Genomic DNA, 140,011 nt, shown 5'->3' on the forward strand with positions numbered 1-140,011 from the left:
AATAAAACTATTCTAAAATAAGATGGATAATAAAATCCTTTCTCAGGCTTACCTGGTTAATTTTGTAATACTTTTTAAAGTGCTAGCTTACATTAAAATCACAGTATTTCAAGCAATACAGTTTGACACTCTTATTATATTGCCAAAAATGCAAGCATTACTGATTTGCAAACACAGAGTCAGCATAAGGCTAAATGTGAATAGGATAGCGAGGTCGGCATGTTGTTACAATGTGTAATATGGTAATGGAAGCATTAATAATTCCTTTTAGAATTATCACTGCCTAAATATTGTGTTAGCCTCTTACAGACTATGAGGAGTAGGCAATGCCCACCTCATCTGATGGGCATCTGTTATGCACATGCCAGAAAGAAAGGAAACCCTAGGATCTTTATGGGCTTGCGGAGCTAGAAAAGTCATCCTTATTCATGAGAGAGTGGCCGCTCAGACAACTCGAGCAAGTGCTCGAGACACAACATCCAGTCAGCCCCTCAGAAGCCGGCTTTCTCTCACCCCCTCCTCTACTGAGCCCACTATATTCATGACCCAGCCGCCCTCTCAGTTTCCCCCTCTGCTGCCTCAGCTTACACACAGTCCTTGCTGCCACTGCCTCCTCTGCAAATCAAAATGACCAAAAAAGAGAATCTGACTGAATCCACTGGGTACCATCCAACATGGAGTCTTTCTACTGGGCAGACTCCTCAAACTAGATCATCTTCTAGGCTGGTGGACTCTGTACATGTAGCCTATTTGGAGAGTTGCTTGGGGCATAAAGAAGTGTTGGGTCAACCAGTAAGGGTCATGATAAAAACCAAGTCAAACCAGGGGAGCTCACACGGAAGAAACCGTGGGTGCATAATTAGCGCTCTGTCCTGAGAGTGCCACGGCCTTGTCTCCAGTTCAACTATGCAGAGAACTGCTTTGGAGGACACAAGAAGCAAAGAAAGGTCCCTGCCTTCACAGGGACACTTAGGCATCTTCACAAGGGTTTTGAGTTATCCTCCTGCGTTAGCCTAGAGAACCTTTCTCACTGAGCAACTCAGGTTCCATGACAGATGCTTAAAATTAGCTGTTTGTGTTAAGCTTTCTCTTCCTTGACATTCACATGGGGAAACGCAATACTTTACAAGGAAAACTGCCTCAAGTGTACATCTTCAAGAAAAAAATAAAATATTTTTGTAACTAACATTCTCTAAAATTAAAAAAGTAAGGGGTGCTTGGTGGCTCAGTTGGTTAAACATCCGACTCTTGATTTCAGCTCAGGTCACAATCTTACAGTTCATGAGTTCGAGCCACACGTCGGACTCTGGTCTGACAAAGCGGAGCCTGCTTGGGATCCTCTCTCCTCTCTCTCTCTCCTCGTCTCTCGCTGTCCCTTCTCCACTTGCACACATGCACTCTTTCTCTCTCTAAATAAAATAAAGTCATTTTAAAAAATAGTAAAAACAAATCTCTTCTCAAGTCACTTAAATATAGCATACTTCAAATCGGCAGATTTGCATGTAGCCAATTGAATAAACATTCCCAGAGAATAAAGTCCACCTCCATTAACAAAACAGACATTTATCTGACTTTACCCCAAGTAATCATCTGGTTATTTGTTTTATATCCATTTCCACCACCGAACTGTAAGCTCCTTGAGACTGAGAGTGGGGACTCTTATCTCCGCAGCAGCAGGAACCAGTCCAAAGTACATGTTCCATGCAAGTTTCTTTGTTTTTAAATTTTTTTTTTTTAACGTTTATTTATTTTTGAGACAGAGAGAGACAGAGCATGAACGGGGGAGGGTCAGAGAGAGGGAGACACAGAATCTGAAACAGGCTCCAGGCTCTGAGCCGTCAGCCCAGAGCCCGACGCGGGGCTCGAACTCACGGACCGCGAGATCATGACCTGAGCCGAAGTCGGACCCTTAACCGACTGAGCCACCCAGGCGCCCCTCCATGCAAGTTTCTTGACTGAATGAGGGAAAGTATTAATTACCAGCAGCAGACAACAGAAATGTGTAGCTGATTCACTATTGTGAATTGCACACACCACGCTCATGGGGACTAGCAGATAAAAGTCCCACTCCTGCAGCAGCCAGACAGAATGCACCGGACAGCAGCTTCCAGGCTTGGACTAAGACAAAGGTGGTGAGTGTCCACCTTCTGTTACAATTGAAGAGCTTGGATCTCTCCGAGCCATCACATCCATTTTATTTAGCATTACTTACAATGCATTCACTTCTGAAAGGCAGAAGGAAAAGGCAAGATCTCTGATATTAAGAGCAAAATCTCTGCAATTTCCGCCGATGGGTCTTTAGAGGTGGGCACAGAGAAGATAAAAGAGGGCCCCTCTGCACTGGTGGTGTGAAACCAGTTGAAACAGATGTTGCTACAGGAATCACTTCTAGAAAATCAGGGTGTGCTCTCCCGCTAGCAGTTTGAGCTGGTCTCTCCTACGGAGCACTTCCTTAATGGTATGTTGTAGTTTGGCACTTTATGTGATATTACCGTAGGCAATGATGACAATCAGAGTATGGGGGGGGGGGGGGGACTGGCTGGAACTACCAGATGGGTTTCTCTCCGATCACGCGGCATGTTAGCAATAGAAATGCCCATGAAATTCTCTGTGGAAAAATCTAGAGGTACCTACCAAGCTCTGTGGCCAATAAGCTACAGAGCAATTAGTTATGCCTATATATTCTTAAACAACCTTGAAGTTCCCCAGCATTTTCAAGATGAGAAGCTAAAAGGCAGACATGGTGGCAACACCAGGAATCTGGCTCAGGGTTCTTTGCTCCCCGGAACATGCTCTGCCCAGGTGATAATGTGTACCTGTGTACAGGATCACAATTATCTGCTGGTACCTCAAGGCATATAATTGCACACTGAATTTAAATCTTCTCTCCTAGTTACATTATTATCTCTCTATTTTAATTTGTTGCAGATAATAGGACTTCAATTAGAAGAGATTGGGTTTTTTTAATCATTTTTAAAACAGTCATAAATAGGGTATTACTTTTTACTTTGACAGAGGAACATTGTATCAATTTCAACACAGCACTTAGATATAATCTTTATAAATTCCATCTGCTTTGGGCTCCTGCTTCCACCAAAGTGAGGTAGGAGGGTCCAGATTTTCTGAAACCATCATGAAAACCAGGAAAAATACATAGAACGATGTTTTTCAAAACTAGTTATCAGCCAGCAAAGGAAAAGGAAAAAAAAAAAAAGTGGATCCTTTTTTGTTTTTAAACCAAGTCATTTATTTAGAATTTTTAAACATATTGAATGGTTTTTTTATGAATATAATCTATTGTCAAATTGGCTTACATACACCACCAAGGGCTCATCCCAACAAGTACCCTCCTCAATGCCCATCACCCATTTTCCCCTCTCCCATACTCCCCCATCCACCCTCAGTTTGTTCTATTTAAGAGTCTCTTATGGTTGGCCTCCCTCCCTCTCTGTAACTTTTTTTTGCCCCTTCCCTTCCCCCATGGTCTTCTGTTAAGTTTCTCAAGATCCACATATGAGTGAAAACATTTGATATAGGACAGCGGATCCTTGAGAGGTGAGAAACAAGTGAGGTTGAGCCCAGTTTGACCCAGATTATGCTCAAAAAGCTTTTAGGTCAAGGCAGAGGAAGGGGCAACTGAGGAGGATCCTGTTCTAGTCCTTGGGGGAAGACCTAAGGCAGCTGAATTCATGGGACAGAGTCTGGAAGGGAGAGGGCCTCGCAGCGAGAGAGCCCCAGAGATCTGCAGATGATAGGTACCCAGCACAGCACTGCTCTTACCTACACGAGGAAACTGCCCGCGGCAAGATGGCGGGAAGAAGCCATCAGAAATGGAAGTGTATTCTCTTTTCACTTGCCTATATCCTTCTAAAGAACAGTTGGTTCTTTGAATTGGGGAAGGAAGAAAGTATTTTAATAGGCTAATAGCAATAAAGGACAAAAAGACCACCCCTCCCCATTTAATTTCATTAAGATCACATCTCTAAAGTGAGGTTATTCCTATCTACAATATCATCACTTATTTGTTTTGGATTTTTTGTTTTTTTGTTTCAGAAAAATAATTACAAAGGTAGTATAGACAGTTTCCATACCCCCAGCTTCCCTTACTATTGATATCTTACATTTACTAAGGGGTGATTGTCACAATGAACCAATACTGATATTCTTACTAATTAAAGTTCATATTGTGAGATTTTCCTAATGTCCTTTTTCTGATAGTCACTCATTTGTACTTATGACTCTATTTCAGTGGTGTATGGACAGCAAATTTATCAAATACGTGCTCTTTCAAATGAAAAGCTTTTAATGCTACCTTCATTTGAAAAAAAGAATTACAATTCTGAGTAGAAAATATTAAACTATTTCTAACTTACACTTCCATCTGAAAACTACATATTCTAAGATATAACAGACTCTTGTCAAAAAGTAGCTTAGAAGGCACTTAGGACTCTGGTAAAGATTTTTGGGACTTGGGTCCCCTTGTCTCAGGGGTTTCCTATTGCTCTAAAGAATTCAGAAATCTTAGAAACAAGTGCTTCAGAGCCCTCTACTGGCCTCTCCTCAGCATTGCAACCTCATTTGGGTTCATTTCTAACCCTAGCCAACTCCCTGAAAGTACCTTCCTCCCTCAACCATAAAAGCAGGGGCAGCTTTTATGATACCTTGCTAAGAGCCATATAAGTGCAATCAATGTCTTAAAGGTGAGAATTTATAAAGTTAAAAGTTTTCTCGGCCCTGTTACACATATTCTGACAAACTTGAAAATTTTAAATGTAATCAGTCAGTAAATAATAACCAATCAGAGCCAAATTCAAGACAGCTAACTCCAAGGATGCATTAAAGGACATTTACTACAGTAAAATTATCATCTCATAGCTTTTGTTTTCAGTTTTAAAAATCAGGAATAGAGGGGCGCCTGGGTGTCAGTCGGTTAAAGCCTCCAGCTTCGGCTCGGGTCATGATCTCATGGTTTGTGGGTTTGAGCCCCGTGTCAAGTTCTGTGTTGACAGCTCAGAGCCTGGAGCCTGCTTCAGATTCTGTGTCTCCCCCTCTCTCTACCCCTCTCACACTCATGCTCTGTCTTTCTTTCTCAAAAATAAATAAATGTTAAAAAAAATTTTTTTTAAATCAGGAATAGAGATTTTAAAAAAAGGAAAAGACTTCTTTCAATAGGTCAAGACACTGGGGAAAATTCCTGGGTTAACAACTGGTAATTTAGTCACTTTCTCACTCCATGACATTCAATTTCAAAACACTTTCCTTGGATATCTACCTTCTCTTTTGTTTTAACCTAAGACATCAGAATACATGTTCTAGAACAGAAGTTCTCTTTTGGGCACAAATTGTTAAGATTGGAATCATACCAAGTATCCTTATCAACCACGATGGAATAAAACTACACATCAACAGCAGTAGGGAAACTGGAAAATTCATAAATACACAAGAATTAATAACCAGCATGCACTTGAACAACCACAAGTTCAAGGAAGAAATCACAAGGGAGATTAGAAAATATCTTGAGACAAATCCACAGGCAGACACAACATACCAAAACTTACGGGATATAGTGAAAGCAGAATGAAGAGGGAGGTTCACAGGCATGAACATGTACACGGAAAAAGGAAGGTCTCACATCAACAACATAGCTTTACATCTCAACAAACTAGAAAAAGAACAACTAAACCCAAAATTGGCAGATGGAAGGAAATAAGGATTGACAACAGAGATAAAGTAGAGAATAGAAAATACCCTACAGGGGTGCCTGGGTGGTTCATCTGACTTCAGTTCAGGTTATAATCTCACAGTTTGTGAGTTCAAGCCCTGCATCGGACTCTATGCTGACAGCTCAGAGCCTGGAGCCTGCTTCGGATTCTGTGTCTCCCTCTCTCTCTACTCCACCTCTGCTCATGCTCTGTCTCTCTCTTGCTCTCTCTCCAAATTAAATAAACATGAAAAAAAATTGTTAAGAAAAAAACAAAAGGGTTGGGTTTTGGGAAAGATCAACAAAATTGACAATCCCTCAGCTGGATTAAGAAAACAAGATAAAAGACTCAAATATGTAAAATCACAAATGAAAGGAGGGGCATTACAACTAATGTCACAGAAATGAAAAGGATCGTAAGCGAATACTATGAACAATTATAGGCCAAAAAACTGGGTAATCTACAAGAAATGGTAATTTCCTAGAAATATATAATCTACCAACACTGAATCAAAGAGAGTCTGAACAGACCTATAAATAGTAAAGAGATTGAATCAATAATCAAAAACCTCCCAACAAAGATGATCCAGGACCAGACGGCTTCACTGGTGAATTCTACCAGTGATTCAAAGAAGTAATGCCAATCCTATACAAACACTTCCTAAAAACTGAAGAAATGAAAATACTCCCAAACTGATTTTATAAGGCCAGCATTACCCTGATGTCAAAGCCCAAGAAAGACATAACAAGAAAAAAAAAAAAAAAAAAAAAAAAAAAAGCTATAGGCCACTATCCCTGATAATATAGATGCAAAAATCCTCAACAAAATACTAGCAAACTGAATTTAGCAGTACATTAAAAGCACCAGACACCAGGACTAAATGGGATTTATCCTCAGGAGGCAAGGATGCTTTAATTAACGCAAAAATCAATCAATGCACTATACCACATTAACAGAATGAATAAAAACCACTTAACCATTTCAATCGATGCAGAAAAAGCATCTGACAATACTGAACACACTTTCATGATAAAAACACTCAACAAACTGCAAATAAAGAACTACCTCAACATAATAAAGGTCATATATGAAGAGTCCACAGCTAGCATCACTGAAACCTTTTCCTCTAAGGTCAGAAACAAGGCAAGAATGTGCACATTCACCATTTATATCCAAAATAGTACTGAAGCCCTGGCCAGAGCAATTAGGCAAGAAAGCAAAAGAAAAGCATGTTAATTAAAAAGGAAGAAATAAAAAGATCTATTTGCAATTGACATCATCTTATATGTAAAAAACCCTGAAGAGTATATACACACACAAAACATGTTAAAATAAATTCAGGAGAATTGCAGGATATGAAATCAACACACTAAAATCAGTTGTGCTTCTACACACTAACAATGAACAATCTGAAAAGGCAATTAACAAAACAAGTTCATTTATAACAGCATCAAAAAGAATAAAATACTAAGAATAAACCTAACCAAAAAGTGAAAGCCTTGTACTCTGAAAGCTACAAAACACTGGGGAAAGAAATTAAAGGCAGCAAAAAAAGGGGAAAGACATCTTATGATCACAGGTTGGAAGATTTAATATAGTTAAGATGTCCAGGGGCGCCTGGGGTGGCTCAGTTGGTGAAGCGTCCAATTCTTGATTTCAGCTCAGGTCATGAGCTCACGGTTCATAAGATCAAGCTCTGCATCAGGCTCTGCGCTGACAGCCTGGAGCCTGCTTGGGATTCTCTATCTCTCTCTCTGCCCCTCCCCAACTCACACTCACTTGCACCCTCTCTCTCTCTCCAAATAAATACATATTTTTGAAAAGAAAAAAAAAAAAGATATCCATATTACTCAAAGCAATCTACAGATTCAACATAATCCCTATCAAAATGACAATGGCTTTTTTTTAATGTAAAAATAGAAAATTTCATCCTAAAACACATTTGGAATTTCAAGGGACCTCAAATAGCCAAAAGAATTTTGAAAAACAAAAAAAAGTTGGAGATCTCACACTTCCTTACTTCAAAATATATTACAAAGCCACAGGAAGCAAACAGTGTGGTACTGGCCTAGGGACAGATACATAAATAAATGGGATACATATAAAGAGGTCGGAAATAAACTCTTGCTTATATAGCCAAGTGATCTTCGATAAGGGTGCCAAAATCACTTAATGGGGAAAAGACAGTCTCTTCAACAAATTGGATATCCACATGCAAAAGAGTGAAGCTGAACCCTTATTTTACACCATATAAAAAAGCTCAAATGGGTTGATAAGACCTAAACATTAAGACCTAAAACTGTGAAGCTAGAAGAAAGCAGGGGGAAAGCTTCAAGATACTGAATTTGGCAAAGATTTATTGGTTATGACACCAAAAGCACAAGCAAAAGGAGACAAATGGGACTACATCAAACTTAAAAACGTTTGCATATCAAAGGACACAATCAACAGATTGAAATGGCAGTCTATGGGATGAGAGACAATACTAACAAATCTTATGTCTGGTAAGGGGTTAACATCCACAACGTGTAAGAACTCCTACAACCCAACAACAACAAAAAAATCAAGGAGTCCAAATAAAAATGGCAAAAGGACTTGAATAGACATTTCTCCAAAGATAATGTACAAATGATCCACAAGCATATGAAAACATGTTCAACATCACTCATCATGAGAGGAATGCAAATCAAAACCACAATGAGGGGCTCCTGGGTGGCTCAGTGGGTTAAGTGTCTGATTTTCTCAGGTCATAATCTCACGGTTCGAGAGTTCCAGCCCTGCATCAGGCTCTGCCTTGATAGTGCAGAGCCTGCCTGAGGTTCTCTCTCTCCCTCTCTGCCCCTCCCCAACTCACAAATGTGCACATATACGCACACACACACACACACACACACCCCTCTCTCTCTCCCTCAAAAATAAATAATAAAATAAATTAAAAAAAAATAAAACAAAACAAAACTTAGAGGGGCACCTGGGTAGCTCAGCTGGTTAAGCATCCAAGTTCGGCTCGGGACATCATCTCGTGATCTGTAAGTTCAAGCCCCACATCGGGCTCTGTGCTGACAGCTCAGAGCCTGGAGCTTGCTTCGGATTCTGTGTCTCCCTCTCTCTCTGCACCTCCCCTGCTCGTGCTCTGACTCTCAAAAATAAAGAAATTTTTAAAAAATAATTAAAAAAGAAAAAACTTAGAAAAAGCACATGAGATATTATGTCACACTCATTAGGATGGCTACCATGAAAATAAGTATCTAAGTGTTAAAAAAGGATGTGAAGAAATCGGTACCCTTGTATACAGTGGGTGGGACCGTAAAACAGTACGGCTGCTAGGGGAAACAGTGTGGAGGTTCCTCAAAACATTTAAAAAAAATAGAACTGCCTTGTGATCCAGCAATCCCACTTCTCCATATTTATCTAAAAGAAGTTTTTAAAAGAATCTTGCACATACATTTGAATTTCCATGTTCGTGATAGCATTATTCACAGCAGCCAAGAGGCAGAAGCAATTCAAAGGTGCACTGATGATGAAAAAAGAAATGTGGTGCCTACATACAATGGAATATCATTCAACCTGGAATAGCATTTAACTTAACAGAGGGAGGAAATGCTACAACATGAATGAATCTTGAGGATAGGACACTAAGCAACATAAGCGGGCCCCAGAGAGACAAATCCTGTCTGACTTCTAGTAAAGTACCCGAAGTGGTCAGATTAACGGGAACAGAAAGCAGGATGGTCACGAGAGACCAGGGTGGGCAGGAAGAGTTGTTAAATGGATACAGTTGCAGGCCTGCAAGATGAGTACGTTCTGGGGGTATAATGTGCAACGTGAGTATAGTTACCACTAAAGTATATACTTTAAACGCGGTGAAGATGATACATTTGGGATTGTCTTAACCACAGTTTTTAAACGTGGGTTAACAATCTTAACTTTGTTAAGCACTGACCCAGGAATTGTACAAGAAATGAATTTCCAACACAAGACACTTCCTTCAGGTAAGTGGGAACAGAGCACTGGCTGCCAGGTGCCTGCACTGTCTCTTTACCCGCAGGGCAGAGGCGGGGCCGCAGGAGCCGATGCGGCAGCCAGGCGGCGACGCTGTGCCCCGGGGGAGCCCAGGCGCGGTGAAGGGGAGCGCGCGTCCACAGCTGCGAGCTTGCAGCACAGCGGATCCACCGCAGGCAGGCGGGTCGTGTCTGAACACGTCTGAGAGCAGCCAACAGCTGAGAGCCTGCCAGAGAGGTGAATTCGGCCCTCCCTGGCTTTCCTGAGCGTCCCGCCAGGAAAACGGAAACACATGAAGACCAGGAGGAGGACAGAAGAGGCGAGGCCATTAGTGGTAGACGCAAACACACAGGTTTAAGACCCCCTTTCTGAGACTTAAGAAGGAAGGGCTGTTTACTAGTGAAAGACTTAAATTCTCCAGGGGGAAAAATGATGGGGAAGAGAATGAACAGAAGGCAACGCTTTGAGGCCAGAGGCGAGAGGCGAGAGACGAGGGGCGAGGGGCGAGGGGCGAGGGGCGAGGGGCGAGGGGCGAGGGGCAAGATTTGGGCCCCAAACTCCATCTCCCCTTGTTAATTTCCTGAAGCCGATTCAAAACAAACTGAAGTTCATTCTGTTTATTGTAAGTCTTCTTTATTTATAGTATGTCTCCAAAAGGTCAAGGCAGTTTTATCTCTTAAATAACATGTCAATCATATAAAACAGCTAGAACCAAGGTAGAGAAATATATACAATATAATACAGTAAGTATTTTCAATATTGTTAATTGAATTTTTCATATTAAATTAAAAGAGGATATTGTGATTTACAATGTCATTTCTCTAGTTAAAATTAAACCTGTCAAAAGGCATAATGTACATTTTTTACAAAACCAGCACAGCAGCATTAATAAAACTGCTCATGATTGTAATCTTTATTTTTCTATAATACACTGCACCCGTGTTACAAAAACAAACAAACAAAAAGGCATTGCACTAGATGGTCTGAATACTGCATAAGTCAGTATGTTAACACTTGAGGAATAATGAATGGCCTGACCTGTTTCCTCACCAGGCTCATTCACAACAGTTTCACTCTGCTAGCTAAGCAAACTTTCTACAGGTAGGTTACTTTTCCTTGGCAGTTTTATACAAGCCCACTGCTAATGGGTAAAATGCCAAGGAGACACTGATACCACCAAAACCAATACGACCCTATTTACAAAACCCAATAAAAGCCAAGGCTAGAAAAGCACTCACGACTGGATCAAGAAAAAAATTATAAGCAGCATATTTTGTAGGAAATTTTGAATGTCTAGAAATTTAAATTATTCAACAGACTACAAAAGGGCTTGCAATAGCTGGTTCCCCTTATTTTTCTCAGGCTTGGGTAAGAAAAAAGGAAATCCTTTTTATTTTTCCATAAAGTTTTGATGGCATCAACAACCTTCACATTTATAAATAGTATTTTTATACAATGCAACACATTCACATAGTTTTCTTGTGCTACTATCAGTTATTCTTAGGATTCATATTTTATTCTAAGGAAGAAAGTACTCAGGTTATCTTCCTTAGTCGTAACTTTCCAACATTGACATCCTCCAAGCCTCGAAAGGGAATTCAAGAGAGGCGAGCAGTCATTCAATGCTTACCACTGAAGAGCATGCTATTTGAAACACTACATATATATATGGTAGTGGCCTCAACAAAAGCAGCAAGGGCTGAGGATATAGTTCTACCACTCATGACAAATTAACTTCCCTTGCATTAAGACAGTTTTAAAAGGACAGGTCACCCTTGCAAGGCAGCAAGTATTGCTTCAAGATTATATTATCCTGGAATTTTTTTAGCCACGGAATTATCTAAGAGGCAGCAGTGCTTTAAAAAATAATCTTAAATAATCTTTCAAGTCATGAGCAAGCCAAACAAAATCAACGTGACATATTATTATCAGGAGTTATTCCAGTGAAGGATCCAAGCTACACATACACATAGTGTTGAGACTAAAACTGAGAAAACGACCTGATTACAGCTGAGGGAAGATAACTTGTGGAGGTGTGCGTGACTGGGGGGTGCAGGAAACGGACAAGATAAATACTCCCAAGTATCCTGACAGAAAAAAAGAACAGAGACAAAACCGTGTTTACATTCAGAATGAGATGCACGATCCATTGTTCCTGGACTCACAAGAAGTTAACAATGTTCCAATGTTTCTCTTGCAGGACGCAGTCCTTTTCTCCTCTAAAACCACCAGTGTTCTGTGTGTTTTCAAAAGGCACACCCAGGTTTTTGGGTTTTTTTTTTTTTAAGCTTATCATCAGTTTTAAGTCCTTGGCCAACATGTTTCTAGTTCAAAAGAAACCACGGTTTCCAATAAGCACCAAACACCAAACTAATGTTTTCATTCTCTAAAGCAAACTTTCCAAAATGTTCCTATTTCACATACTTATAAGTCTCTGTAAGCGGAATGTACCCAGATTCCTTTTTCTTGTTTTGTGAAAGTTACAATAGAAATGTGCTCTTACAGGAAAGCCTGAAAAGAACAGAACTTTATATAAAACTTTATAAATCCCCCAAGTATCCTTGTTAGGGAAAGAAGCCACGAGGAAATATTTGGCGTTCTGTTATTTCCCCAAAGATAGTTAGTTTAGTACTCTATCTGATCATATTTTAAAACAAACAAAACTCTATTAAACAAGAAGTTCCTTACTACAAATATTTTATCTCTTAACAGTTCTCAATAATCAGAACTGGCCTAGAAACTGGCACAGAAAGTTAAGAAACAGGGATGTCCACACTAGAAACCTCTTAGTTTTATAGATGCCACTTAAATTGCTATCTGTATTGAAAAAGACACTTTACCTTTACAAAAAACAAGCAAGTGCCTACCTCTCACCCAATTTCTTGGATAAGGTCTAATTCCTTTTTTACATTAAAAAAAATCCTTAGTAATTCTCCCTTTGGGAATTTAGTCACTATAGACTCATTTACTGTTTCCCTGAAAGTGGAGGAAAACCTACAAGATGAGCAGGTGCAGATAAGTGTAGTTGAACATATTAATTGCAAAAAAGTTACAAACAAGCTTAAAAAACAGCTCCAAAAGAAGGCTTGAGGTTAATAGCTATAGTCTCCTGTCATCCACAGAGAAGAGAGAACCTAAACAACATCAAGCATACTGAAAACCAGAGCAAGATAAGAACACACAACAGGGTTCCCAATTTAAGTCAAATTCTTCAATAAAACAAGAACAGATTGTGTCAATCTGTTTGACTGGCCATTAATAGTATAATTTGGAATTTTTTAAAGATTTCATAAATTCTGATAATACATAACATTATATTGTCACATAAGAAACACAAAGTCACCAGCTCTACAAATGCTTTCTAAGTAAAGAATATGTCCAACATGATGCCAGGAAACTCACAATCTAGGAGACGTTATTTTCTTAACAGGATTGTTAACAAGTCTGACAACGGTTTTTTACCCTATCTCATCTCTGACCACACATTTGTCTTTAATCCTTTGAAACGGGTCTATATTCCCGCTTAAGTGGAAAAATGTTCATGCAACCTCCCGGCCTAAGGACAGCTAATTTGTAGGTATCAAAACCAAAGTGCAAATCCATGGAGTTTTAACACTTCAGGTACACGGAGCCCACACAACCACAGAACGGAAAGGCCTTGGCATACTGTGGAGAATGTGATGAAGAAATAAAACATGTAGCTTATTTTTGGTCCTTTGTTCCAGGCACCTTTTCACTCATGGTCTATTTCAGCAGTTCAGACCTAAGCCTGTCCAGTGGTCTGGTACCATCAGGAAGTACTTGTCCATTGCTTCACAAAATCTAGTCCTGTACAACTCTGGAGAGACCACGGTGGGCATTTTACCTGAGATTATGAAAAGAGCAAAGGGAAAAAGCTGTTACATAGTTGAGCAACAACTGATCTGAACAGCTATGTTCTTTCATGAAAACTGCCATAAAGACACACACACCACAGCAGTCTCAGAAAGGACAGAGAGGGGTGTTCACTGTGCCCCACGACATGGGACAGGTCCTTCCTGCTAGGGGGTTCCGTTTTAGAAGACTGGCTCTTGCCTAGAGATGCGAAATGTATGGAAGCACAAATGGAGCTGGCAGTGCTCAGAGAACTTTGAAGATCGAAGCGTTAATTAGAGACAACCTCTTATTCAGAATCTATGGCCTTTTTTGGGTAACTTCTCAACTTGAGAACCCTTGGCAACTTAACACAAATTTAAAACCAATTATTCCCCCACCTACGCAATTCCCTTTATTATTTGATCATCTGGGAAATGATAAAATCAGAGATAACCACTTACTTTTTTAGAATTTAAAAAAGTACCCACTTTTTATTTCTGGGGTTTTTTTTAATTTTTCTTTTTAATTTTTTTTATTTTAGAGAAAGAGCGAGCATGAACAGGGAGAGGAGCGGGAAGAGAAAGGGAGGGAGGGAGGCAGCGGGGGGTGGGGAGAGAGGGAGAGAGAGAGGAAGAAAGAGGAAGAGGGGGGGGGAGGGAGGGAGAGGGAGAGAACCTTAAGGAGGCTCCATCCATGCTCAGCACAGAGCCTGCCACAGGACTTGATCCTACAACCCTGGGATCATGACCTGAGCCAAAATCAAGAGTCAGATGCTTGGGGTGTTTGGGTGGCTCAGTCAGTTGAGCATCCGACTTCGGCTCAGGTCCAGATCTCATGGTTCGGGAATTCGAGCCCCGCATCAGGCACTGTGCTGACAGCTCAGAGCCTGGAGCCTGGAGCCTGCTTCCGATTCCGTGTTTCCCTCTCTCTCTGCCCCTCCCGGCTCGTGCTCTGTCTCTCAAAAATAAATAAACGTTAGAAAAGTTTTTTTTTTAAAAAAAAGAGTCAGATGCTCAACCAACTGAGGCCACCCAGGTGCCCCAAAAAAGTATCCATTTTTTAAATGTTAACTGATAAGGAAGGCAGAAGAACAGTTTAAAGAATAAACAAAAATTCTGCTCACCTTGTCCCCCTAAAATTCCTGTTGATTTCACAACCATCTCAAGCTTTTTGTCCCATGTAAATGTTCGAATATAATCTGTTACAGGAGGCAATATTGGCAGTAAAGCTACGTTAGTAAGTGTAAGAAAATAACGACAGGAATTACTATTACTTCTACCATGTTTACTGAGTGCTAACAATACTGCCAGGTGCTGTCCCCAAGGTTTGTCTCCATATCAATTCATTCAATCCTCATTACAACTTCACAGCGCTTCATTTACAAGTAACTTTTTCAATACAGATTGTTTTTGGTAAAGATAATGAAAATGAAAATGAGGACACTGAATAGAAGGTAACTAGAATTTAAAAGCTATTGATTGTGAATTTTCAAGTGTAAGTTGGTGAAAATATTTAACAAGCTATTACGAGACCAGGCTGAGTATAATCTTCAAATATACTCTGGCTTCAATCATGAACTAGAAGGTATGCTTGCCGACTTACCTATAATTCCGACTACCAGCTCATTGCTGGTATCATCTCGTCCAACCAGCAAAGAATAATCTATAATGAGGTGGCTAGAAAGGAAGTGGGAATCACTACGGATCGAGGCTCTCAGCACGGCTTTGGAATGAGAACGGATATACAGGGGGTTGTCTCGAACCATCTTTAAGAGATTTTCATCCAGCAGGACTACATCACAGCTCTCTTTCCCAGTGTCAGTTTTTACATTTCTATTCCTAAGTGAACCCTTCAAATCAAAAACCTAGCAGAAAGGAAATTCTCTGTTATTTATGCATGAGTTGTGCAATGAATTAATGTAATTAAATTGGAAATGCAGAAAGACTCTTTACAGCCCATCCCATTATATACACTGTTAAATTTAATTTTAAAACTTAATCATAACTTATAGAAGCCATTAAATGCATGCATTATAACTGTTCAATACATAAAATAAATGGTGATATGATTCATCATTGAAAATTAATACCTAGGTAGTCAACTACTCAAACATTTCAGAAATACACTAACACACTTAATCAACTTTAAGAAACATTAACAAATAACTCCAAAAGTATATCACTGAATCATAAAGCAGTTAAAATACAGATGCAAACAGTCTTAGGAAACTTACAGCTTTGATACCAAAACCCTATGCAATACTTACGGCAATATAGAAGCAACAGCAGGTCTCTAGAAATTTTGGGGTAGTAAAAGCCACACACTCAAAGGTCAGGGGACTTAGGTCCTAGATCAGTGCAACATGAAGTGTATTCTGCAGACTAATGCTAGTCAATTGTCGCTGGCTCATGACAACATAAGGAGCTAGTGCTAGAATGTGAAACAGTTGCATCATTAAGCACACTGTTCGTTCAGCACAGCACCACACTCTCAATGAAGAAAGCAGTGCATTGAATTATATTCTAGTATAAGCTCCTTACCTCACCAGACTAGGGACAAACAGTTCAAGGACCAACACTCTTAAAAGGTACTTTTCTAGAATCTAAAACAACTTGAGTTCTGGTAGTATCTGTGTGACTGTCAAAAAGTTAAATTTTTCTGGGTCTTAGTTTCTTCCTCTTTAAAACAGAGATGGAAACAGATCTGCCTTCTAATTCTGTAATTCTGTGTTTCTAGGATATTGGAAAGGTTAAATTTGAGGACCCATCTACAATATTCCTCTTTATTCTTTCCTACAGGGTTCAACAATTCCAAAGTTAAAATTGGCCTAGCAACAAAGGCTTAATTCTATTAAATAAGATGTTATTCTCTAACTCCTTATAATCGGGAACCAGAAGTGCCAAAGTTTCCAGTAGCTAAGTGGCTTGCATAGTTCAATATCCTTACCTGTGCCATCTTTCTCCCATAGAAAAGATTTTCCATGACAAGGAGATCTAACTTCTTCTCAGTATTGTTCTGAGAATTCTTATAACCAATTCTGTAAACTCCAAGAATTTTGGCCAATGCAGTGGGCCTCTGATCAAGAAAAAAAAAAAAAAAATGAAAGTCAACTCTTATCAAAAATAATTATTTGTAATTTAATACCCATATCTGGATTATCCATGTAATATCCAAACTAACGTTCTATTAATAGGACCAGAGGGCCTTGAAAGAAACTTAAACCCTTGAATCTCAGAAGCAAGTGAGAAGTAAAACAGCAATGCCAATAAAAACATTAATGATCCTTAATATTCGCCCAAAGGATAAGGCTTTACAATTTCTCAAAATCACAAATTTTACTATGACATATAATTTCCCCTAAAATATGCAATAAACCATAAGTGAAAAACAATCTATGTGACTCCCTTATACACTCACTGGGAAGATCATGGCTAAATGTCAAGTGGGCAAACCTGAACCACTGGCTGCCTCTCTCTCTCTCTCTCTCTCTCTCTCTCTCTCTCTCTCTCACACACACACACACACACACACACACACACACACACACACAAAATGCAACCTGCTCAAGATCTCTTGGTTCCGGGCTGGCAAAGGTAGGAAAGAGGGTTTGAAATGACTACATTCTCTCACACTTTAATAACATAACAGAGATCCAGTCATGTCCTGTCCCTATTTTAGCATGGAAAAGACTGCCATTGGGATGAATTCTCAGGATGTGAAAAAGCCCAAAAAACTCTAATTACGGACCAAGGTTTGGGATTTCTACCTTTTGTTGAACAGCATTTGTAATATAATTGAAGTAGTGTGGTGCAAAGTCGAGGAAAGACTGGACTTCCAGACGAGGCATCTGCTTCAAAATGAATCTATCATCTAAAAGGTACAAGTGTCATATGCGTTTATTCAGTCACAGTATTTCCTGAGGTAATCTATAATAAATCATTCCAAAGATGCCAAATGATTTGTTTGCTTCATAGCTTTAAGGGATATTTTCTAATGTCAAGAGAAAATTTTAATCAGAATATAGTTCTCAATGGGGCGCCTGGGGTGGCTCAGTCAGTTAAGCATCTGACGTGAGCTCAGGTCATGATCTCACAGTTCGTGAGTTCGAGCCCCGCAGCAGGCTCTCGGCTGTCAGCATAGAGCCCACTTCGGATCCTCTGTCTCCCTCTCTCAGTCTCTCAAAAATAAATAAACAAACAAATAAATAAATAAAAAGAATATAGTTCTCAAGTAATTGAGGGCTCAACAGGTTCCTGAGGATTTATGTAGTCAAGAACCACACCTAAATTCATAACTAGATACTAAGTAAAACTACTTACTGAGTGCTAACTACTATGTAAAATTTTATAAACTCCTTTGTTAACAGTGCAGTAAGTCACAGTTAGGAAGGCTTGTATCAAGCAACATTCCTCCTGCGGCATTTTCTCAAATAATTTTGCTCTCAGGGTATGGAGAACGGAACATAAAGTACAAACGGTCATCACCTTCTGTAAACCTCTGCAGGTGAAGAACCTGGGCTTCCGATTTTCAAGTTAAGTATTTGTATTTTTATCTTTCTCTCACCAGCTCTGAGGTACCCCTTTTGACTCTTCTAGAAATTCTCTGTTACTATTTACATTTGGAGAAGTCAAAACCAGATCAGAGTTTAGCAAGGATCGGATCAATGTCTGTCTCTAAATACACACCACACATATGTACACTCTTAAAAATTATTACATCCTTTCAACCATAAAAAAAGAAACCCTTGCTTGACGACTGGCAGTATCATACAACCTCAATTTAAGTGAGTCCCTAAATTATCTGAGGGCAAAAGATAGCTACTACTCAGTCAGTAGAAGATAAAAAGACTTCCCTTCCGTGGCATAGAAGGCAGCTCCTGATTTGCCCCCACGGGCCTGCCAGGGTGACGAGTGGGAAAGAGAACGAATGAAATCTTCTTCACTGCTCCCCAGAATCACCTCACGCATCTTATGAAACTCTCCCGCATAGTAGAGCCGACAGTAAAACTTGGCATTCGCGTCAGAAAATTCTATAAACAGAAGTGTTAAAGATAAAAGGGGGGTGAGGGGCTTTTATGAGCCAAAAATCTCTCTTCCTTCTTGCTCACTCCCACCACCAACAAATGCGACCATTTGGTTTTCTTCATGACAGCATTTCTCATGCCACATCTACATCCCTGTTTATCACAGTTCTGTTAAAGTAACCCTCAAGGAAAATTAAAAAACACCTTATGACCTTACAGAAAAATCAAACATAAAATAAGACCCATTTCTAGCTTTATAGGTTACTGTATTTTCCTCATTGTGCTTTTACATCTTAAATTTTACTACATATTCTGGATGATACGTTTTTGGCACACACACACACACACACACACACACACACACACACACACACACAAAATGCTAGACACCTGGTCACGGCTATAGCTCTAGACTACATAATAATTACTTAAACGTTAGAAATCAAATCATTATAAATTAAATTATAATTTAAACTAAGCTTCTTTATAAACTAAATGTTTATTTTATAAACTAAATCTAGATTAAATAAAGTTTACGTCAGGACACAGACTTAATATTTATTCTAAGAAACAGGATATTTATCTAGTATAAAACTAGAAGCCTTAAATAACAGTTTCCTCAATTACAGTCCCCGTCCCTGCACCATCAGTATTTTATCTCTTACTTACGTAGTTCCACGTGAGGATTTATGAGTTGTTTCTTTTGTGTATCTCCTCCATCTACCTCATCTACAAGGTTTAATATCATTAGTTAAGCCAAAGTTTTAAATGGGTTACCAGTTCATTTTGTTCCCCCCCCCCCCACCGCACCCCCGACATAATAACAAAAACTAACAAGTCAACTCCCTGTTATCCTGGTCAAATCACTCTCAAGCAAGTATTATATGTACAATTAAGCTTGTGTAGACTATTACAAACATATAGGTACCTGTTGTATGGAAACCAATTTGACAATAAATTTCATATATTGAAAAAAAAATATAGGTACCTTTTGAAACATCAATTTTCATATGAAAAATAGAGAAATTCAGGTTGAAGAATACTTTTTCTTGTATTTGATGCCTCTGATAGTAATATACTAACTCCGCTCTTACATCAAGTTTCCATTACTTCTTTCTCAGTTTATGACTGTCTTCCCTGTGTGTGGAATAATGCTTCTCCAACAGCCTGAGATGCTTTTTTTTTTTTGATGGATAATCTTTTTTTAATTTTAATTCCAGTGTAGTTAATATATAGTGTTATATTAGTTTCAGTTGTACAATACAGTGATTCAACAATTACATTACACAGTGCTCATCATGATAAATACACTCTTTAATCCCCCTCTCCTATTTCACCCATCCTCACACCCACCTCCCTTCTGGTAACCATCAGTTTGTTCTCTATAGTTAAGAATGTTTGTCTTTTTTCTTTCTTTCTTTCTTCATTTGTTTTCTTAAATTCCACATGTGAGTGAAATCATATGGTACTTGACTTTCTCTGACTTATTTCACTTAGGATGATAGCCTCTACATTCATCCATGTTGTTGCAATATATACATATATAAATGGTATAGATGCTACTTCTTTATCCATTCATCTGTTGATGAACACTGAGCTACTTCCATAATTTGGCTATTGTAAATAATGCTGCAATAAACATAGGGGAGAATACATCTTTTAGAGTTAGTGTTTTTGTATTTATTTTATTTTGTTTTCTATTTTTTAAAATTTACATCCAAATTAGTTAGCATACAGTGAAGCAATGATTTCAGGAGTAGATTCCTTAATGCCCCTTACCCATTTAGCCCGTCCCCCCTCCCACAACCCCTCCAGTAACCCTCTGTTTGTTCTCCATATTTATGAGTCTCTTCTGTTTAGTCCCCCTCACTGTTTTGATATTATTTTTGTTTCCCTTTCCTTATGTTCATCTGGTTTGTCTCTTAAAGTCCTCATATGAGTGGAGTCATACGATTTTTGTCTTTCTCTGACTGACTAATTTCACTTAGCGTAATACCCTCCAGTTCCATCCACGTAGCTGCAAATGGCAAGATTTCATTTTTTTTGATTGCTGAGTAATACTCCATTGTATATATATCCCACATCTTCTTCATCCATTCATCCATTGATGGGCATTTGGGCTCTTTCCATACTTTGGCTATTGTTGATAGTGCTGCTATAAACATGGGGGTGCATGTGTCCCTTCGAAACAGCACTCCTGTATCCCTTGGAAAAATGCCTGGTAGTGCAATTCCTGGGTCATAGGGCAGTTCTATTTTTAGTTTTTTGAGGAACCTCCATACTGTTTTCCAGGGTGGCTGCACCAGCTTGCATTCCCAGATGCTTTCTTTGTTATACGCTAAGATATATATACAATACATAAAATATACTAGTGTCTACCTCAGAGCAATTTTTTATATTTGATTTGTGTGTCTAGATCTACTCTAATTATTACAAGTTTGGAACATACTTTAATAGTTAGAAGAAATAATCCTCTATGTCTCACATTTCAAAATTAGTTTTCTAAGCACCAATGTCTTCCAAGGATTACAGCCCAACAGAAGCCTACAGAATCCTAAACAGATAGCTTAAGTACTAATGAAAATATATTACGCTATCTTGTAGACTACTAATTCATGATCTAACCCAGGGTCACCAAACTATTTCTGTAAGGGCTAGATGGTAAGTATTTTATTCAGTCAAAACTATTCAATTTTTCAATATAACACGAAAGCAGCCAGACAATAAGTAAATGAATGGGTGTGCTTATGTTCCAATACAACTTTACTTACAAAAACAGGTGAGCATGATTTGCCTATGCCTGGTCTAACCTCATATCCAAACACAATCAAGTAGACATATTTTAAAATATCAAAACGGGGGCGCCTGGGTGGCTCAGTTGGTTAAACGTCCAACATCAGCTCAGGTCATGATCTCATGGTTCATGAGTTCGAGCCCCATGTTGGACTCTGTGCTGACAGCTCAGAGCCTGGAGCCTGCTTCTGCTTCTGTGTCTCCCCCTCTCTCTCCCCCTCCCGTGCTTGCACTCTGTCTCTATCTCTCAAGAATAAATAAACTTAAAAAAAATTTTTTCAAAAAAATAAAAAAATAAAATAAAATATCAGAACGAAGGCAGACATCAATGCCCTCAACCCTATAGAGACTGGAAAAGAAAGGAAATGTCTAAGGGGGTAGTGAGGTGAAAACATTTGAATATATACTGTGACTTACATGTTTTACGTGTGTAATGTCACTCAGTCCTAGTAAGCCTCAGAAGACATTGCTTTTGCCACTTTACAGGTATGGAAACTAAGGATTTCTGATTCTACCACACAGTAAGTGACAGCAATAACATCTGGCCTCTTATCAGCACCATGCTTTTTCCACTCTGCCATACTGAGGCATGAGAAGACAGCGAATGTCTGAGTTTCAGCAGTAAGAATTATCTACTTAAGACTAGAAAGAACACAAGCAGCTAAAATAAGCTCATTTGGTTTCCTTTAACACACCTTGAGACTCAGCACCTTGATTCTCCGTCCCCTCCTTGCCCGTCTGCCCAACCTGGTAGTAAGCACTGTCTGCTCCACGTAAGGTCTCTCTTTTCTGGGAAGAGAGATCAGGGCTTTTCCCTGCTGTCCCTCGGAAGAAGGACAGCATTCCAGAAGTCTTTTTGGCTAAAAATAAAAGGTAACATATTCAGTACAGGTCACTACAGGTGAAAAGAGAAAAAAGATTTTCAACTCATTCCTTTCTTAGCAAGAACCCATTACACGAAGGTAATAACATTATTCCATATGTTTTATGGGTTTGGGGGGGAGGTGGTTAGTCAAGCACTTTTATTATCAGAAACATAAAAGAAGAGCTATGTTCAGGTAGCTATATATCAAAATGAGAAATTCTACAGAAAAACAGAATTCAGAGTTAAAGGTAATATCTCTGTACCATTTGTGTTCCTATATTTTAACACAGCAAAATATAAGATTTTTTCAGCATTTTTCAGAAATTAGTATAAGATGGCCAAAGCTTACATACCTTTTTTTAATGTATTTACTTGGGGTGGGGGGAGAGGAAGAGACAGAGAGGGAGAAATAGAGAATCCCACGCAGGCTCTGCACTGTCAGTACAGATCCCGGAGGCGGGGGGGAGGGGGGGGGGGTTGTGGGGGGAGGGAGGGCAGGGGCTCAATCCCACCAACCATGAGATCATGATCTGAGCCAAAATCAAGAGTTGGACGTTCAACCGACTGAGCCACCCAGGCGCCCTAGCTCACTGTAATTTTATTCCTAGTTTTGAATTTGGTATATACATATATATCATCTATGTATCATCTCTGAGCTTAGCATATATGATTCTAATCTTGTTCAATTTACCATCTATAAAATCCACATAAAATGTCATTCATAAAGTGCTTATTAGTTTAGGGTGGCAGACCCCATTATGGCCTCCTTAATATCCAAGCCCACCTTGTTCCTTGCTGAAAGAACTGCAATTCTGGTTGGGGTGGCAATGTGGAGAAACCCAGAAAACGAATCACGATTTGTATAAGCAATCAGGACAGCGCTGTTGTCCCTTCCAGGAAGGGGTGGTCACGAGATTCCTCACTAGCCAATGAGACCACAGGGGAAGCCTCTGCATTCCTCATCACAGGAAACAGCTGCAGCTTATACCTACTTCCCTTCTCTCTGCCTCAAATGGAGACATGAACTAGAACATTCTGATCATGAGGAAAATTTAAGAAAATCATAAAGAAACTACCCCCTCTACTGTCATGACAATGCTGACTAACTGAACCAATGCCAGCAACTGCCTGTCTCCGGATGTTGCTTTTTTAGAAAAATAAACTGTTATTTGGTTAAGCCCCAGTAGTCACTTGAGTCTTCTGCTATTTGTAGTGAATAGATTCCTGACAAAGCCAAAGAGATCCATGTTCAAATCCCACCTTCCAGCTACTTCTGTAATCTTGAGCAAGGTACTTAAGTTTAACTTTCTAAAAACTGAGGATATATACAATAATTCTTAGTAGTTATTATGGGGATTAAAGGACATGACACATGAAAAGTTCTTTTCACAATGCTAACAATACTGTAAAAACTTTTTTAAGTTTCAAAACACAAAAGTTTAAGTTTTTTAAAGCCACTCTTAGCTTGTATACTTCAAACTGAAAACTCTAAGGCAGATTCTGCTTCTTTTTGCAGGACCTATGAGTTTCTAGAAGTTTCAAATCCAATAGTCAGGTAAAGATCAAACGAAATCAAAGTATGTATAAAAGAGGGCATACAAAAATTTATTAACATGTATAATACTGTAAAGACCAGAAGTAATAAATTCTTGCCAGATGCTATTTCTTATTTAATGTTTTCTTCTTCAAACCATAATTATAAATAAAACTAATAATAACTACTCCTCTATGTATAATCTTACTTGGCTGTGGTTCTGCTTCTGCTGTACGGTTTGTCTGTCCTCCGCTGACCTCAGGTAATCTAATAGGGCTGCTGCTCTTTGGTCGGCTGTCCAAAGTACTGAAAAAAAAAAAAAAAAAGGAAAAGTTAGATTCATACTACTCACACAGAAAATGGTTCCTACATTAATTGACTCCCCACCTAACCCCACCCACAGTATCCAAAATTCAATTCATAAGTCATACAAACACAGGTTATAACACAGAAGAAAGATCTTCCTCTGAAGCAAAATGTTGTAACTATGAAAGTATACGGAAAATATATGACAGCAGAGCCTTTTATAATACTTTCCCCAAGTCCATTACAGCTATATTAGCACCTGTAAGTCAAACAATTACAGAAAATACCAATTTCGTATTTCTCAGTCTAGTTACCACATTAATAAATCAGATCAAATTGTGTCACATTAGTGAAAGTCAAAAACCTATTTCAATAAGAAAATAATGAGCCTACGACAATTTCTGTCTACATGTGTAAAATACCGAACATACTAAAAGAACCAGTTTGGGGGGGGGGGGGTTGTTTTTAAACTATTAGAACGTTTAGTTATTATTGAAAATTCACAAGTAGTTTAAATTACAAAGTAAAGCAGTGGGTTACTAATTTCACAAGTTACTATTATTTAAATAAAAACAATAAGGAGAATTTAAAATGCTGAAAGTTTAAATCTGCAATATACACTGAACGTCTATGGCCATGATCAGAAAACTACTATCCAAAAGCACCGCTGAAGGCCTTTTGCTATCCTTGAATTTTGTTCTGTTAATTGTTGGCTAAAGTTTGAATGCCACTGTCGGTATCCTAGAAACTTTCATGCTGATAATAATATATTACAATAAAATTGAAGTATGAGCATTTAAAAAATGATGACATAGGGCCACCTGAGCGCTTCGGTCGGTTAAGCCTCTGATTTCAGCTCAGGTCACGATCTCACACTTCGTGAGCTCAAGCCCCATGTCGGGCTCCGTGCTGACACCTCAGAGCCTGCAGCCTGCCTCTGATTCTGTGTCTTCCTCTCTCTCTGCCCCTTCCCCACTCGCATTCTATCTCTCAAAATAAACTTAATAATAATAAAGAACTAAAAAAATGATGACATATAGCCAAATTAAATAAATTCTACTCAATCACAGATTACCTATTTGTTGGAAGCCCTTCTTCGGCACTGTTCCGCTGAGTCGCTTTGGATAATTCCTCTAAGGCATTTCGGTATTCTTTACAACTTAGGGTAGAAATAGGTTGCAACATGTTAAACATTAAACTTCTCTTCAAAACAAATCATATACTTTAGAATAAGCTCTGCATTACAGAAATACAATCGTTTTGTGTACCCATAACTAAACACGTTTGAGTCAACTAACAAAAGTTATCAAGTAGAAGCTTCATGAAGAAGGTCATCTTCACAGATAATACTGCAAAATACAAACCAACACACTAACCAGTATCAATATCCTAAAAGGTGATTGTGAAAGCCTTCGTATTAATATTTAGACCAAATATCTTCAGGAATACAACAGGTAATTTAAAGTATAAAACTTCAGACTTTAGTGTAACTGTGAAAAGGGACGTGAGAATGGTTTTCTACTTAGAGGTACTAAACTTTAAGAAAAAAACTTCAACTCTTAGACTAGCAGTCTGGGAGCCCTGATTTAGACAGATGTCAGGGAACAAGATAAGCATGTATTATTTTTCCAACACATTAGAAGAAAGTGACTTCTACTAGTATACTCCATTCCTAACAGTACAATAGGAATTTTTTATTTAGTTGGCTTTCTTACCTTTCTATCTATTAATGTAGCAAGACTAAGCAATAAAGTAAGAAGCAAATACTAACTTCATAAAGGCCAAAAGGCAAAAACAAAACAAAAAAAATTGTCATATGAAATCTCCTAAAGGAAAGAAATTCCTCATTACCCAAACATGTGAACTCTAATAAATGCTAAGGCATATAAACCTACCTTGTTTACTTTTACATATCCAATACCTAGTATACCACATCTTATAGACATTTAAGTATTTGTTGAATAAGCAGCCTTCTTGTAAATAATATATAAAAAGAAAATTTTAAATTTCAATGTCTTCCAACAGAAAAAAAAATTTTAATTAAACATCTTAGATTATACTTAAACTAAGTTCTGTCACTACCAAGATATTGTCTGTGCTGTCTTTTTAGGGGTGCCTGGGTGGCTCAGCAGGTTAAGTGTCTGACTTCGGCTCAGGTCATGATCTCCCAGCTCTGTGCTGACAGCCCAGAGCCTAGAGCCTGTTTTGGATTCTCTCTCTCTCTCTCTCTCTCTCTCTCTCTCTCTCTCTCTCTCTCCTCTCTCTCTCTCTCTCTCTCTCTCTCTCTCTCTCTCTCTCTGCCCCTCCCCACCTTGTGCTCCGTCTCTCCCTCTCTCTCTCTCTCTCTCTCTCAGAGATAAGTAAACATTAAAAACATTATAAATAAATTAAATTAAATTAAATTAAATTAAATTAAAAGTGCTGTCTTTTTAGACAGAAGATGTAAATACTTTTATAGAGGAATGCTTGTTTAAAACACATGATAAGTGTGGGCATGTAAGTGGGTTAAGGCATAGGAACGGCATTACTCTAGTAAGAAAACTACCTGCTACGTGTGGGAAGCAGGAAGGAAAGGAAGAGCACAAAAAGGAACTCAGACGACATAAGACGTTCTAGTATATCAGTAAGTAAACGTAAGGAGGGGATACACAGTAGAACAGAGAATGTTTAGAGGATATAAAGGTGAGTAAATAACTTGCCTAGTCAATTTACTAAGTAGAAGCTTGCTTAAGAATCATCCTGCTATTATCTGGGTACAGAATACACTTTCATACACAAAGAAAACAAGCTATTGTGCCCTAAGAATATGTATTTTTGTTTATATTTAACCATTCTTCCCTACTCTCTATAAAAGATCTCAACAATAAGACGGTTAGTAAATATACATAAAATATAAAGATCTAATCACAGGTGAAAAGTCCCATGAATAATACCTGAGAGCAAAAGCAATGATGGAGCTGGGCTCCTTCTCACAAACAGCAATGGGTACCCGTTCGTGTTCATACATTAAGTAGTGTTTATCTGGATCGCTGTTCAAAATTTTCAAATAAATAAAGAAGAACAAAATTAGCAGAAAATCATATACACAAACCACTAACACATTATAAGTAAATCTCATGACAATTTTAAGTTAGGTAAATACTGCATAATTACAAGAATATAACTAAGTAAGCCAAAATGTATGTAGAATTTAACCAAACAGCCAAGGAAAATGTTATCAACACAAAGTTTTTACAGGTAATTGGAAATTGTCAGATCGGTTTTCAAATCGCAGGGTTCCAGAATAGTTACTCTATACAACGCTTTCCACGTTTCCGGGAGGAAATAATATAACACAGTTTCTACAAGACTTTTTGTTCAGGCTTATAGTGGAACAAAATCTTTCACACTTCTGCTATCCATTATAAATACTTTTTGAGATGAACACAGCTCCAAGTCTAGTATTAGTCCAACAAGAAATAATATAACACAGCCATTCTCCTATTTATCATATGGAAACTCAACGGTGTGACTCCATTTTAACCCAAATCTTGATCCCCTGACCTCCACCCTAAAGCTCCTAGGGAGGCATTCATTCATTCATGTTAACAGCTATTTGCTGTGCCAGAAACACAATATTAAGAAAAACTATTACTGGGGCGCCTGGGTGGCTCAGTCGGTTAAGCCTCTGACTTCAGCTCAGGTCATGATCTCGCAGTTCGTGAGTTCAAGCCCCGTGTCAGACTCTGTGCTGACAGCTCGGAGCCTGGAGCCTGTTTCAGATTCTGTGTCTCCCTCTCTCTCTCTCTGACTCTCTCCCACTCACGTTCTGTCTCTGTCTCTCAAAAAGACAAATAAATGTTAAAAAAAAAATTTTTTTTTAAAAGAAAAGAAAAACCATTACTAAGCACCTAACATGAACAAGATGTGAAAGCATCAAATAATCCTGCAAATAAATACAATCACTATCTGTGGTAAGCGCCACGAGGGAATCATGAGAGCATGTAACAAGGAGACCTAATCTGGCTGAGGCAGGGAGCTAGTGGGGACGGTCTAAAGTTTCCCTGAAAAAGAATTCAGAGTAATGACAAAAGAAGAAAGTGAGGGCATGGGCAAAGGTCATACAACAGGAGGAACAACAACCTAGTCAAGAAACTAAGTCAAGTCTGAAGCAGAGAAAACAGGGACTTTCACAGACTGTAGTGTAAATCTCTACTTGTCCCCTCCCTGAGACGGTGAGCTCCCAAGAGCAGTGATTTTCCTTATTAATCTTGTTCTACATCCTGGGGCACTAGAACTGGCACTCAGTACATTTAAATATTGACTAATAAATTAATACAAAGTTAAGAACAAAGGTCTTATGAACAAATGTCCACCTTTTGGATGCACTTGTAGCAGCATACAGGAGCAGCATCTGATGGCTACACAGATCAACCAGTGGGGAAAAAACTCACAGCCAACCTGTTTTCTTTCCTACTCAGTGAGCCCAGTACAAACAAGATCACATGAAAATTTGTACAGGTCATTGTAATGCATTGACCGAAAAGTACCATGTCCCAGAAAGTTGTAAGTCAGTACTGTCATCTTCATACACAACCAGCAGTATGTTTTTATGACCATGGGATCAACAGATGTAGCAGTATGTCTTTAATATAGATAGACAGATAGATAGACAGATAGATATAGATAGATAGATATAATATTTATATATAGGTATAAACAATTATTTTCAGCACTAGTAATCTTGAGCATTAAGCAACATTAATGTTTTTCTCACTCATTCATCCACTATATGATGATGGTTGCTATATAATAATTCTATAAATTACATTATACCAAAAGACACTTCTTTTACTATGATGGAAATATAATTTGAGAAGTATGCATAATGTTAAATAAATATATTTAAATACGTAAAGGATAAATATTTGGAACGAGGTGTTAAAAAGTAAGTGAAAACAAAACAACCCAACAACAGCCACTGACTTTTACAGTACTTACAACGGAAATGGAATAGGGTTGTAGCTATTTCCTGGAAGCAAATTTGCAAAGATGGCTTTCATGGTTGATTTTTCCTTCACCTGGCCGTCTGTGGATCCCAGCAAATGTCCATCAAACACATCTAGGATAAAAAATATTCTCCTTATAAGTTAATATTCAGAACAAGTAAAAAACAGTATAAAGTATCATAATAATAAAGTATTTATTATTTCTTGCCAGTTTTGGAATACAGACATATATTCACACCATAATTACCAATTATGGTACAAAATTTCTGATCTAGGAATAAGGACTCTTTGGGGATGAAAGAGGAAACAATAGTGAAGCATACATAGCACTGACTCCAAAGATCACACTGTTTTACATTTCACCCTCTCTGAAATTGGAACCATCCCATAATCAATGCTTTATCATTGCAGGGGCCGGGCAGCAGCCATGATGAAATTACTGCCTGAGCATTCGTGAACGTAGCCACAACTCTTCTTATTATCACTTCAACTCAGTTATATGCACTGTGGCTGTGACATCAGAGTTTAATGGGGGCACCTGGGTGGTTCGGTCAGTTAAGCGTCCTACTCTTGATTTCAGCTCAAGTCATGATCTCAAGTTCACGGGCCGCGAGGCCTGAATTGGGCTCTGCGCTCACAGCATGGAGCCTACTTGGGCTTCTCTTCTCTTCTCTCTCTCTCTCTCTAGACTCTGCTCCTCCCCCAGTCGCACACTCGTTCTCTCTCTCTCTGAAAATAAGTGAACTTTTAAAAAAATTAAAAACTCAAAGTTATTTTTAAAGTTTACACTACTTAAGTAGTTACTGCTTTGAACAGAAAGCAAGGAAAGAGAGAAACGAGGCATAAATTTGCCATTAGTGAAATAAACAGTTGTTGTGGGAGAAATGGCTGCAATTTCTCTTATTTTCTTACAAGGCCAAAACCATGTGCTTTGTGGGACTCAAGAAAGTAATATTCCAGAAAACAGATGAAGCAGAATAACATTCTACTCCTTAGATATTCCTATGTCAAGGAGCGCCAACTGCAGAAGTGATACGGTAAAAAGCTGGAACTAAAATAGCACTTCCAGGAAAGATAAAACGTACAAACTCTAAGAGATAAGAAAGCGTTGTATCAAAGCATTCACAGTGTTCTCTTTCGGATGAAGTACAGTAAAAATGACTTCAACTGTACCTTCGGAACTGCTGGCTGTATCGAGCTCAGGGGGCGCTCCCGCCAGCTGCTCGGGCAGGGCTTCCGGGGGGGTAGGCAGCTGCAGATGCGCCGAGCTGGCGGGGCTCTGGCTGGACAGGGTGGTCAGGAAGCGGTCCTCTAAAGAAAAACAGACTTTAGTGAGCCATTCAAAAACGCCGAGCCCATGTCTACCTAATAGGAATGTTTTTTAAATGCCAACTCATATTTCTGCCTCCTGAAGCAAAGAATTTTAGCTTCCTAAAAATTACTTAGGCCATTTTAGCACACATTTTAGAAATAGATACAGGGGCGCCTGGGTGGCTCAGTCGGTTAAGCCTCCAACTCTTGGTTTTGGCTCAGGTCATGATCCCGTGGGTCTGTGGGTTCAAGCCCTGCATCAGGCTCTGCGCTGACAGTGCGGAACCTGCTTGGAATTCTCTCTCCCTTTCTCTGCCCCTCCCCTGCTCATGCTCTCTCTCTCTCTCTCTCAAAATAAATAAATAAACTTTTAAAAAAAATGTTTTTAATAGACATAGATACAAATATCCAAACAGGTTACATGACTTGACCTCAGTCAGCTCTTAGTGACAGCACTGTGGCTGGCCACCCAAGTCTGATTCCTATCTAATATTCTTTACGACTAGACCATAACTGGTTACCTAAATCCCAGTTCATTCAATTTAATAGGGAATAAAATCAAGACACCATTGGAAGAAAAAAATCACGTGCTCATTCTCAGGGGGAAAGTTTACTGAATCATAATAGAAAAATATCAAGAATTATGAGTTGAGCTCACATTCCACAAAGACGATCCAAGAAAATGTCCCTACAAATTTTCTAGGATGGCACCAAGTTATTCAATGAAATACTGTGAAAGACAGCTTAGGTCTAGAAAAAGATTTTAGTGACATGAAAACAGAAATTAAACTTTCTAATATTTTTGCAGTGAAACCTGCTGACTTAGGAACAAGCAAAACAAAAATTCAATTTCCTTCTTTTCTTTGCTCTTCCCCCAACAGATCGTGTTATTTCTACGTCCTCATTGATCTTCTTGCAATATACTCTAAGATACACTGACAGTGCTATAATACAGGAAGGGAGAAAAAAGTCTGTAACAACTGCATCAGAAAATCTTCTCAAAATTAGCCATGGAAACAACTTCTAGACCAAGGAATCTCTTTAAATCCAGTGGCAAGTGATTACAGACTCCAGGACCCACCTTTTTCTCCATTTTGAAGTCCTGGAGAAATATTTCGTGGAGCCGCATCCATTGCGCTTATCTGCAGAGAAGTAAATACCTTACTCTTAAGGAAACATTAAAATCACATTTTTGAAATTTTCTAACCTTAAGCCTCTTTTTTTGTCTAATTTCTTTTTTTTTTTTAATTAATTTATTTATTTTGAGAGAGAAAGAGAAAGAGCACAAGGGGAGGGGACAGAGAAAGAGGCAGAGAATCCCAACCATGCTCCATACCACCAGCACAGAGCCTGATGCAGGGCTCAAACCCACGAACCATGAGACTGTGACCTGAGTCAAAACCAAGAATCAGATACTTACTTACGAGGGTCAGATGCTTAACCAACTGAGCCACCAAGCGCCCCTTATCTTAAACCTCTTAAGAATTAAGATACTCAGCTTTTGTTTATGTGAGTTATAGCTTTTGATTTTTACCTTATTAGAAATGAAAACTGGGACACCTGGGTGGCTCATTCGATTAAGGATCTGACTCCTGCTTTCAGCTCAGGTCATGATCTCACGGTTTGTGAGTTTGAGCCCTGAATTGGGCTCTTTGCTGACAGTGTGGAATCTACTTGGAATTCTCTCTCTCCCTCTCTCTCTCTCTCTGACCCTCCCTTGCTCTCTCACTCTCCCTCTCTTGAAATAAGTAAATAAAACTTTTTTTAAAAAATTAAAACGGAGAAAGTTTTAGAATATACATTTATTAGTTCATTTTAAAAATAATAAACCCTTACATGTTAATGTAAACATTTAATTAAAAATACCTATCAAAAAATTGGTAAAAGTGGCATTGTTTGACACTTTTACAAATACTTTAATGTCTAGCAGACAGCTAGATATTATCTCTGGCTTCTGCACTTCATCTATTGAGCTATATTATCATGACTGAACAATATAAAGAAAATCTAGCCTCACACAGATATGTAATTGAAAAAGGGAAATCTTGCAGAGACCTTGGAAGGAACTTAAACCCTCAGGAGTCCTTTAACTACACTCTATGAACAGTGCTCTAAACAGTGGCTCACTCCCTAGCATTAAAGCATCTAAGAACTACTTAGGATTACCCATTAAACTTAGTAATCTTTTATTTTCCACTGGACTTACTCAAGTCCCATTACACATAGGTGAAATATATTTAGAATCACTATAAATCCTGTGTACAATTTGTTTACAAAGTCATTTCTTAGATGGCTATTTAGAACATTCTTAGATTTGCTCACCATTCCAGAGAGACCCCCGGCCACCCTATATAAAATAACCCACCACCACCCACTCCCTTAGCAATACTCTCCATCTCCCTTATTTTTTTCTTCATAGCCTTTTTTCCATTTTTTAAAAAAGCTTATTGTCCACTGGTTTATCATCAGTCTCCTCCTAATCAGACAAATGTTCCACAAGGATAGTAACTACGGCCTTTGTTCATAGCTATACGTCTTGAACCTAGAATAGTGCCTAAAGTATTCAAAAACTAGTTATCAAGTGAAAATACAGGCAGTGCTACAGACTTTCAAATCAACTTTCAAGTCTTCAAAAAGATGATCATCTACTAAATGATTTTGTATTTTTAATTCTGCATGTACGGATTATAATCAAAGGTCTTACACAACTAGCTTTGCAGTTTCTTCTGTGGGCAAATGGGAAGGCCATTAACAGTCTGTGTTAGCCATTAATAGCCCCAGATTACTTCGCAAATACTAATACACAAACCATCTTCAGTAACCCTCACTCTTACTCTCACCTAACTTTAAGGGAAAGTAATTCCTACACAGCTATGAGACAAAAAGGAAGAATTCATTTATGTATTTCTAAACAACACAAAGATCTAAGGCACTTGAATTTATCATTCCATGAAAATACTTCTCTACAGATATTATTACACACTTGTACAAAAAAAAAAATTCTTTCAAAGTCCCTCGTCGTATTATTAAGTCCTTATACTATACTAACATTAGTAACTTCTCTGAAAATATGGTTACTTAGTATGATAGGCAGAATTCTAAGATGGCCCCGGAGAATCCTGCCCCCCCCCCCCATACACATCCGCCATCCACTGTTATTCACACACTAATCTAAATACTGCTGTGAAGGGATTTTGCAGATGTATTCAAGGTCCCAAATCGGTTAACCTTCAAATGGGGAGAGATTATCCAGGCAGTGATCTGATCACACAAGTCCTTTCAAATCTGTGTCTAAAGGTCAGAGAAGAGGAACTAAGGAATCTGAAGCATGGGGATTCCATGCATTGTTGAAGGTGTGAAGATGAAAGGGGGCTCGCGGCAAGGAAAGCAAGCAGCCTCTAGGAGTTGAGAATGGGCTCTGGTCAACTGCCGGCAGCAAAAGTGAGACCTCAGTCCTAAAACAACTAGGAACTAAATTTTACCAACAGCCTGGATGACCCTGGAAGATGACCCTGAGCCTCAGGTAACGGCCCTGAACCAAATCTTGTCTGGAGCTATGTGAGACTGAGCAGAGATGCCAGCCCCACCGTGCCAGACTCCAGACCTCCATAAAGATAAATTTGTGTTTTAGGCCACAAAGTTTGTGGTCATTTGTTATGTAACAAGAGAAAACTAATACAGTTAGGAAAAGCCAATGAAATCAATGTGCAAAACTAACCCTCAAGAAAAACTTCCCACTTAAGCACAGAAATAAAGAACACACAAAACTACATACTAAAATAAATTAGGACTCTATTATACACTCAGGACGTCCAAAATCTCTCCTTTAGAGACCTACTGCAACCATGATGCCATGATGCTCTCTCCAGTGAAGCCCATAGACAGTAGCTTTTGACAAATGTTTGAAATGAACGAATTATAACAATTTTATTTCAAGCAAGATAAAAAATTCATCCAGGTCATGTCTCTTGGAAACCTCACAACTGCAAAATGAAAAACTATTTAGTATTATTAAATCTACATATTAAATTACTACTTGTGAGCGTCTTAAATGAAATTAACTATAATATTTATATCAATGGAAGACTAAAGACTACATTTCATTACCTTGCTTTCTTCCCCCTGTCTCAGTCTTCCAGGACTTGGAGGAACTGAAGGTCGCTTTCTACCCTTTTCCTGCTGGAAAAGGTCCTGCAATCTATAATGAAAGGGGTTGGGGGGAAGAGAATAGTTTGTTTCTAATATCCTGAATAACATTTACAAATTTTGTGAAACCAAAACAATTAGATTTCCTACTCTGACTGCAATAGATATGAAAATTATGTATAACTAAGTTTCTGTTTTTTTTCTAATCAACTAATCAAGAGCTGTTAGCCATAGGACTATAGTTATAAAAGAACAGCAAGTTATTATAAGAAACAACATAATGTAACCAAAACACACTAGCTTGAGTGACCAACAGACCTGAGCTCCAAACCAGCTCTGATAATTAGTAACTACACAACTTGGGTAAATGCCTTGGTCTCTTAGAGATACTGTTTCCCCCTCTGTAAAATGGAAACAGTATATACACACTGTAGGATTCATAAGACCAAAAAAAGATTAAACATCCACCTAGTGCCTTACTTATTGCTTAGCATAATGCAAGTGCTCAATAAATAAATGCTATTATAATCCAACTCGACTTTTAAATAAGCATTAAAGGGAAATATCTCCCCAAATAAACATTTAAATAAAGGTATAAATAATAACATACTTGAGGGGCACCTGGGTGGCTCAGTCGGTTAAGCGTCCGACCGGCTCAGGTCGTGATCTCACAGTCCATGGGTTTGAGACCCACGTCGGGCTCTGTACTGACAGCCTAGAGCCTGGAGCCTGCTTCGGATTCTCTCTCCCTCTCTCTCTGCCCCTCCCCTCTTTGTGCTCTCTCTCTCTCTCTCTCAAAAATAAATAAATAAACATTAAAAAAAATAACAACAACATACTTGAAAGTCCTGGCCTAAAAACCAATAATCACTCCATGGAATACTAATTCAGTGACATCACATGCAATAAGCACACACACTCCTCAGTATCTGAAACAGCACTGAAAGCTGCTCTCATCTTTGTTTCTTTATCTTTACAAACTACCTAAAGATAAGCATATATACTTTTTAAATTTTTTTTAACATTTATTCATATTTGAGAGACGGAGAGAGTGAGGCGGGGAAGGGCAGAGACAGAGGCACAGAATCTGAAGCAGGCTCCAGGCTCTGGGTTGTCAGCACAGAGCCTGACCTGATGCGGGGCCTGAGCTCATGAACCGCGAGGTCATGACCTAAGCCAAAGTCGGACACTTAACCAACTGAGCCACCCAGGCGCCCCATGACTAGCATATATATTTTAAATTGTGAAGGGGGGGTGGTGACAGAAAAGCAAAAACTTCCACAACTTGAGAGCAAAATGTAACATCCATTATCCAAAAGGCCTTTACATTAAAAACATCACGGCAGAGCAAATTTTGCACAAACATTAAAGAAGCCCCAGGCGCGCAAAGCATACCTGTTGTTCCAAGCCTGAAGCACTTCACACAGACTCTGCTTCTTGGCAATGAGGGACTCGAAGATAGACTGCAGCTGCTGTGGGGCGTCCGCGGAGGAGGACATGAGCCTGGCTTGCATCTTCTCCACCCAGTTCTTGAACTCGCCTTCCTCCATCTACACAGAACAGAAACAATTCGGGCAGGTGAGGACACACACCCCCAAAGGAAACTTCTGATTAACAGTTAACAGTTAACCTTTGAGTTTCTGTCAGAGAAACGAATTACCTCTTTTTGTGCAAAGATATCTTCCATTTTTTCCTCTCTTGTTTTGCTAAACGTATCGGTTTTCAAAGATGCAAGTCTTTCATCAACAGCAAGATATACCTGTGAAACTCTGATAAAAACACGGATGTTAAACACTTCAGAAAAGTTGGAATTAAATCTCCTAATCTCTTATCAAAAGAAAAATCACACACACAAAACTTTAACTGTATTTAACTTAATTAAGAATCATACACAATTCTGCAAAACAAAAAAGACCTAAAGGGATGTACATCAAAATCTTAACAGTTTTTATGTCTAAGATGGTTTGATTTTTTTTATACTTTCATGCAGTCTTACTTCTTTTTTGTAACAGGCATATATGCAACATATATTTAGAAAAATATTTATGTTGGTATTATGCTAAGTAAAATAAGTCAGAGAAAGACAGATACCATATGTTTTCACTCATAGGTAGATCTTGAGAAACTTAACAGAAGACCATGGGGGAGGGGAAGGGGGGAAAACAAAGTTACAGTGAGGGAGGCCGATCGTAAGAGACTCTTGGATACTGAGAACAAACTGAGGGTGGATGGGGGGGTGGGGGAGAGGGGAGAGTGGGTGATGGGCACTGAGGAGGGCACTTGTTGGGATGAGCACTGGGTGTTGTATAGAAACCAATCTGCCAATAAATTATATTAAAAAGTAACAAAAAAATAAATAAAAACTTTAAAAATATTTATGATTTCAAAAAAAGCTACACGAATAAACCTGACACTTTAAAATATTTACAATTTTTTAAAAATCTGTAAAAAAAGATGATCGAAGAAACTAAAACTTACTTTTGAAAGAAGTCCTTCAGATCCTGAAGAAGGGACACTTTTAATGGGGCCTGACGTTTAATGAATATCTTAGGGAGAGGAACACATACTTCAAGAAGCCGAATGGGAGAATAACTGAGAGAAAAAAATACAAGTAATAGTAGAAAAGTAAAAAATACTTTAATATCTTGAGTAGAGGTAATCATAAATCCTATGAGGCATAAGAAAAAGTTTCTGTAAAATAGCATTTTACAACAATTATAAAAATATTGAAGACAACTTCATCCATTATAATACCCTCCCCAATTCTAGAAGGATTTTTGTCTTGTTTATTTCTTCATTGTACTGTGATGTCATCATTTATCCCCTGAGGCTAATAAAAAACAATGGCTGGGAAATAAACTTTATGAATGAGAGGAATCCCTTTCTACAATTAGCTCATGAGCACATCACTTTCCCAGCTCCTGAGGATTCCTCATCAGTCTTTATTCTCATGAGTCCCTTAAGAGTCTTTCCACCCACAAGTTTATGTTGTCTAATAAATGCTATAACCTGTCCACACAGTAGGTTCACGGTTAAAGCTCTTGCTCCCAAAGGAAATAAGCTCTAATTCTAAGTATTTGCTGAAGGCCTATTTTGTGTCAGATGTTATTTTAGATGCTGAGGATACAGCATTCAACAAGGGCCAGAATTCCTGCCTTCATGATTCAGAAATAAGGAGATTCAGGAATAAACAAAACAAATACTTAAAATATACATTATTGCAGATGGTAAGTGCTACAGAGAAAAATAAAGCAGGAAAGGGAGACAGGGAGTGCTAGGGGTGAGGAGTCAGCTCAGGTAAAATATGAGCAAAGACCCAGGAAGTAAGGAAAAGCAGACAGATATCTGGGGAGTAGGCGGTTCAGAGAAGGAAGGGCAAGCACCAGGCTCCCAAGCAGGATCCTCCCTGGTACGAATGAGGCTGCAGTGAGGGGACAGGAGGAGGAGGTGAGAACCCAGAGGAGGTACTGAGCAGTCAGAGCTTGCGGGAACTCACAGGCCCATAAATAGGCTCTGGCTTCCACCCTCACTGAAACAGACACCCAGAAGAAGGCTCTACAGCAGAGGAGTGGCCTGAGCGGATTTTCACTGAGGGAAATCACTTGACTGCTGTTGAGATCAGACTGCAGGGGGCAAGGCCAGAGGGAAACTGGTTGAGGCCACTGCAATCATCTATCAAAAGGCAACAGAGGCTCAGTCCAGAGTGGGAGTGGCGGAGATGGTAACAAGTGTTCAGATTCTGGATATATTTTGAAGGCAGAACCTGAAGGCTTTCTCAGATCATTTAGCACCACAATGGACCCATTCTTTGAACTGGTGATTTTAGCTCTATCTGGAATATCCAATTAACCTTATGCTAGTTAATGTCTCAACAAAAATTCTGACAGTGCTTCCATGTAAAACAGTGGTTAAGATTAACATGTACAGCAGATCTACTAGTTCACATCACGACTTCATCCCTTTCCAGCTCTCTAGGTGACCTGTAAGCTCAAAAGTGAGGTTAATAATAATACCTATTTCTTAAAATAAGGATTAAATAAAATGACAACACTGAAAGCTCTTAGCACAGAGTATGACCCTTTGCATTTGCAAGGGTGGGAGTGGGGAACAACACACACCACAAATTAATTCAATCTAGTTAGAGAAGAAATGTTACAAAGCCTTTAGGGACTAGGTGATGATGTATAAGGTCACTTTCCTACCTGAAAGATGCCACCATCTGATTATAGGAGAAATACTGGTGATAATCATGGTGGATGGAGTGACCACACGGCTCAGCATTGGCTCTGCGAGTGTACTGGTGCCCATAAAACCTAAGTTCAAGGTATTTTGCAAATGACATGGACCAGGACTCGTTGGAAAGAGCAACAACTGGTGTTACCTGAAATTCATATAAATCAGTTGTTATGCAACCACATACTGAGAATCTCTTTTTTAAAAAATAATGTTTCTTTTCTAGTACAAATCTAATATATTTTGACTGCAGAAAACTGGAAAAAGAAAGAAAGGTTTAAAGTGGGTAGAGTTAGGGATAGCTGGACATGCAATATCATTGGTGATCCTACCACCATCAATATGCTAGTATTTTTACTTTCATGACGTACATACATACGAATACACATAAATGAATTCATAGAAGGTACCCAGCCAGCATATTTGTAAATAAAAAGTCTTTCCTATAATTAGTTTCATAACCCTGTATTATTTTTACTTAACAATGTATCATAAATATTTTCCCACATAAAATACTCTTATACAACTTGATTTCAATGGCCACAGAATATCCCATTATATGGACACATTAAACCAATCCCTATTGATATACATTTAAGACGTTACAAGATTTTCTTTATTCTGATGATGCTCCGATGAATGAATATATATGTGTGTGTGTGTGTGTGTGTATATACACACACACACACACACAAATATCCATAATTATTGCCTTGGAATAAATTAAGAAAAGTGGGGATTGGTAGGTCAAATGGCATGAATACTTATGAGGTCTTGGAGACTTTTTGCCACACTGTCTTCCAAAATTGGTGCACTGATTTACACAATCTCCAACAGTATCTGAGAATACCAATTTCCCCACTTGCTTACCAATCTCAGGAATTACAAATCTTTGAAATGTGATTTCTTAAAAACAAAACAAAATAAAACTGCACTTTACTGGTTTTATTTACACTTCTCTACTAACAACTCAAATTTATTTGCATACGTCTACTGGCCATTTGTGTGAAACTGCTTTGTGCCCTTTTTTTGTCATGCCTTACAGGAGTTTAATATTAAGTATATTACTGTTTGGTCATATTATAACTTTTTTACACACGGAAATCTTTCATCTTTGTGTAACAAAAACTGTTTACCTTTTCCTTTCTAGCATAGCCCCAAAGGCAGAAGTTTTTGTTTTAAAATGAAGTATATACACCAAAGCATGTAAGATATAAAAATAAAATTTAAGTTATTCATTTAATTCACTGCTCAATCTATAGAAGTTCACATATTCTGCAACAAAATATTACCAGCTGTCTAACAGGAACCATACTTGTTCCTGTAAGAACAAGTATAAAAAGTAAGATCATTGCAAGAAATGATCTCACGGCTATATGTGTGCTACTGCAGAAGGAAGACTTTGATTTTGGCTTCCTCAACCACTGATGCTGACATAGGTCACACTATTATTTTATCTGTAATTCTCATATGTGTCTTCTGAAAACACACTCCAAAATAAGCCAATGAGGTTAAAGTTGGCATAAGCTTGCTGCAAATAATTTGGATAAAAAGTAAATACTGAAAGCATAATATTGTCACCAAGTATTTCCTCCAGAGTTAAACAAGAAAAGAAGAAATAAAACACATGCTCCTTTTTCTCAAAAATGGTCCTTTTCACATGGCACATGAAAACCAGCAGAGATCAATTTAAACATGGTCTCAGCTCTATCTCTTAAGATAGAAATGCTGGTATAGGCTCAAATAGCCACAAACATCCTGGCGTACTGTAATTACTGTGTTACAAGTCTTTCTCCTCCCCAGAGGACAGACGGCATGCCAAGCCCTTACACAGTCCCTGGCACATAGATGGTGCTTAAATAAGTGCTGAATAAATAAGCATAATTGAGAATTGTCAAAATATAATCTCCATAATTTTACCAAACAAGGTATTTATATTTTGTATAATGACTGATAAATTCTAAAATGGAACCTTCAATAAACAAACACTAAATGGAATACACAGCACTGGAAGATAAAATAAATAAGAGCCCAATGACAAATAAATCCAAAATAATATAGACCACCCCCTCCCAAAAGAACTATGCAAATAAAAAAAGAAATAATGTTGTATGAAATTTACAGTAACAGGGCACGTTTACCTGTTTGCAGATTCTGCACCAGGAATAGGTAAGAATTGTATGTTGATATCCAGGTACTGGAGAATCTAACTCCTTCAGAATTATCTGCACACAGCCTTGGCCATGGACAAAGCGCCGAATATGATGCACCATGGGGGTATCACAGAACATGCTAGGACACTGATAAGAAGGCCTTTGACAAAAACAAAGTCCTCACATTAACCATGAAACCGAGGAGCAATGTAGAATGAATACTGGCTAACTGGACCCCATCTCCAGAAAGAGCAGCATCCTCTCCGGAGTCACGCTGACCGGTGGACGATCCGCACGGGGTGCCACCCACACTGCTCGGAGCCCACAGCCGAGCATCCTGTCTTCAGCTACAGCTCAGTGATAGTTTCCAGTTATTGAGCACCTTCTATTTGCTTAGCATTTTTAAAGTATCAACTCATTTTTTTACCTAGTCAAGTCCATATCACATCTGGAGCTTGTTATTCCCTGTAAAGGGGGCTGGTAAAAATCACTTGCTCTTGATCATGTTAAGTGGCAGGTGACAGCACTAAGACTCAAACCCAGTTCTAGCTGTTCTCATGCTTCTCCTGCCTCTCATTTCAATCACTCTAAAGATAAACATCCTAAAATAAAGTCTTAGGGATGGCAGTGTAATTAGACAAAGACTGAGGAACAAACTGGATAAGATATCCTGGAGTTGAATGTGAAATAAATTCCTTCTCTGTATGGTATACAGAGTGAAGGCCACACAATACTCCAACTAATGTTCACGTTTTAGGATGAAATCCTGGGCATCTGAAGAGCATACATGAAACATAAGGAGAAAATTTGTTCTTACCTGAAACAGTATCTCTCTAAAAATATGCCTAAGGTAAGATCATTCTTTCCATAAAATTCCATTGTTACAATCCTAAAAGAAGACAACATTTCTCAGGAACATATCGTAAGAATTGCCACACAGCAAAGATACTTCATGAGACTACAAACTGATTACTTGTTAGATGTGACTAGAAGGCAGTATTAGAGTAGGTAATATTTTGCTGTTCTTCTAGAACAGGTTTGACCTCAGCTGATAAAACAGGTTTGGACTAGCTCCTTATCCGTTCCCAGTCCATTAGCATCTTATCAAACTACATCAGGATGCATAAACAATAACATTAAATGAGTAAAATAGATATGAGCCAGGAAGAGATAAAAGCTTCTTTCACAGAGCCCTTCTGCTCTATCACCATAAAACAGAACTCCTGTCTCTTGCTCTCTGGTCCTCATACCTTTACTGAGCAAGAACAGCAGCAGCTCATATTCTTCCGGGAGAGCCAATTCCTGACTTATAAATGCCCACAAATAAGAGAATTTGGTTATAGCCCTGCTGTAGCCTAAACCTTATTCAAGCCTTGACCTAAGGAGTCCGTAAACCCCCAGAGAAAATTCCTGTGGGTTCCCCAGCCCCAAGTCAGTCCGCTAGAGCTATACGGGAACCAGAAGGATCCCTGATCTCACTGGAAGCAATAAGTGTTTCTGGAGACCAAGATTAAATACAGAACACATTTTGTCAAGGAAACGGTGCTCCACAAACAAGCAGCTACATTCCAGAGTACTTTTAAAACTAAAGATAAAACTATGCAATAACTAGCCTTTTTCTATCAATCTACTTAGAATTAAGTTTTAGGACAAAATCCGTTAATAAGGCAAAAGACTGACCACTTCTTTGAAAATGATGCCTTATGGAAAACTTGGCTAAATTGTACATTATCATCAAAATGCTTAAAACTAGCTTTGACAGGCACACCTGGTGGGCTCAGTCGGTAGAGTGTGTGACTCTTGATCTCCAGGGTTGTGAGTTCGAGCCCCATGTTGGGTGTAGAGATCACTTAAAAATAAAAAATCTTAAAAAAAAAAAAATAGCTCTTATGTATCAACTTTCTCACTTTTATAAGTACAAATGTCCTTCCATCCCTCACATCCTTTTCACTCTTACTCAAGGTACCTTTCATTTACTTCTCATGAACCAACACAAATTTCATATTTAATTCACAAGTTTAAAAGTTCTATCAATTCATATACAACGAGCAGCATGCCATGTACCTAAAAACAGATCGTAATGGCTGATTTTTTTTTTTTTTTAAGTTGCTGGAATTCTGTTCTTAAATACAATGCAACAGTGCAAGAGGAAAACCCTACCAAGGGCTGACACAGGCACTGGGGGCGTTGCTGGACTGGGCAGAAGAGCTGCTGAAGAGCACGCACAGTCTCTGGTGGTTAACAGGGTTCAGACAGTCCACCTGAAAGGGAAGAAACGGATGAGCACCCCAAGTGGCACCACACTCCAACCCCAACGCAAGCTTCTAATATCCAACACATTCCTCTTGACTTGTGAAGCCTCCAGTCATCACTGTAAGGGTTCCACAGAGGACTGAAAACTACCAGAAACTAAATATAAGGAAGAAGAGCAGCTCATTCTTGAGACAAACCAGTGCAAAAACCTTAAGCTAACTTAAAAATACAAACAGATGTATAGCTTGTTTTCTTCAATACCCTTTTTTACTTATAAAAGTGCATTAAATTATTTTGGAAGTAAATAGTTGACTAAATAGTCCATATGATACAGTCTGAACTGGGGCACCTGGATGGCTCAGTCGGTTGAGCATCAGGTTCTTGATTTCATCTCAGGTCATGATCCCAGACTCATGAGATTGGGCCCGGGTCAGGCTCTGCACTGAAGCATGGAGCCGCCTGGGATTCTCTCCCCCTCCGCCCCCGCCCCTCCTTTGCTCTCGCTTGTACCCAAGCGCATGCACTCTCTCTCTCAAAATAGACCAACATTTAAAAAAAAAAGTCTGAACTGATGGCTGGATATAACATCAATCTGAGAAAAACTCTCAAGTATTTATTTACTTATACTTTATACCTGTTCTTGAGCATTACAAAGGCAACAGGTGCTCTCTGTCAAAAATCAAATAGTACAGAGGTAAGTGAAGAAATTCATGAAGTACATAAAGCCTCTCCTCCGTTGAGGCCACCCTACCTCCCAAAGTGATTGCTTTCATTATATGGTTAAAAACATGACATCTTTTTGCTAGCTCGCACGCATGTACACACAAAAACACCCACATAAGAATACACAGGGGATAGTGTTTTTATAAAAATGAGAGGATTCCGCATATAACACTACTTGCTTTTTAACCCTTGAAAATATATCACAGGCTCTACCTGGGTTATTCAATGAGATCCAACTCATCCTTTTTATTGCAAAAAACTAGAAACAAGGCTTCAGCAAACATCCTCGCATATATATTCCTACAAACGGTAAGCATCCTTACATAAGATGCTTACTTATATCTGCAGAATAGGTTATAAAAGATGGGAATCCTGAGAATGGCTACAATTAACAACACAGGAAACAACAGGTGTTGACAAGGATGTGAAAAAGGGGAACCCTCTCACACTGTTCGTGGGAATGCAAACTTGGTGCAGTCACTCTGGAGAATAGTATGGAGGTTCCTCAAAAAGTTAAAAATAGAACTACCCTACGACCCAGCAATTACACTCTTACACTGTTTACCCAAAGGATACAAAAATATAAATCTGAAAGGGCACATGCTCCCCAATGTTTATAGCAATGCTATTAACAGCCCAACTATGGAGAGAGCCCAAATGTCCATCGAATGATAAACGGATAAAGAAGATGTGGTATATATACATATATATACACATACATATATTTATATATATGTACATATATATGTGTGTATGTGTATATGTGTGTATACATGTATGTGTGTGTGTGTGTATATATATATATATATATATATATATATATATATATATAATGAGAATGTTACTCAGCCATCAAAATGAATGAAATCTTGCCATTTGCAACAACATGGAAAAGCTACAGTGAATTATGCTAAGCGAAATAAGTCAGAGAAAGACAAAGACCATATGATTTCACTCATGTGTGGAATTTAAAAAGAAAAACAGATGAAAACATGGGAAGGGGGGTGGGAAGAGTGAGCGAAACAAACCATAAGACACTCTTAACGACAGAGAACAAACTAGGGTTTGATGGAGGGGTGGTGGGTGGGGATGGGTTAGATGGGTGATGGGTATTAAGGAGGGCACCTGTGATGAGCACTGGGTGTTCTATGTAAGTGCTTAATCACTTCTGAAGCCAATATTACACTACATGTTAACCAACTAGAATTTAAATAAAAATTTGATAAATATCAATTAAAATTTAAAAAAATTGGAATCCTGGGGGCGCCTGGGTGGCGCAGTCGGTTAAGCGTCCGACTTCAGCCAGGTCACGATCTCGCGGTCCGTGAGTTCGAGCCCCGCGTCAGGCTCTGGGCTGATGGCTCGGAGCCTGGAGCCTGTTTCCGATTCTGTGTCTCCCTCTCTCTCTGCCCCTCCCCCGTTCATGCTCTGTCTCTCTCTGTCCCAAAAATAAATAAAAAACGTTGAAAAAAAAATTTTTTTTTAAAAAATAAAAAATTGGAATCCTGGACCATAGGTATGTGTATGTGTGTATGTATATACACATACATACACACATACACACACACACAAACTAAAACAGATCTCCCTATCATTTTCTATAAATTTACATAAATGTATATAAACACAATTTACATAAAATTTATTATAGCTATTTTTCCACACCATGTTAACCATGACTCTTACCACTTTCTTTTTTTGCCAATCTCACAAACAATAATGTACCGAACAGAAAATAGTATATACCATTATTATTTAGCACTTCCCTAACTACCAGTGAAATTAAACATCTTATTTATTCTATTAAACAACTTCATATCCTCATTTAGAGATGGATGTTTTCATTAGTTTTATTACAACCACCATCAGTATTTCCATAAGCAAATCTTAATTTCCCCTCAATTGCTGTTTAAAAAGAATAAGGGCATAGGGCGCCTGGGTGGCCCAGTGGGTTAAGTGTCCAACTTCAGCTCAGGGCATGATCTCATGCTACGTGAGTTCAAGTCCCTCGTGAGTTCAAGTCCCACGTCAGGCTCTGTACTGACAGCTCATGAGCCTGCTTTGGATTCTCTGTCTCCCTCCCTCTCTGCCCCTCCCCCATTCACACTCTATCTCTGTCTCTCAAAAATGAATAAATATTAAAAAAAAAAAAAAGAAGGGCACTATCATAGTTAAGTAATGCAAAGTGTTTGATGCTAAAGAAATAAATCTGATTTTCTAAAAACACATCAATTTTCTATAGTAAGCTTCATCTTGCTCTCCCTCATAATCATTAAAAGGATCAAGGATGCATCACACCACACCCAAGTCACCCTGCCACAAATTTTACATGGCTCCACCCTTCTCCCCATGGCAAAGCTCTTCCTACTTTACTGTGAGCTCAGCATGAAACGTTCAAAAGTCAAGTTTCATTACTTTATACTCTTATTTTTTTTTGTTTATTTATTTCGAGAGAGAGAGAAAGGGAGAGAGAACAAGCAGGGGAGGGACAGAGAGAGAAGGAGAGAGAGAATCCCAAGCAGGCTCCACACCCAGGACAGAGCCTGACCCAGGGCTCTATCCGATGACCCTGGGATCATGACCTGAGCCAAAATCACGAGTCGGACGCTCAACCAACTGAGGCACCCAGGTGCCCCGTCCTACCTTATACATTTGAAAGCAATACATGAGCAAACAGACTCCGGGCAAAAAAAAAAAAAAAAAAGAAACTAAAAGAAGAAATACATAATAAATCTGCAGGCAATCTGTCATATTCATGGGTTTTTTTTTAACCCTGCCACAGCAAGTTTTTCAACACTTTCTAAATTTGCACAAGCTCCCAAAGTGGTCTGCCTCACCTTTGTCGACCACACCGCATCACTCAGAATCAACCCTTTCTCCTCGTCACCATCAGTTTTGCTTCCTGATCTGCCACTTGAAGTACCAGGTACATCCTTTGAATGAGCAAAAGGGTCTGCATTTTTTTGCTGAATTCTTCCTCCTCTGGCCCGATAATCAGCCAGCATTCTACCCAAGCTCTGGCTATCCCCAAGATGCTCAGCAATTCTAGTGCTCACTAGCTCGTGCGAGGGCAAGACTTGAATAGCCTTGGCCTGAACACTTCCGTTCATGCCTTGAAGACCAGAGAGATCCCTAAGCAGCTGCTTCTTCCGCCTGCTTTCCACTTCTTTGAACTCTTTATTGAGGAGAGGAGACCAGTAAACCTGCTCTGCGAAATAATCTCGAGTAGAGCATCTCATCCCTTTTTCAGTTAAAAGGAAGGGCTCCCGGAATGTGATTACTGGGGAGATACAAAGGATCACATCTTTCAATTCCTGTTTAAAGGCCAAAGAATAAGTCTTTCGTTTATCTTCAGAAGAGGTAACCTCCTCAGTAACATACAATCCAGTGTCATCCTGCAAAGGGTCTCTAAAGGCTCTCATCTGGCTTTTGGGATCCTGTAGCTCATCTAGGTGCTGCAAAGCCTCCGGCTGCTCCAAGCCCACAGCATCCTGCTGGTCGTCCACGTGGAGCGGCAACAACGATTCTGGGACCGATGGAAAGAGAGCACAGGGGATCCCTGCAGGGCAAGCCGTTGTGGCATACTCTTGATGCTTCAAACAGGCAACATCCTGTGGAATGCTTCTATTCTCCTGGTCACCCTTCTCAAACACAATCCTTGATTCTAGCAAACTGCTATCATCGGAGGGCAGAAATTCTGGAGGAAAGTCAGGCTCCCGGGGGAGGGGACTTCCGCTGAACGGCTCTTGTGCGGTCCCTTCATCCTCCCGCCCCTCAATCAGAGAATGGAAGGAAGGGTTTTGTGTTAACGTAGGAGGCATAGCAAATTCATCCATGAGGAAGGAGATTTCTAGTTGAGAATGATAAGCTACACAGATCATAAATATTAGGATCTCTTTAACTCGAGCCAGCTCATAATCAGAGCCTCCTCTAAGCTTGATTGTACAGCCCAGGTGCTGTGGACAGCCTTCAAAAAACATCAGTGTTTTGGTTTGCTCTACAAATAAACATATAAAAAGTTTAGGAAGACATAGTTGGCATTCCACAAGCCCAGACAGAATTATTTCATTATCTTGACCTCTACAAAAGAAAAACTTTCAAGTAAGACCACAGTTACCAATCCTCATTTAACAAACACTGCTAATAGATGTTAGTATTATAACTAAACATTATTAATGGATTATTAGAAATTAGGAAAAAGTAAACACTGTAGTACTGATGAGTTTACTCATTTCTTCAATTCTCCAATCTCAGGTCAATCTATCTAATGATCACTCACCATTAGGCAACTGAAAGATCTGCATATAAAATTTGTGACAGGTGCCCAGGTGGGGTTTTGTAAGCAGCTGGTCCATCGACATTACTAAATCACCTTGGGTCATCCGACTGATTCGTTCTAAAACTTGCTAGAACACAGAAAAATGTTTTATTACAAAATTAGAGAATAAAATTCTTAGTAAATTTTATCTGGAAAATAGGAAAAATTTAGACATAAACTTCACAATTAATTTTCTTAATTTTAATTATATAATAATTTTTGATTCTAGATTACACTGTAAGTAGTTGCTCAGTGATCAATATGTTCCCACGAAAACAAACCAGACTCATATTAATAACATTATTAAAAGACATGTGAGCATCGTGCACCGGACTGGGGGAAACGGGAAATTTCCTAGAAGTGGCCTCTATTCTGAAGAGGGTAACTTTTCAGGAGAGAGAGCATCTTCTACTCGTACAATTCCCCAAACAAAACAAAGGCTCAACAAATACTACTCATTACCAACTATCTATTACATCTTTGGTGTTACAACTATAATGAGTGCTATATAATTTATTACCCTTTCCTCCAGTCTGAGATTCTCTAGTCTTAAATAAAGAAACGACTGTCGTGCTTACTGTCGTACTTTCAATATATATGGAAGACCAAACAGATAATCAAAGATCCCTGCATATCAATATGATGCATATAAATTTAAAAACAGAGATTTTTTTTAAATGATAGAAAAATAGGAACACTCACTGATTTTACATTAATGACCAAAGTAATGCCATGTTCTAGTAACATGTCTTGGGCAATCCGAGACACTGTTTTTTCAACTAGAACCAATGTAGGTCGAACATCAACTATTCGCTGAACATAATTCTTCAAGAATTCCCTTTCCTAAGAAAAAAAAAACATCAAAAATATTATACCTGCTTCAATTCAAGATCTACAAATATTAAAACATCAGGAGGGTTTGACTAAGTCTCTTCATCTCCAAATAAGTCTATAAGCAAGTCACTTCAAACACAACCAAGAATATTATTCATAAAGCTGAACTGTTGGTTATGCTAATAAAAAAGGGTTTTAGGAGAAATTCCATTTTCTGACTCACTAATTGTACTTTGAAGGATTTTCAATTCTTAATAACTAATAATGTGAAAGCCAAGAATCCAATTAGTTTGCTCTTAGAGATTAAAACAAACAAACCTAACCTCAGTGAACCTAACTCCCCAATGAAAGCAATTTCTCATTCTTTAAATATAGAATCCCCCTACTACATTCCGAAATTAACTAGAGTAGCTCTTCTTTGGGTATTGGAATAAATAACTCTCTAACAGATGCTATTTCAGCTTCTTCCTCATTTCAATCTCCCAGAAGATCATCTTCTACTTAGTACAGCTATAAAGACCTAAAACATACCACTTAATACAATTTCTTGACGAAGGCTTATTTTCAAAGCAAATGAATACTACCAACAATGACCAGAGTTAAAACAATACAAATCACTGACTGTTTCATAAAATTTATGGGCTCCAGAAAGGAGACACTTGAATGTCTGTCACTTCTGCTCCACACGCCCGAAGTGTCTTTTGAGGAAGTCTGTATTCATGGTCAGTGCCGCCAGCAATGGATGAGCCTACTCCCTGCAATGAACCCACCACTATGAAGTACATTTCTACCGTTTTCTGTTTACTGATAGAAATCGTACGTTTTCAAAAAAAAAAAAATAAAAAAAAAAAATAAAAAAATAAAAAAAATAAAAAAATTTAAAAAAAAAAAAAAAAAAGCTAAAAGGGGCGCCTGGGTGGCGCAGTCGGTTAAGCGTCCGACTTCAGCCAGGTCACGATCTCGCGGTCCGTGGGTTCGAGCCCCGCGTCGGGCTCTGGGCTGATGGCTCGGAGCCTGGAGCCTGTTTCCGATTCTGTGTCTCCCTCTCTCTCTGCCCCTCCCCTGTTCATGCTCTGTCTCTCTCTGTCCCAAAAATAAATAAAAAACGTTGAAAAAAAAAAAAAATTTAAAAAAAAAAAAAAGAAATCGTACGTTTTCTTTTTTTTTTTTTTTTTAATTTTTTTTTTCAACGTTTTTTATTTATTTTTGGGACAGAGAGAGACATAGCATGAACAGGGGAGGGGCAGAGAGAGAGGGAGACACAGAATCGGAAACAGGCTCCAGGCTCTGAGCCATCAGCCCAGAGCCCGACGCGGGGCTCGAACCCACGGACCGCGAGATCGTGACCTGGCTGAAGTCGGACGCTTAACCGACTGCGCCACCCAGGCGCCCCATAAATCGTACGTTTTCAACATCTCCAATTCTTAACAAAATGGATTTTTTCCCTTGAAACATGTTAATTTCCTACTCTACTTACCAAATGATCATTTAATGGCATTTTCAATGATTTTATCTGTGCAGCTTCAAAAGTGTAACTATAATAAGTTGATTTTTTTTTTTTTTTTTAATTTCTGGCCTTTGGCACAGGGATGGCAAATACACTTCCTCTCAGTCCCAACTATAATCAGCTATCGTGACTGCACATGAAGCACCATGTTCAAAGGAGGCCTGGGCCAGGCCCAGCAAGGACAGAATATCAGGAAGTGGACCATGAGCATGGAATGGAGCAGAGGCACACCAACAGACCTAGTAGTGATGAGGGAAACAAAGGCAAAAGAACTGTAACTTAAATGAAATTTCCTAACAGCTTACAGCACACTGATACCTGAACATGCAGAGTGTAACCTTCTTCAAGGAACTCAGGGCTGCCTTAGTGCTTCAATGTTTATGTTTTACTAAAGACTAAATGTAACCTTATCTTAACAGCAACTAGCCCGTCAAGGTCCAGAAAGTCTTGCTTCCAAATTCCTTAGAGACTTCTGCTATCCCTAACCCTCACTAATTAAAAAGTATATAATCAGTCACTCCTCACAATCCCAGTGCAGCTCTTTCTGCTCAGTTACATTTCTTTTGCCTCTGTTTCCCTCTTTCTCCCCACGCTGTAAGAAAATCACCTCTACACCGAAAATGTCTCAAGAATTCTTTCTTAGCCGTTTGTTCTCAAACCCAAAACTTCCAAATATCATAATTTCACCAGTAGTGCCAGCTTTGTGAAGACACTGTAAAGCCCCAGGGTAATTACCTGCTTGGCCTCTGTCACTCATCCTCTTTCTAATTACAGGCATGCCTTGTTTATTATAGTTTGCTTCACTGCGCTTCGCAGGTACTGCACTTTTTACAAATTGAAGGTCTGTGGCGACTCTGTGTCAAACAAGTCTATTGGCACCATTTTTCCAACAGCATTCGCTCATTTCATATCTGTGTCACATTTTGGAAATTCTCGCAGTATTTTACACTTTTTCATTCTTACTATATCTATTATGGTACTCTGTAATCAGTGATTTTGAACAACTCACTGAAAGCTCAGATGATGGTCAGCGTTTTTTAGCAGTAAAGTGTTTTTAATTCATGTATACTTTTTTTTTTTAGATATAATGCTATTTGCACACTTAAAAGGCTACAGTACGGTGTAAGCATAACTTTTATATGCACTGAGAGACCAAACAAGTCACCTAAGTTGCTTTATCGCAATACTGGCTTTACTGCAGTGGCCTGGAACCGAACTTGCAGTATCTCTGAGGTACACCTGTATGAACCAAAATTTCAGCTTCTTCTTTGCTTATTCCACATTGATTGGACCAAACAAAAAAGGAGAAAAAAATAAGCTGATGCTTTATATTAATTCAAACTAAAAGCTTCTATAGGGCAGGTATTAGAGGTATAAGAAACTATGTTTCAAAGCACAACCAAGATGCTTTAGGTTATGTGAATTAAATCATGTCTCTTAGATACATGTTTGCCCAGAGCAAACTTCTCTAACACAAAAAGACTTCAGTATGTTAACCTACTTGGAAGAATGGAGTTAAAATGGAGTGAATAAATTTAAGTATAAATGTTCTGTAAATAATTACCTGTGGATTTCAGCTACCCAATTCATCAATTACAAGACCTATAATTTTATACATTTTAACAAATGCAATCAGGATAAGCCTTACAATCAATGCAGTTGTGATCTGATCCTATAAAAGTTTTCCACGGACTGCTTCACTGAGATCAAGAAAATTCCCAGCATTAAAGAATCTGAGATTCCACAGACAGTAATTGTTTTTCCCCTAATTCCGTATTTCATGTCACCACTGAGAAGGCACAGTACATCAGAGCTAGTAGGGAGGGTATGATATAGGCAGAACCCCTGATTTGCCCTTATTTATAACTGAATTCTAAAGAAGAAAGAGCCCCAAGTAACAGAGTTCGTTAAGCAATAGAGCAGAGTTCCATAAACCACAACGAAGTTTCTTCTGTTGGTGTCTATGAATTCAGTACAAAAGTGACTGCTCCTACCACTCTCAGAAAAATGTGCCTATCACCCACGAATTTTCAAGTTTCCCTAAATGTTTCTGGAACTGAATATGTTTCTACTATAATATTACAGACACATTCCTGAAAACCTCCCATTTTGAACAACTGCTGATTAAAATTAATAGTATTTATGGTAGAAAAGAAGTCGGGGCAAAAAACTTTTTTTTTCTTTTTCCCAACGTTTTTTATTTTTTTTTATTTTTGGGACAGAGAGAGACAGAGCATGAACGGGGGAGGGGCAGAGAGAGAGGGAGACACAGAATCGGAAACAGGCTCCAGGCTCCGAGCCATCAGCCCAGAGCCTGACGCGGGGCTCGAACTCACGGACCGCGAGATCGTGACCTGGCTGAAGTCGGACGCTTAACCGACTGCGCCACCCAGGCGCCCCGGGCAAAAAACTTTTTAAACCAATATAACTTCATATCCAGTGCACTAACAAAAATAATCAGTACCTTGAGAGAGAATGTGGACAGCCCCAATGGGTAGCTCAGCACAGCTGGAGGCTGCCTCATGCCTCAAGGGAAATTTTAAGTGTACAAAAGCAACTGCAACAGTACAACCACAAAAGGAGCTCTGAGCAGTGGAGCCATTAAGAAACACCCAGGGCTAGGGGTGCTTCCCTCCAGGGAGAGAGTCCTTCCAACAGCAGAGCACTTTGAATTTCTTAAAAAGAGCCAAAAGGGTTCCTGCCTTGGTAGCAGCCAAGCTGAGGCGGATTCTTCTTTCCAGTTGAGGGTTATGAGGGTTATGATCCTACTGCAGCCATGCTGGGTCCCCTTAGCTAAGAAAAATCACATAGAAACCAACACAACTTCCATCTGATGCTGCTCCCCTTTACCAGCTGTGTACAAGGTAACCGGTGTTCCAGAAACAAGTGGTTTAGTAGAACAGACTATATGAAAAGCCAGGTATTGCCACTGGGAATCTGGTAAGTTAGAAAAATACTTGAAGTAAATCAACAACCCAAGTGCGCACAGAGGCCAGAATTCAGATTTTCACTTTTTCTTCCGTATATTCCCAAAAAGTTCTAGGTTCACCTTAACACTCTGAAACTCTAAAAATAAGGAATGACAGGGGTGCCTCAGTGTCTCAGTTGGTTAAGCATCTGACTCTTGATTTCGGCGCAGGTCATGATCTCATGCTCACAAGTGAGCATGTGAGATCATGCCCAGTGTTGGGCTCTGTGCTGTCAGCACAGAGCCTGCTTAAGATTCTCTCTCTCTCCTCTCTCTCTTTCTCTCTCTGCCCCATCCCCCGCTTGCAAGTGCATGCACTCTCTCAAAATAAATAAACATTTAAAAAATAATAAATATAAATAAAAATGAGGAGTGACAGAGGTTTTGGTAAGCTTCCAAAGTAATACATAAAAATGTCTTTTATAATGATTTAATAAATTAAAAAAAATTTTTTTAAGTTTATTTATTTATTGGGCGGGAGGGGAGGGAGCATAGGCGGGGGAGGAGCAGACAGAGAGAATCGCAAGCAGGCTCCACGCTGTCAGTGCAGAGCCATACAAGAGGTTTGATCCCATTACCATGAGATCATGACCTGAGCTGGAATCAAGAGTCAGATGGTTAACCAACTGAGCCACCCAGGCGCCCCTATAAAAAAATGTTTTTAATGAAACAAATGCAATCGAGTTTCTTTGCCCCTCCAATTTAAGCAGCTGGAAAGAGTTCTAAGTGTTTGCAGGCACTACAGTACACAAACATCCCTCCAGATCACTGTTTCAGTAAGAAGTTCTTACCTGAAGCACAATTGGATCAATGCAGGTAAATTTAGTTTCTTCTCTGTAGAGATACTCGATGGAACATTTCAACAGAAGAATTTTGGGATTTTTAATACAAGAATTCATCTACAAAAGATGAAGTTTGTTAAAAGATTTTAAAGTCTATTATGTTACAGACCTCCTTTAATCACTAAACTCACACTGTTTATAATTCCTCCTAAATAGATTATTTCCTTATATTTGTAATGAAATACTCTCATTTAGTTCTTTTGTGGTATTCTCTTATATATTTTTTCAAAACAAATAATGAGCTCAGAGCAATGCAGACTTCCTAAAAACTTGGCTCTATACTCTACTCTCTTAAAAGGTTTTGGTTTTTTTAATATTGCAAGAAAAGATATCAAGCCCTGGGTATGGAGGAGAGGAGCTAAAGACAGGATACTTTATAAACTCATATAAATCAGCAACTTTGAAAGCCGAACTTAACCTTTCTAAAATTCAAGGACAGAGGAGGGAGAAAAGAATGAAAATGCCCCCTGAATAGATTCCAAGAAAGTATAAACTGGCAAGCCAAAGTGGGTAAAAAGTTTAAAAAGGAAAACCTTAAAGCATATCCAGAAGCACAGATTCCAACAATACACCCTATCCATGTAACTAAAACCACAGGCAGAAGAGCCTGGGTCCCGCAATGGAGGTTTCAGACTGACCGTGCTGTAGACTCCAAACTGGCAAATGATCTTGAAACAGTGACTCATCAGTTGGGGAACTACATTTAGGGATTTTTTACCAACTACAAATTAAAGACTACCTCTACATATGGTCAGTGGAGCAAGACAGTCATTCATGCCTATGTTTCTACCACACCCACATATAACTTTCAATTCTGGAGATAATCTCAACATACTTACCTTTTAATTCAACACAGATCATTTCATTTGGCTTAAATTACTACTTTGATGGGTAATGTGTCTGGTTTAATAAGATTCTATGTAGAAATACTGACAATAGTTCAAATCCAAGCGTACTTTTATTTATCTATGGTCACTAATAATTTTCAGGAGCCTAATGCCTTTACCAAAAATGAATTAGTCTCTGCTTAGAAAAGAGTGAAGATAGGACTGCAGTTCACCCACCTAGTCGTTCAGGCTAGAAATCTGCCTAAGCTCTCATAGTAACCAAATCAGTATTCCCAGAGGTGGGGGGTCAGGTTATCTCTATTTGCAGTAAGCTCCCATAGTGATTCAGAAGCACAGCAAGTTTGAGAGCACTGCTAGACTGATGGCTTCTCAAAACGTGAGGAGCAACAAATGACACTGGAAACATCTGGAACACCTACTTTAAAAGCAACCCCACCTCCCCACCCCACCAACTCCCTTATACTGAATGAGAATTTCTAGGGGTTGGGCTTAGGACTCTACATATTTAACTATGTCCACAGGTGACCCTAATGTACTATGCACTTTGAGAATCAGTGGCCTTCAGAATAAAGTTCAAGGCCCCTACTGGGATACAAAGCCCTTGCCTGCTTCCTCCAACCTCATCTCCTTTCTCATCTTGCACCTTAGGATCTCAGAGATTCTTTAACACACCAGGTTATTTCACCCCATTTCTTTGTGTTAGTGCTAGAAAGAGGCCTCAGGCCTGAAGGCAGAGATAGAAGGTAAGAAAGATAACAGAATATCAGTGACAATTCTGCAGCTCAGCCCTAAAACAGCAAAGTTTTAAAATTCTAGGCCTCTGGAAGGACTCCAGGCTATTAGAGAAACCTTGTCTCCCTAAGATGTGGCAGGGTCAAGGGAGAAATGATACCAGTATCCTATCATTCTGTTGGTCTGGAAGCCTGACCCACCCTCCCCCTACCTTCTTTTGTCCGATGAGTTCCTATTACCCAAATCCTAATCATCATCAGCTCTGGGAGACCTTTCCTGAACCTCCAAGATTTCACCCCTATAGCAGACACTGCTAAACTACTCCTTGATATCCATTCTCCTTCTCTTCTATGATTAGAAGTTAGTACCCCAACTTGTTGGCTTGGTACACAATCATAGTTTGCTGACCTTCACTGTCGGAAAAGATCACATTACCTTTTTATGTGCAATATTTTTGGTACAAACAAATCCATTGACAACCACAGAATCAAACTTCTTTCCACCTGGAATCTAATGAAATAAGAAAACAAAACTCAGTAATATATCCTTAGAATCCAGTCGTTTGGATGTTATTATTTAGTTCCATTTTTAGTTTTAACTATTATGTAATCAAATCAGAAAAGAAGTTCCAGAATATAGCTCTTCCTTTCAACCAATAATTAATGGCATCTAGCACAACTGTCTATTTACCCATTTCCCACTCTCTACAGTATTAGCTGGTGCTCTAAAATACCAATCTGACCGAACAAATCGGCAATTAAAACCATTACTAAGTCAAACGTCATAGGCAAAAAATACATACAGGACTCCATTACCAGCTAAATAAAGCAATTACCCACTGCTTTTCCTCAGAACAGTGACAGTAATCTGTGGGAAGAGGTCTTCTCATAGACAACACATCAAGCAAAAGGAAGCAAGAAGAGAAGAAACCGTATTTGCTTGGTTTCCCAATTCACTCCATGCCCAACTCACCCCTTCCATTCACCTCTCACTTCCTATGAGTGGCTTCCATGACCACTGAGTTCATTGTTAACAAACATATCAGGCAGAAAAACCTTCCCCTCCTCACCGAGAACCCCCTTTAGATGACCATTAAGAGCCAAATTACTGCCAGGCCCACCGATCAGCACCTAGCATTAGAAAAGCATTAGCGGAACTCACTTTTTTAATATGGACAAACTGACGGATGTCCATGTCATCATCCCGGTTCTTGACATCAGGTCGGACTGTCTGAACAACCTGGCAGACCAGTGATACAATGATGTCCCTCCAAGATGGTGACAATGACTCATTATGGAGCAACTGTTGGAGTAGTGCCATCATGTGGTTATGATTAGCTGAGCTACAAAAATGTCACAAGAAAGAAGTTTGCAGAGTTAATACCGCCAGAGACAAGAATTCTGAAAATCAACAGGCACTCCACAAAGAAATAAGCATGTGAATTAGGGCTTGAAGATCTGTTTGAGTCAATCTTATTTTATCTGCACCTTAATGATCTTGCACATGAATGAAATCTGTGAGTATATTCAATTAAGAAATCTGTGAGTATATTCAATTAAGATAACCCCTTTAATTCAATGAAATTTTACCCCATAAATTACAGTGGGCACAGACAATCACAGTTGAGGACTCTTACAAGAAAGTTCATCACAATAGGCTTTATTTCCTAAGTAATCTTAGTATTTTTGATTTCATGAGGAAGAAAAACTACTATGCATATGCCCACCAAGTCACCGAACATTATAAAAATGGAAAATTAAAATCAAAAAGCTCACTGCCTTACAGCAACCTCTCCATGGCTTGTTTCTCTCCATTCTCCTCCCTCAGCAGCTCCAGGTTGTTATGATGCCAACCCAAAGGTGTGAAAGGCAGCTCTTTGGATTTTTCCTCAACTCGACGATTAAATAAGGATTCTAAGTATAAAATAAGAAATTGTATTTCACTGTTGCATTTTATACCATATACTTACAGGTTTAGAAAGTGCCAAGTTATCCTTTCAAATTTTTTAAAGTCTGTCAGTTCAAACTATTGGTATAAAAAGGCAAGGACATGTGTCAATACACAAATAAAAAAATTAAGTCTGACTTAGATCGTCAACTCATAACAGCCAAAATCAGAGACAGAACACCAGAAAGCAAATTTACGTAAGTGACTAGGACTCTTAAGCCAACAATTTTAAATATGGCTTCTGAGAAACAAATGAGATTTTTTTATAGTCCTTTTATTCAGCTGGGGACATTAAAAAAGGAGGCCAGCTTTCCTTATAATAACGCAAACTAAAAACTACATTCAGCACAACTCTGAATGCTGGCGGAACAACATGTGATAGTGTGGGTGCTGAACTTGAAAGAGAAAAGCTCAGCTCTGATACGTCTGAACCAGCATGTGACAGTGTAGAAAGTTTATCCAGACAATTCTTAATAGTGTTTCTTTCTCAATATAAAAAACAAAGGCCTTTTTTTAAGCCAAGTTTTTATAAGTCAGACCCAAAAATGAACTACAAAGAAACATTAAAACATGGTAACAATCTATGTAAAATTTTGTAAAATCTTTAAATTTTTTTTTCTTTAATTTTTTTTTTCAACGTTTATTTATTTTTGGGACAGAGAGAGACAGAGCATGAACGGGGGAGGGGCAGAGAGAGAGGGAGACACAGAATCGGAAACAGGCTCCAGGCTCTGAGCCATCAGCCCAGAGCCTGACGCGGGGCTCGAACTCACGGACCGTGAGATCGTGACCTGGCTGAAGTCGGACGCTTAACCGACTGCGCCACCCAGGCGCCCCTAAAATCTTTAAATTTTTAAAAAGAATGAAAGTGGATCTAAACAATAAATAGGTAACATTAAAAGTTTTGCAAAAAAAAAATGTTCACTATATACTGAAAAATGTGACTGAATAAATGGAAAGAGGTGGGAAACGTTTACAAAAATTCTCTCATCCTTCCCTCCTCTTAAAGCCAACCAACCAAACAAAACAGCTTCCAACGTAATGGTCCAGCACTATAAAGAACATGTCCACATGCAAGGAACAAAAACTGTATATTTTAATTATGTAAACAGCGGGCCTATCAACTTCTGGTTGAACCAGGTGTTCAGAGGTGAATATAGAAACCCTGCTAAATTTTGAGATCAGCTGCGAATGGCCCCCCGTGCACCAGCCTGCCCCACCTTTTCTCTTTTATTTGAAGCCCTCCCACTGTCTAAGGTCTAGGCTGTGGAGGGTTATGAACTAATTAAGCATGTCAGTACTCCACAGTAAGCTAAGTAGGGAAGGTGTAAGAGAAGACTGTACTCTTCCATACTGCCTTCCATCCCCAAGATATGGACCAGCAGAATCAGTTCTTTATCTCCTCTGCCCACTTCTCTTCCCAGTTCCACAGGGCAAGCAGTGTCCTCAATTGGATGAGATCTCCTTGGAGGCTTTCTGACGGTTTGAGAATCCTTGATGATATGTATATCAATACTTAATATTATATTCATGATTTGGAAAGCATAAGCTATGTATGCCTTTAAAAGAATAAAATGCAAATTCTATTTAAAAGCTTTTAAACAATTACCCTTCAGATCAGATAGCCTGTCTCAAACCAAGTCCAAGTTTATATTCTTCACTCCCAACATTCTCAGAGTCACCATATGTATCAAAAACTGTGTTCCCATTATATTAAAACAATCAAATTTATTTGCGGTACCTACTCTGTGCCAATCAGTGTGCTAGGCCCTAAGCACATCCTCACAAACAAGACACAATATCCCGTGTACAGCTTTTGAGAAAATTACCTTTGATGAAGGCGTCACTTATTGAGAGTTGTTGTCCTCCATTGTCAGATATCAAATACTCTGCATACCAGGGAGAGAGCAGAGAGAGTGGGAAGAAAAGCAGAGACTTATGACTGTAACTTGCCAGCGTAATTATACAGAGAACACACCTACACACGAAGTATTACTCATACTAAACCCAACACTGCCCAGCCAATGCAAGAGAGCGTTAGGCTAAAAAGCATCTTTAGACTTATTCCACACACTTCATACTAAACTTAACAGACTTGAAAGACTTGAATAATAACTCAAAAGAACCTTGAAGCAGTAAAGTCGGATAATCTTTTAACAGATTGCTTTTCCCTTATCAAAGCTGAAACAGTTTACGAAAATTGAGATCTTCAGTAATTTAGGCATGAAAAGCCAAAAAAGTTACACTATTTTTCTCATGAACAGCTGTATGATTTCACAGATAATGACTCTGTCTATACACAAAGTAGTTCTTGGGTAGAGAAGCCACCTGAAAAAATATATAAGGTGTTTTGTTTTGTTTTTAATTTCAGACTACAAGCTATAAAGCAAATTAATACACAAGTGACACTGGCAGGGAACAGAGATAACTCATCAGGATTTCTAGGAGTTTCTGAATTAGAGTTTCAGTTTTTCAAAATTCTAATCAAACACTGCCAAAGAGTTGCCAGAAGGTAACTGAACACATGCTGTGTGCTTTTAGAACTTTCAGAATATTAAATACTTCTCTTACAAGTGAAACTTATTCTTCACTTCCCCTGTAACTTTTCTAGGTTCTTTCTACTATGCAAACTAAACCACAACGTATTTTAAGCATTTTAAATAGATTTCACTTATAACAAACAAGCTTCAGAATTCATTATGTTTATAAGCCAATATGATCATCCTTTGAACAAGAAAGCAGAGAAAAAGTTTTACATAGAAAATTCATGTGTGCCAACTCAAATACAATAAATCAAGTATGTGGACAAATAAAAATAGATGTTATACTTCATTTCTACACCTCCCACACAGAATGAATAATGCCAACCTGTTTGTTCAACTAATATATTGGCTTTGCAAGCTTTACTTTTCATATACATTTACTTTTATATATATGTATATATGTAATATATATTTCCTAACCGCCCCCAGGAGTGATCAGTTCCAAACATACAGAATATCCTGTATACCCTTCACCCAGATTCAACAACTGTTAACTTACCACATCTGATTTCTTTCTACATATATGTAGGTTTTCCCCAACCATTTGAAATTACACACATCATGACACTTGACCACTAATACTTCAGCGTGCATCTCTTAAAAATAAGAGCATTCTTGGGGCGCCTGGGTGGCTCAGTCGGTTAAGCGTCCAACTTCAGCTCAGGTCACGATCTCGCGGTCCCTGAGTTCGAGCCCCGCGTCGGGCTCTAGGCTGATGGCTCAGAGCCTGGAGCCTGTTTCTGATTCTGTGTCTCCCTCTCTCTCTGCCCCTCCCCCATTCATGCTCTGTCTCTCTCTGTCCCAAAAATAAATAAACGTTAAAAAAAAAAAATAAGAGCATTCTTGGGGGCACCTGGGTGCCTCAGTTGGTTGAGCATCCGACTTTAGCTCAGCTCATGATCTCACAATTCAGGGGTTCACATCGGGCTTTGCACTGACAGTGCAAAGCCTGCTTCAGATTCTGTCTTCCTCTCTCTCTGCCCCTCCCCTGCTCGCTCTCCCTCTCTCTTTCAAAAATAAACACTAAAAAAATGTTTAACATAAGGGCATTCTTCTCATAGCCACAATACCATTTATACACTCAAAAAAATTGACAATGTCTTAATATTGTCAAGTTAGTGCACATTTGAATTTATCTGTTCCTAAAATGCTTTAATAAATTTTTTGCCTCAAACCTGGATCCACTAAGATTCACACATTGCATTCCCTTCATTCTCTTTTAGAACAGAGCAAACTCCCTACCTTTTTACTTAGTCATGATATTAAATTTTGAAAGAACCCAGGCCAAAGGTCCTGTGCAATGTCCCATATTCCAGATCTGATCGGAATGCTTCCTCATGGGGCAGTTTAACTTGCTCCTATGTTCTCCTGTAAATGGGAAGTTAGACCTAGAGGCTTATGGAAGCTATGATTTTCACTTCTCTAGGTTCTACTCACAAACTTGTCAAGACTCGTTCAGAATCCTGCTTCAACACAAAATAAAGTGTATTTTAATTGTACTACTCTCCAAATTTTACCACCAGTGAATAATTAATCAAACAAGATCCCACTGTTTCAGTTTTATGAGCTTATGAAAATGAGGGGTTTGCTTACATAAGATAAAAAAACAGCAGATTGTTTTTTACGTGCAGATATGTCAATCAATTTTAGAAATCCAAATTTCCTTAGCCTCGGAAGATAGAGGATGATTCCTAAGAAAAGAGTTAATAAATATTACCTTTAACTTCAATGGAAAGCTAACAAACCACCCATTCCCATTTGTATTTTTAGAGGAATGAAAACCGGAGGCAGAGGAGTGTTTATTCTTTCACTTTACTACCAGTTCACTCTGACGATATTTACTTTCTGGTAATCAGTGTTAATCTTAACCACAATGCAGAAGAAACACAATACTGTATTTCAACTTCACAAGAAAAGCAGACAAAGGATAATTCTTGTTAGTATGCTAAAAACTAACAGCAGAGAACTGTGAAAGCCAGAAACATTTATTAAGTCCATAAACACCTAGAAAGTCCTTAAATTTTAGACTCTCTAGGTTGCAAATGACCTTAATAATTACCTTCTTTCTGATGCTGAATCTCTTCTATTCTGTTCTTACTGAATAGGTTGAAGGATTCCTTACATTCCTTACCATTCTTTTAAAATGTCAAATCTAGATTTCTCCTTTCAGATTCAGAATTAAAAGGAAACTTAGAAGTCACCAAGGTACCTAACGTTTCATCCAATGTAGGCATCAATCCTCAATAACTCTGAAAGGTGGACATTCAACACCACCTGGGCACCCCCAGCGCCCGGCAGCAAGAGCTCACTACTCCTAACTCCTGAACCTAGCTTCTCCTTCAGCCATATACAAAATAAATATAATTTCTCTCAGACAACATCACACGAACTATTAAGAACAACTTTCGGGGCACCTGGGTGGCTCAGTCAGTTTAGTGTCTGACTTCAGCTCAGGTCATGATCTCACGGTTCGTGAGTTTGAGCCCTGCGTTGGGCTCTGTGCTGACAGCTCAGAGCCTGGAGCCTGCTTCGGATTCTGTGTCTCCCTCTCTCTGTGCCCCTCCCCTGCTCACGCTCTCTCTGGTCTCTCAAAAATAATAAACATTAAAAAAACATTTTTTTTAAAAAAAGGACAACTTGGGTGCCTGGGTGGCTCGGTCGGTTGGGTGTCCGACTTCGGCTCAGGTCATGATCTCACGGTCTGTGAGTTTGAGCCCCACTTCGGGCTCTGTGCTGACAGCTCAGAGCCTGGAGCCTGTTTCAGATCCTGTGTCTCCCTCTCTCTCTGCCCCTCCCCTGTTCACGCGCTGTCTCTCTCTGTCTCAAAAATAAATAAACGTTAAAAAAATTTTTTTTAATTAAAAAATTTAAAAAATTTAAAAAATAAAAAAAGGACAACTTTCTCCAGAGTATTAATAGATGTTTTAAGCCTAATTACATTATTTTATGTTTAAAGGTGTTAAATTTCATCTTATTTAAAGCCTCAGTCAATTGCTTAAGAAAATAAAGATATTTAGATTTCAATTCTGCTATCCAATGTGCTAGTTATTCTTTCCATATTTTAAAAATTTGTGAATCTGGAAAACATTAAAAGTGCTGACCAAAAAAAAACAAGCTTGTTGAGCAAGAACTGAATACAGATAGACAGCCCTATAGCATAACCTATGAGCATCCCTTTTCTGTTGATATCAGGTTACTCTTTCAATATCTGGCACAACCATTAAAGTACAAATCCATGTGTCATATTAAGAGTGACACCCTTAAGTTCCTACATTTGCCAAACACACTAATCTCTTTATGTGTGTTTTTTGTACAGAGACTCATAGAGACTCGAGTCTGTGCTATTAACAGGTAAACATGACTACTGTCTATAACTACCTCCTTAGTATATAAGTGCAAAACTGTCCTCTTTGTCCACAAAGTTATTGAGACCATTAAATGTCTTATTAACATCAAAGACAACAGGATCCACCACAGTCTCCTGAGCTACCAATCTCCTACTACCATAAAAGAAGGAAATAGGGTTGTTTTGAAAAGACTTACTATAGTAAACCAACACTGGTGCCCACTCACTACCACTCCCCTTTCTAAATACAACAGTACATTCTTTTCATTAAATTTTTCTACAATTTTGCCAACTTTTAAAAAAAATTTTTTTAAACGTTTATTTATTTTTGAGACAGAGAGAGACAGAGCATGAGCAGGGGAGGGTCAGAGAGAGAGGGACACACAGAATCTGAAACAGGATCCAGGCTCTGAGCTGGAGTCAGCACCGAGCCCCACACGGGGCTCGAACTCACAGACCGCGAGATCGTGACCTGAGCCGAAGTCGGACGCTCAACCGACTGAGCCACCCAGGCGCCCCCAATTTTGCCAACTTCTAATGTCAAATCAAGAACCTACTTTTTCAAAAGTTTATTGCCTCTGTCACTACAGTCACCCTTTTCTCCACCCTCTCCTTTTCTCCACAATTTTAAGATAACGAACTCTGGCCCCCATGATCACAGCTCTAAATTCTTTAAATAATCTAGTATATATTTTGACCAAACCTGACAAAAGACTAAAATAACCAGGCATTCTTGGGGCACCTAGGTGGTTCAGTCCATTAATCATCCAACTCTTTATTTCAGCTCAGGCCATGAACTTGCAGTCTGTGGGACGGAGTCCCATGTTGGACTCCGCGACTACCTCACTCTCTGCCTCTCCCTTGCTTGTGCTTGCTCTCTCTCGCTCTCTCAAAATAAATAAACTTTAAAAATTTTTTTTAAAAACCTGGCATTCCCTATCTTCTCATTATCTTGGACTTCACTTTCCTTTTAACCATGTAAGTTCTTTCCTGATAAGATTATCTCAATGGAGGCGAGGGGGGAAGCTTAAATTAATATTATATAAACTTCCTCGTTATCACTGGCATTATTTTTTTCTTTCTTTACACCACAATTTTAAAAATCTTTTCTGAGGGGCACCTGGGTGGCTCAGTCAGTTGAGCATCCAACTTCAGCTTAGGTCATGATCTCACGGTTTGTGAGTTTGAGCCCCACATCCAGCTCTCTGCTGTCAGCGTGGAGCCCACTTTGGATCCTCTGCCCCGCCCCCCGCCCCTCCCCCCCCTCAAAAATAAAAAATAAACATTAAAAACCAAATCTTTTCTGAGATGTCCTTGGCATTTAGTCCATCCATCAGCGCAATTTAGACTTCTACTATCCCTTTTTTCTTTTAAGTGCTAGCCCCCACTTTCAGATTCAACCTCATATAAAGGTTATCTCTCACAACTTTTGCAGACCATCTTTTTAAAGGGTTGAGAGCAGAGAGGTTGCAAAAGATTCATGGTGATTTTTTTCAACTGCAGATGCTTCCCCTTTAAATTTCCTTAGGGATACAATTTGAGGTTGTAAAAATACTGTACAAATTTCATTATCGAAGTTTCCTATTTCATTCCTCTCCCTACATTTCGAGGTCAGGCGTCCTAAAGCAAACTGTCTAACTGCCCAGCAGTCCACCTTTTGCTATAACAAAATCTATAATGACTGGTCACTTCCTTCATGGTTTTCATAATTTCCTTAACTTTCCAAGATGTGGAATCAACATCAAGTCAAACATGTATTTCACATTCTACTTTCAGCAAAACAAGACTGCATCGCCAACACACTTGTCCAGAGAAGAGATATCCTCCATCACAACAGATGCCACCTCTGACCCACGCCTGTCATTTCCAATACAAAAGCATCACCCAGTGTGCTCCAGGGGACCAGACTATAGTTCACGTCACCCGAACGTCCATGTCTAGTGGACAGTCCTTTCACACTCGCCCAAATGCTCTCCACCGTTTTTATAATTGTTGATGATTCCCATAAAGACCTGTATCTTACTCATGTTCAATGCCAGTCAGGTCTCCTCTTTTACCGCATCCTCTCTAAACTTCTATTTTTGAATAAGACAAACATTTTTATTAATGTAACTTTTTTTTGTTGTTGTTTCAAGTTTTTATTTAAATTCTAGGTAGTTAACATATAGCATATATGGGCTTCAGAATTTAGTGATCCATCACTCACATACAACACAGAACGCTCATCACAACAAGTGTCCTCCTTAATGCCCATCACCATGTAGCCCATCCCCCACCCATCTCCCCCCACCAACCCTCAGTTTGTTCTCTATCGTTAAGAATCTCTTATGGTTTGCTACCCTTTTCCCCCCCCATTACTGTAACTCTTAAATGCTATTTTACCACTCCTTGAGGATAATGGTTAATATTGACAACGATGAGGGGCACGTAGGTGGCTCAGTCAGTTAAGCGCTCAACTCTGAATATCGGCTTAGGTCATGATCTCACAGTTAGTGAGTTCAAGCCCATGTCAGACTCTGCACTGACTGCACGGAGCTGCTTATGCTCTCTCTCTCTCTCTCTCTAACTAAATAAATAAACTTGAAAAAAAAAATATTGACAACCATGAGAAATTTGTTGTAGAAATGGGGGTTTGTTTCCAATTATTTTAGCATAGATGTTTAGGTTCAAAAATTTCTCTTTTCTGACCATATTTTTACACTCAAAATAAGAAGTAGCAAGGAATTACACAAGCATTTCCAATCTGAGGAAACAATTCAACTTCAGAGAGCTAAATGTTAAAATCCAAACCTCAGGTGAAATCATAGAACAAATTGTTTCATCTTTATAATAATGATTTTTTAGTTACTACAACATAATGAAACCTCACAATTATTTATTTACTTATGTATTTTTTACTTTTACATAATTTATTTACTTTTACATAATGCCTCTTTAGGGCTAAAATTTAATTTGGCTTTAAAAAAATTTTTTTAATGTTTATTTATTTTTGAGAGAGAGAGAGAGAGAGAGAGAGGCAGAGCACGAGCGGGGGAAGGGCAGTGAGAGAGGGAGACACAGAATCTGAAGTAGGCTCCAGGCCCTGAGCTGTCAGCACAGAGCCCGATGCAGGGCTCGAACCCAAAAACCATGAGATCATGACCTGAGCTGAAGTCAGATGCTTAACCGACTGAGCCACCCAGGCACCTCAAATTTGGCTTTTAATTATATCCAAAAGAGTAAACCTCAACATCCATTTTAAAAAAGCATTTCATTTCTTAGGTACTGCCACTAATGGATTTTAGCAATGCTTTACCTTATTTTTCCTTTTATACCAAATGTCTTTTGAATATGGCCATTATTGTTTGTGAGTCAGTAGAATACAGCTTCAAATAAGACAGCTAAAAATAATGCATTCATTTTGTATCACTCAGAGAAGAAAACTTTTTCACAAATATGGCATAAACATAACAAGCATTTTTTCTGAGGTGGACACAAGAATGATATTTATTAACAAAGGGAAATAATAACTAGTACGTGGCCTGGAAGTACACGTGCGAGTATGATCAACACAATCCTTCCCTGCAAACAAATATCTGTGAGAAGCTTCTTCACAGTTAGAAACCATGGAAAAAATACAATGATATCAGGAAATAAATTTGCATCCTCGGTCTGTTCTTTCCATAATAAGCATTTTAAATTCTAGTAGAAAGATGTTTTGGAATGTGTGAATATCCGCCCCGCCCCCGAATATAGTTCAAGCACCTGAAAGGGTTTAGTGAAATACTACATTACTGGTTAATAGCACAAGCAAATAGGCTTTAAAACGTTAAACAAAGAAAGAGAAATGAATAGAGCAGAACGTCCATGTTATAAATGCCAAGAAATGCCACCTTGGAAGTTGCACATTATGCTACAGGGAAGAGCAGTCCAATGTAGTTCCTTTGAAAGACTACAAGCTTTATTTAAATTGGGTGTGGTGGTACTGAGGGAGAAAACGAGAAATAAAAGGAACCGACCAAAAAAAGTGTGGGGAGGGGGTGTGGGGAAAATGAGAAAGGGTGGAACAAAACCCACACCACGTCCCCTCCGCCATGTGGGACCGACGAAGCCAGAAGGACAGGCTGGCGTGAGATCCTACGGCCCAGCTCTCCAGCCTGTGCTTGGATTCCAGACGGTGACTACCTCCTACCTTTTTGGTCAGCAGGGTGAGGGGGCACATGTGGGTACTTGGAGGGCTTCTTGATATGGAAGTTCACGTTGTCCAGCTCCACGTTCAGGCTGATGGACGCGGCTGAGTCACTGTCCACTGTGGACTGGAAACTGCTGACTGATGTGCGCTTGCTAGGACTGGCAGAATCTTTTAGTGTTGGGGAGGGGAAAGAAATATAGGGAGAGGAGGGGAGTAAAAACGGGTTTCATCAGGGTATTGGAGGAAAGGAGAAAAATGTTTTTTTAATATACAAGCCCAATGTGCAATACCAAAATGGATACAGTATTTTCACGTACTTCTGTGTAGCCTTAATAAAATTTGAACATATTAAATATAAAATAAATTTTTTAAATGGAGAAATATATTGGAGGTTCTGCAGAGAGAAAGTCTGATGTCATAGTGAAGAGGTGAGAAAGTTGTCTGCTGCGATATTATTAGCTCAGAGTTATTTTTAAGCTGCTGCAAACTACAGACTATGGCAAAATCTGAAAACGCCAGTAGCCTAACAAGTTGGTTTCTTAAGAAAATACTGTATCTAGAACAAGGATTGCTATCAGATGTTTACGTTTAGTTGGAGCCAAAACTTAAAGTAGGATTCTTTCAACTAAACAAACAAAACATTCATTTTATCAGACATACACAGTAATGAGTCATAAAAATTAAAATGTTAGAAAGTTTAAACTCACTAGTCAAATTATCGTCACCTTCTTCAGCTATCTGTTCCGTGTCACTGTCATCAAACTTTATGTCTTTAAACCACGATGGCTCAGAGTGTCCTTCCACAGAGTTCACGGAGTCACTGTCTGGAGAAGGGGTCTCGGAAAATTCTGTACTCTGGAAAGATCAAGACAAGAGCCAAGTCATTCACTTTCAACGGCAACGCTGTGAGACTGTCACACTACAAATAAACGCTAGCCCAATACTTCTACAAAGCTCACCACTAAAGAGATTTACATAAAAATAAGCTAATTAATACAAACTAAGTTGCAAACCAACATTATGCTGACAATTCCACTCTTAAAATTATAATTCTCATTAATCAGTAGATTTAGGCAGTACATTATGAGAACATAATATACAGATTTTACAGTTTCATTTCATCTTTTTTAGTCCTGAGAGTGAACATGGCTTAGAATTTATTCTAATCCTATGTCAATGCTAGGACACTTCCTGGAAAGCAACTGTTAAATTTTAACAAATAATACCATACCTTTGTCTTTTCTGACCTCTGAGTTTCCACTTTTGGCTCACAAAGGTACGACTAAACATTATACACAACAAATTAACATAAACCGAAAGTGAAAGCTTATCTGCTTAAAAAGTTCTATTTTAAATAATTTCCACTTCCCTAATTAAAAGACATATACACAGCCATCATTTTACCATTGCTATACAATACTGCTAATGCGTCAAAATCTACTGCATGGGTGATACTAAATTTTTTCAATCGTTTAATGACGTATACTCTCTCTTAGTCCTAAAACCACAGGCACAGTAAAACTGAAAACCATTAAAGGCAAATAACGGGCAACGATAATACGGGGTCAAGCTTAAGAAAAGCCATACCAATTGAAAAGTGTCTCATTCCAATTGGTTTTTCATACCACTGCTACCAAGTAAACCTGTGTTTAACTTTCAAACAACAGAGAAAACATGTTAGGAAAATGTATCTGTGAGTAATTCAACTACTTTTTATTCCCCCTGATCAAGAAAGACTTCCCAAGCGAGCTATGTGCTCACTGGCGGACACGGAAAACTACCTGCAATGGCCTGTACAGCGCATACTCATCCCTGAAAAGCTGGTCGTGATGACTGACACAGTCCAGCCAACGTCCATCGACCATGGCTTGTCCGATTGCTATAGCTTGTGCCCTGAATTAAGACCAAAAAATTAAAACTTTTAAAAGTTAGGATAATTTCACAGGTACAAGATGAGACACAAGATGAATTTTTTTTCCCGTTCTAATCAGTTGAAATTTCAGATGGTCCATGGAGAGGTGAGGGGTAAAAGAAGCAAGACCTGGAGCTATATTAAAAGATTTTTCCAGATACCAAAATAAAGGAGAACCTGCTGATAAGGCAGTCCTACCAAAAACTAATTTTATTTACAACAAACACGTATGAAGTGCTCAAGTGCTCAGTGCGAGCATACCTCTGTACTTACTAGAATAAAAAAAAAAGGATAACATGGTTCCTGCCCTCAAGGAGCTTACAGTCTTGATGAGATGACAATACCACGTATTACAGACATAGGTATGAAATATATATACATAAATACATGAAATAGACACAACACATTTTATTTATACGGCATTTCGCAATTTATAAAGCTCTTTAGCTCATATTATGAAATAATATCCTCAGGGCTTCTTCACAGGACCATATATTTTCCTCACATTGGAATTGAGAGCTCTAAGTCTCAGAGAGATTAAATAAACTGAGTAAAGGCACAAAACTAAGAGAAATACAGGCAAAACTGGAACCCAGGGCTTCACTGCTAACCCTTTTATTCTCTCTTCCTACATACTTGTTTCTTCCCAGGAAAGGAGCAGCAGCTAATCTAATCAAGTAGAACAGCTTAGGGATGTGATATCTTGAAAGGTAACAGGACCTGTCTCTTCTTCACAAATGAATCATGAGGCGAGCTAGGACACTCCAGGCATAACTTATGGACTCAATTCCCAAGATAGGTTGTAATGTCCGGATTAGGGAACAGTAGCAGGAGAATCCACTGTGCTTTTTAATATCTAGCTACATTCCCCAATCCTGCTTAATCAGAGAGCTTTGTGTTGTGGGAATTACTAAACTTCTGCTTTTAATAAATAAGGTAAATTGCGACCCCATTTGGCTCCTTGCATCTATCTGCTACTATCTAAAAGCCAGGAGGGAGAAGGGGTGACTAATTAGCACCCTAAGCACCAAATGCAGAAACAAATAGCACCCTATTCACAAAACATAACATTTGCTCCTCTTACTTATATCTCAATGTTATAGCCTCATTATAAATAAATAAATAAATGTCAAAAAGTCTTTCTTAAGATTACATTACCTTGTAGCAATGTGCCCATTTCGGATCAACCAGTTGACTAATTCTTTTCCCACAATGCAGTTGGGATGCGTTCTCAGCCAGTAACGGTGATCCTGAAACTCCATTCCACTACTGTGATGGCAGATTTTCTTCCACAGGTCCTTTAACTGAACACTGTCCTAAAATCACATTATAAGCAAATAATTACTCCTGAGAAGGATATGACATACCTTTTCAAATTCTCTCCTGTGATTTTTAGACTCATAAAAGGAAATTCAACTTGAATTCGTCAGAGCTAACTCCGTTGATTTAATAGAAATGACATGTGCATGGGGAACAGCTTGAACTCAGCTCATCTAATTTCAAACATAACATTTTCTCTTAAAACCCACCATTCCTAATCAATTTTTTCAGTCAATGGCGTGTATGATCAGTCTCCTAGTTATCTAAGTACAACACTGCATACTCCTCGCTGGAGACAGGGCAAGGGAGAGGACACAATCATCAGTCACACTAATCTGTTTCTTGTGCCCTTCACTCCACCAGCTTCTCACCATTCTCACCTATACCTAGCTGTCTGGTGAATTTTCCTGAAGAAAGGCCTTCAGTGCATTACTCCCTGCTCAAAAACACTCCCAGCACCTACAGATTCAAATCTAAACTTGTAAAGGCTGAATTCACCATGTTCTACCAGGTGACCCCAAGTAACTTCCATTCTCACTGCCCACAGACTCTAACTTAATCTCTCCCCCAACCTCACCTAACTTATAAACCCTACTTTGGTCCATGGAAAATGTCATGTTCCTTTTCACCTCTATACTCTGTCACACCTTTAAATAAGATTTACTTTCCTCATTGCCTTACCTAAATCCATTCCATCCTTCAAGGTCCGGGTCAAGCCCTTCAGTTGAAAGCCTTTCCTGACTCCCTCACTACTAAGGATCTTTGTATTTCTTATTATTAAAGTATTACTTGTTTTACTATTTAGGACCTGTCCATCAGCCTCAATTCTACCTTCTGAATTGTAAGCTTGAGAACAGAAGCCATTTTCATTTCTTTAAGTCACTCACAGGATTAAACACGGTTATCTGACACACAGATAAATTCAATAAACAACTGATTATTATCTCATATAAACATACAATAGTAAATGTACGCAAAGCATTTCATGTGTATGCAAAACAGCTTTCAAAGTTTAAAAGCAATCTGGGACCTAACTAAAAGTGGAACTCTTATTATATAGATACCTGAATTCTGATCTTACCAGATGAAAGGGGTCAAGCAAATATTAATACAAATATACGAGCATGCAATGCTTAACCACTTTCTTAGGTGATTATAACAAAAACTTTATTTCCTCTATTAACTTATATGCTAAGTGGCTTTTTGTAGGTTTCTTAAAAAGAAAAATCAATAAAATAAACAACCTTCATGCTCAAACTAGCAATGGGTCAAAGATACTGGACCATTACCAGAAGAATTTTGCGTTCATCCTCAGTGGTCTCTGTCCTAACGTATGTCCGGTTAGACTGGGGACTGACAGATGTCTCATATGAAGACACCATGGGAGAGCCAGATCGATCCAGTGACAGGTTAGTAATGCTGGCTGATCTGGAAATAAAAACAAAGAGTGAAAACACAATTGTAAATTCTTCATCGATAAATTACAGCGAAAATTCATTTTTAAATAAATGCTTACCTGCCAACATTAAGGGTACTTTTAAATAAAGTTATGACGGCTATGTATGATATTATCATTGGGAGAAGCTGACAGAAGTTATCTAAAAATTCTCTATACTGTATTTCCAACTTCTATGTTAGTTTAAAACTACTTCAGAATAAGTGTAAAGGAAAGGCACTATGGAAAGATTACAGGAGAGTAATGACAAATGTAGTTCATATATCAGTAATATTTCAAAGAAAACATACAAATTCTTGTTAAAATGCTGAAAATTCGTGTGTGGTTTTTTTGTTTGTTTTTGTTTTTTTAGCTGACAAATATAAAGAATCACAGACTAAATGCAAAAATAATCTTGCAGATCAGTGACAGCAAACTATGGCCTACAGACTAAATAGTTTTTGTTATAACTGATAAACTAAGAGGGTCTTTAGATGAACGTCTATAATGTTCTGATAAAATACTAACTTTGAACCCCACTAAGCAAATGTTACCCCCCTCCAAAATAATTCCTTTCTTCTTATTAGACCTGCGTTGTTATCTTCAATTATATTTTGAATTTGATCAATTAAAAAATGAGTGAAAATTTGTTTCCTCTCTTCTTATATTCTGACATAATATCCTTAATTTTGTCTCTTGGCAAAGTTACCAGATAAATGATTTGTAAGTGGAATATCAACAGCATCAAGCAAGCCTCTATTTATTAAAAAATTATAGCTAGAAATTTAGTTAGCATCTACTTAGAAAAACTGAACCCAAATTTTAGCTCCTATGTAAAGGATAAAAAGGCAGGAGCATCTACAGTACGTTAGATACTATATGACTCATTTAATCTGCACAGGCACACTATGGAGTAGGTACTAGTAAATCCATTCTACATAGAAAGAAATCAAGAATCAGAGATTAAGTAATTTAAGAGAACTCAGCTAATAACAAGGCTGCCATTCAAAACCAGGTGTTAACTGAAAAACTGCTCTCCCCAAGTCAAAGATAAAGATCCTTGTAAAATAACTCAAGGGGTGGAGCAGCTGGGTGGCTCAGTTGGTTAAGCTCCAACTTCTGCTCAGTTCACGATCTCAGGATTCATGGGTTTGAGCCCTGCATTGGGCTCTCTGCTGTCAGCATAGAGCCCGCTTCGGATCCTCTAATTCCTTCTCTCATTGCCCTTTCCCCGCTCATGCGCTCTCTCTCTCTCTCTCCCTCTCTCAAAAATAAACATTAAAAAAAAAAAATTCTTTTTTAAGTTTTTTAAAACAGACTCTCCAGTAGCTTCCCATTTCACCCAGAGTAAATGACAAAGTCCTTACACTTAACTGTAAGAACACTGTAGTCCAGGTACACGGGACCTCTTGTTACCCTTTGCCAGGTGTGCTCCTTCTAGGAATTTGTTGTTTCCTGTTCTTGCGGTACATTCTTCTACATGGTCAACATTCCACATGGTTCATTCCCTCACATCCTTGGGTTTTTGCTCAAATGTCACCTTCTCAGTGAGGTCTTCCCTGACCTCACTATTTAACATCTCAACCTCTACCCCTATGTTTTATTGCTTATTTGTGCTTTCAATTTTTATGTTTGACTCTCCGCTGTATTCCACTATCTAGTTTATGGGTACTTAATGATACTTGTTGAAAGAACAAATTGAAAGTATGTTAAACCATAGTCATTCAGATGTCTAGTTCTCCAGGTTTATAACTACTTAGTCAACACTTAAGCTTATAAAAAAGAAAGCATTTTCAGTGAAGAGGTGTGAACATTAGTAAGATCTAGTAAGGTGAAAACTGAGGAGGAAGTTTGCAGGTATAGAATGACTACAGGCAACTATTTCAAGGACGCTGGCTAAGAAGAAAGGAAACAATTGAGAATATAGGTCCTAGAGATGAACCATAAAGGAGAAATTTTTGTTTGTTTTTAACAGGTGACCTGAGTTTGTTTAAATGCTAACAGTAAGAAGTCAGCAAAATGACTATTCATGTACAAACATCAATAGGATAATCAATAAAAAATGAGCAGGGATGGGATCCAGAATACAAATGGAGAATTAGCTTGGTCAAGAGGTAGAAAAGAAAAAAAAAAATGAGCTCTAAATGTAATCAAGTTGGTAAGTGGTGGTAAGAGTTAAGGAAGTGCCCATCTGTTACCTCCTCTCTTCCCTATGAAATAGAAAATAAGGCCATCTGCTAAGTTAGAAGAAAGAGGAGGCTGTGGGTTCCAAGATCTGAAGCCAGTGGAAAATACTAGAAAAGAGACACTGAAGAGAATGCAAGCCAGAGCTAACTAGCAAAAGGGAAAACAACAGTTTAATTCAGCTTTTAGAGCTAAGAAAGTATAACAATCAATCTCACCCATTTTCATCTGTTTGTTCTTCTCATTACTATGAAAAAAAGAAAAATTCAAACACAGAATATAAAGCTTTCATTTGGCAGCTTACCTATTTCGAGCAGGAGACTTCCCAGCATCTTCTTGAACAGATACAAGCCTTGTTGAAAGAGGAGTATTTGAGGAGTCTGGATGAATCAAACTATAAAGAAAGTAGAAAAATATGGAGATGCTTTGGGACAGTAACAAGCAAATCCAATTTCAATGAAGTGCTTTAACATTTAAAGGCTGATTATGGGGCGCCTGGGTGGCTCAGTAGGTTGGGCGCCCAACTTCGGCTCCGCTCAGGTCATGATCTCATGGTTCGTGCGTTGGAGCCCCTCATCAGGCTTTGTGCTGACAGCTCAGAGCCTGGAGCCTGCTTTGGATTCTGTCTTCCTCTCTCTCTGCCCCTCCGCTACTTGCGCTCTGTCTCCCTTCCTCTCAAAAATAAACATTAAAAAAAATTTTTTTTTAATAAAAGCTGATTGTTTTCCCCTGCAATGATGAAATTATGCATCAGTTTTATTTTATTTTAATTAAGGTAGAAACTATGTTTTTTTTACATTAAGTGCATCAAATGCCAAAAGACTGGTAGTCTAAGTATATAGTATGCCCTTAAAATAATACATTCCTTGGATGGGTACTCCCAGCACTCCTTCATCAATCATATACACAAAACTGAAGTGACCTTAGGGGGAAATCCTGAATTCAAGTATTTTATTCTCAGTCCCCATAACCCGCTGGAATAGCACTGCAGAATCGGACAAACCTAGGTCCAAGTGCAGGCTCTCCATCTGACTAGCTGTATGAACTTGGGTCCATCACTCAATCTCTCTGAACCTCAGCTTCTACATCTGTCAAAAGGAGAAAGCAGTGCCTATCTCAGAGATGGGAAAACCAAAAAGGGAATGAACATCAATCAGCACAGAACTAAAATTATTCTGCCTTTGACATTAATCCTACATCTCTCAAGAAGCTTTCAAAATCTGGTTTATTAGATGATACTTGCCAATTCTGGGCTCACACAATAGGGCCAGGTACAACTAAAAGGCATTACTAGCTAACGTAAGCAAGAACTGAGAATTCCTACATTTTTTTATTGTTCTATTAAATGTAGAATCAATCTTTAAAATTTATAAAATACATGTAATGTATAAAGAATCATGATGCCACAAATAATAATGCACCATTAGCACTGACTCTGAGATGCTTATATTCCCCTACCCAATCCCGTTCCCCTCTGGGCTCTGAATGAAACTATGGTTGTAAATAGCATTTTGTTCCTTTTCTTTAAGTTTACCACGTTTGTATACCTAGATAGTGTGGTTTTGTATATTCTTGAACCTCATAAATAATCACTGTAATATATGGGCCTTTCTTTTGTGCTCCACATTATGTCCCTAAGATTCATACACATAGAATGTAGCTATAACATAGTAATTCTTGACTACTGTTTAACTTCATTAGTTATATATTAATTCCTCATACCTTTAAGGGGTGATTGATAAAATAACTTGTAAGAAAGAAGTTAATTAAAACTCTAAGCTATTTGACATGGCCAGATTTAGTGTTACGCATAAGAATATAACTTAGCTAACAAAAAACAATCAGAAACTGATGAATTTATGATTCTAATTCAAACAATTCCAGGTAACTTCTAAGAGTTAATAACATCCTTCACTAGCAGGCGATGTAGCATATTTAGACCTATGGAAAAACATGAAATGTTCCTTAAGAAGGCAATATAATTCCATTTACACATATTATAAAAACAAACCTTAAGAGCATTCTCTTTCTCTAAGAAAGCTACATTAGAAATTAATCTCAGGGCACGTCTGGGTGGTTCAGTTGGTTAAGCACCTGACTTCTGATCTGAGCTCAGGTCATGATCTCAAGATTTATAACAACGCAGAGCCTGCTTGGGATTCTCTCTCTCTCCCTCTCCCCGGCTCGTGCTCTCTCCCCCTCCCCCTCTCTCAAAATAAATAAACTTAAAAACAAAAAGAAATCATCAATCCCAATAACTTCTGTTGCCTATTCAAGAAATATTATCAAGATCATATATACACCTTACACTGTTCTCGGTGCCAGTGGGTAGAACAGCGAGCAAGAATGATACAAAGTCTCTCCTCTTGCAGAGCTTACATCCTAATTAGTCAATATAATCACGATAAACATGCTGTGATCCTTTTGAAGAAAGCCAAAGAAAAAGGTGGGGAATTTGTAGGAAATAATAAAAGAAGATAAATATTAACTGAAGGCTCTCATGGGTCACAAGACTATCTGTAGCTCTCAAATATAAATAAAATTGTAGTTAAGTGACAGTACCTTTGCCAAGCAAAATCATCCTCCAAAAATATGTTGCGGCTGGCTTTTCTACTTCCAACAGGTGTTCGAGGTTCATTTGGATCAAGTACAGACACAGAGGAAGCAGAATCTGAAAGAGCATTCAAGTCTTCCCCAATGGAATTACTGTCTGTGGAATGAGCATAACTTAAGGCTATTTTTCTACAGTATGTGCAAGCTCGGAGGTCCCCTAGGAGGGAAAACAAAAAAAGAAAATTAACTCAAAAGATAACAATAACAATTTAACACAACACATTAAATTCTTGGGTTAACAGTTACTCGAGTAACAGGAAAACGTCTTCAAGTAAAGACCACCAAAAAAGAGGTTTTAAAAATGCAAAATAATTTTGTTGGCTCATTTATATATTTTAAAAACCATCATTATGATAAATTCACCCACGCATCCAAATTACCTCAAATATTTATTAATGAGTTAAGAAAATAGCACTCTGATACTAGAAAACTCTGTTTTTAAAAGAGTATTTTTCAGGGCACCTAGGTGGCTCAGTCGGTTAAGCGTCCGACTTCGGCCCAGGTCATGATCTCGCAGTTCATGAGTTTGAGCCCTGCGTCGGGCTCTGTGCTGACAGCTCAAAGCCTGGAGCCTGCTTCAGATTCTGTGTCTCCCTCTCTCTCTGCCCCTCCCCAGCTCATGCTCACACTCTGTCTGTCAGAAACAAATAAACTTAAAAAAAAAAAAGAGTATTTTTCAAAAAAAAAAAAAACTGTATTTTTCAAGATTCTAAAAGTGAAACAAGGGGCAGTAGGCTCAAGGGAAAAAAAATTCAAATAGAGTAAATAACCAATACAAATGAAAACAACATATTTTTCCTCGGCAAGAAAAGAGGAAAAGAGGAAAGCATTATGGAGGTCTCCATTGTGAAGTCCTAAGAGTGGCCTCCACAAGGGGGCACCATTGTAAAAACAAACAGAAAATGGGCTTACACACAGTATGAAGCACATAGGTGAAACTATTGCAGAAATTCTTATAATGAACGTTAGCATGGAAATGAAATATTCTTCAGAGAACAAACAAGGTAATTTAATACTCTCATACGCTGTAAATTTTTTTAGAACACAGCCCCACCCAAATATAAGTTTTCATTTCTACCCTGATTTTCTGTAACCACTATTCATGTGATTGATTTTGTAACAGTTTAGTGTACTAAAAAAAAAAAGTCAGATAACTAAACTTCACAAATAACATGTTACTTAACAATTCTACCTTAATTTTTTTTACCATTAGCATTAGAAAACTGAAGTGACATGGAACAGAAGATTTCTTAAAAGCATCTGTACTCTGTTTTTACCATAATTACTACCAAGTATAGTAAATGGTGTTTTATGAGGCACCTGGATGGTTCAGTCAGTCAAGCGGCCGACTTCGGCTCAGGTCATGATCTCATGGTTTGTGAGTTCAAGACACACATTGGGCTCTGTGCTGTCAGCTCAGGGCCTGGAGCCTGCTTCAGATTCTGTACCACCCTCTCTCTCTGTCCCTCCCCCACTCATGCTCTCTCCCTGCCTCAAAAATAAATAAACATTAATAAATGGTGTTTTAGGTTTTTTTCATTTTAAGACTACAACTACGTAGTGCTCAGTTTTTGTTAAGTTATGCATATATTTTAAGCAAAATTAAATACCACCTGTTGCATTAAAACTAAAGAAAAACATATCCACTGCAAACAGGACTACAAAAAGTGACCTCCAGTCTGGGATAAATGACAGTGTTAGGACATACCACCATCAGCTGACCAAAGTAGAACTGCAGTAAGGAAGTGAAATCACATCCTGCAGAAAGGTCTTTAAGTTCCCACAACAAAGGCTTGGTTTGTTTCTTACTCTAAGGAGAGCTCCCTTAACCAGTCAGCGATCAGAATAAAAATGACCAGACCAACACAGTTCAGCCAAGCCTGAACTTGAAAGTTTTCATTTCATGAAGAATCTTTATCAGCAAGTGCCTGCTGAACACATGCCTGTGTTATGTGATGGGATACAAAGATCGATGAGACAGCTCTCCCACCAAAGAACTCAGTCGGCTGCGGTGAAAGACACATCTAATGAAGAAGTTACATGACAGATACAGAGATATTACCGCTACTACCACCAATAACTGTTCGATATTCATTCATCCCTTCCCATGTGCCATACATTATTCCGGGTACTTTTACGTTTACTCACAACTACAACATACAATTGCATCCAGCATGTCTTATCCCATTCGCAATGGGTTGGTTAATTTTATGTGTCAACTTTATGTTTGGTCAAATAGTAGTCTAGTTGTTGCTGCGAAGGGTTTCTATAGATATGACTAACGTACACAATCTGTTGACATTAAGATTACCCTCCATAAAGTGGGTGGGCCTCCTATCTTAAAAGATTTTTGTCAATTTAGCAGGTATAATGAGATAGACTGGTTGCTCCTAACTGCACTAGACAAAGTGGGGGAAAGAAAAGGATGACCTCAGGAAGTCAAATTCCCAGGTCAAGAACTGTACAAATTACCTAGAAGTTCCTATGTCTTCCCTGAAAGAAACCACTATCTCCCATAGCAAAAGAGCTGAAAATCAAACTAAGAGTTTCATCCTGCAAGTGGCTGAATTACAACACACACTGAATTATTAATCTTGTAGTATGACTGCTACTAAAATAAGGGCACTGATTAGGAAGGAATGGAATCCTGAAAAGTAGAATGGGGATATATGAAAAGATCCTGATGAAGCGGGGGACACTAAACCCCAAAATTCTGCTGAGTCTTCTTTGCCTTTCTTAGCCTTCACACCCTGTCAGAGATTAACCCTGCTTTGCCTGAGAAATCCAAAATGGCCTGAGTTTGCTACCTTACCAAACACTGCTTATTCTCCTCAGGACCCACTCCCACCACCCTCTTTGCTTCTAGAGTTATAACATGACTCAAGTCCCCACAAGCCCTGAAAGGTAAGGTATAGTGTGACCCATGAGAAGGTGCACTACACTCCAAAAGAACTACATGATTTTTCTAACTTACAGGGACAGAAACTCAGGGAATAGGTGTGGAAGCAGACATCAAAGATATAGAATAGTGGAAAGAACATAAAGTAGGACCAAGCTGATTTTTGATATGAGCCCACTAAGCAAAGATTCTGGATGGAATATCATAGCTTGAGGGGTAAAAAAAAGGGCTCTAACAGTCTGGTTGGTTGGTTGGTTGGTTGGTTGGCTGGCTGAAACATGGACCAAAAGCAGCCTATACTAAAAGAAGTTGAAAGGCCAGAACTGCCCTGGTATACAATGAAGGAAGGGATGCAAAGAAATAGGAAGATTATAATGTCAAGAGAGGATTTACCAAGCAAGACCTGCTCACTCACCCAGGAGGATCTGGAGCCTATGCCTTTCATGACCATGAGAAATAAATTTGTGAGGGGAGCCCCAGCATCCCTGTAGAGCTTTGTGGTCACTGTTCTCTGTAGGTCAGAAATTACAGTGGGAAAACTGCTGCCACTGAATTGGAAAACCTAAATGCAACGGAGACCATTAGATCCCAGGGTGGCGGGGGCCAAGTGATGGCACTTCATCGCCAATGACAAGGTGGGCATGCATACCACAATAGACAGTAGAGTCAAAGCAGCAATCAGAATAGTCTGACTTATAGGACCTGTGGCATTGATCATGGTGTTCCTAGAAGCGAATTCAATGGGCAGTCCACTAAATTCTTACTTGATTTGTAGAACTCTAGATCAAGTGGACAGTAGTCTAACTTAAATCAAAAACAGTCATGGCCCCCCAATTCTCAGACTTGAGCCATTTATAGACCTAGAATTCCATGAATGAAGCAGGAAGGCTGGGTCCCCTTGAGGAAGAACTCCACTACACTGCCAAAAATGTATACAGCCTTCCCCAAAGGGACCTACAGCCTTTTATCAGGGTGACTGTGCATTGAGAAAAAGGTTAACAGTCAAACTTTGGGGAAGTTACTGGACTTTGGCTCTTAAGTGACACTAATTCCAAGGGACCCAACATTTTACTGTAGTCTGCCAGTCAGAGTAGAGGCTTACAGAGGTCAGCTGATCAACAGCATTTTAGCTGAGATCCATCTTCTAGTGGGTTCAGTGGTTATTCTGTCGTTATTCCTCAGTTCTCAAATGTATAATTGGAATAAACATACTCAGCAAATGGCAGAATCTCTACATTAGTTCCCTGACCTGTGGAGTGAGAGCCATTATGGTAGTTCTGGCCTCCAGAACTGTAAGAAAGTAAATTTCTGTTGTTGTAAGCTACTCAGTTTGTGGTATTTTGTTACGGCAGCCCTGGGAAACTGACACACCAACCATACTAACAAGACCGGATTTTATCCTAAGGGTAATGGTCGCTCTGAAAGGGTTTCAGGCACGGGAATATCCTGACATGATCAAATTAGCATTTAACAAAGAATAATGACCAGAATGTGGAAAAGGAATTAGACAAAGCAAAAAACGAAAGGTAAAAAAAAAAAATCTTTTAAAGGCTATAGCCATAATCCTGATGAGAGACAACTGAACTCTGAAATCTGTAGCAGTTTAGTGATGGGAAAAAAAGTGAGTAAAGCTAAGAGGAAGATCTGCATGGTAACAAAAATAATTTGAGAGATGCCGAGAGGGTTTCTCTTTTTGGAAACTTCTGTCCACCTTGCACTCCCAAGTCACTGTATAAATCCACACATCATTATTTTTTTCTGCTTCAACATATAATTTTAAATCTCCATATTGCTACAACTCATGAAAGAACATGAGTAAGATGCAATTTTCTAAAGCACAGTATCATACAACTCAAGGAAGATCTGCACTTCGTAAAATGAAAACTCTCGTGGTAATATACATTAGTAATGTCCCCTAACCATCTTGTCTAACAAATATTAACACTCCTATGGTCTTTGCTAACACCTATGGCACACTATCTTTTACCCTAGTTATTTATGAACATGTCCACCTGCTTTATTATTTGACTGTAAAGTCCTTTAAAACAAAGCTGTATCTCCCTCACTTGTGTCCCCCATGTCTCACACATGAAGCTCCAAAATAAAAACTGGCTTCACATTGGTCCTGTATTACAACGACTTATAGTTACGATCTTCAAAAACTGTAAAACTTTCAATGAAATGCATTTACCCGTATAGCCCATAAATTTTCCAGGGATTTCTTGATTACAGCAACGACTGCAAAAAATCTGCCCACACAAGCGGCAATGGTGTCTGCGCCTAAAGGTTGTAAATTTCTCACTACAGTCGTAGCACTCTTTACATTGGCTGTCTGGCATCCAGTATTGCTTCAGGTCGCTATCCTATAACAATAAAAATATGCGAAATCGAAAATATGAAAAGATGCAATGACAAGTATAGTGCTAATCAATACCCTACGAGGTTTCTTTTGCAGAAACTGACAAACCATTTCGAGAATTCATGTGGGAATTGGCCAAAATGACCAAGACAATCTGAAACAAAAACAAAGTTGAAGGACTTACACTACCAGGCATCAAAATTTATTCTGAAACTATGGTAATTTTAGACAGAAAATCAGTTCAAGGATAGAAAAAAACGGGAGCTATATAACAGAAAAGAGAGGCCTGGTACACCCGCACACATGATATGTGGACTCGTGACAAGATTTATAATGCAATCAGTGAAGAATGGTCTTTTCAAAACCAAAATTGGTGCTGGGTCCATCTAGACATCCATGAGAAAAAAATAAAGCTTGACCCCAAAACTTCACATGAATAATGAAGTTTCTTGAAGAAGCTATGGAAGACTATTCACTGACAGTGGGCTAAATAAATACCTCTTAAACAGAAAAGCACTGACTTAAAACAAAAAGCACTAACCATAAAGGAGAAAAAAATTTATAAAATTAAGAATTTACACGTAAAAATTCACATTCATAGCTGAAGGAAGTACTAACTGGACATTCTTTCAGGTGGCATTATGCCAGTTTTAGTGGGTATGGCATGAGGCCCATAGAAATATTTGATAAATGATTTTCTCAAGTACCTGGCTTTTCCCCTCCATGATTTCCTTGAGGCGTTTTAATACTGTGCTGAGGCTTCGAAGCTGAACAGCTGTACGAGGGTCATGACCTCCAAAGGCAGGCTCTGCTTTCCTTCTTGTGTCTGAGTCAGATTTACCAAAAAAAAAAAAAAAAAAAAAAGCAACCTTGTTATTAGTCCTTACTGTCTATGCAAAAATAAGGCATATATGAAGATATATATGTGATGTATAGTGCCTTTTACTATTAACATAAAGTTATGTTCTCCCAGCCAGTGATATGGATTGAGAGTTAAAACTAGTCTTTATAGGGGGTGCCTCGGTGGCTCAGTCAGTTAAGCATCCAACTTCGGCTCAGGTCATGATCTCACGGTTCATGAGTTCAAGCCCCGTGTCGGGCTCTGTGCTGACAGCTCAGAGCCTGGAGCCAGCTTTTGATTCTGTGTCTCCCTCTCCCTCTGCCCCTTCCCCGCTCGTGCTCTGTCTCCCTCTCTCTCAAAAATAAACAAACATTAAACAAAAACCCAAAAACTAGTCTTTATAAAGGTAAGAGGCTGTTGGAAGTATTTCTTACTACCATGTAAAACATTGCTTCACAGGCAAGTAAGGGCTACCTAACACAAGCACTGTCTAATAAGACCACTCAGAGTTTTGAGGCCTCTGCCAGATGTACTGCTTAAATGGCCCCAAAATTCATTAATGATTTATTGGGCTCTTTGGTCCCAAGCCATAATCAATACCGGCTAGAAATTTAGCAGAAGAAAAGGCAACCTCTGTGAGTTAACCTAGCTTAGCCTATATAGTCAAACAGTAAGCAACAGTCCAGTTCAGTGTACATACAAACCACCTAAGCCTCATTGAGCAGATGATCAGAAAGTTTAATAACCCAGCCCCCAAAGACTCCGACAGAGTTCAGAACATCCAGGGTGGTAATTTACCCACAAAAGTCCCTCCATCAAGTCTAAACAGATAAAAATGCCAAAGAATTGCTAGAACTCCAATCCTACCCTTTCCTGCCACCTCCTTAACCCTGCATCTCCAACTGGAAGGGATCACTTACACTTTAAATAGCAATACTTATGCCAGTCCTATCAACAGTAAAACAAACCCAAATTCAGTTTTGTAGCCAAAATGGGTGTGCCCACCAAAGCTGTCATGTTATTTCATTTTGCAGCCAGATTACCACTGAAGCTACCACCTATTCCTGGCTCTGGCAGTTACAAAACCTAAGTCAAGCGAAGGTGGCTTGACAAAAAGGCTGACATCTCTGTTAGCTTAAACTCATTAACCTAATAACCTATGGCAGATCAGGATGGAAAATACACCACCTTAAATCTTCTCAAACTCACTTATTTGCTAGTTGCCTTAGCTGTTCTTTGTCTGGGCTGGATGGGACAGAAAGGATTACCAAGAAATGAGAGGTTGGCCTCTAAACTGACAAAGAACTCTAAAGACAACTGAATCACAGAAGTGATTATTGAAACTGTGCCTGTTAGAAAACTTAAAAACTTTACCTTTCTATAAATAGTATTACCCTAATTTCAGCAGATAACTCAGATGTGTTGTTACTAGAATAAAAGGTACAAGTATTAGAATGACCAAAATTTTGAATATCACAATATAATAAAAAGCAACTCTCCGTAATTTGAGTTGAAAAAAGAGGCAGACGAAGCTGTTAGAATTCCAATAGCTGTGCTCCCATGCAGGGACAACAAATAATCGTGAAGCCCCTTCTAGCTGCTTAGAGGTATAAGAGAGTACTAATAGCATCATTCACTGGAGAAGGAAGAGCGACACTGTTCCTGGAACCAACAGAATCACAGGTATCCGATGGAGGTGACAGAGATCTGAGAGGAAATCTGGTCTAGCACTCTGCCCTAAATAACCTTAGTTGTTTCTCCTGTAAAATGGATATTGCATAATTAAATGACTTTCCTAAAGTCACATAGCAAGTAAATTGTGGAATTGCAGCCTTTTGTTAGAAAAAGGAACTTGAGGGCACCTGGGTGGCTCAGTTGATGAAGTGTCCGACTTCAGCTCAGGGCATGATCTCACAATTCGTGAGTCCAAGCCCCACATGGGGCTCTCTGCTGTCAGTGCAGAGCCTGCTTCAGATCGTCTGGCCCCCACTCTCTCTGCCCCTCCCCGCTCATGTTCGTTTTCTCCCTCTCTCTCTCTCTCAAAAATAAGCAAACATTTAAAAAAGAGAGAGAAAGAAAGAAAAATGAACTTGATTGGTCAGTCTCAGGCTTCTGAAGCTTAAATGCTTCTAGCAGCTAAGGTAGAATCAAAGAATCAAACGGAGTTGATAAAAGAAAGTAAGGAGTAGTGGAGATTGCAGCAAACTAGACATTACAAGCTCCACCTTGTGATATTTAAATTCAAGTTCATCAAAACACCATGACAAGGTGTGGTAGGCTGTCAGTTTGTAACCCCTAAGAGATTAGATTCTAGTCCAACTCCTCAATTTGACAAATAAAGAAATTCTATGCTTAATTCAGCATAGGATTTAGTCAGACCCCTCCACAAAAACAGTAGTGTTGCCAGAGGTCAGGTTCAAAAGCAAAGGAGCTTACTGAGCTTAGAGGTTAAAGTAAGGATGGCCTCCTTTCTCTCTCCCCCACTTTCCACTTTCTGACTCTTCCTTCCAAATGGCTGATGTAACCCAGGCAGAGGCTCACTGCTCTGGGAAACCTGCAGTGGTGATGCAGCCCGCCCCACTCCAGTCCTTAGGAGGTCGTAAACTGAGTCTGAACTAGCTAGAAGAGCTCTCTCACCAACCACCATTACCTATGCCTGCCCACTTTTCACTCGAGGATCTCATGGGGAAGACTGGCCAGACAAGACAAGATCTGGTGTTCAGGGACACTTGACTTCTAATGCTGCCCCCTCTTCCTCTATTATGTCACCTCTCACTGCCTTTCTTTTGCCCCCTTGAGCTGGGCAAGCCACTGTGCTGAGTTTAATAATCTAACAGAAACTGACTAACATAGAACTCTAACATAGAATCTAACATAGAACTGACTTTGTCTAGTCTCTCATTCAGACACTGATCCCCAGCCTATACTCATCAGAAAAGCATGAAAATGAAGGAGATGACTACAGTAGACCAGGACAGAGAACAAACAGGCAAGAGCTCAGCTTATCCAGCCACAATGACAGTCCGCATCCCAACAAGGACAGAAGGACAAGAGCAAGGGGCAGCCCACTAACGGAGTTGAGAGTTCTGCAGCCAGAGGCATGCACACCACATTACACTAGCCATCCCAAGAACAGATGCAGAATTAATTCACAAAGTTGAAACTAACCTGTATTCTCCTGGGGATGTTGCAAACTGTTCTCTTCTGAAACCCAAGCAAGTAATTAATCAAAAAAACAGTCAAGATATCTGTGCTTGGCCTAAGTTAAAATTTAACAAAATGCTTAAGAATTTTTTTTTTTAGGTATCAACAAATTCTTTCACTATCTAGGTAACAGTTTCATGAATTCTGAAGAGCACCTGACTATTCCAAACAGCAGAAAAGTTAAGTCACTAAATAACCTGGGAAACACAATGTCTGGAAAAATCTAACGCACAGAGAAGAATGAAATAAGAACACTGTCTCACCTAATACTGCTGAAGATCGCCGCTGGAGTTCCTCATTAAGCTGTTTTTTATAAGGTGTAGGTGACCTCACAGACTGTGTTCTTGAAGGGAGCTGAGGGCTGGTCCAACTTCCACTTAGAGAGGGCTGCTCTCCCTGGCCCCCTTCCACTCGCTCTGTAGCAAAGGAAAGCTTGGCATTATTTGCAAAACTAAGACTCAGAGTTCAGCAAAGAGAAGGAATAGATAAAACTGTTCTGAAGATAACGTATATACGTAATATATGCATAACTAAAAATTAGCTTAAAAAAAAGATATTCAAGAAAGTGGCAAAATTATGGGCCAATATTTCTTCCTTGGCATGTGATCTTCAGTTTGTTTTACTTTTCATTAGAAATACCTTGAGCATATTAAAGGAAATAGAATGTAAGCTTCACACAAAGGCGAAAATTTTTTTTATCTGCTTTGTTTATGGGATAGATCCCATGCACTATTAAAACAGTGCAATAATGGATAATAGGTACTCAACAATTTGCTGAATAAACAAAAAGATTATTGTCTTATGATGACTAAATATAATGTGTAATCCCACATGAGATCCTGGAACAGAAAAAGGACTTTAGGTAGAAACTGAAGAATGAATAAAACACATACTTTAGTTTATAATACTGTGTCAATAATGGTTCATTAATTGTAATAAGTGCACTATACTAACGTGAGATGTTAATAACAGGGAAAACTGGGTGTGGGGGTATATGAGAATCCTGTACCATCTTCCCAATTTTTCTGTAAATCTAAAAGCAAACAATAAAATTTTTCTAAAAAGTCATTACCTTAAAAATGGACTAACAGGAGATTTCATAGAACTTTAAATTGACTACTAATAAAAGTCAGTTAATACTGGAGCACCTGGGTTGGCTCAGTCAGTTCCAGCTCTTGGTTTTGGCTCAGGTCATGATCTCACAGTTCACGGGATCAAGCCCCCTGTCAGGCTGTGCTGACAGTGCTGAGCCTGCTGGGATTCTCATTCTCCTTCTCTCCTCTGCCCCTCCCCTGCTCTCTGAATGAATGAATAAATAAATAAATAAATAAACAAACTTTTAAAAAGTCTGTTAATACTATTAAAATTTCTTCTGAACTAATTAAACTATTAACCCTCAAGTTCCTTACAAGAGGGATTACTTTCTAATGCATTTCAAATAATACAGCCAAATATAAAGCAGAGATAATAGGCCATATTTTTTTAAATTTTTTTTTAAATGTTTATTTACTTATTTTGAGTGACAGAGAGAGAAAGAAAACACCAGCAGAGAAAGCGAGAATCCCAAGCAGACTCCATGCTGTCAGTGCGGAGCCCAACGCAGGGCTCCAACTCAGGAACCGTGAGATCATGACTTAGGCTGAAGTCAAGAGTCAGATGTTTAACTGAATGAGCCACCCAAGGCGCCTCTATTTTTTAAAATTTTTCTTCCAGGTAAAAAATACCTTACTTCAAAAGAGCTCACTTAAAAAGTACCTTTTCCCTTCTAGTTATGGAATGAACAAGTCATGGATATAAAAGATACAGCATAGGGAATATAGTCAATGGTACTGCAGTAACACTGTATGGTGACAGATGACAGCTACACTTGGGGGAGCGGGGCATAACTTGTCAAAATCACTATGCTGTACACCTGAGACTAATGTAACATTAGGCGTCAGCTATACTTCAATTAAAGAAATAAAAATAAGCAAGATCCCAATTAAGGAACATTTTGTAAAATATTTGGCATGTTCTCTACAAAAATGTCCATCTCACAAGACAGAGAATAGGAGACAAAAGATAGATGAAAACTATATGCAGTATGTAATCCTGGACCTGATCCTGGAATGGAAGTTTTGAGGGCAATGCATTTGTTTGGAATACAGACTGTTGATTAAATAAAAGTCCTGCATGATGTTAAATTTCCTTATATAAATAGGTAAAAAGTATCTCTTCACTTGATATTATTACACTTACATCTTAATCTAACAGGTTTAAGTCAAGAAGCGTGCTGACAGTTTCAATTTTGGAAAAATAGGAATCTTTCCTCCCAGGTGCTGAGTCTTCTAGTTTTATGGCTTTAATTAAAATCTTTTGGCTATTTACCCCCATAAAAACAAAGTCCATTCTGTGAACTTAAGAAAGTTGAAACATATTAAGAAACGAAAAAAAAATGCTACCTTCAAAGAGGGATCTCCTTTTAACATTATTTTTCAATTCAGACCTTCAGTTACCAATAACTAATAAGATTACAGGGAAAATTCTAGCTTTCTTCTCTTGAGCAGCAAACCCCAGTGACCGATGATTAAAGCTATCTCCTTGTTGATATTTCACATTCTTGCAAAGACACAGCATGAAAGCTGAGCTGAACAAGAGAATTTTAGAAAATCAAAATTACAGGTTCTCTGATCCGTAAGAACAAGTCTTACCTTTGTTAAATCGAAAGAGATTTACAAAAGAACTATACGCTGATTTAAAAGGAGGTTCGTCCTGATCAGGAGTCAAAGGTTTAAAGTGTGTGAGATGAGAAGGACTAGTAGGAGATCGAGGCAAATCATTAGCCGAGTCCAATGTTGGGGAAGTCTTATCATCTGTGGCCATTTCATGAGTCTAAAAAACAAAAGATAGGAGTTCCTAAGGAAGCCCAAAATTTGATTCCAAACAGCATACCTAAATATCTGGAAATCTGACTCTGAAAACTCTGATCTCTGAAACCAAAGAGTAAATAAATCTAGTTTAGTATATATTGCAAATTAAGGCTTAAAAACACTGCAGTCTAGATCATAAGGAAGGGTGTCAGACAACTGAAACTACGATTACACAGCCAATCTAATTTTCAACATTGCTATTTAATCTACAGAAAATATAAAAATTATTAGTAATTTGGAGGTAAGGTACAAATGTGAGCAGGAAAAAAGAAATAAAAAGCATTTTCACATAATTTATATCTTTTCCATTTTAACATTTTTTTTGGAAAAAGAGATAACAGCTGTTTAAAGTTATAAAGAAAACTGATTTTACACAACCATATTAATTCCTCAAAAAAATTTTAATTTATTTCCATTTTTCTTTTAAAAATATAAAGCATAAATATTTCCAAGAAAAGAAAATGAAACAGTCATCCCTTAATGACACTTCTGTACAACCTCAAAGATTTCTTCAAACTGTGCCTCATCTCCTCAAGAACTATTCAAATCAACAAGCTGTTCCTGTCATCTCTCCTCCTAGGCATGTGAATCTGGTTTTTCTCCTTTTAAGCATAACCTCATATAGACATTAAAATGAAGATCTTAAAGAGCTTTTTTTTTTAAATAACCAAAAATGATAGTTCAACCAAAGTAGTAAAGGTAAGCACATCACCAGATGGAGGGTAGAGAAAAACACTGATGTCTCTTTTCTGCCGTATTAACACTTCACATTAATGACAACCATGAACTATGCATAACTGTAGTCATTAAAGTACTACAGATGACTTTTGATTTTTGTCATCTACTTTATATCTTACAAAGAGGACATCACACTCCCACAAAACGCTTTTCAGTTTCAAAATCGTATCTACCACCTTGTTTTAATTTTACAAAAATCCTGGAAAGCGCACAGAGCTGGCCTTACTACACTTTGCCTTTGAGGCAACCAATGCACACTGAACCTAAAGTGACTTTCTTGAGGGTCACACAACTAGTCAGTCAGTGGTAGAACTGTAATTATACCCCAAGTTTTATCCCAGAATTCCTCTTTAGATCGAAATTATTATTGTAGCTCTTCACAGACTTCAATTCCAGCCTATCTAAATTCCTGATTAATAATTTAATTGATTAAAGCAGAAATGAAACCATGGACTTGAACATGATTTGGCAATAAATGTTTATTGGTATGGGGGGGAGTAGAGGAGGAAGAAAAAGAGGAAGGAGTGTTGAGGAAAAGGAGGAAGGAGAGAGATGGAGAAGAGAGAGGAAGGAGGGAGAAAGGAGGAGAGGGTGGGAGGGAGTGAGGGAGATGGAGGGAGACAGAAAGGGTCTCTAATACCACCTTCTATTGGGGAGAATAGTCAACAATTCTAAATTATCATGACAATCCATATTCCAGCATAAAAGATTCTGAAGCAAGCTGCTAAACGAATTCATGTCAACTCAAAATGGGGGAGGGGGGGTGGGGAGAAAAAGGGGAAGAAAAAAGAGTACTAATACTAAAGACAAAGGATTGTGTGATTGCAACAACCACCCTCAGGCTTGGAAAAACAGTCCACATTCTACTGTGACATAAGTAGCATCTGAAGCAGAGTTAGCAATCTGCATGAAGAATCTCAGCGTTACTACTGAGGGTCACCCATATACAAAACTATTAATAAGCTTTGGAGATGTGAGCATAAAAATTACCATGAAAACGCTCAGCAAGTGCAGTCTCTGAAACATAAACACAATCACATAGCTAATCTTAACAATTTCATAATGACACCAGGATCTTGAAAAAACTGCCTTACAACTCTTATTCTCTGGCAGCTTAATTACTGGCTGGGATATAAACTAGGCCTCCTTGCTGACAGGCAATTAGAAATATTAACCTGGCCTTCCAAATGCCAGTACTTTGCCTCTTATTTCAAGGCTACCCCACCACACACTATCTCGGTGATGAAGCCAATGTGAAGGCTAATCAGGTATTACATGTAGAACACAGGCCAGATCCACTAGCCAACTTCAAAATATAGTGGATGAAAAAATCCAAGTATCAGCTGAATAATTTCTAAATACAGTTTTTAAAAATACTCAAGACATATCTAATAATGCAGGCCAGCTGAATACTAGAATTGTCAGTTTCCATCAACAAAGATTTTGTTGTTCAATTTTTGACCAACATGCCAACAGAAACACTAAAGGAAGACCACAACGTGATCCACATTACTCTTCCCAGAAAGCAGAAAATGGGAGCCCACAGGAAAAGAAAAAGGGAAAGTTGTTTTGCTCCACAGAACAGACGACCTGCCCAATCTTTGTCAAAAGCTCAAACCCAACCAAAACAAACAAACAAACAACTAAGGTTATTTTTGAATCCTGATAGAATGAAAGTTTTGGAGTGGCAGAAAAGGAGATTCAAATAAGTTTGAAATAAGAGAGTGCAAAACCAAACCACTACCTCTGGTTTTAAAACAGAGTATGCACTGAATCAATAAATGATAATTTAACACATACCTACACATCTCAGATAAACATAAATAACTTGCTTTCTACAGAATTCTAGCACTTCTCATATTTCTTGAATATCTTAAAAATAATCTCTATACTGGGCATATCTTAATTCTCTAAAAACATCCATCGCATTTCATCCCCACCCTTTTGCTGGGAACATTATAAGCAAAGGTAAAATACTAAATGGGAAATCAAGTCTCCTCCTCAAGAGACTTTGAAACATAGGTAGTAATGGGATGGACTCAAGTAGAAGAAACAAATATTTTTAAAGAGGTCTGTTCATATTTGAAAACCCACTACTGGTGTCGTTTTCTGCAGCTCAAGAACTTTCTTTTTCAGTCTACGGATGCACCTCTGACACACAGACTAGGAGCTGATCCATCAGAGAGGGAAGAGGAACGGGACTGTGCACCTCCGAAATAAGCTGAGAGACGTGGGACAAGAGAGGGGCAAGAGAACTTCAAATGTTTCCAAGGAAACCTCTTCAAGAACAGCCGCACCCGGCTCCCAGACCAGGGGCAACCGGGGAATCGGGGAGCCGGCTTGCTGCGGGTACCGGTTCTCTGCCCTTCGTTGCCCAGCCTCGGCCACAGTCCGGCCTCCAGCCACGGTGGTGAAGCTTCAGCTCTCGCCTTCACTTCAGCCTTCCCCTCGGCTCTGGCCCCGGAGCTCCCCAAACCGGCCTTCTTCCTCACTCTCAGCGCCAGCCGGCCGCGCGCCAGGCCCCCTCCCTTACCTGCGCCTCCCGCCTGGGCCCCGCCGGCCACCCTCCACCCCGGTCGCCGCTTCACCCCGTTCAGGCGCGGAAAGCCAGCTCCGGAGCGCAGCGACGGGGGTACTCGGGCCGCCGGCGGTTGCTGCAGGAAGCAAAGCCACTTACATGGTTGATGCGGCTTCTCCCTTCCCCCGAAGGCTCCGCCCCCTGTCCCTCCTTCTCTCCAATCCGCAATTCTCCCGGCCGCCGGCTCCGCCCTCTTCTTCCCGTCCGCGCCACGTTTGGATCAGACGCCCAGGCAAAAAGAGTCGAGTTCAGATAGAGTCGTCCTCGACAGCTTGGCTGGTTAGGCCGCCTCCTCCTTCCCAGAGGAAGGCAGGGCGACTGCATGCGTGAGCGTCACGCGTGTCGGGTCACCGGACGGGTGCTGGCTGGGCCACCGCGGTTACCGTATGTGTTCGATGACATGGGCTCTCGTAATATGTCACCGTGCTCAGCGTTCCTAGGGACTGACACTCAGGAGAGCGACGACTGTTGTCACACTTAAGTGACTCCGTCAATAACTGGCCAGGTGACCTTAAGCAAATTACTAACTTCCTCAGGCCCCTGCCCTCTTAACTGTAAAATGGGGCTGATAACAATACCCACTTCACGGACAGTTTTTTTGAAGATTAAGGAAAACATGGCACGTAAAGCCTTTGGCACAGCGCCTTACCCAGAGTAAGTCATGGGAGCTCTACAGCTAGTGTTTTCATTCAAGTTGTGTGTTGCCAAGACTGGGTGCCAAGAAAATTACCGAGCCTGGTCTTGCTCAGCCTGGCTAGCATTAATCCATCTTTTTGTCCTGCTGTGAGCGTTGTGCCCTTAGCTGAAGACAACACGCCAAAACCTGCTGACCCCAACGGTGGGACTTGGCAGGGAGGTCAGAAAGTTAATGAAACCCAAAGTGAGGTGCTATTTTAATTCAATTCTCCAGGCCCTTTCCTCAAGAGTTTTGGCAAATCCCTACCCAGTTTTCCTCGAGTTGCCCTCCTCAGCGGATGGAGAATGGCGTCAAAACCTGAAGGCTGATACCACTACAGGGAAATCCCGATCACCAACCTCAGCTGGGTCCCTCAGCAATCATCCTCAGAGTGGGTAGTCTGCCCCCTCTCCCCTCCGTCACTACTGTTCCACATCACACCGTTCTTCGTGCCCCATTACCTGGACTATTGATCTCAGCAGAGAATCTCACCTACCTGAGTCAAAAGGCACAAGCTATTGGGTGTGACCTCTAACAAACCTCCCACATATTTATGATTCTGAGTCTATTATTATGATGGTACTATGCTTATATTCCTTCCTGTATTATGTATTAGTTGTATTTGTACTGAAAATAGCTTTTCCTTTTGTTCTTTTTTATATTGATTCGTATTGTTCAATTCATTAAACAAGCAGGCCATCAGGCCATTAGTCTGAGACTTTTTTTTTTTTTTTTTTTTTAGAAAGAGAAAGAGAATGCCCATGTGTTGGGGAGGGGCTAATGAAGTGAGAGAGAGAATCCGAAGCAGCGCCCAGTGCAGAACCGAACTCGGGGCTCAATTCCAGGACCCTGGGATCATGACCTGAGTCGAAATCAAGAGTGGGATGCCCAACCAACCTAGAAGGCCCCAGAATGAGATGGTTCTAATGATTGAGTAGCCTCTGTAAGTAAACCAAAACCAAAGCCTAGAATGCCTCAAAAGTTATGAATTTGAAACCTAAGGACAACCAATCACCAACAGCCACCTAGGCTTTCCTAAATATGCAACCGCCTAAGATGTGGTCAGTCAAATAATGTTGCTTTGCTTCTGCCTCTATAAGTCTTTCTCCTAGCTCCCGTCGGTGGAGTGCTTCCGATCATTTCGCATTTGGCAGTGTCCGATTCCTGCTCAAATAAACTCTTAGAAATTTTAATATGCCTCAGTTTATCTTTTAACAGTATCAGTACAGACTTGTGTTTTTTTTACACTGTTATAATTCATTACTGCCACCACTCTTTTTGATAGTCAAGTTGTCCCTAATTTGCCCAGTGAGAGCCCCTTCAAGCAGCTCCTGTGTACATTTGACATGCCTTCATCACTTTTTGAGCACTTCCTTACTTTTTTACCCAATAAAATATGCCAGACTCATCTTGAACTATCCTTGATCTAAAATTAGTTCTGTAAGGATCCCTGATTCTCTTTAGTAGGAACACAAAGATATTTTTAAAAATCATGAGATTCAGGGGCACCTGGGTAGCTCAGTGGGTTGAGCTTCTGACTTCAGCTCAGGTCATGATCTTGCGTTTCATGAGTTCGAGCCCCGCGTCAGGCTCTGTGATGACAGTTCAGAACCTGGAGCCTGCTTCAGATTCTGTGTCCCCCTCTCTCTCTGCCCCTCCCCTGCTCATGCTCCCTCTCCTTCTCTCAAAAATAAATAAACATTTAAAAAAAAATCATGAAATTCAGTTCTGGCTAGGAAGTAATGAAAGTGGCACTCACATTCACTGCACATGAAAACATAAATAGGTATATCCCTCGTAGAAAATGATTTGACAGATCTAACAAGTGCTTTTAAAATGTTCATACTCCTTGATCCAACAATTACAATTCTATCAGTAGTGCCTAAGGAACTGAGTCGAGTACAAAGTATAGCTAAATATGTTTTTCACAATTATTCAAAACAGTAATAAAAAGGAAACAAATTTCCAATGAACACAAATAACATGAAAGTAATATAGTCAAATGATGGGCAATTAGGCAATCATTAAAAATTATGCCAAGACTTTCTAGAGCATTCTTCATTTCATGATCAATCTTCTTGAAAAAGTTTTGTCTCCTTTCCCTCACCTCCCTTTCAAACTTCAATCCTCTATAGTAAGGCTTCTATCAGAATCATTCTGATAGATTTATGCTTCTTAAGGTGCGTTCGTGAGGTCTTCCTACTTGCTAAAATTAATTTCAGGCTTTGTCTTCCTTGCCCTCTCTGTAGTACCCCCTCCTTTTTAGAAACTTTCTCTTTGTTTCCCATCAGTCTGTGCTGATTTTTCTACCACCTCCTAGATAATCCTTGCCATTGTCTTTTGGGGGCCACTTTTCCTCCACTTAGCTGTTAAAGGTATTGAGTATTCCACAGAATTCTCACTGAGGTAGACTTTCCTTCTTACTGTATACTTCTAGTTTATGACCTCTTAAATTCTATGGCTTCGACTATCAACACATGCTTGTTCGTTTGCTAGGGCTGCCATACCAAAATGCCACAGATCAGGTGACTTAACAGAAATTTACTTCTCACAGTTCTGGAGGTTGGAAGTCCAAGATCAAGGTGCCTGCAAGGGTTACTTTCTCCTGAGGCCTCTGTCATTGGTTGCCAATAAATGGCCACCCTCTTGCAGCCTCTTGACATGATCATCCCTCCATGCATGCACATGTGTCCCAACTTCCTCTTCTTATAAAGACACTAGTCCAGGGGCGCCTGGGTGGCTCAGTTGGTGAAGCATCTGACGTCTGACTCTTGATTTTGGCTCAGGTCATGATCTCATGGTTTGTGGGTTCAAGCTCCATACCAGGCTCTGCACTGATAGTGCTCTATGATAGTGCTCTAATACTCTCTCTCTCTCTCTCTCTCTCTGCCCCTCCCCCCTCAAAATAAATAAACTTTAAAAAAAAACACTAGTCAGATTGGATTAGGGTCTACCAATATCACTTCACTTAACCTTAACTACCTCTTTAAAGGTCCTCTTTCCCAACACAGTCACGTTCTGAGGTACTAGGGATCAGTGCTACAACATACGAATTTGAGGGAAAGAAGGACACACACTTTAGCCCATAACAATGCTAAAGAGTCTCAGATTTCTCTCTCTAGCCCAGACACTCCTCCTGAACTGCAGATGCAGCGAAATGCCTCCATAACATCTCTATCTGGCTGTCCCACAGGCATCTCAGATTTAACACATCTTAAACTCAACTCATGAAAATCTGTGACTCTGTCTGTATTTGTTGAAGGGCACCCTGTCACTCAAACCCCATGCCCAGAAATCACCTTTACTGTCCTTTCTCCCATAATCTTCATGGCCAATAAATGTCAATAAAGTGAATTTCCACAAGGTAGAATGTTGCACTGCATTTTTTTTAGATTATCAAAATGAAAACACAAATGCCTTAGACTATTTCTGACAATCCTGTTATCTGGATGAGTGTCTCATAACCAAATACAGAAATTTCATAGCCCATGTTTCTATTTGTGTGTACAACAGTAAATAGGACCAGCTCCTATTAAAATATCCAGATTTTTTCATTGGCCAAATGAAAAACAAAAGATGTCAAGGCATGCAATATTAACAAAACAGAAAAATGGTGTGCTAAATGAATTCTCACACGACACCCAGAATAGGCAAGCTAAATTCAAAACAGCAAGAATGTAAGCAAACATGTGTTACATTTAGTTAATGTTGTCAATGGGTAATGTATTATCTTTTAGTTTTGTTTCTAGTCATTTTGTCTATAAATTTATTTTTTAGTTGTATAAGAGCTATCAGCATAAGGAGCATATATATACCTAGTTTTGCATAGACATATATGCAGTAAAAAAATCAATTCTAGGGATCTACAAGAAAATATTTTCAATGAAAAAGGAGTCCCTGTGTTATTGGCTTAGGAAACACTGTTTTAGGATGCTGAGATTCCCATCCATAAGTGTCTCACAGTGGCTCAGAGCCAAATTTGCAGCCCATCTCTAGAAGTGTTTAGGATCTGATGGAATACATTTTGTGATTCAATTCATCTTGGTTCTGTATAATTTACTATATGTATTTTACCTTTTCCTCATTTTCCTCACATATATTCAATGTGTTTTATCGTGCTATATTGTGTTATTTTGAAGGCTTCCCTAAATCCTTTCTGAAACAAGAAAGAATATACTTTTAGTAGTAGGCAAAGGGTGAACCTGATATAAAATGAGAGTAAGTTTACAATCTCAGGTGACTTTGGATCTCAGATTCTAGATGAAAATACAAGCTTATATACCTCTATAATCATTTCTACAAGAATAAATGGAGGTAACTGCTACTTTCCATTAATCCACTTCAAAAATCAAGTGCAGGGCACCTGGCTGGCTCAGTGGCATAGCATGTGACTCCTGATCTAGGGGTTGTGAGTTTGAGTCCCACCTTGGGTGTGGAGATTACTTGAAAATAAAATATTTTTTAAAAAATCAGCACATGCAATGCTATGTATCCCCCTCCCCCCTTTACTTTCTCTTGGGAAAAATACCAGTGCCCTCTAGTGTTCAAAATGTACCTTGTGCAATGACCTTCATACCGGTTTATCTTCAGAGTAATTGTAATCCGATATTAGAGAAAAAAATGTTTTATTATTTATTTATTTTTTAATGCTTATTCATTTTTGAGAGAGAGAGAGAACGACTCAGGGGCAGAGAGCTGTCTGCACAGAACCCAGCGCAGGGCTGGAACCCAAGGACCACGACCCCAAGATCATGATCTGAGCCTGAGCCAAAGTGGGCTGTTTAAATCGACTGAGCCACCCAGGCTCCCCGAGAAAATTTTTTAAAATAAGTTTTGGGGGGCGCCTGGGTGGCTCAGTCGGTCGAGCGGCCGACTTCGGCTCAGGTCACGATCTCCCGGTCCGTGAGTTCGAGCCCCGCGTGGGGCTCTGTGCTCTGTGCTGACAGCTCGGAGCCTGGAGCCTGTTTTGGATTCTGTGTCTCCCTCTCTCTGACCCTCCCCCGTTCATGCTCTGTCTCTCTCTGTCTCAAAAATAAATAAACGTTAAAAAATTTAAAAAAAAAAATAAATAAAAAATAAAATAAGTTTTGGGACACTGAATCCTGGGCAGTAATATACAAGCATTACAACCACTACAAATCACTGTCTAAAATGCCCCTCCCCCATGTTTTCAAGAGTAAGGAATACACAAAAATAATTCCTGTAGCTGACAGAATCTTTTTATTCCAGTGTTTCCTAAGGCTTCACATCTTTATTCCAACTTCACTGGAATCCAGACAATAATCTCCTATATTTATCTTCTAATGCAAATGACACCTGAGCTTATTGATAGTATGTACTTAGCAGTAATTAGAAATATAGGTACAGAAGTTCTGAAGACGTAGTAGCGGAAATTTACCGTGGCATGCCTACCTGTGTATTTAATTCTTTGCATTCTAGTTGCTCCGAGAAGCCCCCAAAGCGACCCCATACTGCCTACCCCCGCCCACACTCCTCCTTCTGCCAAAGGCTCGTTCCGGTCTACTGCACACCGAAGTAGCGCCGGAAGTCTTTCCTTTGCAGTCACTGAGAACCTGGAAACTCACTCCGCAAGGCCCTAGGCGGCGTGGGTCTTAGACTACAGCCCTGGCGCTCCCTGGTCGCAGGACTGCAAATGTCATTCACGTCCTTCCGCGGCCGGGTTCCGGGGCCGAGTCTAGGGGGCGCTGCGACCCCTTCTCACACCGCGATCCTAGAGAAGGCAGCAGCAGATCTCGCCCAGAAGTTCCGGGACCAGGCCCTGCCCACCCAGAGCGATCGGCGCGCGATGATTGGCGGTGTGGAGGGGGCGGGGCTCCGGGAGGGTGGGCTGAGGAGGCGGGCCTGGGAGGGGACAAAAGCGTGTTGGTGCCAAGGCTCCGCCCTGTCGGCCGCCTCCTGGGTTGGTGCGGAGGCGGTGTCAGAAGCCGAAACAGCTGGGGCCCAGCTGGCATTACCAGTGTAGACCCTTGTGAGCTTCAACGTGTGAGTGGCTGTGGCGCCCCCGGCTTATCTCCCGCGTACCTTCTCCTGCAGGTAACCGCAGACTTCGAGGGGCAGCTCGGGCCCCTGGCTTTTGCGGGGAGGCTCTGAGAGCCCGCCAATGGCTGGAGTGGGGAAAAAAGGAAGAAAGCTCAGATCTTGGGTCTGGAGGGAGAAATTTAGCGGCGAGCTCTGGTCGAAAGGAAGCGGGGAAAATCCAGGCTGGGAGTGGGAAAGAGACGTGGGGAGGAGGAAGGTGCTGGATCCCTGTGTATGGGAAAGAGACGTGGGGAAGAAGGTCCTAGATGCCAGAATGTGGAGAAGGCCCGCTCTTGGTCTCGGAAAGGTGAAATTGAGCGGCACAGAGTTGCTTGCAGTGACACAAAGAAGGCCGGGTTTGCATGCAGAAAGGAAAATCGAGCGGTGGGAGAATGCCAGTATGAGTGGAAGACTAAGTTTTGGGTTTAGGGAGAAGAAAACGTGCGGCAGTGGGGAGCTGCATGCAAAGAAAGGTGGAAGCCATGGATTTGGGCGTGTGCAGCGAACTCAGGTGGCTGGAACTAGCAGTGCGGTAGAGTGGAAGCGTCCTCTCGGGGCGTGGAGGGGGTGGAGTGGAGGTGGAGGAGAGGAGGTGGAGGAGACCCCTCCGCCCCCAAGCGGATCTCCAGTTCCCCCGGCATGCTCCTGGCGCCAGAGGTTTAAAGGTTCCTGCGCAGCAGAAGGAAGGGGTGGGCTTGCAGACCTGGAGAGAGGAGCGGAGCAAGCGTGGTTGCAGCCCTCTTGCACAACGGCCACAAGGACGCATGCAGGCCTAGAGCCCGCTGGTCACAGCGTCACCTAAGGACGTGCAAACCCCAAGACCAGCTAACGGACGACGAACCCGGGACGCGCCCACTGACGTGCCGTCCAGTGTGTGGGCAGGCAGAGATATTTGTGCGCTCTTAACCTTTATTTGGTAGGTGCCCGCGCACCTAAAACTGGCCTTTGGTCCACTGGGTACACTCAGCTCTGTACTTTAAACCAGATAAACTGGGCTGTCTGGCCGGTATTAAAAACAGCTAAGTCCTCCTGACAGGCGTATTTTGATCGTTAAGTTTTTCTATTCCTCTTTTGTTTTGTTTTAGGAAATTAACTGCACTCATCTGAGTCTGCAAGATTGAAGGAAGTTGGGGTGATTAGAAGTTGTAAAGGTGAGAATTAGTACTTTCTCCCCTTCTGTACTTCTTGATGTGGCAATGCTGCATTTAATTGGTCCTGGAGGTCTTGAGTAGGTGGAGGCACTGCAAGGGAATGAGTCAGGGATATTTCCAACAACAAACTGCAACTGCTTCCTTGTTTCTTTCAGCGCAGCTCTTCTCTGCAAGAGACCATTTTTGGCCGAGAAGTTATTGTAGTTCATGAACTCTGCTTTTTAAAAAAAATGTGGCTAAAAATTTGGGGTTGATGAAAAGAAAATTAAGCTCAAGCAACTTTCTCCTTAAACTACTCTGTATTAGTCCAGGTGTATCTTGTGCAATTACACAAGTGTGTCAGGAGATGGGAATTCAGCTGCTTTCAGAGTCACTAAACTGGCCTGTTGGAAAAGTCCTTCCTTCTGAAGTCAGGGTTTGGGTGGAGAGGGAGAATCTGGGGAGCAAGGGTTAGAGAAATGAATCCAGTGGGGCCTGAAGCCTACCCCCATGGAATTTAAGTCTAAAAGAAATAATATCCGACCTTGAAAGAAACAATGGTCTACAAAAAAAACTTTACCTTTTTTTTTTTTAAGTTTATGTATTTATTTTGAGAGAGAGAAAGAGAGAACCCCAAGCAGGCTCCATCCACACAGTCAGTGCAGAGCCTGATGTGGGACTGGAACTCACAAACCATGAGATCATGACCTGGGCTGAAATCAAGAGTTGGACACTTAACCTACTGAGCCACGCAGGCACCCCCAAAAGACTTTACTTTTTTAGTTAGGACGTGGTAAAATTTTAATGGATAATGTGAGGAACTCCTGAAATGTTTCAGTTATGCATTATAAGATACAGAAAAATTACTGCAGTAAATGTTTGTTTTGACTGAGAAGGAAGTAGTTTTAAAAATGCAATTACTCAGTATCAAAATTTCAAGGATGCTATATGACCTATCAATTGTATTTGCCATTAAGGAAAAATAGCCAAGTCATAACTCTTATATAATATTATGTAGGAATGTGGCCATGGAACTGTATCAAGACTAAGATAAGTTTGCTGCCTCTTGTTTTGTTTTGTTTTGTTTTAAATACAAGGACAGATGTGACAGTGGGCTCAGCATGACTGAATCATATAAAGCTCCACTGTAAATTACACTTGTAAATTACATGCTGGCAATGTGGAGCCTGCTTGGGATATTCTCTCTCTCTCTCTCTCTCTCTCTCTCTCTCTCTCCCTCCCTCTCCCTCCCTCCCTCTCTCCCCCTCTCTCCCCCTCTCTCCCTCTCTCCCTCTCTCCCTCTCTCCCCCTCCCCCACTTGTGCTTTCTCTCTCTCAAAAATAAAGAAACTTAAAAGAAAAAAAAGGTCAAATTACTTCAGTTCAACTTTGTCAAGTGATACTGCTTATAAGCCCCTTACCTATTAGTTGCTTAAATCAGTTCTCAGGCCTCAGTCTTATTGATAACTTCAGAGGATAAAAGCAATTTTCAGTTATATTGTCCTGGGGAAAGAGTTTCCATTAAAGCATCATGAAAGGGAACAGATACCTACCTGCAGTGGACTCAGGGCCCCTCCTCCTCTCTGGAAACACACCCAGGACACGGTTTTCCGTTAAGCCTCATAGTTTGACTTCTTCCAGAGGGTGTACCCTGTTCCTTCTGGGAATCAGATTAATTTGCATTTGCTACCCTCACATCCCAGGAAGACCTCTCTTGCTGGAAAATTTCCATTTCTCTGTCCCACCTTCTGACAGCTTACATTTGCCCAGGAACAGTCCAGGAGTTAGGATACTGAGGAACAGGACAGGACATGCTTAGGTCCTGGGCAGCAGCCCTTCTATATACAGACTTTTCTAAATTGAGAAATCACTTCTATATTTAGTGTGACATCCCCAATATCCATTTTGTCTCTAGGAAAACATAATTCCACCAGAAATTTTTCATATTTTACTTTTAGTCTTAAACGTGGTTTAAAAGAACTCATTGAATCCCTTCAATCATAGTTTTATTTTGGTTGGTTTGTTTTAATGTGTATTTATTTGTTTGAGAGCAAGAGAGAGCATGAGCAGGGGAGGGGCAGAGAGAGAGAGAGAGAGAGCGAGAGAGAGAATCCCAAGCAGGTTCTGCACTGTCAACACAGAGCCCGACATGGGGCTTGATCCCACAAACTATGAGATCATGACCTGAGCCAAAATCAAGAGTCAGACGCTCAACCAACTGAGCCACCCAAGTGCCCCTGTTTTGTTTTGTTTTTTTTTGTTTTTAAATAAAACAACCTCTTAAAGGAGGGGAAATACTAGCACCTATCATTTTGCTCATTTTGAGGGTACAGTAAGATGAGAAGTTGGATAGAAGGATTCAACTAGACATGGTATTGCATAAATAATCTCATTTTATAAGATGACCCATCAGGAGTGGTGATTATATCATTAAGGACATGTTAGAATCTGGTTCCCCCACGCTCTAATGGGACAGCCTTGAGAAAGTTCTTTTCCTTCTGTCAAAGTAAATTGGGAAAATAATTTCCAGCTTACAGGGTTGTGAGGGCTGGCTCAAAAACCACACATGAAGCACATAACAGTGCTTTTTACAGAGAACGTGCTGAATTCTAATGGTAAATATATTGTTATAGTTTCTTATGCAGTTTCGTGTTTAGGAGTCACCAAAATGTTTGAATTTGTTTTTATACTATAGTGAAATAAACGAGAAGACCTGTGTCCTCTCTTTTGTTCTTCTGAGAGGTTTCTTGAAGTCAAAATGTCTCAAAAAATCCGTGGCGGTTCTGTGGTAGAGATGCAAGGAGATGAAATGACACGAATCATTTGGGAGTTGATTAAAGAAAAACTCATTTTTCCCTACGTGGAACTGGACCTACACAGGTAAATGAATCAGTCTTCCAAGCAGCAAGCTCAGAAAGCATAATCTAAGTGATTTCAGGATATAACTAGCTGTTTCACAGAGCTAGCGCTGTATCTTAGGAATAAAACTTTTGAGGGAGGGATGCCTATGCATGAATCTTCTGTTTTAATTTTAACATATTGCTAGAAAAACTGGACTTGTCATTGTTCCACAGAAGAGAATTGTGGTGGGAACAAAGATTCTCAGCTCTTTCTAAGCCTCTTCTATTTATATAAATCAGTGGTTAAGAGTAGCACAAGGTATCAGTGGAAGGGAAAATAATAGAGGTACATTCTCTACCGAACAGTAAAGTAAATGTAGTTCACACAGTTTTGTCCTTTCTATCGCCGTTTTCTATCACTCTGCTTAACTAGTCAGTGGACCTCTCCGCCTGTTCATTCCTTGGCTCTTGCCCTTTTCACACAACTGTAGCACAGAAAGAACCCTTGAAATTATCTAACACAACCCCCACCTTTCAGTAGACAATCCCTTAAACCTTTCGTGTTCTAAAGATTTGAGCCTTTGCCCTGTCTTTACCATGTTTGGAAATAGGCATGAAAGTCTCTGTGGAATTCTTTCTGCTTTGTTCCCTGTGATTTTCATAACCTTGCTCATGCTCTGTGTGCATTTGAACAAGGTAGAGACAGAATTTTTCCAACGGGGCCGTGGCTGAAGCCTGGCATGGCAAAATGTTGACCGACACAGTTCAGCCGGACTACTGGCACCTCTAAGTGTGTTTGCGTTGACCCGGAATTATTCATAAGACTGTATCCTGAGGACCTGTTGTTTGCTTAGGTGTAGATACTTCATTCACGTGGTGTCACTAGACACCCTTTTTAATTATTCTAAGCCTCAGGCGTTGATAAGGTCTATATTGCAACCATGAGAAGAAGCAAATAACCTGCAGAGGTCCACCAAGCATACAGGAAATGAAGCATAAAAAACATCATCCAAGTGGGTTAAAGAAGCATTTTATGAGCACTCTCCTGTTTCAGGACTTGACATGGCAATAAGTGAATTTGCAGAGTTCTTGCAAATTGTATAATAGCTGCAAAGAAGCTTTAAGCCTCATTAGCCTTAGGGGCATAAGGACTTTTAAAGGACAGTCATTATGGGGGCGCCTGGGTGGCTCAGTTGGTTAAGCATCCGACTTCGGCTCAGATCTAGCGATTCGTGGGTTCGAGCCCTGCATCAGGCTCTCTGCTGACAGCTCAGAGCCTGGAACCTGCTTCGAATTCTGTGTCTCCCTCTCTCTCTCTCTGCTCCTCCCCCACTCATACTCTGTCTCTCTCCACCTCTCAAAAATGAATAAACGTTATAAAAAAGTTTTTTTGAGGACAGTCATTATGCCTAGAAGGAAAACAGTGACTAGCTGCAGAGTAAAGAATTTTGGGAGGCTCAAACAAGTTTTAAGTTGTTTCAAAATTGCTATTATTATTACATCATGGGTTCTTTTTGAGGGGAGTGGAGTGATTTGTTTGTTTTGTTTTCTGCAGGCTATACAGGGGTCCAGACCACTTACTCATTCTTTTCTGTTAGAAATATTAAAAGAGAAGCAAAAATTCCACTACTTTGCTGGTAGATGCTGCTGATGAAAAATGGTTCCTACGAACATGAAAAGTGCTGACTGCAGTCCCTAGTTGAGTTAGGATTAGACATTTGTAAACATTCAGCATTTCCTATGCCAGAAGATAAGAGAGTCCATGGATTTGTTAGACTTCCGTGAATTACCCAAGGTCAAAGCAGTTTGGAATAATTTTTATTTGGAAATACCTTAAGATTGCTACCTTGGCGTTTACACTGTAAGTTGGGATAGCTAAGGAAAGGAAAACAAAAACTAAAAGGAACTGAAAAACAAAGTGTTAATGGTTTCACAAGTTCTGAAAGCTGAAAAACGTTTTTAAAGCCTCAGGAAACAACACGAATTGTTATGTCACCTGTCACCGTTTTGTCTCTCCTGTTTTTGACAAACTGTTTCATACTTTAGATAAGCCTTTAATTGTTCTCTGTGCCTGATGAACAATCAGCACTCTTTCCAGTTCCGAATAACCTGCGGCCTGGGAGTTGGTGTATATTAAGCTACAACTCTCTGAGTGAGCTGTCACATGTATAGTTCCCAACACTTGAATACAAAAAATCCTTTAAACCCTCTGACCCCTTTATTTTTAAACACAATATTTACCAAGGAAAAAATAAGGTGCTTAGGCTTCTGTTTTTATGCTAATTTTATGGAAGGAAGTCTGCTCCTGTGCTGTTATTGCCTCTTTATGGTAAAGAGCACACAAAGGGCCAGAGCACAATGGTTTCTATTCAGGTGCCTTCTAGACGTCTTCCCACACCACAGGCAGGTGAGGCCCAGAGTCTTAGCCTCTCTTTGTGCTTTGTTTGGTTGACAACCGTCTTCTGTGTCCAGGGTGCACTGACCCAAAAGTCGGCAGATTTGGGTGTGTTTCGAGCCATCACGTTCTGCGGGGCAGGCTCCGCGTGCCATCACCATGCATAGAATGGTGCGTGGTGGTAGAATGGTAACTAATGAGTTACCGTAGACCATAGTACCTCCATCACTCATCAGTTTGCCTGGAGAGTTATACTTCACGGTTTTTCCCTCCCAGCTATGATTTAGGCATAGAGAATCGCGATGCCACCGGTGACCAGGTCACCAAGGATGCTGCAGAAGCTATAAAGAAGTACAACGTTGGGGTCAAATGTGCTACCATCACCCCCGATGAGAAGAGGGTTGAGGAGTTCAAGTTGAAGCAAATGTGGAAGTCACCAAATGGCACCATCCGAAATATTCTGGGCGGCACTGTCTTCAGGGAAGCTATCATCTGCAAAAATATCCCCCGTCTTGTGAGCGGTTGGGTAAAACCTATCATCATAGGTCGTCATGCTTATGGGGATCAAGTAAGTCATGTTGGCATGATTTGGTTTTCCATGCTTTTTTTTTTCCTGACCTGTGGCTGCCTAGAAGTTCTGGTTTTCTGTTTTATTCTTTTGGTGTCTACTCCCTTTAAGCGAGATGCCAAATTGAGAAATGTGTATGTGTATATCTGTATATTTAGGCATATTTAGGTATACCTAAATATAGATAAACTTACAGATAGGTACCGGTGTCAACACAAGTGATTTTTTTTCAGATGGGTTTTTTTCTTCCTGTATCTGTTTTTGCACTTAAACTGTATTATATTGCCATTTTTGTGTCCTTTCCCATGGTTCAACCAGTTTAGTCGTCCTTCGCCCTGCTATGCAATAAGATCCCTTTCTGGGTTTTTCAGTTTTCGTTTTGCTTTGCTTTTTAAACAAATGTGGTTTTTTTGTTTTAATTCCAGTGCATGAGTTTTACCCTACACCAACTGAATCAGAATTCCATGGGCTTCAGGCATTTTAAAGCTCCCAGGCGATTCCAGAAGGCAGGCAGGGTTGAGAACCACCAAAGATTGTACTGAGCATGACTTTATACATAAAAAGAAAACTGATGCAGTAGTTGAAAGCATTCTCTTTAAAATATTCCTTTTCCTACAGGGGGGACAAAAAAAAGTATAGTTTCTGTACTTTCACACAAGTCGGCTCATTGCCAAGTTAAACAGAAAAATTGCCAACTGAACAAACACGGTGCTGAAAGAGAGGTTTCAGTCTTTCATAAAAAGCAGCTTAATGTCTTTTTTTTTTTAGCTTTATTTATTTATGTTGTTGTTGTTGTTGTTTTAAATTTACATCCAATTAGTTAGCATATCGTGCAACAATGATTTCAGGAGTCGATTCCTTAGTGCCCCTTATCCATTTAGCCCATTCCCCTCCAGAAACCCTCTGTAAAAATATGGAAGCTTCACGAATTTGTGCGTCATCCTCGCGCAAGGGCCAGGCTAATCTTCTCCGTATCATTCCAATTTTAGTATACGTACTGCCGAAACAGGCACAGCTTATGTCTTGAAAGAGCCTTTCAAACAAGAACCTCTAACACTGAGATGCAGAGGCTTCGACATAGCCATCCTCAAAAGCAGTGTGGCCAGGGCTGACCACTCTGTTCCTGGGGACAGAGTCACTGGGTCAGTCCTTGAGGGTCAGTTCACTCTGCTCCACCCTGTGGTTCAAACTACCCCTTCGTCCTGGCCAAACCTTTCGCAGGTCCCTCCTGGAGACCCCGGAGAGAAAATGTAGACCGCAGCGCTACAAACTCACCAATCCTGGGAATACTGCTCTTAAGTTCTTCTGAGCACAGTGGTGTCTTTTTCATCTCCCCCATCCCCCTCCTCCCGCCTGTCTGAATTGTTTTGGTATCAGTCACTTGGAAGAATGGTCATTCTCTATTAAAGTCCAGATTGAAAATTCTAAGCCTCAGGTTGATTCAACCCTAATCATTTAACTGTACATAAACCTCTACAAAGTATCCGTGGTGCTTTGGTGCCTCCATGTCTTCCTTTTGAGAAATGGGAATAAATGACCACCCATAGGGAAGGACTTTACGTGGCAGAAACACACTCTCGGTAGAAAAGATATTTACAGCTCTTCTACCAGCTGTTGTCAGTGTTACTCTATACAAACATAAGTAAGTAGGGTTGACTGGTACCTGACTGTGAAACTATTCTAATTTAGATCATCAAAGAGGGTACAGTGCAGCAAAAGTTGACAGATGCCCAGTATGGGCTGGGCATGTGTTTCCCTAGAGTAGCTCACTCTGGTGAGCAAGATGACTGTCCTCGTAAGGTCCTTTCCTAAAGGCCACCAAAGTGTCGCAGCTACTTCCGCAATCACTGCTGCTTTTGGATAAATCCTGGACTGGTGTTGGTAGTAATAACAACCATGAATTATAGTAGACTGAGTCCTGTGGGTCTAAGGATCGGATCCCAAGTCTTTAGACCCTAGATGTGTTAGATGTGTTCTCTCTACCATATCACAGTTCCTTCCTTGTAGGACCAATGTAATACTCAGATGAAATGAGATGATTGTAGTCAGTCACTTAAAGCGCCTGTCGTATAGTGAGGACAAAGCATTAGCTGTGTCTCACCACCATCAATGTTGTAGCTAGTGTGCTGTCACCCCCCTGTGGGAAGACTTCCCTGACCTCCAGGTCATGGTCATTTCTCTCTCTCTGTCATCGTGTTGCATTTCTTATCTAAGTCCCTTTTCTGCCCTTTGAAAGCTCTTATGTTGCTTCTTACTTTCGTATGTCTTTATTGGGTTATAAGCTTCCTAAGAGAAAATGCTTGATGCTATTCTCCTCTTTTTATCAATGCTCAGAAAACTGCCCTGTACATGGTAGGCAGCCAATAAATACTGGTTTTCAACGTACACTAGGATTAACTTGCTTTGGGAAAGCTCTGGACCTTTGTTTTCCCATCTCTCAAATATATGAAGGTTGAGCCACACTGCCCTTTTTGTCCAGGTATCTTCCAGCTCTGTATTCTGTGATTTTTGTTTTTCTTATAATTCTTGAGAGGCTATTTTATTTTCTTTATACCTTTTCCACCCCCTTCACAGTATAGAGCCACTGATTTTGTCGTTCCTGGGCCTGGAAAAGTAGAGATAACCTACACGTCAAGTGATGGATCCAAAAAAATGACATACCTGGTACATAACTTTGAAGGTAGGTCTGTCGCAAGCTCCCTCTTTTAATTTTTTACAGACCATTTAGACAGTGTCATTGCTGTTCCTTAAAACTTAGTTATGTGGCTGCCAAAAATACAACCTGGAATCTACAACATTTCTATAGGACCCAAAATCTAGCATGGAGAAGTAATTGACTTCCGTGCCTTCGCATGGTGTGGAATAAAGACACAAGAGAGACTAGCCACTTAATTGGAAACGCATGTGGGCAAAGACAGGTAGATACTTGCCCTTCTCTTAAAACATGGAGGGAAGGTTGGCAGGAATCTGTTGTGCATAAATTGTATGAATCAGACATTAATAATCCCATGTCACCTGTCATGTAATCTGCCCGTTTGCTGTGGTAGGGTTTGTATTGAAAATGGTTGTGTTATAGATGTGCTGAATTTTCTTCTTGGTCCGAGTATTTATCCGGTTTAAGTGAACGTTTGTCTTTTGCCTTTTCTTGCCCACCTGCTGTCTCAAAGGTTCGTTATGGCAAATGCCACCCAGAGTTTGCTGAAAGAACAGAGAACCCTCTTTCTCCACTATTGAAGTTGTTGAAAGCACTCACACAAACAAAAGCTCAAAGCCTACTTAGCCTGTGTTCTTGTTGCCTCCTCTAAATAATATCATTTTAATAGAATCTAGTCCTGCAGGATTTGGCCTTGCACATTTTGAGGCTAAATTGGCCCTGGGCAGTGGCACAGATTCAAGTTCTAAATTTCCGGTAATTACAGAGTTCAACTAATAAAGAGTTGTGAAACACTAGTGGTTACATGTAACATAATTATTTCTGCCAGTGGGGTATGAATCTTCAGTGTCCTCCAGGAAATTAGGAGAATTCTCATTCAGTATTTGAAATGCAAATTTTTTTCAATGGCTGAGGATGGAGCACACACTTAGAGTTTAAAACACATGAAATTTTAAAAGTGTGAAACGCAGGGGCACCTGGATGGCTCAGTCAGTTAAGCATCTGACCCTTGATTTCGGCCCAGGTCATGATCTCACGGTTCGTGAGTTTCAGCCCTGCATCAGGCTCTGCACTGTCAGTGCTTGGGATTCTCTCTCTCTCTCTCTCTCTCTCTCTCTCTCTCTCTCTCTCTCTGCCCCTCCCCTGCTCATGCTCCCTCTCTCTCTCTCTCAAAATAAATAAACTTAAAAAAATAATAAAAGTGTGAAAGACAGCCTAGATATTCACCCCCTCTTGAGTGTATTTCTGGTTCATATCAGTAGTTTTTCGTATCTTGATATCTTCAGGATCCTATAGACCATGTTTTTCTCTCTTCTATTGCCCTTTCAAAACAAGTTAGAATGTCCTTACTGAGAGGTGACTTTGTTCCAATCACTTGCCCCAGGAACTCATGGAATATTCACGTTTGAAGCCTGGCTGGGACTTTTGGAAGCCTGGGCCCAGACACGGGAGCTGGGGATTGGGTGCTTGGGTGGTGGTAGGTGGATTTGGACTTGTTACAACTCTACCCCATTTACCCTTCTCCTTTCTCCTCTCATTGGTGTCCCCCCAACAGAAGGTGGTGGTGTTGCCATGGGGATGTACAATCAAGATAAGTCGATTGAAGATTTTGCACACAGTTCTTTCCAGATGGCTCTGTCTAAGAGTTGGCCTTTGTATCTGAGCACCAAAAACACTATTCTGAAGAAATATGATGGACGTTTTAAAGACATCTTTCAGGAAATATATGACAAGTAACTACAGTTCTTTCCTTTTTTCCTTTTTCTACAATAAGCTGGCATTTGTAGTATAGAATTTGCATCCTTATCCCTTTGATTCTGGGACAAATGGAATGAAAACCATCTCTGTCTCATAAAGTTAAGGGCAAAACTAAGATTTAACAGACATGAAGCAAAAGCACTTCTGAGTTGCTTTTACAAGGTAAATGTTTTCAAATAAGGGTCCCACATTTATTTTTTTCAGAGCCAGAATTGTTTAATATTTGAAAGCAGGTGCCCTGTGACTGATAGAAAGTTCTAATTTTTCGGGGCACCTGGCTGGCTCAGTTGGTGGAGCCTGCAACTCTTGAACTCGGGATTGAGTTCAATCTCCATGTTGGGTGTAGAGATTACTCAAAAATAAAATCTTTAAAAAAAAGAAAGAAAGAAAATTCTGATTTTTCAAATATATGAGTTTCTAAGTTGGGCACATTTTCACTCTTTCTGAAGCCTGTTGTGATTTAGAACTCTGCGGGGGCTATTTGAACTCAAGTCTATTTTTATAACAGCTTCAGGTTCAACAACATGGGAGCATGTGTTAACTTTTAAGATGGCACAACTCCCTTTCAGGTGCACGTGTTGAGGCCAGGGCTTAGATTTTAGGTATCTTTCTTAAGACATCTTAATTCCTCTTCTGCTACCCATCCATACCAACTCCAGGAGCTGTCCTAGTTTCCCGAGAGATACATTATTACATTCTTAAAGTAAGCTATGTCTCTAGAATCTGATCAGCAGTGTAGTGAAAACTAAAAATAATGCTGGGGACATTCTCACATCTCTGCAAAGGAGGTGAAATTGCTCTGACAGGCAGGGGACTTGGGGGATCACAGCTAGAAAATGGGCAGGATTTGAGCTTAGGTCTATCAGCTTCTCAAGTCTGTGCTGCTGCCACTAAAAAATGCTGCTTCTAGCCCCATCCCCACCCCCTTCGGAGAAGCAGGTGCTGTCCCTACCAAAACCAGTTCCTTTTTAATTCCCTTATCTCTCTTGCTTCTTAGGCAGTACAAATCCCAATTCGAAGCCCAAAATATTTGGTATGAGCATAGGCTCATTGATGACATGGTGGCCCAAGCTATGAAATCCGAGGGGGGCTTCATCTGGGCCTGTAAGAACTATGACGGCGATGTGCAGTCGGACTCTGTGGCCCAAGGTAAGGAGCTGAAGGACCAAGTAGAGGTGGAACTCAGCCTGCATCACGTTGGTCATGCGGGATAGTTCTCTAGTTCGCAGCCCATTGTTTGTAAAATCACAAAGTGTTAGCAGTGCAGGCCATTCTGTTCCATCTTCTCAGCTGACACAAGGAATTGAGCAGAGAAGCCCCCGGGCTGTTCACAGAAATTCCAAGAACCAGGGGCTCCATGCCAGAGGGAAGGGCCAGATCAGCAGAAACTCTCTCTGGCGGAAACTCTCTCTGCCCCGATTGCTTCAGTACCAAGTTGCCCTTCAATTTCAGTTACCCATGGCAAACTCGAATCTTCCCTGATAAATGGTGTGTTAACCTTAATTATGTTTGCTTTTCCCCAGGAAGTGCTACTTTTTCTTTTCTCTTATGAAAAGTTAAGTATCTCCTACCAGTTTGAAAATCAGTAGATGAACCCAGTTAAAGAGAAGTTTGATATCCGATAAATGACTTAGACGACTCTCTTTACTCTCCTTCTGTTTCTCCACATCCTCCTAATCCTTTGTGCTGAGTACATAGAGGAAGGAGTGGTGCTTTATGAGGCTTCCACGGTGGATAAGGGAAACTGTTCCTTGTTTTCTTGGATTTCTTGGAAAGGGACCCAAATCTCTCCACTGTTTCTAAATGTCCTTGTAGCAGCGAAGAGTGTCTCTGGAGGGATGTTGTCAAGATATTTCAAAGGACTTTGGAATAGGACTTCTGAAGTGTATTGTCCATTAATGCACTGATGAGATACCTGGAGCAGAGCCTATAGATAAATGAGACCTCAGTGCAGCTGAACAGTCAAAAGGCAGCAAGGCCGTCCTCATGTGCATTCTTTTCTAGAGTATGAACTACTTTGGACTCACACCATTTCTTGTCCCCAGTTTTGACAGTGGTACTGAGTGTCTCCTAGTATTAAAGATCGACAGACTCACTATGGATATGGTTCCTGACCTTCTCCAACCAATAAACATTTGAGAGTCTACTAAAGCCTCAGACCAATACAATGATATGAAAGGAGCTACTAATCCCTTGCAGAAGTTTTAACAATACTCAAAGATGAGTTTAAAAGAAAACAAACAAGCAAACAAAACCACTGTTTATTTATGTACTGTCAAGCCAGAAAACAAAAGTAACAGCCTATGATACATTTGCATTATTAACTCTACAGAGGCTATTGGGAGGTAGCAAAAATGGAGAAAAATATTCTTTGAATTCAAAGGTAAAAAAAAATGAATAAAAGATGGAAAATCAATTTTCTGGACTTAAAAGTGGCAGTGTCCTTCTCTGACAGAATAGGACTGTTCGTGGGGCTGTTACAGACAGCAAGGGCAAGAGGGATGTGCTTGGATCATCTCATCCTGTTTTCAACCTGCTGTTCTTTCCAGTCTCAGTGAATCTGAGCAGAAAGATGGCAGGACACAAATCCCATTAATCTTTATTTTCCCAGAACGGCAGAGCATCTGCACATACGAATAGCAGCAATATACTGAGAGCTCTTACTCTGTGGCAGGTACTATTCTAAGGAATGTTAATATATAGTCTTTTCACATATATTCACAAATATATGTATATTCATCTAATTCTCACAACAACCCGATGAAGGAGGTGCTTTTATTCCCATTTTACAGATAAGAAAATCAAGCCCCAGTAGCGAGGAAGTCCCAGCACTAGGGTGCAGTATAAGCAGGTGGACCCTGAGCTCTCCATCATGGGGCAGGTGCTTCTGAGATAGATAAGTGAGGAAGAAATGCAGCCCCTCCAGACTCCGTGATCCTGGGGTGTGGAGCAGAGACCGTCTTTCTGAAAGGCAGAAGGATCGGTGATGACTACACATGCTTATGTTTATTTGGTTTGCTGAGACCTCTCCTCTCCGAGAGACCCAGTGTTCTTCTCGCACTTGTACCCAGTACTTCACGCTCTGCCGCATACAGGTTATGGCTCCCTTGGCATGATGACCAGCGTGCTGGTTTGTCCAGACGGCAAGACAGTGGAAGCAGAGGCTGCCCATGGGACTGTAACACGTCACTACCGCATGTATCAGAAAGGACAAGAGACGTCCACCAATCCCATTGGTAAGATAGTGTTTTCTGCTACGTTGATTTCCAGCCAGAGAGTGGAGATCTCTAAAGGAAATCAGACATGTTCCTTTGGCTACCCAATGCTTTGTATATAAAGTCCTCACCAAGCATCGGGTCTGTTCTAATAAGAGCTGTTTGAATGTACTATTTTTTTTTTTTAATTTATTTATTTATTTTGAGAGAGAGGCAGGGAGGTGGGGGTGGGGAAGAGAACCCTAAGAAGGATCCACACTGTCAGGATAGAGCCCGGTACGGGGCTCAATCTCATAAACCTGACCTGAGCCAAAATCAAGAGCTGGGCACTTAACCGACTGAGTCACCCAGGCTCCCATGAATGTGCTTCTTGAAATATACACAATGTAGTATATGCTTTTCCGTTTTGTGGTAGAATGTACATTACAGAGAAGAATGTTGTCAGCAAGCATTTTCCTTTTCCTTTGGTACAGCGTAACGTCCCAGATGGCTAAGAATCTAAAAGCCACACAGATAGATCCTTCTAACTGGGTTTCAAGGGCAGCACTTAAAAAAGAGATTACAGCTTGGAAAGAGGAAGGGAGGCCAACATAGACAAGAGAGAGAAGAGATTATGACCTATTCCAAATTAGTAAATCCCTTAAGCTTCAAGTGCTACAAGCACACTGTGAAAATGTGCTTTAAGGCTCTAACAAAACCCAAGACATCTCCTCTACAAAAAGACAGGCATTTTTTAAAGTTTCTATTCAGTAAAATATTTCCAATTCTTTTTTTTTTTTTAATGCTTATTTTTGAGAGAGATGGGGAGACTGAGCACGAGCCGGGAAGGGCAGAGAGAGAGGGAGACACAGAATCCGAAGCAGGCTCCAAGTCTCTCAGCCCAACGCAGGCCTCAAAATCATGAACCACAAGATCATTACCTAAGCTGAAGTTGGGTGCTTAACCGACTGAGCCACCCAGGCACCCCAAAATATTTCCAATTCTTATAAAACTTATAGCCTATGTGGATAACATCTAATGGAATCAGTCACCTAAACAAAAAGAAAAAATAATTGTTCTGTTTTTGAGAACTGTGAAACATTTGGGAATCCCTCTTGGTCTGGTCTGAGTGCTGTTTTGTTTTGCTTTTTTAGCTTCCATTTTTGCCTGGACCAGAGGATTAGCCCACAGAGCTAAGCTTGATAACAATAAAGAGCTCAGCTTCTTTGCAAAGGCTTTGGAAGAAGTCTGTATTGAGACCATTGAGGCTGGCTTCATGACCAAGGACTTGGCTGCTTGTATTAAAGGTTTGCCCAAGTAAGTATGAGATTCCCTGAGCCCCGTGGCCAAATTACCACTTATCTTTATTGGGCTCAAAAACATCAGTGCTTTTCAGAAATATACAAATTGTTACTTACTACCTAGTTCAGAGGTCAACAGAAACTATATGTAAAGTGTCTACCATAAGCATTTCAAACTTTGTGGAACATAGAGCCTTTTCACAACTATACAGCTATTGAACTTTGCCACTGTGGAAGGAAAACAGTCACCAATGACACAGAAGCTAATGGATGTGGCAGTGTTCCAATTAAACTATGTACAAAACCAGGCTGTATCCTGGATTCAGTCCATGAGCCAAACTGCAGTTTGCTGACCTCTGATCTAGTTGACAGTTATTGGATGACAAGGTTCCGTTTTTATTTAACAAGAAAGTATAGGCGGTTGAAAGAAAGGGACCTCCAAGGCTATTGTTTTCTTCAATTTACAGATAAGAAAAGTAACAGCACAAGTATTAGATGCCCACTGGTCATAGTCCCTTTCATAATTATCTATAACCAACAGTCAGATATTCAAGGTCTATGTATTGCCCAGGATTTTTCTGAGAACATGGTAACCCATATCCCCGCTGGATTGGCTGCTAATCAGAGAAACCTCTCCCTCAGAGTTGCTCACTATGACTCACTTCAAGAAACCCTACTAAAATTTAGCACCCATTTCATGTCCCCAGCATGCATGCTCAGAGATCTCAGTTCAGGTCAGTATACCTCAGTGATGGAGATTCACTCAGTCACTACTTCTTTTCTAAATTTCCAGCAGGAAGACAGTGTTCCAAATGTTCTTATCAGTGTGTTACCTTTGTAGCCTACTTGAAAAAAAAATTTTTTTTAATCTTTATTTTTGAGAGAGGGATAGAGAAATTGCGAGCCGGGGGAGGAACAGAGAGAGAGAGGGAGACACAGAATCCAAAGCAGACTCCGGCTCTGAGCTGTCAGCACAGGGCTCGAGACGGGCCTCGAACTCACGAACCGCGAGTTCATGACCTGAGCCGAAGTCAGATGCTTAACTGACTGAGCCACGCGGGCGCCCCATCTTTGTAGCCTATTCAAATAGGCACCTATCAGCATGGTTATGTTAGCCAGTCCCTTATATATACATTGTTTTTAAGTAAGACAATGATAAAAATAAGAGGTTAAACCTTTTTCAGGACATGTAACAATTTGTGGGAATGTAGATAAAAGCATGGCTGTACCCTGAATAGGTTTTATTCTTTTTAAGGAGGCTCATGCCTTATCCAGTAAGTGACTGCGGCCAGTGGTTTTGTTATTTTTAAGAAGAGGAATAACAAGTGGGATGATTTCGGTCTCCCAAGCATTAGTCTGAACTGAACCTCTCTGATAGTTTCACCCCCAAAGACTCAGGGCAAGAGACATCCTATGAAGGTGCGTGCGGGCCTGCTGTCTATAGCCTGGGTCAGCCCCATCTGCCTTGGGCACAGTCATCAGCCATACATTTATAGCTTGTTAACATTAAATAGTTTTCTTCTAGACATAAATAAAATGTCACCTACGTAGCATTTCTAGGACTTTTCCTCTATTTGCTCCCAGATCACAGACCAACTAATTAACCTTCTTTTCTTTTTCCTCCTTTATTAGCGTGCAGCGTTCTGACTACTTGAATACATTTGAGTTCATGGACAAACTCGGAGAAAACTTGAATATAAAACTAGCTCAGGCCAAACTTTAAGGCCGTCCCTCACCTAAGGAGGATATGTGTTTTTTTGGTAACTAGGTCCACTGGTTTACATTTTCCTGTATAACACTCAAGGGTAAAGGTAAAATCAATTTTGTAATTTGTTTAGAAGCCAGAGTGTATCTTTTCTATAAGTTTACAGCCTTTTTCTTACACATATGGTTAGGCCACCCTCGTGAACGTGGCAGGGGACTTTTTTAAATTTTATTTTATTTTCTACTAGTAGCCTAGGAATTACTTTAATACTCATTTGTACTCATTGTCACTTTTTCTCATGTTCCCATACAAATGACCAAAATGAAGAGTGCTTGAAAGGGTAACCTCTAGTCACAGTATCGTTCCCTAAAACATACGTGAAGTAAAAATTCACTCCCTTCCCCACTCTCCGTGGCCCGGGCGCTGGGTGGTTTGGGTGTATCAGATGTCCCATTACGGGAGGTAGAGCTGTTATGTTAAACTTGCCTGTAATTTGGGACGAAGAGCATAGGTGTGACTAAAACGTGTTGGAGATGCCGCAGTCACTTTGTAATGAGCTCTTCTTGAATGTTTGGAAAAAGCTAAATATTTTTGAGGCCACCGGAGCATTTGTAATCCAAAATAAATACTACCTGGGGGTTGTCCCCTGTGTTTGTCTCATCCTCCCAGCCTTGTGTGGCCTGAGTATTCTGCCACCCTGAGCAGCGTATTTCTTCCAAGTGCAATAATGCAAGCTGTACCTTTTTTGGACTTCTGTTGGCCTGTTTTATTTCCCTTCTATAAAATGTGATTTTTCAGAAGTTGATTATTAAACACTATTCTAGTCTGTTCTTCATCTGAACTGTTAATGTTAATTAAAATCAAGTGCTAACGACTAGTCTTGGGTTTTTATTTATCGAGTGTATTTTAGGTACCAGGCACCGTGCTAAGTCCTAGGCACAGGAATTCGATCTTAAAAAGTCTCTGCCCTGAAGGAGTTTACTGTGGGGAAAATGGGTATGTGAACAGTAAGAGGTAGATCCTACCATGAAGGGGAAAGAAGACCAAAGACAGAACAAAGGGGTAACTGGAATATTAGGGAATCAAGTCTGGGCACATGGTAAGGAGTATAGGTATGATCATGTAAGTTAATAGGAAGACAGAGAGGGACATGATCATATTTTAATTAAAAAAATAGCACAGCTTTTATGAAGAACGGATAGTAGTGGAGGGAGTGGTGGCCACAATCAAGGAAGGAAGGCCAGTTGTAAGGGTATTGTAATATTTCAGGTGGGAAAATAATGAGGTTCTGAACTGGGGCAATGGCACTGGGTGGAGGGAGCAGGGTGTCCAAGAAGAGGAAAGAATGGATGGGGATTGGTGGGTCCCAGGGGACGAGGGGAAGGAGGTTTCCCACCTGGAGAAAGGCTGGTCAGCATCCCAGCATTACCCATGTACTATGGGGAAGGAAACAGGCCTCCAGAGGCGCTTTGATCAGGCTTACACATACATCAATGGCCATTTTGGCCTGGAAGCCAGGAATCCTTGTAGCAAAGCTCGGGCTCTTTCTCCTAGATCTGCCCTTTTGCAGGTTTAGATGGAGGAAGAAAGCATCACATGGAACAGAGTGATGACTGGATTGGATGACTCCCTCCAGCACTCACAAACATCCTGAAGTTGATCAGATGAGTGATCATGGCTGCAAAGCCCCGCCCCCATGTCTATCAGGATCTGTATTTGGCCATGAACCAGTTAATGTCCTAAAATAATTAGCAAATGAACAGCTGCTGACCAATACATCCAGAGGCTGATGGTTTATTTTGTAACAACATCAGGATCAGAACTGTTGACCTGGAAAATGACTGTTGGCTTTGCAGAACACTGAAGGCGGCAGGATCCAGGGACAGAAGGCAGGGGTTCCAGACTTTGAAACTCCCTAAATTGCAAGCACTGTTTCTTAAGTAGAATTTTAACTGAAAATACTTAAAAATTAATCTTCACAGTTAGAATCACAGCTCCCCTGTACTTTTCCCGGATACATACAGTCCTCCTAAGTCACTCCTGACGAGTGGTTTCCCATCCTGCACTTGAATATTTCTATCATGAAAAGTTCTTCCAAATTAAGTGTCTTGTCTGTTCCCGTTCAGGAGGTAAGATAGGAAACTAATATAAAAAATATTAAGAATGACTTTGGTGTTTATACAAATACTGATAAAAATTTTGTACTTTTATTACCTGTCTACTATCAAATTTTATTTCATAGTCCCTGTTCTTAATATTAGGGAGACAGCATCCAAACTGCTAATTCCTCTGGAACAAGAAACTTGAATAACTCTGGATGGTATCTCAGACTCAATGTATGCAGACAGCATAGCATTGTTTGTAACTTTTCATTTTGATATTATTTCACACTTACAGAAAAATAGTATGAGGAAGTCCCATAATCTCTTGCCTATTTTTTACTTTTGCACCATTTGTTATTCTGTTTCTCATCTTCCTAAACACACACACACACACACACACACTTTTTTTTTTCCTGAACCATTTCAGAGGGATTTGAAAACATTGTGCCCCTTTACCCTTAGATAATCCAGTGTGTATTTCCTAAGAACAAGGACATTCTCTTAATGTGACCACAATATGATTATCAAAGTCCGGAAATGTAACATTAATATAATACGATACAGTCCCTATTCAAATCTCAGCAACTGCTCCAATAATCTTTACAGGTTTCCTTTGAAGGTCCAATCCAGGATCATATCATTTAGTTGTCATCTCTTAAGCCTCCTTTTGCCTATGACAGTTCCTAAGCCTTCCTTTGTCTTTCTAGACCTTGACATTTTTGAAGAGTACAGCCTAGTTATTTTGTAGAATGTCCCTCAATTTGGGTTTATCTGATGTTGCCTTGTAATTAGATTCAAGTTCTGCATTTCTGGCAGAAATACCATTGAAGTGATAGTAGTATCCACAGTGGACTACAGTGGGAAAAAGGGAGAAGGACATATATTGGTTTGTCCCAATATTGGTGAAGCTGGCTTTGCTCATTAGCTTAAGGTAGTCATTGGCCTTCTCCACTGTGAATTTACTATTTTCCCCTTCTTGAGCAGAAGTTACATGTAGGGAGATGCTATGTAACTATACTGTTCATTCTCACAGTGTGCCCATAGTTTAACGTCCATTGATGATTTTATAACTCCATTGTATGTTCTGTAATTGTCATATATATTATAAATATTACATTTGACTGTAAAGAACAATTGTCCCTTCTTCCCACTTATTTTTTTAGGTTTATTTATTTTGAGAGAGCGAGCGTGCATGCAAGCAGGGGGAGGGCAGAGAGGGAGAGAGAATCCCAAGCAGGCTCCATGTTGTCAGCACAGAGCCTGATGCAGGGCTTGATCTCAAAACTATGAGATTATGACCTGAGCCAAGATCTAGAGTCAGATGTTTAACCAACTGAGCCACCCAGGCACAGACAGACATCCCCACTTATTTTTTCATTCAGACATATCAATATGGGCTAATGAGCCCATAAATAAATAAAATGTTATTCAATGGGTTATAATCTAACACTATCATATTTTGATATTTAAAATGCCTCAGATTTGGCCATTGGCAATCTCATCAAACCAGGTCCTGTTGGCATTGTAACAGCATTTTGCGAGCAATTCACTTGACTAGAGAAAGACACTGATATGGCTCGCTATGCAGTATGAAGACTTCTCGTGAGACTGTCTCTGAGATGGGCCTTTAGATGTGATCTTCCTTTTCTATCAATAGAATGTATTGGTCCTTTCCTTCCTTTCCATTACCCCCGACCCCACAGCACCCCCACCCCCACTGGCTCTGTAGAATGTGTTGGAATACTGTCATTTTCAAAATGGCTCTCTGGATGCTAGAGACCTATTTAACAATTTAATGCTAGCATTAACGGACAGGTGTGGGTTAGAAGCAAATGAAGGCAGTAGAGTGCTAGGGTCACTAATTCCTGGATCCTTTGGGGAGATGGGTATATTTTTAAATTCTGTTATCAAGGCTATAGTGTGTGGGATGCACACTTGGGTAATAATTAATGGGGGCAAGGGCAGAGTATGATTGTGACAGGCACTTGGAGAGCTTGAAGGGTTCTTCCAGTGTCTGTTTCTTGACATGGGTGATAATTACAAGAGTGCCTTGTAATAAAATATTTGCTTTATGTGGTTAACTCTATCAACTTTATTTCACAATAAAAAGGTTAAATATATTAAGAAACCTGTTCTGAATCTCTTGGACAAATTGCACAGGGCCACATTCTTCTGGGGCAAATCAAGAACTTTTTCTCCAGTGTCCACTTACCCTCCTGTCAAAGCCTCTGGTTTGTCTCTGACATATGCTGGTCACACTGTCTCTAACCTTTTCAAAGATAAGCTATGAGGTGTCTCTCTAAGAAGGTGCTCTTTCCCTGTAATTTCACCTGGATCACACACTAAGAATTAAGAGCAGATATGTGTGAGGATCCTTAGTTGGCTTTTTGGACCCTCCTTCTTTGGACCCTCCTTCACCTTGATGAATCCATGACACTTTCTTGTTAGGAGTATTTGGGTGTAAAGCGCTCATTTGATCTCTGCATAAGAATTCACCTCACCCTAGAGGCACCTGGGTGGCTCATTCTGTTAAGCATCTGACTTTGGCTCAGGTCATGGTCTTGTGGTTGGTGGGTTTAAGCCCTGCTTTGGGCTCTGTGCTGACAGCTCAGAGCCTGAAGCCTGCTTCAGATTCTCTCTCTCTCTCTCTCTCTCTCTGCCCCTCCCCTGCTCATGCTCTGTCTCTCAACAATAAATATATGTTTTTTTTTTTTTTTTTTTAAGAATTCCCCTCTTGCCGGTGGGCCTTGCACTGTTTTTGCAAGGTGCTTGTGCACTATTTACATGTTCAGAGACTAAGCTTAGAGACATTTTCTAACTGAATCCCACTTTTCTATTTTCAAATCCCTAGAAATTTTTTTCTCCTACTTTCCTTCCTACTTCAAGAGCCTCTCAGGCATGTCCCACAGGGTTTTAATACTGTGATCTTCCCAAGTAAACCTTGAAATGTTTACATCGTACAATAGAAACTAAACATTTAACCTTCACTCTGAACTCTGATTCTAATACCATAGAGCTACTTTCACCCATTTAAAATGTGCCGTATCTTCTGGTTGCAGTCACCCCATTTGCTAGAATTACTCAGTGACTTTATTTTTTTCAATCATGTGGCTCTTTTTATTGTTTGAGGCAGCCTACACATTGCTGCAAATTAGTTACTTATACTATTCCATACAGACTTACAACTTAGATCTCAGCCAAAGTTGTTCATCTGGTTCTGGCATCTGGATCAAATTCTTTATATGCCTTTTTTTTTCTTATATCTTTGAACACAATTCACCCAACAAACAGACTGGAGTATGTCTTCTAATCCTGACAATCTCTCGTGTACCAGTGTCTCCAAAGACCCACAACCTCTAGATGGGGGTACTTCCCTCCAGGTCAGGCTATACGAGGCACTCACATTGTCCTAGTTCTAGGAGCCAAGCAGTTTGGGTTTTGAGTCACTGACTTGGTTACAGTGTCTTAGTAAGATTCTCTACTACTAAAATGGGGATGACTTTTAGAATTTATTTGGAGTTAACTTGGGTCTCATTTTCCATGAATATATTCTCCAGATTTCCTAAAGCTATGGCAGGACAAGCAATATCTTTATCTGGACTATGAGTGCTGTAATCCTTGCCCTTTAGCACAGTTGTGACTAACTCACCTGGTTTGGTGATGCTTCACTTCTTCAGTCAGTTGCTGGAAAAGTGTCAGGCCTGATGCAATTGCTTCATAAACTCGAAGCTGAACATGGGAGGAGATTTGAGACAAAGGATGGAATTTCCCTGCCCACACATTTACTCCTAGTCCAATTCTCCAATTTTGGGAAATGGTTGCAGGCCACAGCTTTCTCAAAGTCTCCAGCAGTGGACTCACTAGTGATTTTATATACAGATGTGGCATTTGAATCTTACTGCTTGCATTGTACATGAGACAGTAACCCGTTTGGATTCTCAGTACATTTAGGGGCGCCTGGGTGGCGCAGTCGGTTAAGCGTCCGACTTCAGCCAGGTCATGATCTCGCGGTCCGTGAGTTCGAGCCCCGCGTCAGGCTCTGGGCTGATGGCTCGGAGCCTGGAGCCTGTTTCCGATTCTGTGTCTCCCTCTCTCTCTGCCCCTCTCCCGTTCATGCTCTGTCTCTCTCTGTCCCAAAAATAAAAATAAAAAATGTTGGGGAAAAAAAAAAAAAAAAAAAAAAAAAAAAAAGGATTCTCAGTACATTTGGAATGCTTTTAGTGCTTGCATAAGAAACAAAGACCCACATGGGATACCTTCTCAGAGTCGGAAGACATAAGCCTTTCCACTTGAAATAGTTTGCAGGTGGTTATTTTAATTACATGAAGTGTCAGTCACCTTTGAGGTATAGCAGGCCACTAACTATTTTGCATGAAAATAGCATAGGAGGATCCGGTCAGTGGGTTATCTTTTATGCAGCTAATACCGTGTGCTTTTTCTGATGTAAACCTCATATGGTTCAAAGCCACGGATTAAAGATATAAGGCCACTGCAATAACTGTGAGGTCATCTGGTCCTGTAATAGCTATAACCACAGCCCGTTAAGAAGAAACTATCAAAAGTCAGTGACAAGGAGAAAATCTTGAAAGCAAGAGAGAAGCTACTTGTCATGCATAAGGAAGGGATCCTCAACAAGATGAACAGCTGATTTCTCATCGGAAGTCATGGAGCCTGGAAGGCAGTGGATGGATATATTCAAATAGCCCTGATACACTTGAGAATAGTTGAATCTATATGTAGGAATGAGTTCCAATTGGAATGATTTCTGAGGGTAGTTGGATTACTGTTGAACTCCCTTCTTTGCTACCAGAATCTGTTCAGCCTAAAAACCTGCCAATGGATATATCCCAATGAAACATCCAGCATCTATCTTATTTCGTTTATGTCTATTGTAAACATATTAGGAAGAAGTATTATATAGTCTAGAGCTCTGAACCATTTTGTTTAATCTCTTTATCAACTTTGTTTTTAATCTTTTTTCTTTTAATGTTTATTTATTTTTGAGAGAGAGAAAGAGACAGAGTGCAAGCAGGGAAGCAGCAGAGAGAGAGGGGAAGACACGGAATCCTAAGCAGGCTCCAGGCCCTGAGCTGTCAGCACAGAGCCCGATGTGGGGCTCGAACCCACAAACCATGAGATCATAGCTGAGCTGAAGTTGGGTGTTTAACCGACTGAACTCCCCAGGCGTCCCTCAACTGTGTTTTTAGAGTTAATATACAACATTCAGTACATCTTCTATCTTGGTAGAAGCTTTGGAGTCTTTGGAGTGGCAGTATATTAGATTCTACATTATCTAATCAGCAGAGATTTCACTGATAGTCTTCAAAATAAAAAGAAGAAAATGCGTTTTAAAGATCTGTTTTTCTGAGGCTGGATGAGTGAGTCACTTAAGGGACCACCCTCAAAAAAGAGAAGTCTCAAGAAGATGGCTGCTTCCAAACCAAAGACGAGCTCAGTCATGGACAGTGAGTTGGAGACAGGACACCCAGCGGGGGAGTTTCAAGCAGCATCTGAGGAAGGATTGAAGTCAGGGCCAGAGGCGCAGACAATAGTTGAAGTCTTGCAAACAGATCCACTGTAGGAAAAAAGGGGCAAAAGGACAACAATAGATGCTCACTGGCTGGCCACGTTTAGGAAGCCAGAAGAAAAATCTGTGAAGGACAAAGAAGGAACAATCTGAAAGACAGGGTAGGTCAGTGTCAAAGTCAAGGGAACAGCTAGTTCACACAGAAAGGGGTAGGCACTCAGATGTTAGAGATCGAGGTGAACATAAACTAAAAAAAAAAAAAAATCACTGGCAACTCTTGATCATCCCAAGGTTTTTATTTTATTTTATTTTATTTTTTTGCAATTGAATAACATTTTATTTTATTTTATTTTTTCAATATATGAAATTTAGTGTCAAATTGGTTTCCATACAACACCCAGTGCTCATCCCAAAAGGTGCCCTCCTCAATACCCATCCCCCACCCTCCCCTCCCTCCCACCCCCCATCAACCCTCAGTTTGTTCTCAGTTTTTAACAGTCTCTTATGCTTTGGCTCTCTCCCACTCTAACCTCTTTTTTTTTTTCCTTCCCCTCCCCCATGGGTTTCCGTTAAGTTTCTCAGGATCCACATAAGAGTGAAACCATAGGGTATCTGTCTTTCTCTGTATGGCTCATTTCACTTAGCATCACACTCTCCAGTTCCATCCACGTTGCTACAAAGGGCCATATTTCGTTCTTTCTCACTGCCAAGTAGTAGTGCATTGTGTATATAAACCACAATTTCTTTATCCATTCATCAGTTGATGGACATTTAGGCTCTTTCCATAATTTGGCTATTGTTGAGAGTGCTGCTATAAACATTGGGGTGCAAGTGCCCCTATGCATCAGTACTCCTGTATCCCTCATCCCAAGGTTTTTAAATAAATGTTTCACTCATGTGTATGAAGCTTACAACATTCTCATCTTCAGAACTGACGTTCTCTGCCATCTCTGATTAGGAATGACCTTGAACAAAGGCAGTGAAATAAATCATTATCGGCGTGGGAACAAAGTAAAGGGCATCACCTGAGCAAGTGAATAAAGCTCTTAAGAGAACCTCGGCTCCTACTGAAACTCTAAACTTATGTATTCATTAGACAAAACTATCTGAGGGCCCACTGTGTGCCAGGCACCGGCCTAGGCAGTGGGCTACAAAGTGACAAGGCACTTTTGAACTTTTAGTCTCAATTGGCATGATTATGTCTTAAGTATATGTGTTAACCTTATGGAAAATAAATCAGTTAATATTTTGGGAGATAGGATGGACTAGGAAAGAAATACAAAGAAAAGAGTGAATCCCTACAGAGTTCTGAGAGGGGGAGAGGGTGACAAACTCCAGGCATGTGGGAGTGGTGGGGAGGCATAATTGGAAATACCCCATGGAAACGAGTTATGGAAAAGCAGTAGAGAGACAGTTCTTTGCAAAATAATTGTCCTCAGCATTTATGCTGACAATCTGTAGCATTAGAAAATAAGTTGTTTTAGGGTGCCTAGGTGGCTCAGTGTTTTGGGTGATTCTTGGTTTCGGCTCAGGTCCTGATCTCACAGTTGATGAGATCAAACCCCGTGTCGGGCTCTGCACTGACAGGCAGAGCCCGCTTGGAATTCTCTCTCTTCTCTTTCTCTGCCCCACCCCCTGCTTGCTCGCTTGCTCACTCTCTCTATAAATAAATAAATACATTTATACATACATACATATATAAACATTTAAAAAAAAGAGAGAGAAAGTAAGTTGTTTCTGGACACATGGGATTCCATAAATAAGGTTAACCTTGTCCCAGGTTCAAGAAGCAAGCTTGCAATCAGACCACGTTTCAAAAGTTTGGATAAATCAGTTGTTTGGCACTAGAGCACTATTTCTTGCAGAAGCAGTGGAGTAAATCTTCAGTCTGTAGCTGGGGTAAAGGTTGAGGGAATTCACATTTGTGTGTGTGGTCTGTTACATGCATTTTTAATTCATTCCCACCACAATCTTTCACTGCATTTTACTCAGGAGGAAACTGAAGCTCAGAGAATAAAAGTAATTTAGGTGCCCAGGGTTAGCTAGTAAGTAGAAGAATACAAGCCAAACTACCATTTTCTCCGTGCATCTAGATAAAATGTTTCCCAAATTATGAACCAAAGGCCCATAGAGGACTCACCAGGATGGGCAGAACACTCAATTGGAGAATTTAATTGGAGACTCCCAATGGGATATACAAATGCAGACTCCTGGGCTCCACCTAGTGAACCAGCCTCTAAGGCAGCACTCCAGGAATCTCCAGGTTAACAAACATCTTAGGTGATTGTTATGAATGGGAAAATTTGAGAACTATGGAACGGGTTTAGGAAAAGGCCACCAGCTAGAGTAAATTTACACAAGGTTTTGGTTGGCTAATAGCATTCTTTCTAAAAAGAGGATGATGATGATGATTAGTAATTCCTGATGGATCCGATTTAAGGTGTATTATTAACCCCCCCCCCCTTGCTGGCATCGGCAGCTTTTGTTTGTGGGAGATTCTCTAAGGTCCACTTTCCAAACTGTTTTCAACTTCTCTCTTTTCTTCCACTTCTGGACCCAGAAACTCTCTCAAATAATAAAGTGGATTTGGTGTCACTGTCATTCCTTTAAGAACTCCCAATACTGGGGTCAGGAGAGTGGCAGGGCCAGCTGTGGTCCTTTGTAAAGCAGGGTCATTTGTAAGTCAGGAGTTCTTGATTCTCTAGCTGTTGGGATATTTGTCCTCATTTGCAGGCAACTCTATGATATCCCGCCCCCCCCCACCCCCAAATCTCCTGGATAAAATGCACATTTGCATTTAAAGCCACTTTGGGGAGCACCTGGGTGGCTCAGTTGGTTGAGTATCTCACTCTTGGTCTGCACCAAGGCAGCACCCTTGGGTGAAACTGCCCCTCCTTACTTTCTGACCAGACATTAGCCCTGGAAAGGAAATTCAGATTCCCTAGGTAGGGTAGTCTCAGGACCCCGGGCTCCGGGCTCCTTGTAATCAATCCTGCCTCCCTTTTTTGTGGATTCTTCTCTCCAAAGTTGTCTGTCTGCTGGCCTGACCCATAGGGAAACTGGCAGGAACTATGTAACCAGGAGATAAGGGTAGGGTGGGAATTGTAATTCTTTTAAAATAAATGGTATAGTGAAGAGGGTGCCTTAAAGATAATCTTATTTAGCACACCCTGTGCTCAACTTGGAAAACAAGAGAAGTAAGGCCTTTCTTTTTTTTTTTTTTTAATATGAAATTTATTGTCAAATTGGTTTCCCTGCAACACCCAGTGCTCATCCCAACAGGTGGCCTCCTCAACGCCCACCCCCCACCTCCCATAAACCCTCAGTTTGTTCTCAGTTTTTAGGAGTCTCTTATGTTTTGGCTCCCTCCCTCTCTAACCAAAATGACATATCGGGCAAACGGCTAGTAAGGCCTTTCATAATGCTGTGTATTACCAAATAGTTCAAGTGTTGTTCAAGCAGCAGATATTTTCCATAAAAGAACATCCCTTGACCGCAAGGAGCAGATTAGCACCCACAAACACTTTTAGCTCTAAAGGTTTCTATCCATATAGAAGAAAAAAAGTTACTTCCTCTGAGGCTGAGGGGGAAGGGATAACTTAATAAAACCATCATTTATATTTATATTTATCCCCCAGGCAAACCAGAGGATAGAGGTCATCTAAGGATGTGCTCAAGATAGAAGCCACTCTATTGCCAAGTTCTCGCTGTTCACTCTCAATCTCTGGGGATAAGAGAGGACGAGTCATTTAGTGTCATTCTGGAGCTGACCCAGAGTGAAATGGGCTATTTCATATCTTGCTTGCCCTTTTGTTATAATTTGGATCCACAGTAATAATAACCATAGCTAATATTTATCAATCTCACTAAACACTGCCTTCAAGTCTTACTTGTTTCATGTTTGCAATAGCCCTGTGGTGCAGGTACTACTATTTTCTTCATTTCAGAAATAAAGAAACTGAGGCACAGACGTGCCTGGATCACACTGATGGTATTCTGCTCATCTTTTTGTTGCATGGTGAATTATCTCAAAACACAGTGGTCTAAAACCACATTGATTAGAGGCGCCTGGGTGGCTCAGTCAGTTAAGCGTCTGACTCTTGACTTTAGCTCAGGTCATGATCTTGCAGTTTGTGAGTCCCCTGTAGGCTGAGTAGGGCTTCGTGCTGTTAGCTTGGGATTCTCTCCCTTTCTCTCTGCGCCTTCCCTACTCACATGTGCGCGCGCCGCATTCTCTCTCTCTCAGAATAAAGAAACATTTTTGTAAAGACCACATTAGTTACTTCATTGTTACCTCTCCTGGTTCTAAAGCTCGACTGGACTCATTCCCGCACTCGTGTGTCTGGTGGCTAGGACCTAAGATGAGGTCATCATCAAGAACCCCACACATGACCTTTCCACTTTGCCTGGACTTCCCCTATTGCATCCCAGCTGGGCTTTAAAAGCAAGGGTCTCTAGAGAACAGGTAAAAGCCGTACTGCCTTGGGGTGCCTGGGTGATTCAGGGGGTTAAGCGCTGACTTCAGCTCAGGTCATGATCTCATAGTTTGGGAGTTCGAGCCCCACATTGGGCTCTGTGTTGACAGCTCGGACCCTGGAGCCTGCTTCAGTTTCTGTGTCTCCCCTCTCTCTGCCCCGCCCCTGCTAGCATTCTGTGCCCCCCACCTCTCAAAACTGAATAAATGTTAAGAAAAAAAAATTTTAAGCTGTACTGCCTTTAAATTTTTTTCAGTTATTATAGATTAACAGGAAGCTGCAAATATAGAGTCCTATGAATCCTTCACTCAGTTTCCCCCAGTAGTGAGATTTTCTTTAACTGTGGACCAGTATCATAACCCAGAAATTGACATTTGCCCAATGCTATTAATTAGATTATGATCTTACTCTGTTTTACCAGTTTTTACGTGTACTCATGTGTACATGTATGTATGTCTGTGTTCTGTGCAATTTGATTTCATGTTACAATGTATATAATCACCACAGTCAACCTAAAAAACTGTTCCACCAAAGTACTCCCTCATGTATCCCTTTATAGTTTCTTCTACCTCTCTCCAGCCCCATAGTTGTCCCCTGGCAACCACCCATTCTCGATCTCTATAGTTTTATCACTTTAAGAATGTTACCTCAATGAAATTAGATAGTATGTAACCTCTTGAGACTGACTTCTTTCAGTACATATACTGCCCTTTAGATCCAGCCAACTGTGCACACATCAATAGTTAGGGCTGATGGTTCCTTTTACTGCTGAGTAATAGTCCATGTGTGCCTTTTAAGGCCTCATCTTGGAAGTCATACAATTTCACTTCTATAATAATTACAGTCCTGTCCCGATTCAAGGGGAGAAATCTCCCCCCTCGCCCTCTGCCTGCCCCCTCCCCCACCCCGCCCAACCTTGATGAGAGTCGTGTTGAGATCTCCTTCTAAGACATGTTGAGATCTCCTTCTAAGATGAGCATAAGGGAGAGAAGAACTGTTGTGGCCATCTGGGAAAATATAAGCCACCACAGATGGTAAGTGACAAAGGTAGAATTCAAACCCAGGTAGTTTGACTTAGAGCCCATATTTTTAGGGTGACGACCTGTGTTTCTTGCCACAATGATGGGGATGAAATCATTACAAAGTTAACTGAAGAATAAGGTTATAAGTACTGTTTAAATACACAACATTAATTTAATTTAAAGAATTTGGAGATGAATAGGAAAGGATTGGCAACATCAGAACCCTACCTGCTCACTGGGGAAAAGTGCTGGTAGGAAACATTTAGTTAAGCAGCCTGGAAGTAAAACAAGTCTTATCATTCCTTTCTCCTTCTACAGAACTTCTGACCTCCTAACTTTCTGTTTATTAGAAATACTCCATGAATGTTTACTACTGAGGAAGATCTCCATACTTACTGAAGTTGGAACCACACTTTTAGTCTATAAATTTCCTAAAGGGTCCTATCTTTGCTTGGTGAATTATCCAGGATAGTTTACTAACAGGAAAAAAAAAATTCTGGAGCCACAGCATTGCTACTACCCCAAATAAATCAATCCTCCATTCACCATGTGCCCATCTCTAGCCCACAGGCACCTTCCATAGTGAACTGGAAAAAGACACTCCTTCCACTGGACAGATGCATCTCATGGCTTAGCCTCTGTTGCTGTGAAATAATAGAAAACATATGTATTGGTCTCTGCCCCCAGTTCCTGGCACAGAGCTTCTAAAACCCTTGTAATTTCATAAGTGAAAAGAATACCAGGAACATCTTTTGTTCTAATTCTGGTCTTTGATCCTGATCCCTAATGAGGAACTCTTAAATTCCCTGGAATTTCCAGGATGATAGGACTATCTTTTATTCTAGTGAGGCGACTTCGGTTGGGCTCCTGTATGTACAGCCGGTACCCAGAAAGACCAAGCCATGATCAAAAGCTTGGAACTTTCAGCTGCACGCCCCCATTCTCTACAGAGGGGCTGCGAATCAAGTTAATGAGCCATCATGCCTCCATGATGAAACCTCCATAAAAATCCCCAAAGTACCGGGTTTGGGGAGCTTCTCAACTGGTGAACACATGGAGATTTGGGGAGAGGGGTGCTCTCAGAGAAGTCATGGGAGCTCCGTGCCTCTCCCCACATACCCTGCCCTCTGCAGCTTTTGCATCTGGTGGTTCCTGACCTATATCCTAGTAAGCTGGTAATGTAGTAAATACACTGTTTTCCTGAGTTCTGTGAGCTACACTGGCAAATTAATAGAATTCAGGGAGGGGGTCGTGGATTTACAGCCAGTCGGTCAGAAGCACAGGTCACAAACAACTGGACTGGTGACAGGCATCTGAAGTGACAGCAGTCTTGTGAGACTAAGCCTTTAACCTATGAGACCCAATACCATTTCCAGGTAGATAGTATCGGACTTGAGTTAAATTCGTGGGACACCTGGTCAGTGTCTGCTGAGACGTGGAGAATCGCTTGGTGGTGTGGAAAGACAAGAACACATGCTGGAGTTGCTCTCGCCAATGCTCAGCTCACAATCCTGGTAGCCCTGCCACCCAATTTTTCTTCCATTGGTTCCATCAACATGGAAGTGCCTACCATGAGGCAAGAGCTTTGCCAGGTGCTAGAGCTCCAAGAGCATCCACACTGTCCATAAGGAGCTCATAGACGGCAGGAGGAGCAAGCCAGGTAAACAGAGAACCCAACGTGATATTGCAAGTAGATGACGGAACAGACGCGACCTGGAGGTACTCAAGGGGAAGTGTAACTAGAGGTAGGGAAATGGCACTCAGAGAACGCTTCCCAAAGGAGGAGTTTCCTGAGCTGAATTTTGAAGGTTAAGTCCCTGGCAAACAGGACCTAGCCAAGAGAATGAGGGCGAAGAGAGAGAATGCCAGGCAGTGACCATAGAGGTGGGCAGGGGTCACATAATGGGACTCAGGCACTGCTGGCTCTACAGAAACTTTTGTACAATTTTATAAAAAGGCTTCCCTGCCCCCTGAAATGCCTTAGAAAAAGCACCTGTATTCATTTTCTGGGGCTGCTGCAACAAATCGCCACAAACTTCATGCCTTAAAACAAGAGAATTTATTCTCACAGTTGGGGAAGCCAGAAGTCTAAAATCCAGTTGTCCACAGGACTGGTTCCCTCTGGAGGGTCTAAGGGAGAATCATTCCCTACCTCCCTCTTAGCTCCTGGTGCCTTCCAGCAATCCTTGGCCTTCCGTGGCTTGTAGACTCATCACTCCAGTCCTCACCCACGTCTTTAGGTGAAGAAATACTTTGCCATGTTTCTCTTCTCTATGTCTTTCTTCTTATAAGGATACTTGTCACTGAATTTAAGGCCCATCCACTTAATCAGAATGATCTCATCTCGAGGTCCTTTATTTAGTGCCATCTGCAAAGATCCTTTTTCCAAACAAGGTCACATTTATGGATACCAGAAGTTAGGACTTGACATCTTTTGGGGGACCACAGCTCAACCCACTACACCCCTCTCAGTGAGGTGGGACCTAGAACAAGGCACAACTTGTATATGCATCACAGTAGGCCTGGCCCTGCTGAATTGAGCTCTGCCTCCCCACCCGACAGCGGTAACGGGTGGACCTACGATGAAAATGCCAGTCTCTGTTATTCCAGGGCTTGTGCTCATCACTCGCTGCATCCATTTCTCACTCTGAAGACCAATAAAAAGTATCCTTTAAAACAACCTACAGAGCCTACCAAACTTTCACCCTGAGTTGGAACCCACTCAGAAATGAGACTAAGCCCTGTTCAAAAAATGGTAACAGAGGGGTGCCTGGGTGGCTCGGTAGGTTAAGCATCTGAGTCTTGGTTTCAGCTCATGGTTCGTGGGACAGAGCCCCGAATCAGGCTCCACACAAACAGCGTGGAACCTGCTTGGGATTCTCTCTCTCCCTCTCTCCCTGTCCCTCTCCCACTCTCTCGGTCTCAGATAAATAAACTTTAAAAAATGGTAACAGAGAAGTTGGATTTAACCAAGCAAATAATAAATTAGAGAATGTGTAACTAGAAACTTAGGAAATGGGAATCTTAGACGGAAAAAAAATCCTCTCACTAAATTCTTAAATATTTCCTCAGATTAGTTTGTATACTGCTATGTTATAGTGGTTATAATAGTGAGTTCGTTCAGTCTGAACCCTGTGGTGGAGAGGGTTACAGTAGAGTATTTATCATCTCTGTCATCTTTCTGAATGATCTTCTTTATAGAATTCCACTTTCAGAGCATTGCCCAGAATAGTATGTGGCTTTAGAATTAGCATCAAGTCTAGAAGAAATCGTGGAGGCATTGAATAGACTGGGTGGTATTTATTTTTATACAGAAAGGCTGATTTAAGCACTCTTCAGCACTCAACACTTAGAGCTTGTGTCCAGAAAAAGACTTAGTTCATTAACTTTACCAAAGCCCATGTTGAAGAACATTTATTCAATGAAATTTTTCACTTTAGAATCAAGAAACAGCCATTCCCAGAAATTGTGGTTTTAAAACAATCATCATAAAGATTTAAAGTGTGGCGATCTATTAAACTAAAGATTCTTTTTTTTTTTTATTTTCTTAACGTTTATTCATTTTTTGATAGAGAGAGACAGAGCGTGAGTGGGGGAGGAGGGGCAGAAAGAGAGGGAGACACAGAATGCAGGCTCTGAACTGACAGCACAGAGCCCGACGCGGGGCTCGAACTCATGGACCGTGAGATCATGACCTGAGCCAAAGTCAAACGCTTAACCAACTGAGCCACCCAGACGCCCCTAAAGATTCTGAATCCTTTATTTGAAACATGAGCCAAGATTTTAGGTGTTAGAAAGGTCACAAGGGGTATATTCTGCATATTACAAACCACCTGCAAAAGGGTCTCGTTGCCCGTACTCAAACACAAAACATTTACAACCAGACATGAATCTTCTCATTATGGGACAGATTAAAATCTATAGCCTCATATCAGATCAGATTACATTATTAAAACCTTTCAGCTTTCAGAACTGCTCAGATTTTAAAATTGCTGAAGAGGTATTGTAGACATGGAGGTAGTATTTCATCTCTTCTTGAAGAAAATAATGATTACCTAAAGCTTATCCAACCGTTACAGACACAGCTTCCTTCCAGTCCAGCCGCTGATAATGGACTAGGTTAGTCTGAACTCTGGTTATCCTTTGACCACATCCTGAAGCCACACAATCTATGGTACAATTGGAACTAGTACCTACGACTCCAGACTTCCAATCTTAAAATTGGAAAATTTGAAAAAGCAATTAAACTCTGTTGGGAAGAAAAACATGCAAGAATAGTCCAGAAAATTTGGTAAAAGAATAAAGAATACTAGCACAGACAGTTATTAAATAGTCAATCAACAATAAGGTGCTAGTGTAAGAACAGAGATTCATTCATTTTGTCACTAATTATTTCAACAGGATCTGGGGCAACTGGGTGGCTCAGTCAGTTAAGCGTCTGACTTCCGCTCAGGTCATTATCTCACTATTTGTGGGTTTGTGACTCTCCTCAGGCTCTGGGCTGACAACTCAGAGCCTGGAACCTGCTTCAGATTCTGTGTCTCCCTCTCTCTCTTCTCCTTCCCTGCTCATGCTTGCGCTCTCTCTCTCTCTCTCTCTCTCAAAGATGAATAAACATGGGGCGCCTGGATGGCTCAGTCAAATGTCCAACTTCAGCTCAGGTCATGATCTCAGTTTGTGAGTTCGAGCCCCACGTCAGGCTCTGTGCTGACAGCTCAGAGCCTGGAGCCTGCTTCGGATTCTGTCTCTCCCTCTCTCTCTGCCCCTACCCTGCTCATGCTCTGTCTCTCAAAAATAATAAATAAACATTAAAAAAATTAAATAGACTCTTTTGAAACAGCGCCATAATATTCTCAGAGTGCCATCATCACACATATGTAGGCAAATTCTTTTTTTTAATGTTTATTATTTATTTTTAAAATATAATTTATTGTCAAGTTGGCTAACATACAGTGTATACAGTGTGCTCTTGGTTTTGGGGGTAGATTCCCATGATTCATCACTTACATACAACACCCAGTGCTCATCCCAGCAAGGGCTCTCCTCAAAGCTCATCACCCATTTTCCCCCATCCCCCACTCCCCCACATCAACCCTCAGTTTGTTCTCTGTATTTAAGAGTCTCTTATGGTTTGCCTCCCTCCCTTTCTGTTTGAAACTATTTTTCCCCCATTCTTTTCCCCCATGGTCTTCTGTTAAGTTTCTCAAGTTCCACATATGAGTGAAAACATATCGTATCTGTCCTTCTCTGGCTGACTTATTTCACTCAGCATAATACCCTCCAGTTCCATCCATGTTGCTGCAAATGGCTATTTCTGAGAGAGAGAGAGAGAGAGAGAGAGAGAGAGAGACAACGAGCAGGGAGGAAGAGAGAGAGAGAGAGAGACACAGAATCTGAAGCAGGCTCCAGGCTCTGAGCTGTCAGCACACAGCCTGATGCGGGACTCAAACCCACAGACCGCAAAATCATGACCTGAGCCAAAGTAGGATGCTCAACTGACTGAGCCACCCAGGCACCCCCTGTAGGCAAATTCTTATAGAACTCCCTTTGGAGCCTGTTGATGAGCCTTGCATAGCGTTTCCAGAGTAATAATTTGAAGTTATTCAGACTTTATTTCCAACTTTGTTTCCTAAACTCACACCTCCAAAGATAGATTGACGTGGGTTTGTCAATCAGTTATCAGTGCCTAGGTTTTTAGTTTGAAGAAAACAACCTTTTTTGGAGATTAGGGGTCAAAGTTACCTCATTGCCAATCTAAAAGTCTAAATTTCATCTTTTCAGAGATGTCAAGTGTCAAATACACTTTCCCCTACTCGAACGATAAAAAAAAAAAAGCATTTTGGGGGTCAAAATTTGTTCCATTAAAAAATAATAAAGCTCTTTATTTTTCTAGCCCTTGTATATTTTCTTTTGTTCTTTATTCTGTAACATTAAGTAGGTTGAGCATACAGGCATGGAAGACACCTGGACAATGTCCTTATCCTTCCGAAGAAAGAAGGTTTTAAAGAACAGGAATTTTTTTTGGTATACCTTTTCTGTAATTATTACAATGTTCCAATAAATGTGCATTAATTCTATAACTAGAAAAGAAGATAGTAGGGGTGACTGTGTGTCTCAGTTGGATAAGTGTCCGACTTCGGTTCAGATCATGATCTCACGGTTCACAGGTTCAAGCCCCGCATCTGAGTCTGTGCTGACGGCTCTGAGCCTGGAGCCTGCTTGGGATTGTGTTTCTCCCTCTCTCTCTGCCCCTCCCCTTACTCATACTCTGTCTTTTGTTCTCTCAAAAATAAACATTAAAAAAAAAGAAAAGAAGTGAGTAAAAACAGAACACTCCAAATATCTTGCATTATTGCTCAAGACTGGCAAATCCTTTTTCATGTTATTTCAATAATAGCCCTTTATGCCAAAGTACATTTACCGGTCCACACATATCATAACTCAGGGAAGATTGTTTCTACCGATAGTTTTTCAGGCAGCATGGAGGCACAGACCCCCCCCAAAAAATAAAGAGGGAAACTCAGAACCGTTTGATAGTACCCTTCCAAACCAGAATGCCACGTTTCTTCCAAGTCCTTTGGAATTCTTGAAGCACATCTAAAGGGATGTTATCGCAGACGCTAACATTGTTGACATGGGTGGACAGTTCATGTCCAACTGCAGCAGGAATATGGAGATGAGAATAAAAGATGTGTTTGTGGGAAGCACAGGGACATTCGGGGCCCGAGGGCCTGGACTGTCATGTTCAGGATCCGCAGAAGCGATTCTGAGTTCCACGTCTGAAGGATGACGTGAAGGTTGTCAATCGTGGTTTCGCGGGGTTTAAAATTCCACCACGAGGAAGCCTCCCTGTGCATTGCTAGGACGCTTAGGCTTCCAAGAGTTCCCTATAAATGGTGAACCACCAGTGCCTTCCCTGACCAGCGCTCCCCAGCTCGCTGCCTGGAAGGGAGGAAGTAGAGACGCGACAGCTACAGCTACCCTAGACCAAAGGACAGAGGTGGGGCACGAGATGGAGGCGGGCTGAAGACCAACTTCCTGTTTCCCAGGCTTCCTAAGTTTGGCCCTGCAGTGAGGTTGGACAACCAGTCCTCCACTCCCCTGCGCCAGACAGAACTGCAGCCAACGCTCCCACTCGCCCCTGAGGCACAGGGGGTAGACACAGTGCCTGGGCCCGCCTGGGCCTCACCCTACACCGGGCTGAGAGCAGCCAGAAGCAAACCCGGCTGGGCAGTCACAAAGGTTTCTTTAATGCTGAGGTTGATGGTAAACAGAAAAGCGTCACTAACAAGTTTGTCTGAGACCCAGGTACATCCCTGGCCTGACCACATGAGTCTGTGACATCACCGCTTCTAAACATCCGGGGCCACCATTTTAAAATGTCCCGATCTTGGTGGTGTGCCAGTGGCACACAGCTTGGTGCCCACAGACGTCTTCAAGCTTCGGAAAAGCGCCATTTATTTCCACATATTTCTCTCTATTTTTAAAATTTTTTTAATGTTTATTTAGTTTTGAGAAACAGAGAGACAGAGCGTGAGCAGGGGAGGGGCACAGAGAGACTGAAACAGAATCTGAAGCGGACTCCTGGGCTCCCAGCTGTCAGCCCAGAGCCTGATGCGGGGCTCGAACCCATGAGCTGTGAGATCGTGACCTGAGCTGAGATCAAGACTGGGACGCCTAACTGACTGAGTTACCCAGGCACCCCTCTACCTATTTCTCTTTTAGTGCCTTTATTTTCCTTTCAAGGCTAGGACGTTATCTCTGAATCCTGCAGAGAGCCACAAACAGTGCTTGCCACATGGTTGCAGATATTGGTTGATTTACAGTCAGTACGAATTCTGGATCTAATCATGGTCGGGCATAATTACCCCATGTCTCTTGCATATCCTCTCTTCAGAACAGCTTTTGTATCGAGCTAAAATCTGACAACTTTAATCCTAAGGAACATCTATCTCTCTTGCATTATCTAAAATGGAGACTGGCAATCTTTAAACTTGCCGTCCGAAGTGGAAATGAGAGAGGCTTCATACCGCCCTCAGTAGCCAGTTGATTTAAGGTAAAAGTCAGTGAAAACAGCCACATTCTTTCTAGAAACTATAATCAAAACCCGGAGTGTAGGCAAGAATATCACAAGGTATGGGTCATGCTACCTTGAGGAAAGCAGGGGAAGAAATATAAAGAGGGCACAGAAAGAAAGAAAAAAAAGAAAGAGAAAATGGAGAGAGGGAAGAGAGATTTCCATCCCTTCCCATCCACCACCCCTGTGCTAGACTCTTAATAGGTTAGGGCATCTAGGGGAGCACATGAAAATACAGGATGTCCTGGGGTGCCTGGGTGGCTCCATCAGTTAAGTGACCGACTTCGGCTCAGGTCATGATCTCATCGCTTGTGATTTTGAGTCACAAGTCAAGCTCTATGCTGACAACTTGGAACCTGGAGCCTGCTGCAGATTCTGTCTCTGTCTCTCTGCCCCTCCCCTGTTAGTGCTGTCTCTCTCTCTCTCTCTCTCTCTCTCTCTCTCAAATCTAAAAAATAAAACATAACAAAAAAAGAAATAAAATAGAGAATGTCCAGTTAAATTTGAATTTCAGATAAATGATGAATAATTTTCTAATGATGAATAATTTTTTTTAGTAACGTATAACCAGATGGAATATTTGGGATATACTTATACTAAAAAAATAATTTATTGTTTATCACAATAAACTGGTGCACGCTGCATTGTGGTGAGATCTGCCAAGATTTTGAAATAAGACAAACATAGTGTGACTCTTGCAAATGACTTACTAGTCATGAGGCTCTGGACATGTCATATAGCCTCTCTGAGCCTCAGTGTCACATCTCAAAATGAAGAAATGGCATTACTTCATAAGGTTGTTCCCAGAAATAGAAATAAGCATATACTGCAACCAGCAAGCATTCGACAAGTGCTCCGTTAATTCACTTAAACTGTTATGTTTGCTGCCTCACCCTTCTACTTCTGAGTCTAAAGTATCTCTAAACTCCACGCATTTTTACCGCCATCCCCTCCCCCCCATCACCAGTCCACGTAACATAGAGAGTGCACGTTCATTTTCCACAGCTTTCCCCCCCACTACAGAAAATGTATTGTCGTAAAGTGGCACAAAGCGTCATACAGGCTATGGCATTTTAATTCCCCAGCTCAAGAAACATGGGGAGTCCTGCAGAGTTGAGACTGGGGTTATTCCAGGGACCAGAGGACAGCAGACTTAGAAGGACTTAGCAGCCACGGGAAGCCAACACTCAACAGCGTTGACGCTATTCACTGGAGGTAAACTGAGAGTTGATCAGGTCTCTCTTCCCTCGTAAGCTCTGGGAAAGCCTAAGGGAATGATTTTTAAGATTAAAAAATTGTTCCAGTTGCCCCTGCCTGAGTCTTTAACAAGGAAGGAAAGGGTTTTCTCAGTACAATCCAGGTCAGATATTTACAACTGACCTGCCAACCACACTATGGTCGGAACACAAACTACTGCTGAGGCTAGAAAGTGTGCCTTACAAGTATTATTAATAAAACGCGGCATTATGAAAGAAACCTCACAGACATGAAGGGAAATGCTTACCGCAGAAACCAGAGGTGCACAAAGCCTGTGTCATGTCGGGATCCGAATCCGCAACCGAGGAGTTGAAAGACTGCCCGAGAGTCCAACGTACTCTGAAATATTTGCCAAAAT

General features: G+C 40.2%; 2 protein-coding genes, 1 long non-coding RNA gene and 1 other non-coding gene across 7 annotated transcripts; 2 read left to right on the forward strand and 2 right to left on the reverse strand.

Moving 5' to 3' along the window:
* Positions 1 to 10,315: 10,315 nt before the first annotated feature.
* On the reverse strand, positions 10,316 to 93,120 carry PIKFYVE (phosphoinositide kinase, FYVE-type zinc finger containing). Of its 2 annotated transcripts, XM_058707040.1 has the most exons (43): positions 93,035 to 93,120; positions 89,401 to 89,581; positions 86,974 to 87,126; positions 86,675 to 86,710; positions 83,373 to 83,491; positions 82,498 to 82,669; positions 77,357 to 77,564; positions 75,099 to 75,188; positions 72,465 to 72,603; positions 71,014 to 71,171; positions 69,725 to 69,836; positions 68,651 to 68,798; positions 67,944 to 68,111; positions 59,713 to 59,772; positions 57,720 to 57,849; positions 57,098 to 57,278; positions 56,372 to 56,446; positions 54,306 to 54,413; positions 48,908 to 49,048; positions 48,167 to 48,293; positions 46,725 to 47,884; positions 43,072 to 43,172; positions 41,729 to 41,800; positions 40,900 to 41,071; positions 38,728 to 38,906; positions 37,004 to 37,117; positions 36,186 to 36,294; positions 35,921 to 36,075; positions 34,487 to 34,577; positions 31,461 to 31,521; positions 30,242 to 30,379; positions 29,061 to 29,181; positions 27,014 to 27,109; positions 25,156 to 25,239; positions 23,983 to 24,080; positions 22,071 to 22,235; positions 19,252 to 19,311; positions 18,412 to 18,588; positions 17,326 to 17,429; positions 16,506 to 16,634; positions 15,162 to 15,423; positions 14,683 to 14,757; positions 10,316 to 13,569 (listed from the first exon to the last, which is right to left on the reverse strand). In XM_058707040.1, the coding sequence occupies exons 2-43, from the start codon at positions 89,570 to 89,572 to the stop codon at positions 13,454 to 13,456; spliced, it is 6,336 nt and encodes a 2,111-aa protein (XP_058563023.1). In that variant the 5' UTR covers positions 89,573 to 89,581; positions 93,035 to 93,120; the 3' UTR covers positions 10,316 to 13,453. The 2 variants fall into 2 exon arrangements, with proteins under 2 accessions (XP_058563023.1, XP_058563028.1); XM_058707045.1 differs by lacking the exons at positions 10,316 to 13,569; positions 14,683 to 14,757; positions 15,162 to 15,423; ... (26 more) ...; positions 59,713 to 59,772; positions 93,035 to 93,120 and adding an exon at positions 92,891 to 93,028 and having other exon boundaries at positions 67,933 to 68,111.
* Positions 93,121 to 93,189: 69 nt separating this feature from the next.
* LOC131499220 (uncharacterized) lies at positions 93,190 to 94,808 on the forward strand. Its single transcript, XR_009255763.1, has 2 exons — positions 93,190 to 93,589; positions 94,354 to 94,808. It is a non-coding gene; the product is annotated as an uncharacterized LOC131499220 (long non-coding RNA).
* Positions 94,809 to 99,507: 4,699 nt separating this feature from the next.
* On the forward strand, positions 99,508 to 118,070 carry IDH1 (isocitrate dehydrogenase (NADP(+)) 1). Of its 3 annotated transcripts, none has more exons than XM_058707069.1 (10): positions 99,508 to 99,614; positions 100,736 to 100,801; positions 103,475 to 103,659; positions 106,291 to 106,582; positions 109,157 to 109,262; positions 110,791 to 110,968; positions 111,991 to 112,142; positions 114,089 to 114,229; positions 115,342 to 115,504; positions 117,121 to 118,070. In XM_058707069.1, exons 3-10 carry the CDS (start codon positions 103,538 to 103,540, stop codon positions 117,209 to 117,211), a joined length of 1,245 nt encoding a protein of 414 aa, XP_058563052.1. In that variant the 5' UTR covers positions 99,508 to 99,614; positions 100,736 to 100,801; positions 103,475 to 103,537; the 3' UTR covers positions 117,212 to 118,070. The 3 variants fall into 3 exon arrangements, with proteins under 3 accessions (XP_058563052.1, XP_058563044.1, XP_058563060.1); XM_058707061.1 differs by having other exon boundaries at positions 99,510 to 99,665; XM_058707077.1 differs by lacking the exon at positions 99,508 to 99,614 and adding an exon at positions 100,445 to 100,566.
* On the reverse strand, positions 107,489 to 107,593 carry LOC131505795 (U6 spliceosomal RNA). The gene has a single exon (XR_009258569.1). It is a non-coding gene; the product is annotated as a U6 spliceosomal RNA (small nuclear RNA).
* Positions 118,071 to 140,011: the final 21,941 nt, after the last annotated feature.

The sequence above is a fragment of the Neofelis nebulosa genome, chromosome 2 (assembly GCF_028018385.1).
Source record: "Neofelis nebulosa isolate mNeoNeb1 chromosome 2, mNeoNeb1.pri, whole genome shotgun sequence".
NCBI classification, from domain to species: Eukaryota; Metazoa; Chordata; class Mammalia; order Carnivora; family Felidae; genus Neofelis; species Neofelis nebulosa.

Bases quoted from the DNA above. Each gene is read 5' to 3' on its own strand.
- PIKFYVE (XM_058707040.1), bottom strand. From the start codon at position 89,572: ATGGCCACAGATGATAAGACTTCCCCAACATTGGACTCGGCTAATGAT. The intron at 68,799-69,724 runs GTAGTTTTCCGT...TGATCTTTCCAG, and splicing joins CGCTGTACAGGCCATTGCAG to AGTACAGAATTTTCCGAGAC. The intron at 41,801-43,071 runs GTAGGGTTTTCC...GTCTTCTTTTAG, and splicing joins AGTGCCTGTGTCAGCCCTTG to GATTGTAACAATGGAATTTT.
- IDH1 (XM_058707069.1), top strand. From the start codon at position 103,538: ATGTCTCAAAAAATCCGTGGCGGTTCTGTGGTAGAGATGCAAGGAGAT. The intron at 106,583-109,156 runs GTAAGTCATGTT...CCCCCTTCACAG, and splicing joins GTCATGCTTATGGGGATCAA to TATAGAGCCACTGATTTTGT. The intron at 115,505-117,120 runs GTAAGTATGAGA...CTCCTTTATTAG, and splicing joins TGTATTAAAGGTTTGCCCAA to CGTGCAGCGTTCTGACTACT.